Source organism: Tachypleus tridentatus, chromosome 13, assembly GCF_004210375.1.
Source record: "Tachypleus tridentatus isolate NWPU-2018 chromosome 13, ASM421037v1, whole genome shotgun sequence".
NCBI classification, from domain to species: Eukaryota; Metazoa; Arthropoda; class Merostomata; order Xiphosura; family Limulidae; genus Tachypleus; species Tachypleus tridentatus.
This window is the reverse complement of record NC_134837.1, coordinates 77,517,918-77,646,436: the sequence shown is the minus strand read 5'-3', so window position 1 is coordinate 77,646,436 and position 128,519 is coordinate 77,517,918. Positions and strand designations below refer to the sequence as shown.

At 34.4% G+C, this 128,519-nt stretch overlaps 1 protein-coding gene across 3 annotated transcripts; it reads right to left on the bottom strand.

The window, feature by feature from the left end:
• Positions 1 to 43,892: 43,892 nt before the first annotated feature.
• Positions 43,893 to 112,768, bottom strand: LOC143237475 (cyclic AMP response element-binding protein A-like). 3 transcript variants are annotated; one of them, XM_076476763.1, is made up of 13 exons: positions 112,559 to 112,768; positions 76,080 to 76,290; positions 65,286 to 65,621; positions 63,084 to 63,325; positions 60,976 to 61,119; positions 60,083 to 60,141; positions 59,842 to 59,910; positions 58,774 to 58,873; positions 55,061 to 55,124; positions 52,119 to 52,185; positions 50,992 to 51,246; positions 48,673 to 48,893; positions 43,893 to 47,855 (listed from the first exon to the last, which is right to left on the bottom strand). In XM_076476763.1, the coding sequence occupies exons 1-10, from the start codon at positions 112,643 to 112,645 to the stop codon at positions 52,172 to 52,174; spliced, it is 1,326 nt and encodes a 441-aa protein (XP_076332878.1). In that variant the 5' UTR covers positions 112,646 to 112,768; the 3' UTR covers positions 43,893 to 47,855; positions 48,673 to 48,893; positions 50,992 to 51,246; positions 52,119 to 52,171. The 3 variants fall into 3 exon arrangements, with proteins under 3 accessions (XP_076332878.1, XP_076332877.1, XP_076332879.1); XM_076476762.1 differs by having other exon boundaries at positions 43,893 to 48,893; XM_076476764.1 differs by lacking the exon at positions 55,061 to 55,124 and having other exon boundaries at positions 43,893 to 48,893.
• Positions 112,769 to 128,519: the final 15,751 nt, after the last annotated feature.

Sequence of the window (128,519 nt, the reverse complement as noted above, 5' to 3'; positions counted from 1 at the left end):
ATGGCAACGCAGTGAATAATCCACACTAGTTTTTAATGAAGGCTTTTAGCTTACTTTGATTAAAAACTTCTAACAGTAGATCAGATTACTTATAAAACTCTTTAATGCGCACTGACAATTTATGTAAGTTTGATAAATTCGGAGAATATAAGAGAAATGACGTTCTGTATATCTCTTAGGATCGTTAAATGGGCATTTTTTGAATTCCTTGTGAGTTAGGAAGAGACCTTGATAGACGCTTAGAGACGTGCATTTTGTCTGATGTTAAATGAATCTGTACGGTTCTTCAACGTCGTGTCTCCCATGTAAAGGATCAGATATCTCTATCTGTCAGAAAAGTACTAATAGTTCACAGGAAACTGGTGATGTAACAACAGTATTTAAAATTCAACTTGTAACAGTTATAAGAAATTAAGCTATTGATGATATTACACGAGGAATAAGCCGTAATATAACTATGGTAAATAGAAATTTGAAACAACCAGCCAGTAATATTCCCATGTTTACCATATATTTTAGTGCTAGATCAAAAGAACTATAGAAATGGTTAAGGCAATGTACTATCTCAACTGCTGTAAATTAGCAATTATAGAACAATAGGCAGCTAGAGTTAAAGAAAGTCTAACTAGCTATTAACCGCAGAGAAACAATGTTATAAGGCAATTATAGCAATTTCCATACACACCCGCCTACACATTACAAACGGTTGTAACTGTGTTGTACTCATTAACCTAAGAATTAAAACTACAGGTCTAAAGAGCAGATGAATTGTTTCAAAAAACAATCCAAGTCGATATTTTGTCCAATGTAGGCTTAGTATTATATTACATGGAATTTTCAATCTCAACTGTAAATTATGGGCCAAAAGACCGGGTCATTGATTTCTAATGGTCATGCATAGCTATCTTTAACTTAGAAATATTGACGAGAAAGAGGGCAACCAGTCAACAGCATATCTCGTCAATTCCACAGTTCTTAACCGAATACTGGGATTAAATGTTGCATTTATAACAATTAACAACTAAACGTGAATACCGTGTTCAGTGACAGATCACGGGCTCGAATCTAGGACATTTCGGTCTTCATTCTAGCACGCTGGTCGCTATTGAAATGTTTAACTTTTACTTTTAAGGATTTGCAAATAAAAGCAAAATGGGTGGTAAACTGAAATAAAACTCCTTTAACTTCAGTAAGTTTCTCTTTTTGTGTAGAGCGAGATAATTTACTGATATAGAACTTGGAGCTGTTCACCTTTGTTACTTATTGTTGAACTTCCCGAACTGCTGTTTAAACTACTCCTACGTCCCTTGCTGCTGTAGAAACTATTCTCACATCCCGTACTTCTATTGAAACTACTTCTGTTGGTTGCTACTACTGCTATTGAAACTACTTCTACGTGTCGTACTCCTGTTGAAACTATCCTACTTCCCATATTGCAATTTAAACTATTTCTACGTCCCGTATTCCTGTCGAAACTAGTCCCACGTCGTTAATGATGCCCTCTGTGATGATCACCATTATTCAAACTGCAGTTTCTATTGTAACAAGCTTCTGGGAAAGACTGCAACATTAATTTTCTACAGACACAACATAATACATTCTACGGATATAAAGAAGCATTTCGATCTTTTTACTAAGCTATTCTTTCACACTCAACCTCGAGAAAGTAAAAAGTTTAAACCCACAGTTTTACTTTTCAGCAAATCATTGATTTCCCTTCTAAACTCCTGTTAGCCTCCATTATCATCGACAGCAACCATTGCGATAAATTAGTCACCCTGTTTTATGAAAACAAAACTGTATTAACTGGAACTTATCACTCTTTTACCAAAGCTCAAACCTGTGCCTTCTTGTTCTCTAATTTTCAGAATATAACAAAAATAAACCAGATCCTTTATCTTGACAGTCTTTGTAAGTTTCGAAACGATCATCAATTACGTTTCTTATCTCAAGAGAAGATAAACTGAAAGATAATAATAAAGACTGTTAAGATAACATTACCATATCTAAAATTATAACAGTAGCTTTTCTCTGAGATCTTTTCACTTACTTGTCACATTTCCTTTGATAAGAACACCAAAACTGTAATAGTATTCAAAGTGAGGCTTAACTGGTGATGACTAGAAATATGGTTACCTCATTTGATTGGAAATTGGCATATTTTTAAAACACATTAAATATCTATTGGCTTTGCTATTAGCAACAGGACACTGCTTTGATGGTTTCAGTGACTTATAACCCTCTGTGCCGAGATACTGTTCTTCAGTCACGCTTATGAACTTCTTCCAATCTATACTAAAAGTGTGATTCAAATTACGATAATTCAAATGCGTTACATTTCATTCACTACAATAAAATACCGTTTACCAAATATTCTTCCAACTTATTATTGATTCAAATTATTTGGTAAAACCCGAACATCTTTAATATTGCTAGAAATGTCCGACAGTTTAATATCATAAGCAAACTTTACTTTATTAATTAATTATGCCTCTATAAGTATCACTAACTAAATAAAAATTCCAAAGACCTTGTACTGACCCTTCAGATATTCCATTAGTAGAAGGTGTCCAGTCTTATTACACTCCATTAATAACTATCTTTAGCTTCGTCCTATTCCACCATCCAACTCGGACAAGGATGTAACTCCAAATTGATTTGGAATTTTAAAGCTCTTTACTGTTATATAAAAATTTCAACTTTTTAAAATTCCAAATGTACAGTTTGAGATCGTTGGGTGAGCGAACACTTAAAACGACAATTCTGTTAGAATAATGTCATGTATACATTAAGCATTGGGTCCTGACATGTGAGTGTGCTCGAAACGTAATCTGAGGGTGGCGGGTTCGAGTCCTCGTTATATCAAACATGTTCGCTCTTTCAGGCATGGGGGCGTTATAATGTGACGGTCAATCCACTATTCGTTGGTAAAAGAGTAGCCCAAGAGTTGGCGGCAGGTGGTGATGACTAGCTGCCTTTCCTCTAGTCTTACATTGCTAAATTAAGGACTGCTAGCATAGATAGTTCTCGTGTAACTTTGCGCGAAATTCAAAAACAAGCAAGCAAACAAACAAACAAACAAAATTAACAATTAACGAAGCTTGTTCTTAACAAGTTTCCTGTTCTCCAAGTTACCGGCTAATTGGTTTAATGTTTTTCCCACGCTGTACAACTTCTTGTATTCGAAAATGAGCAGTCATAATTTTCGTATGCGAGGGATGGAAATTATTCTGTATGGACAGGAACGCCATTCTAATGCACTGAGAAATAGCAATATTTTTTTTAGGGTTAGTTGTTACTCAATGAGTGAGGAATGTTGTGGGCGATGTGGACATTAGGAATCCGCCAGTACGGTCTATACGGTTGATACTGAGTCGTTTTCGCTTTTCTTTCCTGTCTGTGCCCCGCTGATACAACGGTAAGTCTACGGATTTACAACACTACAATCAGGGAGTCGATTCCCCTCGGTGGACTCAGCACATCGCCTAATGTGGCTTTGCTATAAGAAAACACACACTTTCATTTTTTTTTTAATTCTACTGAGTTATCTGAGCTAACCGTCCCCAATTTATAAAAGAAACCATAAATTTGTGCATAAGGTTCCTAGAAAATTCTTTATGTTAAGTTATCACGTTTCTAAATATTTTTACGGCACAGTTCCTGTTCGTTATAAAGAATACGACATCTTTATGGGAAGTTCGTACCGATAGAGTAGAAACTAGGTTTAACTATTTTTGTAAAGTTTAATGGTTTTCACGTATAATACAGCATACTTGCGTGGTTTGAGTCGCAGCGTAAAATTAATAATGATACAGTTTGAAGAATTCTACACGGTTTTACAGCTGCCAATGTATATGAGTCAGAACAAAATGAAATGTTTCAATCTTTCCTCTTCACACCAAGATTTTTATCTCACAAACTGGTGTGTTTGGTGGAGTAATAATGAATTAGACTTATTTTAGTTTCCACGAAAAGTTTGCGGAAGTCATTCATTTACATAATCGATTGTTTTTCAACAAACTAGTATTTTTGTAGTTTACTTCACTGGATTAGGTTTTGGAACTTTAATGTACTGCAATTGGTTGTTGAATAAAAAACGGGCTTCGGCATGGCCAGATGGTTAAGGCGTTCGGCTCATAATCAGAGGGTAGAGGGTTCGAATTCCTGTCACACAAAACATGCTCGCCCTTTCAGCCGTGGGGGCGTTATAATGTTACGGTCAATCCCACTATTCGTTGGTAAAATAGTAGTCCAAGAGTTGGCAGTGGGTGGTGATGACTAGTTGTCTTTCCTTTAATCTTACACTACTAAGTTAGGAACGGCTAGCGCAGATAGCCCCCTACCGCTGGCATAGGATCTAAGGATCCCCGCGCCTTGATGGACCCTAAGTCCCATATTGGTCGTTCATCTTGTGATACTCACACTTATCACTTGATGCCTGTCGTTGGCTCTCCTTCGCTGATAGATGCTTGCTATTAATTATTTTTCTCGATTAGCATGAACATAAGAACAAATCTCATGTGTGGGTTACCTATGTTTCTAAACAATGGGAACAGAAATACTTAAACCCAAATACCTGCCAGTGTTTTGCTTGTTTAGATAGTCCCCTAGTAACTATGCGCGAAATTCAAAAACAAAAACAAATAAATAATAAAAGGTACGGACGAAGTTTTGGCTTCTTTACTGAACTTGTTCTTCTAAATATCTCCGTATAGAAGACAAAGCGTTGACCATTTTCATTTATCAGGGAGTTGTAGTCCATTAACGTTCTTACACTTACTGTGTTTAACTCGTTAGCTTGTGAGGTTGTTATTAATGCACATTAACTTATAAAGGAAATATTCTGTATTTTATTTCTCAAAGAACAAAAAAGTCTCTCACTTTACGCATTATGTTCTTTGTGTAAAAGTTACACAAGTGCTGTGATACCATAAAGAACATTAAACTTGAACTAACATTCCAAAAAGTAGGAACTTTTCTTGTTTAATTATACGCAGATTTGCTTTATGGTTACTCATGTATGAACTAAAAAATAACGTTTCAGTCACGTAAGTAAACCTTTAAACTGTTCGTAAGATGTATTCTTCCATTTCTGTTGATTCTTGATTCTGGCGCCATTTTGAAATTAAACTAATAATTGTCATATCACAGTAGCTTGTGTATATTTAAACGTTTCAAAATTTTATTTATTGAAACGTTGGTCTCAAGATTTAAAAAAAAATTGTTGGGTTGTTTGTGTTATGATAATATTGAAAATAAGACTTTTCATAAAGTAGCGGGACAAAAGGTATATATAATTCGTGAGTTTGCTCTTAATAAGAGTAGAGAAATTTTAAGTTTAGGTGGCTGAAAACGGCAGATGATATAGTGAATCAGTTGACTTACGATACATATAACATGTGGTTTTAATTTATGTATTTCTGTCATGTGATCGTATATCGAAAGTTGCACGGTTTAGCTCGACGTGTTGAAATGTCAGCTCAAGGCACATAGACCAAGAAGACGTGTTACAGTCCAGAACCAAAATCCATTCCACAAAATACAGTTCTTTGTGTACACGTGTTCAAGTACCAGCTCAGCTTACACCAAGAAGACGTGTTGCAATCTAGAAAAAAATCCATTCCACAAAATACAGTTTTTTGTGTGATTTTTGTCTTCCCATCTATGTTTGTGTATAAAGAAAGCACCATCTCCTCTTATTAGGCTGAAAAGAGCTGATTTAGCTCAAAGATGTTGTTCTGAATTAATTTTTGTTTTACCCTAATACGGACTGGCACCTGCGTTACGAGTTGTACGGTACCGTAATGTTCAAAACCAAGTTTATTTAAAATAATCCGAGAAATTGCTCACAAAATTTACACATTTCCTGAAAAATCACTGATTGTGTTTTAAAAAATGAAACAAAGTAACAATATCAGTGTTGAATTTATTAAAACTATCGAACTAGGTCAAATAGATGTAGAAGCTTTTCTCTGGCTATTGAAAATTAACTAGAAATTATAGGTTAAATATACACGACTGTTTAAGTTAAGACGAGTGTTATGATTGAAGTCTAGTGTGAGTGTTAAATTTAATTATTTTTAGAAACTATAATTTATTGTGGGTTTGTTTATGTAACTGAGTATCGATCACACATTGTAAAGTTTAATTGTTGTGAATTGGAGCTTGTTTTGTTATTACATCATGTAACTAGAGACTTCGAAGTTTTTCAATTTAGTATTATTGCGTTATATATTGCACATAGTATGTGGAACATTCCAGGCCTCTTTCAGCCTGTAAATACTCGTATAAATTGTAGTTCGAGTGAGTAAAGCTAGTTAAATAGATAGTTAGATGTAGACCACGTGGATGTGAGTTTAGCATATAGAGGCAATTTTTAAAAAGAAATTGTCGCATACTGCATACTCGTGTCAACTGTGTTTTAAAGTAATTGATCAAACCTGTGTGGACGTTTTACTAAAAGAGACAGTTATTTAAAGCTCTGGAACAACTGTGGTAATTAATTATGTAATAAACATATGGATATACGTTTGACTTGTTTTAATATATTATTTTAAAACAAATGGATTGTGTGCTATTTGTTTATTGTTAAATTATATCATAACAAGTCACAGACATCTACTGTAAATAATACGGCCCTCATATATGTAAATACCTGACATCTTATATATATATATATATATATTAATCTATAACACCAAACACTAAATAGTTAAAATATATAACTTAAGCATAGTAGTTTTGATCACTCCAGAAACTGTCATTCCAAAAGTATCTGCAGAAATTTTAAGAGGTGAAATCGGAGTTCATAAATACTCAATTACTTTAACCATGTCATGATAAAAAAAAAAAAGCAGTACAAATTAAATCAGGTCTTAACACGTCACCTACCAGACATTTATACATTTTGATTACACATATATGGATACTAGCAAACTCAAAAGCCACAACTCCACATTTACAGGGCCACTATAATACTAATTTAATGACTGAACCACTACTGTGCACTTTTTCAGTGTAATGATCATTGCCGCTATAATACAAATTTAATGTATTTAACCAGATTAAGGATGGTAAGTACCAGGTAGTCTAATGTAAATCAATGCTAAATTTGGGATCTAATTTCGGGGAATACTTGAATTTTTTTTCGTGAAATTCCCTGGTTTTCTAAAGGATTCGATGAAAAGTTTTTATTTTAAACAAACATCAGGGTCGTAACTATTCATTTGGCACTATTTAGAAGTTGATGAGTCCAGAAGTTTTGGATAAGAGGTTTTCGGGAAATCCCTAGGTTCCCCAAGGGGTGGGGTGAAACTTTTACCTTTATGCAAATTTTAGGACCTATACAGTACGTTTGTTATAATTTAGAAGACGATGTGATCAGAGGTTTAGACACGTGAACACGAAAGTTTCCATACCAATAAATAAACGGTCCCGTGGTCTTTTTCTGTTTATATAGAACAGAAGTTCTATAACTTCTCTTTATAGAATCGAGCTCAGGATTTTAGCATTCCATAAACTTAACTCTGGCCCACTAGGCGGCGTAAGTACCTATACTCTTGTTATTCAAATACTAAATTTTTCTAAAGGAGACATGCTCAATGCTGCTGTGTCATCATAATTTCATATTAGTGATAATAAAATTTTGCCCATTGTTTCTTATAAGTAAATTGCATTTCTGATTCTATTTTTCTGGAAAACTGGTTGAAAAATTCAAAGCGATGTTATAAGATTGATCATTCTTTAAATTATGTAAACAAATATTTTTCAGCAGATTTCGATTTCTACTTGCCAGGTTAATTATTACAGTTAATAACACAAAACGTTTAACGAAACAGAATTCATTTTTACTTCATACTAACACAAAACGTCTTGGACTTTGACGAAACAAAGATATCTTCATTTCATACCACAGCAAACCTTGAAGAAAATAAAACTTTTTATAGGTTTCAATATAACTGTTTATCGCTACCTGAAATGCCAGTGGACTATCTTCAAGACCTTCCCTTTTAGAATAAGTCATTGAAAGTAAAACGTTTTATACGTTCCGATATAATCATTTATTGCTACCTGAACTGCAAATGGACCCTTCTCAAGACCTTCCGTTTTAGAACAAGTAATTTAATTACACTTTATTTATATTTGACAAATATTTATAATTTAGTACGGTTCATAAGCTCTGCTGACAAGAACATAATGCCATCTGTTTATAAGAAACTAAGTCAGTATTGACCTTCTTTACTACATCGATTCGTTGTGTCATTTATTGATGCACTCAACCAGTAAGCTCTATCGTGCGTTGTACAGAGTGTTGTAAGTTTCTACACTTCTTTTTCCCGACTGGTACAGTAAATATAAAACAGCGTGATATAATGAACAAACATATGCTATTGTTGGTCGTGCAGACTTATACTGGTTAGTTTAGATGATGGGTTATGTGTTTTGACAGGAAACCTGTTATTAGTGAAGAGGAAGCCACAAATTAAGTGTGATCCGCTGTTCTCTCTGTGACTGCCTATTGTATTATGTGCTTTAACAATGTTTAACAATGAATGACGTTGTTAGAAGCGAACTGTATGTTATATTTTAATGTATACGTACGAAAAGGAAGAGTTGATTAGAGGCCTTTCAATGTTTACCAAAATCTTTATTTATTCTTCAATATTACGGCAGAAACTTAAAGGCCCGGCATGGCCAGGTAGTTAAGGCGCTCGACTCGTAATACGAGGGTTGCAGGTTCGAATCCCTGTATCACCAAACAAAATACGCTCGCTCTTTCAGCCGTGGGGCATTATAATATGACGATCAATTCTACTATTCGTTAATAAAAGAGTATCCCAAGAGGTGGTGATGACTATCTGTCTTCCTCTTGTCTTACAGGACTGCTACAGCAGATAGTTCTCGTGTAGTTTTGCGCGAAATTCAATAACAAATAAAAAAAATTCGGAAATTCATAGTGATAAAAAATGTTGCACATATAAAGAATAAAACGACTTTACGTAGCCTCATGTAGGTTTTCAGCAATTGCTTACAAAATATAATTTTAAAGAATTGCTTTCAAATGGTCAGATACGAACAGAATATATTAGTCTCGAACATGTCGTTAATGGCGTCACAGCTGACATCTAAAGTGACCTGCCAATGGATTAGAATTTAGAAACTGTATCATATGTTAATCCTATATATTTTGTGCGTATTTTGTAGTTTAACAGTATTTACTTTGCTAAAGAATGTATTGTCTATGAATACTTTACATTTGGGTCTTGAACATAGGATTTATTAGAGAGTGGGTAATCACCATCATGTTACGAACCAAATAAGAGGTTTTCTGGAAGTCTTATGCTTAAGTTTCACTGTTGTTATGGTAAACTGAGAAAAACTTCATTTCGAGGAGAAATGTGCCAATGAAGAAACTTTCTCTTTAGTTAAACCCAACAAATGTGTGTGGAGAATATCAACTGTTTGTAATGAAAACTAATATCAAAGTGTATTATCATTTCAAAGTTTAAAATGGGGTTTTCTATAATAAGTCATAAATTCGCATACTAGTTGATATTTATTTTACGTATTATTTGTTTATTTTGAATTTCACGCAAAGCTACACGCGGAATATTTGCTCTAGCCGTCCTTAACTTAGAGGGAAGGAAGCTAGTCATTATTATCTACCACCAACTCCTGAGCTACTCTTTTACCAACGAATAGTGGGATTAACTTTCACAGTATAACGCGCCCACGGCTGAAAGATTGAGTGTGTTTGGTGTGAAGAGGATTCAAACCTACGGCCCTAAGTTTATGAGTCGACCGCCCTAGCCACCATAACTTCTTCGAAAGGTACAGATAAGATGTTTCTATTGAACCAATGAACTTTTGCCCAACCAAATTGTATAAAAGCAGTTTCAAAATTAGTTTCAACACCTTCTGGAGGTCCTCTAGTGGCTCACATTTGACATTGTGCCTCCCCATAGAGAACTGGGTCCTTTGTGGCTAGTGCTTCCTGTTGTAGTGCGCTGCGGTGTCCCTGCTGTCCCAAAGGCAAAGATAATAGGGAAACTTGGTAATCCTCCTTGAAGACCCATCAGGAATGTCACCGTTTTGAAGTCTCCGATAACCTCCCAGCCTAAAGTATTGGAAATTTAAAAAAAATTAAAAGATATTTAAATTTTAAAAGGTCTACAATTTGTATAATATAAAATCTTACGTTTTAAGCAAGCAAAAATTGTCCGTCTTACCTTCTAGAGTTTTTTGCAGTGCTCGCAAGTAAAATGAGTTGCCCAGAGTTTGTCTTGATCCTTGACTGACATGGCAAAATATGCCTTGTAGGCTTCACACGTTTTAGCAGATGCTGTCACAGAGTACCTTTCGCTCTTGTTTTGATAAATTGGCCACATATATAGCAGAATGCGTCTGGAAAATGCTTGCAGCTACTTGATGCTATTTTTGATCAAATCAGATAGGTCTATGTGCTCACTTAGACAGCTAGAACTAAACCGGAAAGCTCTAGAAAATTCTAAAATATTCTTGAAAATTCTCGCAAGTTCTACAACATTATAGAAAATTCTTGTAAGTCATATAACATTCTGGAAAGTGTGTGAAATTTCTTGAAAGTTCGAGAAAATTCTCTATCAGCTACTCAACACTGAATCTACCTGAAATGTTCTGAAAAGTAGGTAAATGTGAAAATTTCATTACCAAGGTCACAAAAGCAAAGTTTGAAGAGAAAAATAGGTCATTTCCATTTATTTTGGACATAAGCAAATGGGAAAAACACTTTCTGCCCAGGAACAAGAAAAAGTAAACATTTTCTTATATAGTGTAATACTTGTCACTACAATAATGTTATAATAACGTCAGATATTGTAGAAAAGCAAATGAATAACAGGATAAATATTAGGATAATCCTTGCCACCACAGTAATGTTATAATGGTGTCAGATGTTGTAGAAAAGCAAAGAACTAATGGAAAAATATTACGATCATCCTTGTCACCACATTTATAGAATTATAAAAATGAAATGTGTTTTAACCAACTGGTGACAGCGATTACAAAACAATAAAAACACTTTAATTCTGTCTATAAATAGCTGATATGGGAGCTTATCAAACATTTTACTAATTGTTTTTATTCTTATCAGGTCATCCTATAAGTAATGTCCGAAAATTTAATGCAGAAAGTGCATCATCATTTTTCTCTTTGTAGAAGGCTTTATTGACTAAATTATGTAGTAGGACATGTATAAAAATGTTCAGACAAATAAAAGAAACTAACCCAACTCCACCTTTTCAGATCATTAATCAAATAAACCCCTATGTAGATGGATGTGTCTGAAAAGCACATTAGGCATATAGTGCTTTACGAGTTTAAAAAAGGCATTAGTGCAGCAGAAACTACATGAAACATTCAAGGTGTTTATGGTGTGGAGTCTCTCAATGAAAGAAAATGTTGAAGGTGGTTTCAGAAGTTCAGATGAGGTGACTACAGCTTAAGTGATGCACCATGTTCAGGTTGTCCTGTTGAGTTTAATGATGACTTGGTGCTGGCTGCACTTGATGAAGATTGTGCTGTAACAGTTGAAGAATTAGTACAGAAGCTTAATTCAACCCCTTCAACAGTTCACCGTCATCTGCAACAACTTGTAAAGGCGTCAAAACTTGGAAAATGGGTCCCTCGTGATCTGACAGAAGCCAATCTTAGAGCAAGAGTGGACATTTGCACTTCTCTGCACTCTCGTGAACGTAACTCACCTTTCTGGACAGGTTAATGACTAGATAGGAAAAATGGATATTTTATAAAAATGTTAAGCGCTGCAGACAATGGCCCAGTGCAGGTAAACTGGCTAAAGCACAGCCCAAAATGGACCTCCACCCAAGGAAAGTCTTGTTAAGCGTTTGGTGGGATATTGTTGGTGTGATTCACTTTTAGTTGCTGTCACTCAATGTAACGATTACATCAGACTTCTACAGTCAACAGTTAGAGCGCTCGAATATTGAACTGAAAGAAAAGAGACCTACTTTGATCAATCGTAAATGTGTTGTGTTACACCAGGATAATGCACGGCCCCATACAACATGGATCACATCTGCAAAGACTGAAGAGCTAGAGTGGGAAAAACTTCCACATCATCCTTATTATCCAGACCTTGTTCCATCTTAATATTACCTATTTCGACGTTTGCAGAACTGTCTTGATGGAAAATAGCTTGGAACACATGAAGATGTCAAAACTACCCTATCTAAATTCTTTTCCTCCAAACCACAAGAATTTTATAGAAGTGGTATTCAGAAAATTGTGAGTCATTGGCAGAAAGTAATTAATAATAACTGAACATACATTATTGATTAAATAATATGCTGATTGCATGAGCATGCCCTGACAGTGTCCGGTCAATTTTAAAGGCTTGTCTTAGTATCTGAAAACCATGCCATTATTTACTGTCCTACAAACCATTGGGAGATAACGAATATTAAAATAAGTTTAGTTCAGTGTATGCAATTACACAGGTTTGCAATGGTTTTACTGTCTTAAGATTTTTACATGTTCTACAGTAATTCCTGTAAGTTAAATTATATCCGTTTTTTTGTGTGTTTTTTTTTCCATCGGGGCCTGGCATGGCCTAGCGCGTAAGGCGTGCGACTCGTAATCCGAGGGTCGCGGGTTCGCGCCCGCGTCGCGCCAAACATGCTCGCCCTCCCAGCCGTGGGGGCGTTATAATGTGACGGTCAATCCCACTATTCGTTGATAAAAAAGTAGCCCAAGAGTTGGCGGTGGGTGGTGATGACTAGCTGCCTTCCCTCTAGTCCTACACTGCTAAATTAGGGACGGCTGGCACAGATAGCCCTCGAGTAGCATTGTGCGAAATTCCAAAACAAACAAAAAATTTTTTCCATCACGTACAAAATTTTCACCAATCGTCACGTGTAATTCTTCATAAGTGAATCACTTTTATTAAAACAGGTCATACATCGTTATGCTTAAAGTATTGACAACCTATAGGTTTCTCTAGACCAATCGTGACGTGAGAGTCTTATCTGATTGTTCTGGAACCCAAACATAACGAACATAATAATAAAAATGTTTACTGAGATAAACCAGATAATAGTTTGATCTAAGTAGAAGCTTTTTCTCCGGATTTGTAAAAAAAACAAAAAAACCTACGTGATAGAAAAAAATGAATATTATTTTCGAAATCTGTGTAGCTGAATTATGGAGAAATTCGCTGTTAAAACCAAAACAACTTTTATGAAGATTACGTTCGCAGGCCTGAGTTAGTATAATTATAGGATCGAGATTGATCATCCCGAAACAAAATTAAATATAAAGATATTTATATTAAATAAACTAATATTCTAGTATAAGTTATTATGGTGTGAATATAATAAACATGTTAAGCTCTTTACAGCACCAAACAGCACTTTTCAAGACTAATTAAAAAATACCACTTTTTCTGTCACATTATAAAGCTTTTCTGCACTTGTCATGAATGCTCATCTACTAGAATTCATGTTTCATTTGTCTTCGGAAGTTAACAAGAATTGACTTCCTATATTTTGTTAGAGATTACTTTTATGTGAAAATACTTGTTCTTACGTATTAGGCGGAACATAAATTACTTTTAAAGTAGATAATGAGACAAATAGGATTTCACATGTTTCTAATCACCTCACTATTAGATGGTCTAATACAAGTTTTTTTAAAATAATTGTTTTCATGAGTAACAAGTAAACCATATAAAAATTTCATTTAAAGCGCTCTATAACACCACATTGTCAACTATGTCAACCTGATAAAAGTTCCCTATAGTTCATTTTCTGCTCTAGTAATTTCCCTGAAAGAGAACCGAAGGTCCCTTGTTTTAACATCTCCCACCACTTCATAGTAGGTTGTGGGTCAGTCAGCAAGTGAGTAGACACTAAAATGACGTCACATAAAAGACACTTAACATTAAGGTTTGTTCTGTTGTGACATCAGTAAAATGTGCACTTGCCACAAATGAGTACAAAAACTATACACTCGGTAGGATACAACATACACTGGGTAAGATACAACATACACTCGGTAAGATACAAAATACACTCGGTAAGATGCAACATACGTGATATATGAACTTCAAAACCAAGAAATACAAATATTTGTGCTCTTAATTGTATTTTATTTACTTTTGGAACAGAACACTTTTGAGGACCCTGCTGAAGTACATTTAGTATCACTCTTCTAAACCCCCATCATGCATTGGTAGAAAGGCTACACCACACAAATAATTATATCACCAAATCTGAGGTTTGCTAGCTTAATAAATATGGGATGAGTTCACGGACAAACAAACACACAACGTGAATTAATATCGGATCTCACTTGTTTAGAAAGATGATTAAATAAAGGTTCGTTTGTTTTTAAACTTCGGATTTACAAAGATGAAGCCTGCTTAAGAAGTGGAAGTTTTGTTTTAATCTCAAATCTACTCATAAAGTCATAAACGTTTACCCCTCTAGGGAATGATCCCGAACTAATTGTTCTAGGTCCTCAAGCTTACTGCTGACAATGGGTGAACTCAAGAAAATATAGACGAGTGTATTAGCAATTAAAGACACACGCATGCACTACTACATATTACATAAGCTTTGGTGGAACGTTATTTTAGATCAATATATTAATCATAATCAAACATACAGGGTATATATATACACAGGTACATTACAACATGAATGCTCTTCGTATTTTGAATATAATGAAGTTTAATTAATAATATCACAAGTTTGCAGAATAAAGAGTTCTGTTAATCAATTTCGGTTCATCAAATTATGTCCAATACGAGAGAGCGAGTAATCAATTACGTTATACTCAGTTGTTATAAGGGATACAGATGATTAGGTAGGAAAAGCGAGCAGTGAACATGTGGCTACAATTAAACATGGAATATTCAGGTCTCTTCTCTTTCCCCCACAAAGTTTATGAATTAATGTTTTTAGTTTTACTGACGTTTTTAAAAGCAACGTGAAATATTAACCTCATCAGCTTTTTAAAATACATTGTTCTAAACTATATATACACCAAAATGTTTGTCGATATACGTGACGCTGTTGTTTACAGGGTTCTTAATCGTGGGCGGGGCCCAAAGGTTAAAGTGCCGTACTGCGAATTTGAGGATTAATGGTTCGCGTTTACAAGATATAATACCTCACCTTGTATTGAGAAACTATTTTAAGTACCTATTATAATTAGAAGTTAAGAAATCAATAACTACCAGCTGTACGTTTTACTTAGCGGGAGAGGCAGTCATCAATTGTTTTCTATCAGATTAGTTATCGAAATATAGAACAAAGAAAATAGTATCGACGTTCAAAATAAATACTCAAACCTGAAAAGAGATGTACAGACTTGTTTTTATAATCTTGTAGAAATATATACTGTCGATCTTAATTTGAAAGGGATTGCATGCTAACCTCTTTTACGAGCTGATGAGGAAACATACACTGTCTGTCCTGATTTTAAAGAGGTTATATACCCATCTGTATTTCCACTCTTATGTGGTAAAATTCTTTGTCGACCATAATTAAATAGGGGACGGACACCAATGTGTTTATATGTTCTCACGTGGAAAGGTAATTTGTTAATATAATTGAAAAACGGTTATATACAAGTATGTTTTTATTCCCCTTTGTAGAAACTTATAATGTCGAGGAGAAACTTTTTGAAATAGTATAACTAAAGTCACTAAACTGGTACTTTTAAAATTTTACCGTAAAGAGTATGTTTGCTGACAATACAAAACGTAAACTTCTCTGTTTTTAACAATATGTTTCGGGTACATATTTTAAGTTTCAATTGTGGATAATTACAGGCCTTTCTTGGACTTCAAGTTAAATTTAATTAGAGATACTGACTTTATAAATTATGCATGAAAAAATTAAAAATATAACGTTGTTCCTTATGAAAGAAATCTCTTGTGACTTTCAGTTTTATGTATATGATAATCAGAAGAGTTGGTAAGAAGCGAAAAACTGATGTATAGAGCCATCTGTTGTAAATCTTGTTAATTAGCAAGTAGTAAGATCAGTTAAAAGATCGTTGCAATTGTAACAATTACTGTCATAACTTTTTACAATCCCTAACTGTCATAGTGATTCTCGGCTTCTGAAAGTGAAAATGAAGAAATTGCAAAAAACACTTTCACTGAAAATAACGTCTTAGAAAGAAATATCTAAGAGACATGGTCGCATTAAAATGTATTTCATAGTTGGAGCAAAGATACACGCCTTCCATAATTTAGCAGTGTAAGACTAGAGAGAAGGCAACCAGTCATCACCACCATCACCAACACTTGGACTACACTTTTACCAAGATATATCAGTATTATGGGTTTATTTATACCATTCCCCACACTGGAAAGGGGAATACTCGCACCCGCGCTTAGCGTGTCAAGTATCCTGCCCATCTGGCCATGCCTATACTCTACCTCCTCCCCTAATATATAAATTTAACAAAGTTTGAAATCCTCTTTCCATATAATTGTTTTCTAATGATTCATGAAGACATAGTTAAACATAATAGTACATTTTTTTTCGCACTCGAACCAAAGAACTTGTGGTAATGTATCAAATCGATACATTTTGTAGAAACCGAACCGAATGCTGATTGTAGGATGTCAAACATGAAACGATACAACATACACTTCGTAGGATACAACATACATGATATATGAACTTCAAAACCAAGAAATACAAATACTTTTGTTTTTAATTTTGTTTTATTTACTTTTGGAATAGAACACTTTCGAGGACCCTGCGGAAGTACATTTAGTAACACGTATTAAATTAGGGCATATGAATATCTCAATGTTAGTGTCCCAACTTGCTTTACACGTTGCTTGGTAGAAGTTATTTGTGTGAATCCTGATATAAAGTTATTTCTATAGTAAAATACATATTCAATGTCACTGCTACAGCGTTATTTCCTTACAACAGTATATGAAATAAATGAGGTATTATGTAGCTTATTGAATATATGTTTTTCTTACATTTTTCTTAACAACCAATTAGTCTTAGCTGAAGTTCAGGAGACAACTGATTTTTTTGTTTCTTAAAGCGTACCTTGAGCCACTGACAGTTCAGAAAAGACAGCTAGTCAATACCACCCACAACCAACTCTTGGGATACTGTTTAGCAACGAGTTACTGGATTGCTGGCACGTTATAACACTTCTGACGGTTATACATTTAAAAAAACCATCATTCTACGGAAAAATATATGTAAAAATATATATATGGTCCAAATGCTTTTAATTTCACTAAACATTTTATAAAACATACTTACGTAGAGTAGTGTTCAAGGGGGCGCACCCGAAACCCTTAGTTTTGTGGTGTAAAAATTTTATTTTTAATATAGTTATAGCGAAGTTGTTTATGGTATTTAACGTTTACTACATAATCTATATTATTACATTGTTATCAACATTGAAAATATGTGTAAGTTATTTATGGTAAAACACCCGAGAAGAATGGAGCAAGCTAACATGTTATTTCAATAACACATACTTGTACAGTTTGTTTAAATTAGTAATATAATTTGACAGTTAATATCTACCTGAATGTATATAGAACACTACTTTACTATAATCAAACAAACGTATTTATACATAGCTCTCCATACAGTGTTATAACAGAATGATCATTTGTTGACTTTTCACTGGATGTTTCTGGGTTTTATGAGAACAACCATGAAGCTGTTTAACTTGCAGTTCATGCACAATTATTTACATATTTAATCTCATAACCTCCTATCTTTTACAAATTTTCTGGAGAACATGTCTTAGGCCCCTGTAGCATTAGCACGCTTTGTTTTTGCTTGAAGATTGTGCTCAGCACAATATGTGTTGGCTTTTGAGCTCACAAGTTAGAAACCTTCTTTCAAACATTCTACATACGAGTCTGCATAGTGAAAATCTGGTTTCATTCCAGTACTGGGAGAACAAATTACTGTTTGATTATCACTGTCACAATTTGTCTTTCGTGAACATTTTGTTGTAAAGGAAGCTGAAATGTAGTGGACTCTTTGTTTGAAATCCAAATTTTTGCTTTAGACTGGTTATAAGCAATCACTTTTAAATCCAGCATTGGATGGCCAGCTTACAGTAAACAATTCATTTAAAAATGCAGGATGTCATATACACATTATGCGATAACTGTTTAAAATCCAGAATGGGACATTTACGATATAGTGAAAACACTGTTTAAAATCCAGAATGAGATATATACGTTATAGTGAAAAATCTGTTTACATTTCGGGATGGGATGTTACAGTAAAAATTGTATTCAAAATCCAGCTTTAGAAGAGTAACCTGCACGTTTTATTTTTACATCAGGATCGGTTAAAATAAACATTATATGAACCTGCCTCGGTTATAACACTGTAAACAATAAAACAAAAGATATATTGTAGTTTATGTTTTCTTTGAGCTAATTGGACGTAAGCGATACTTTGTTATTGAAGTGAATCCTCCATCCTTTCTTTAGTCAAACGTTTGTTTGATATGGTTATTTTCTAATATTTATTATAGAACGACACCTTCTGGCTAATCAGGTCAAAAACAAAACCGCCTCATCACTCTAGAAACGTACTTAACGAAGGAAGTTATATCGGTGGGTGGTCTGAACTCTAATATTCAACCGATGTTACCACAATGAACAAACCGTGTATTGAGAAAACTAAACATTGACACAACCATTAAGTCGGTATAATGGAAGCAAAAATACTGTGACAGCTATTTAAGAAAATGTAATTCGAAACCTTATATCGTATTATTTGAAAAATGAATACCAACTAACTACCATAGTTAATAACCTATGCTGGAAGCTTTAGTGTAGTTATTAATTAACTAATGATACTATTTTTTTTAAAATATAAAATCTGATTGATAACTGTTTTAAGTCCTATATTTCATTTGGTGATCTGATGCTATGTTTAGCATCATTTCATTTGGTGATCTGATGCTATGTTTAGCATCATTTCATTTGGTGATCTGATGCTATGTTTAGGGAAAACCAAGGAAGGTTTCTTCTTTTTGTATTTAAGCACAAAACTGTGCAATGGGCTGTCTGTGATCTGCTCACCATGGGTATTTAAACTCGGTTTGTAGCCTTGTAAGTCCGCAGGCATGTTGCTCTGCCACTGAAGGCCCTAAGGAAGAAGAGTGTTCCCTAAGTTTTAATTCATAGACTAGAGGGAAGAAAGCTATCAACATCACAACACCTACTACCAACTCTTGGGCTACTATTTACAAAAGAAAAATGTGATTGACCGAAACTTTATAAAAGTCCCAGGGATGAAAGAGAAAACGTGTTCAGTAAAGGTATGCGAACCCACAAATTAGGAGCCAAGCATCATAACCACCAGAAGATAATAACCATAACCACCAGCAGTTAAACACCATGACCACCAGCCCATCTCAAAACCTCTTTATTAACACTTGAACAAACTTTTCGAATGTTTCTAAGAGAGTATCTAAGCTTTCTCTGACTTCTATCCCTCTCTGGTACAGCGGTAAGTCTACGGACTTACAATGCTAAAATCAGGGGTTCGATTCCTCTCGGTGAACTCAGCAGATAACCCGATGTGGCTTTGCTATAAGAAAAACACACACACACTAACTTCTATGCCAGGTGGACCAAGTGTGTTATCAGTCAGACAGATGTACCATCGTGTAGACCGAGTGTGTTATCAGTCAAATTGATGTACCATCGTTTAGACCGAGTGCAGTCAGATTGATGTACCATCGTGTAGACCGAGTGTGTTATCAGTCAGGTAGATGTACCATCGTGTAGACCGAGTGTGTTATCAGTCAGGTGGATGTACCATCGTGTAGACCGAGTGTGTTATCAGTCAGATTAATGTACCATCGTGTAGAACGAGTGCAGTCAGATTGATGTACCATCGTGTAGACCGAGTGTGTTATCAGTCTGGTAGATGTACCATCGTGTAGACCGAGTGTGTTATCAGTCAAATAGATGTACCATCGTGTAGACCGAGTGTGTTATCAGTCAGGTAGATGTACCATCGTGTAGACCGAGTGTGTTATCAGTCCGGTAGATGTACCATCGTGTAGACCGAGTGTGTTATCAGTCAGATAGATGTACCATCGTGTAGACCGAGTGTGTTATCAGTCAGGTAGATGTACCATTGTGTAGACCGAGTGTGTTATCAGTCAGGTAGATGTACCATCTTGAAAGGTTCATATTCTATTATTTCTTTTTATTTATCAGACTTCTTCTCTGGAATGATGGAATATTGCAAATAAATCGGTATCACAGTCTTGTAATTTTAACATGCTATTAAATGCTACTTTTCGTTGGTATTTATTTTTATCTTTTCCATTATATATAGGAGTCCACATTCACTAGAGATGATGTAAATTGTGTGTTTGTTTTCGGTTGGAGCTTCACGTGGTCTAGGCGCACAGATTACGATTGTATTGTGCTGTTACTTCTCAGTATTGTACAGCTTATGCGATGTTTACGTATTCTATCTAAGTTTTCAAAGAAATCTCCGAGATGAGGGGAAATGTCCTTTTCTTTCCCTTGGTGTCTCTCTTCATTATTTTCTTCTTTATCAAGTGTTCATAATCTTTGTTTCTACCTTCTTCTTGCCCCCTCCCCAGTGGCACAGCGGTATGTCTGCACAATTATTCCTCTACAAAGCTGGTTACGATACATGGTGTGGGTATAACACAAGTAGCTCTTTGCAGAGCTTTGTGTTTAATAACAAATAACAACAAAAACCTTTCTTATTCTGTATATTACTACGCTAAAATCAGGGGTTCGATTCCCCTCAGTGGGCTGAGCAGATAACCCTTTGTGGCTTTGCTATACGAAAAACACACACTTATTCTGTATTATAAATTTTCGTTCTGTAAACTAGACATTTTCTGGATTGCTTTTCATATCGGTCTGGGACCCGGCATGGCCAGGTGGGTTAAGGCGTTCAACTCGTAATCCGAGGGTCGCGGGTTCGAATCCCGGTCTCACCAAACATGCTCGCCCTTTCAGCCATGGGGGCGTTATAATGTTACGATCAATCCCACTATTCGTTGGTAAAAGAGTAGCCCGAAAGTTGGTGGTGGAAGATGATGACCAGCTGCCTTCCCTCTAATCTTACACTGCAAAATTAGAGACGGCTGGCGCAGATAGCCCTCGAGTAGCTTCGCGTGAAATTCAGAACAAACAAAGAAATATCGGTCTGTTAGTTTGGTTTACATTTACTAGAATGTGTTCTACCCACTTATAGAGCTAAAATGGGGTTTCGATCCCCGCGGTGAAAAGAGCACAGGTAACCCTTTGTATACTTTCGTTCTTTACAATAACCAAATACTAGTATGTGTTGGTTTTTTTCTGAACTTCTGTTTCGTATGAGTTTTTTATCTTACTAATCATCATGTCTAGAACTGGGAATTTGTTATGCTCTATTTCCATTGTAAGTTGTATCGCGAGACATTGTCTGCTGAGGTGGTCATGATTTATTCAGTAGTGGCTGTATTGCTTGTCCGTATTACAAATGTAGTGTAAATATATTTTAGTAAAATCCTAGGTCTTAGAGCGGTTTTCTGAAGACGTTATCTCCTAAGTATTTCGAGCAGAAGTTAATGGTGACAAGAGTGAACATGTTGTTGGTAATATTAATTTTCATGCTGAAAATAAGTTATGTGGATACAGAATATTTGCAGTTATATTATATTACAGTAGAGATTGAACGTTAAATATAATACACTGTTTCCTTGACTTTCAGGCTATAGTCGGAGCGTCAGTTGTGCTACTTGTTAGTAATGATAATATCATACTATAATGAAACTCTTACTTATATGATACTAGAAAAACCTTTTTATTGCGCAATGTACAAATCTCAGCTTTGCAAAATTTTTTATCCTGTTTGCATGTAGATCTGCAATAAAAGTCACGAGTTTCCCGTTTTGTTTTCGTTTCCCGTCATGGAGAACTTTATTTTTCTTCATTCTCAAGGTGTAAAAATAATGTCACGAATATGTCATATGCGAATCTAATGCACTGGCACCATCTATATATGAATATAATAGTATTGTCTATCGTATGTCCATGTAAATACTTTGCAGGGTATGGATGAAGCTTCACCAAAACTTCACACATATTTTTAATTTTGCATTTTGCTGTTTTTATGAGTGTTTTTGCAGTTGTTTTTTTTTACCACTTCGTTCCTGTTGATGGATCTTCACCAAATTTCACAGGAAGATTTGATGGGTCCACGAGGAGATACATGTAAATTTTCGGTTTCACATTTTGTGTTTTACTGATTTTACAAGCGTTTTGTTTTTTTAAAAATATATATAAAGAAAACATTTTTTATGTTCTAAGATAACATTTCATAAAGCATTAATTTATACAACTTCCGCCTAGGGTACGGGTATCCCAAGCTGGTATCTATAAAATATGTAGTTAAGGGAAGCCATAGTTAATTTCTGAGCTGACTAGAGATGTGAAGGGTAGCCATGTTTGTAGGAATAGTATTCTGGAGTAAGACAAAATTTAATTTTTTTTTAATTTATGAAAGAATACAAGTTTAATATAATCAACTGAAAACAAACTGAATTTTATTAGTGACTAATGTATTACACTCTCGCCATCTACAAAGCAAATAGATAACTACAGTTTCTCGGATAAATGTTTTCACACTATGAGAAACTATCAAACAGTAATATATCACACCTGGAACAAACAAGTCTGTACTAAAGTTAATTAAATACATTTATGGTTTGATAAAATAATCACAAGAATAAAGTGTGGTTTATCAGGACGGTAGTTTTAATAAATAACTTAACTATCTAAAGAAAAATAGATCACTTGTTATCAAGACACGATACTGTGTTGTACGGTGAAAACAACCTGTATGCTTCACTCTTATGTGTTATAGAATGATAGTTTAGCGATTTTCCACTTCCTGTAACGTGAACTGTGATAATCCAAACCAACACACATCTTTAGTGTATTCTTACTTCACATCAAATTTCAAGGAAATCCCTGGAGAAATAGATGAGATGGGTAGGGTGCTTGGCACGCAAGCTAAAGAGCGCAGGTTCGAGTCCTCCTCCAAACGAACGTGCTTGTCCTTTCAATCGTGGGGAATGTTATAAAAAGACGCACAATCCTGATATACCTTGGTAAAAGTGTAGTCCAAGTGTTGGTGATGGTGGTGATGACTGGTTGCCTTCTCTCTAGTCTTACACTACTAAATTATGGAAGGCGTGTATCTTTGCTCCAACTATGAAATACATTTTAATGCGACCATGTCTCTTAGATATTTCTTTCTAAGACGTTATTTTTTGTGAAAGTGTTTTTTGCAATTTCTTCATTTTCACTTTCAGAAGCCGAGAATCACTATGACAGTTAGGGATTGTAAAAAGTTATGACAGTAATTGTTACAATTGCAACGATCTTTTAACTGATCTTACTACTTGCTAATTAACAAGATTTACAACAGATGGCTCTATACATCAGTTTTTCGCTTCTTACCAACTCTTCTGATTATCATACACATAAAACTGAAAGTCACAAGAGATTTCTTTCATAAGGAACAACGTTATATTTTTAATTTTTTCATGCATAATTTATAAAGTCAGTATCTCTAATTAAATTTAACTTGAAGTCCAAGAAAGGCCTGTAATTATCCACAATTGAAACTTAAAATATGTACCCGAAACATATTGTTAAAAACAGAGAAGTTTACGTTTTGTATTGTCAGCAAACATACTCTTTACGGTAAAATTTTAAAAGTACCAGTTTAGTGACTTTATTTATACTATATCAAAAAGTTTCTCCTCGACATTATAAGTTTCTACAAAGGAGAATAAAAACATACTTGTATATAACCGTTTTTCAATTATATTAACAAATTACCTTTCCACGTGAGAACATATAAACACATTGGTATCCGTCCCCTATTTAATTATGGTCGACAAAGAATTTTACCACATAAGAGTGGAAATACAGATGGGTATATAACCTCTTTAAAATCAGGACAGACAGTGTATGTTTCCTCATCAGCTCGTAAAAGAGGTTAGCATGCAATCCCTTTCAAATTAAGATCGACAGTATATATTTCTACAAGATTATAAAAACAAGTCTCTACATCTCTTTTCAGGTTTGAGTATTTATTTTGAACGTCGATACCAAGTCTCTACATCTCTTTTCAGGTTTGAGTATTTATTTTGAACGTCGATACTATTTTCTTTGTTCTATATTTCGATAAGGTTAATATTTCATGTTGCTTTTAAAACGTCTGATAGAAAACAATTGATGACTGCCTCGCTCTCTCGTATTGGACATAATTTGATGAACCGAAATTGATTAACAGAACTCTTTATTCTGCAAACTTGTGATATTATTAATTAAACTTCATTATATTCAAAATACGAAGAGCATTCATGTTGTAATGTACCTGTGTATATATATACCCTCTATGTTTGATTATGATTAATATATTGATCTAAAATAACGTTCCACCAAAGCTTATGTAATATGTAGTAGTGCATGCGTGTGTCTTTAATTGCTAATACACTCGTCTATATTTTCTTGAGTTCACCCATTGTCAGCAGTAAGCTTGAGGACCTAGAACAATTAGTTCGGGATCATTCTCTAGTGAGAGTAAACGTTTATGACTTTATGAGTAGATTTGAGATTAAAACAAAACTACCACTTTCATAAGTAGGCTTGATCTTTGTAAATCCCGAAGTTTAAAAACAAACGAACCTTTCTTTAATCATCTTTTGAAACAAGTGAGATCCGATGTTAATTCATTTTGTGTGTTTGTTTTTCTGTGAACTCATTCTATAGTTTAGAGCAGGGGTTTCCAACCAGTGGGTCGCGACCACCCAGGGGGTCGCGAAGCCTTGTTAGAAGTAGCTTGGGATAACATTAATTTTATTTCATCAATTACATTTTCAAGTCGCGAGTGCCAAAAGGTTGGGAACCCCTGGTTTAGAGCTAGCAAAACTCAGATTTGTTGATATAATTATTTGTATTATGTGGCCTTCTTACCAAGTCATAATGGAGGTTTAAAAGAATGTTTTAAAGGTCATTTAATACGAATTTGGAAGGGACTTTGTTTTCCAGGACACTCTAAGGATCACGGGAGTATCTTGGTTTTATACTCTTACTCACAAACTGGCGAGATCAAACTTGGCAGAAGAGCTCAAACACCACCGAAAGTTGTTTTAACTGTTTTGTTTTTCACGTTTTAAACCCCCCTTAACCCCTGGAGTACATGACTGGGAAGAATAAACGAGCCATATTGCTATACTATGGCCTGTTTGAATTAACTAAGTCTTTGCCCACTTAGTATGCCCACTTTTGTTTGTTTTTTGAATTTCGTGCAAAGTTACTCGACGGCTATCTGAGCAAGCTGTCCCTAATTTAGCAGTGTAAGACTAGATGGAAGGCAACCAGTCATCACCACCCACCGCCAACTCTTGGGCTACTCTTTTACCAACGAATAGTGTATTGCCCGTCACATTATAATGTCCCCACGGCTGGGAGGGCGAGCATGTTTGGTGCGACCCTCGGATTACGAGTCGCCCGCCTTAACCCACTTGGCCATACCTAAATATGTAGATTTATTTAAACTAATATTATATAGAAAGAAACAATTTTTTCGAACTCCTGTATTTCTGCTTTGGTACAATATGTGCCAAACATTCAACCATGCAAACATTTCAGCCACTTCTGCTAAATTAAAGATTTTACCTTATAATATGCACAACCTTACTTATCTAAATATTGTGTGTGTGTGTGCTTTCTTACAGCAATGTCACATCGAGCTATCTGCTTAGTCCACTGAAGGGATTTAAATTCCCTGTCTCTATCGTTGTAAATCCGTAAACTTGCCGCTGTGCTAGCGAGGACAGTCTTAACAGCAACAAGTTTTGTATTAGTAAACTTTACTGGGAAATAGTCGTTTTTTTTATTTCTTGTGTTTGATCTAATGGATTTCTTTTTGCAAATAAATTTATTGAATTATCACACATGACGATCTGCTTATACAAAATTATTCATGTAATACGCCTGACAGTTTCATAAAAGAAACTCTTCATGTATCGCAAAATACATGCTGAAAACTGTTCAAATTTCGCACCTAGTTAGTCAGCTTATACAAATCTACTCAAATTTAACACCTAATAGTTTGCGAACGCAAACTTGTTGAAATATCATTCATGACAGTCCAGGTAAAGAAAATTGTTGAAGTGTTACACGTGATAATCTGCGTGTAGCTATTAGTTGATTTAGAGCAAAATCACATTAGGTTTTTACTGTGTCCATCGCGGGAAATCGAACCTCGTATTTTAGCGCCGTAATCCTCTAGACTTACCATTCTACCAGTGGGTAATAACAAAAATAAATTTAGCAAAAATAAACATTTTTAAAGGTGTTTATTATATTTTCGTTTATTTAATGTTTTAAAATGGATTAGAAATGTTACCGTGGAACTGACTTTAGGAACAAAAGGTATCCTTTACATTAAGTTTACATTATATAGAAACATCTTTTGTCTTAAATGTTATAATGCCAATAAAATGATGTTATGTACACAAAGTTAATTTTTAGGTATAAATCCAAATAAACGTATTAAGATAACATGCAATGTGGTTACAATGGGAGCTGTAATTTGTTACAGAACAATGCCACATTAAGGTATCTGCTGTGTTCAAACGGGGAATCGAATCTCCAACTTTAGCATTCTATGTTTTTAGACTTTATCGCTGTCTCATGGTGGGACATGAAACTTTGGAGTTACAGATATGTTATAAAAGTTAGGTACGTGAAACGTCAATAATAATATTTGAATATTTTAACGAATCTCAGCAGTTTAATGTTGGAAAATATTTATCTTACTAATAAATTAGCAGCTGGGTTCATAATAAAATTTACTGTGCGTCAAGTAAGTATAATTTACTGAAAAGAAACTTTGGAACTCTAATAGTTTTTACCATCCAATCGTACTTGTCAAAGAAAATATACAGTGGGTTCAGTACATTATATACAACAAAGAAGAAGAATAGTATACGCAAATAAATAGTCGCATAACATTCACAGCCAATATAAAGTCGCAGTGGAATGAAGTGTATCTGAACTACAGTTTGACATTGCTTGGCGTTACGTAAGTAACTTTTAACGTGATGATGGGTAAAACAAATTACATGGACAAGTTAAATAAACAATGAATATATGCTGTAAAATTCCTGTTACTTCTATAAGTGTAGCTACTAGTCTGGCCATCAATTTCATTCCTGTCAGTTCTATAGGTGCAGCTACCAGTCTGGCTACCAATTTCATTCCTGTCAGTTCTATAGGTGTAGCTAATAGTCTGGCCACGAATTTCATTCCTGTCAGTTCTATAGGTGTAGCTAATAGTCTGGCCACGAATTTCATTCCTGTCAGTTCTATAGGTGTAGCTACCAGTCTGGCTACCAATTTCATTCCTGTCAGTTCTATAGAGGTAGCTACCAGTTTGGCTACCAATTTCATTCCTGTCAGTTCTATAGGTGTAGCTACCAGTCTGGCCACGAATTTCTTTCCTGTCAGTTCTATAGGTGTAGCTACCAGTCTGGCTACCAATTTCTTTCCTGTCAGTTCTATAGAGGTAGCTACCAGTCTGGCTACCAATTTTATTCCGGTCAGTTCTATAGAGGTAGCTACCAGTCTGGCTACCAATTTCATTCCCTTAAGTCGCACACTCAATACTTTATGGGCCGTTCTTTTTTTTTTTTACACCAAAGATGTTTTTGACAAGATATAACACAAACCAACAAACTACATGAAGTAATGAAATGATATTCTATGGAAACCAAAGTTAGCTTTAGGATCGCAACTCTATTATTTGTAACAGATCTATTCAGTCGTGTGATTATCGATTGTGTTAAGCCAAAAAGATAACATGTACTTAGGAACTTTCACGTGCTAGGTAATTCTATTATCATAAAGTCATTTGTGTTATGTGTGTTATATATTGCCACGATTTTTGAATTTGTTTAATTCTTTGATGATGTATTGTTACCTATGTTTGTGAATGTGTATATATCTAATATTTTATTTTATTTAGAAATTGTTTGACGTCAATTTTATTTCTCTAACGAGGAAGGTGCAACGGATTTATCGTTATACGTTTATTTTAATATCTACGTTTATTTCAGTTTTATGTACGTGACGTGTATTTTGGATGTATATTGTACAAGTCTTGCTGTTTTCTAAATTTGTATAAGATTTTCGAAACGCTAACATGTTTTGGAACATTCAGTGATGTCGAGAAAACCCACTTGTAAAGAAAAATATATATGTAAAAACGGCTTATTTGGGCTGAGATTTTTTTATTTTATTTTATTTTTTTTTTTTGCGTAGAGGAGCGAACAACGTTTCGACCTTCTTCGGTCATCGTCAGGTTTACAAAGAAAGAAAGAGGTAACTGACCGGAAGATGACCACATGTTTGAAAGGGGTTGTGTAATAGAGTGTCGGGATGTAGAGGGCGTGCTTAGGTGTTTGAATATATAATTTTATATTATTTATTTTATTATTATTTATTATATTATTTTCAATATAGATATAAAGATGTTCCTTTGTATTGGTTTATCTTGCGCTTGAGTTGTTGTATAAGTAAGGCTTCATTAATTTTGCGTTTGTTTATGTTTGTTTCTTTATTTAGTATTTGAGTGTTTTCTATGGTTATGTTGTGTTCATTTGACTTGCAGTGTTCGAAAACGTGTGAAGGTAACTTTTTGTGTTCTTTGAATCTGGTTTCCATTTTTCTACTTGTTTCTCCAATATAGAAATCGTGGCAGTTATCACGTTGTATTTTATAAATAATGTTGGTGTGGTGTTTGTCAGTGTAGTTTTTACATACTATAGACCTCAGTTTTGTGCCTGGTTTTTGAATAAATTTGGTATTAACTGGAATGTCATATTTTGTTACTAGTTTTTGCCAAATGTTTGTTATTTGTCTGCTGATGTCAGGAATATATGGTATGCAGCAGTATATGGTTTTGTGATTTTTTTAATTCGTGAGATATATTTACTTTTGTTGGTTGATTTTGCTTTTTCTCCAGGTGTCTGCGTATAATGTTTTCTACGGTTTGTGGAGGAAACTTATTAATGTTGATGAAGTATTGTTTTATTTTGTCTAATTCATCGTTAATTTTATCTGGTAAGCATAGTTTTATGGCTATGTTTATTTGGTTTCTTAGTATGTTGAGTTTTTGTTTTGTTTCATGTGCTGAGTCCCAAGGAATGTATAGTCCAGTATGGGTGATTTTTTAGTGGATTTCTGTTTAAAATTGTGTATCGGTTCTTGTAATATTGAGGTTAAGAAATGATATTTGATTGCTTTCTTCCTGTTCACATGTGAAGTTGATGTTGGGATGTATAGCGTTAATGTGATTGAAAAAATTAAGTGTGTGTTCCATAAATGTGAATCCCGCAACCGTGTCATCTACATATCCGTACCAGTATAGTGGTGGATGTAATGCTGTGTTAATTGCTTGTGTTTCAATTTACGTCATAAAAATATTGGCTGGAACTGGTGATACTGGCTTGCCCATTCTTAGGCCATTTGTTTGTATATAGTTGTGGTTGTTGAACATAAAGTTTGTTTTCGTTGTGGTGAATTTTATAAGGGTTGTTATTCGGTTGCTGGGAATGTCTATAGATGGGTTAGGGTCTCGGATATATAGTTCTAAGGCTATCTTGCAGGCTTCAGCGGTTGGAACTTCTGTAAAGAGGGATATAACATCAAAACTGGCCATTAAGGCTTTATGATTAAATTGATTGAGATTAGACTTAAAATTAAAAGAGTCTTTGATGAATGAGCTGGCTGATGTTACATATTTGGAGAATGCCCATGCTATGTATTTACCAAGATTGTAATTAAACGATTCATATGTGGACATTATTGGTCGTAATGGACAATCTGGTTTATGAGGTTTGGGGATGTCGTATATTTGTGGTGTGGTGAGTCGGTTTTGCGTAGGTAGGAATAAAGTGTTTGTGAAATTGTGTTGGCTTTTTTCATTTTTAGTAGTATTTTGTTTAGTCGCGTTTCGTGTGTCTTTGTTAGGTTTGTGTGTATTGGTTTAAATCTGTTAGTGTCTGATAGGTTGTTTTCATGTTTTGGATGCATTCATTCGTGTTCATTATAACTATAGCGTTTCCTTTATCTGCTTTTAGAATTTTTATTTTTTTGCCTTGTTTTAGGTTTTTTAATGGAATTAATGTCTCTTTTTGTAAGATTGTTTTTTAGCTTTCTGTTTTGTGAAATTATATTGATGGTTTTGTGAGAAAATCTTTGAAAAAATCGTTTAAGATGTTGTTTTTAGGTGTTTCTGGAAAATATTATTTTTAATTTTTTCTCGGATGTTTGGCTGTTGGATGTCAAAAAATTGTCTAAGTTGTCTTCTTTTTGTTGGTTGTTTTTGGTTGTTTCCTTGTTTTTGTTTTCTGTAGAAAGTATCACAGGTCTCCTGGCTAGGTCTTCTAAACATGTTTTGATTTCTAAGGTTGAAATGTACCCAGGTGCAATTGTGAAGTTGAGTCCTTTGTTAAGTAGATGTATCTCGTCTGTGTTTAATTGTCGGTCGGATCTGTTAATTATGAGGTTAGTCAGCGGTTTGTCGTGTTGGTGTCTTTTCTGTTGTTTGCATCTTAGTTTTTTGTTGTGGCAGATCTTTTTGTCTCTGTCATTCCTAGTGTTGATTTTGTTTATGTTTCGCTGTAAAAATCCGTAAATCTCTGGTTTGATGCAGCATGCCAGTTGATGGTCTAGGTTCATTTTTTGTTTTTGTAAGTCATGTAGTTCTTTGTATTTCGTGTTCAACATGGCTTTAAGTAGTTTTTCTGTAAATTTTGGATAATGTTTGTGTATGTATTAAAATTTTTTGATTGTTTTACCTTTACAAAATTAGGGATCAGTTGTTCCTTTCTACATTATTGAAATAGATGTCATTTCTTCTATTGATAATTGTTTGGTTCACCATCTAAGCACGCCCTCTACATTCCGACACTCAGTTACCTATTTCTTTCTTTGTGAACCTGACGATGACCGAAGAAGGTCGAAACGTTGTTCGCTCCTCTTCGTAAAAAATTTTCTCAACCAAATGAGCCGTTTTTACATATATATTTTTTGAACATTGTTGAAAGTTCAAGAATCTTTCGCGATTGGTATATAAAGAGATGCGTAGAGAAACAGTTATTATTATTGGTCAGATAAGTCAGTACGCTTTAAATCTTGGAAGCTATAATTATGATTGACGCTTATTTATCGGAAAACTACATTATCTCACAAGGAACGTTTATAGATTTCGAACATTAAGAATCGCATATCTTGAGCAAATTAACTTCGAACGTTAGTATTTCTAGGACGACATTGAATATCTTCGTCGGTAAAAAGTCAGTTTATAAGTGGTGTGAGGCCAACTAAGCTAGCTAGCTTAAGTGAGGTGTAGCATTATGAACAATATAAACTCAAAATTAATTTGCTTGTCGTGAACCTGGATCGTTGATAAAATATTCAGTTCTAGACCAGATAGAGTTTTCAGTGTAGTTTGTAAGTTTTTAAAACCCTTGTACATAAACCAATATTTCTAATAACTATTTGTACTAACCGTTATTGTAAATTATATTATTATTTGTATATCAAATTTTATTTATGTTAAAAAAGAAAATTATGTTTATCAATCACAGCATAACATTATTGTAGGTAAGTTCTATGGAAAATATTTATAAAACTTTCTAAATGTTGGATAATGTTCTGAGAACTGAATATAGTGGATTATAAAGTTATTGAAAACTGAATTTTTACTCTAACCAGTTTCTCTGTTAAGAAGGTATTTGTTAGATTCCTAAGTAAATATCCTTTAACTTTGGGTTTACTTAAATTGTTAAGTATTTACGAAAATTCATTTATCTACTTTATTAAATATTTAATTATTTGTATTTACTTGTAAGTTTAGGATCTCGAAAAATATTAAAGGGCACATTTATTTAAAAAAATGCACTGTTGTAACTTTCGGCTTACCGATGGACCGAGTCCCATTGGCTTTGTAAGCACATTTTTTAAAACTGTTTATGCACCGAACTACCTGTGGAACGACACTTCGAGGTTTCAAGGTTTAATAACACACGAGTAGGAGACAAAGATTTAAAAATAAATAACTTCAATGTTCGTATTAATCCCATTAATTAATGACAGGCTTCAATTCGCATCTCACACAGAAAACGAACAATAGGACCTACGTATTATTTTCCTTTCGTTCTTTTGGTCCCTTTTTTGAAAGAAAAGTCATAGTTGGCTAGCAGCTATTTCCACCGCAGGGAATCGAATCTCGGATTTTAGTGTTGAAAGTCTGTCCTGTCGGAATACGTCCCTTAATTCTCTGCCTTGGATTTTATAACAGGCCAAAATATAAAAGACTTAATATGATGTAATATGTGGACCTTACCAGCAGTGAACAGTAACTCGAATATGAAAAAATTATCGTTGTCACAGGTGTTTTTTATTATTTCTTTCCTATGAATTGATCTGCTTTTTGACTAAAACTTCAAGAAATGTACCTTTTGTTTTGTTTAAAATAAACGATGTTTGTTATAATTCATTTATTGCTACTTAAAAGTAATTTTCCCCCAGAGGCACAGCAGTATGTCTGCGGATTCACACCGTTAAAAACTAGGTTTCGATACCCGTGGAGGACAGAGCGCAGATAGCTGATTGTGTAGCTTTGTGCTTAATTCTAAAACAAATTTAAAAGTAATCTACATAAACTCGTTGTTCGTTCAAGTCAGTTGCATGATTGTTTTGATCTGTAATTTTCACTCTTATTCTATAAATAAATTATTATTTGTTAACATATGTTAAGCTTGTTTCTTCAACTTAATTATACTTCCGGATGTAAAGGAGTGTAAAATATCGTAAAACTCATTATTGTCGAATATTCTATTAATAACTTCATAATGAATGTGAATGTCGTCTACATTATCACAGATGTTGATCAGAGATTATTCTTTCTGTTCTTGATCACATGAGTTATCTGAAAATTTGGATGTAATTTGATTATAAACTAAATTCAAAATTTTGTAAGAGGAATATCAACATTAAATAATTTAACTGAGAAATTATTCAACTTGTTTAAAGTATAATTACTATTTTCACTTGTTACTTTTCCTATATATTTCCACTGTAATATTTAAAAATTCCGTAATTAAATGTTTTATCAGTGCTGTTCCATGATACCCATATTAACACAGATTTTAAAAATATAAAAAAGAATTTTCATTGTTAACATTAATAAGAGTTTTAAAATGAGTTGTAGAATCTTCTGAATGCGTGATATCTTTGTAATCTAAATTTATTAATATTGTCATCTATTGTTATTAAATTTTTCATCAATACATAATTCTCTTTAAAACTACTTGGTGTTTAAAACTACTTCCAATTTTCTTTATTTTCTACATACACTACATGGCCAAAACTATGTGGACACCCAACCTTCACACCCATATGTGCTTGATGTACATCTCTTTCCAAAACCATGGGCATTAGTAAGGAGTTGGTCTCCCCTTTGCTGCTATTGGTAAATACATATCATGGGCATACTCCAAATATGTAACATCAGCCAGCTCATTCATCAAAGACTTTTTAATTTCAAGTCTAATCTTAATAAACTTAATCATAAAGCTTTAATGACCAGTTTCGATGTTATATCTCTCTTTACAGAAGTCCCAACCGCTGAAGCCTGCAAGATAGCCTTAGAACTTTACATCTGAGACCCTAACCCATCTATAGACATTCCCAGCAACCAATTAGCAACCCTCATAGAATTCACCACGATGAAGACAAACTTCATGTTCAACTACCACAACTATATACAAACAAATGGCCTAAGCATTGGCAAGCCAGTATCATCAGTTCTAGCTAATAATTTTATGACACAAGTTGAAACACAAGCAATTAACACAGCATTACATCCACCACTATACTGGTACGGATATGTAGATGACACGGTTGCGGGATTCACATTTATGGAACACACACTTAATTTTTTCAATCACATTAACGCTATACATCCCAACATCAACTTCACATGTGAACAGGAAGAAAGCAATCAAATATCATTTCTTAACCTCAATATTACAAGAACCGATACACAATTTAAAACAGAAATCCACTGAAAAATCACCCATACTGGACTATACATTCCTTGGGGCTCAGCACATGAAACAAAACAAAAACTCAACAGACTAAGAAACCAAATAAACATAGCCATAAAACTATGCTTACCAGATACAATTAATGACAAATTAGACAAAATAAAACAATACTTCATCAACATTAATAAGTTTCCTCCACAAACCGTAGAAAACATTATACGCAGACACCTGGAGAAAAAGCAAAATCAATCAACAAAAGTAAACATATCTCATGAATTAAAAAAATCACGAAACCATATACTGCTGCATACCATATATTTCTGACATCAGCAGAAAAATAACCAACATTTGGCAAAAACTAGTAATAAAATATGACATTCCAGTTAATACCAAATTTATTCAAAAACCAGGCACAAAACTGAGGTCTATACTATGTAAAAACTACACTGACAAACACCACACCAACATTATTTATAAAATACAACTTGATAACTGCCACGACTTCTATATTGGAGAAACCAGTAGAAAAATGGAAACCAGATTTAAAGAACATAAAAAGTCACTTTCATACGTTTTCGAACACTGCAAGTCAAATAAACACAACATAATCATAGAAAACACCCAAATACTAAATAAAGAAACAAACATAAACCAACGCAAAATTAATGAAACTTTACTTATACAACAACTCAAGCCCAAAATAAACCAATACAAAGGAACACTTTTATACCTCTATTAATAAATATAATCCAACATATAGACACACCCTCTACATTCCTACACTCAGTTACACAACCCCCTTCAAACATGTGGTCACTGGTCGGTCAGTTACCTCTTTCTTTCTTTGTGAACCTGACGATGACCTGACGTTGTTCGCTCCTCTTCGTAAAAAATTTTCTCAACCCAGACGATCCGTTTTTACATATATACTTTTCTCTACAAGTGGGTTTTCTTGTCATCACTGATTGCTCCCAGATGTTTCAACTTCACAATAAAAGCACTTACTGTTGACCGGGGCAGCTCTAGCAGAGCAGAAATTTGACGAACAGATTTGTTCGAAACGTGGCAGCCTATGACAGTGCCATGATGAAAGTCACTGAGCTCTTCAGTACGACCCATTCTACTGCCAATGTTTGTCTGTTGAGATTGTCTGGCTGTATGCTTAATTTTATGCCCCTGTTAGTAATGGTTGTGGCGGCTGAAATAGCAGAACCCACTAATTAGAAGGAATGTCTACATACTTTTAGCCATGCAGTGCATGGGAACTACCCACTGCGGTAATCCCCAATTTTGAATTATTCTTTTTTTCCAATTTTTAAGTAATTCAGATCCACTAATTTTATCCATTATTTGTTTTGCACTCCAAGTACCCAGTCTACCAGCTGCAATGGTTTACCAATTGTTATTATTATAGGAACCAAAAGTGGTAAAAAACTTTCATTTTGTTTCAAATGCCGTTTTTATATTGTGATTCTTTTTCCATTAGTTATCCGTTCAAGCTGTGTTTTCTGAAAAAATATATGGTGATTAATCTTTTTAAGATTAGTGTATTTGAAGTGGAGTAGGTTCTTGTTTTAGTTCATCTTTTTATCGCTCAAATACACTCTCGCCGTAATATAACTCATTTATTATACATAAAAATATTTTGTAATATTCTTCAAACTCATTATTTCTTATCACTCCTTCATATAATATGTCTAAGAAATCTACTATCTGATTATCTAACTTTTACTGTTTTCTACTATCAACTCATTAGTATGGTTCTCTGTTAATTAATCCCTCATCGTTTTTTAAGTAATTTTAGACTACGTCTGAAGACTTAATTTTTCATTATATGGTTTTATGATTTATTATCTTGTCATATGAGTTTTTAAATTCTTTCTGGATATTTTCTCTATTTTGAATTATTCTTCTCTTCTTAGATATCTGTTTTGTTTTTCTTTTAAATTTTCAGTGTTAGTATTTATTTTATTATTTATTTATTTTACTTTTTATCGTCATATGATTTATTTACTTTTCCTCTTTGATCAATCACTTCTTCATATAATTGATGTTTATAAATTAATTCGGATGGTAAAGTTAATTATTGTTGTTCTAAAAAAATGAAGCATCTTATACTTCATCTAAATCAATTCTGCATGTTTCTGGTTCTTCAGTAGCTGTTAATTCGAATTGTGATATTGTCATCTTAAGAATCACATTATCTAATGCTTTCAGTTCTTCTTCTAGAGGAATAGGTTATGACAGTAATTTCTGAATTACTGATTTATGAAATACTGTTATTGGTTCTTTGTATCATCCTTCAACAACATCTTGTGCTTCATTTTTATTTCTTAATTTAGTCTAATAGTAATCAATAAATTAATATATTCTGTCTTCCTTACTTATAGTTAAGAGTAACTTATAGTTAACGTTATATAACATACTTAAATAAACAATAAAGATTAAAGATTACATAGAACCAAAAAAGTTTGAAGGTTCTTTACTACCCAGAAATCTATTCGTACTTTCTATTGTTGGTCTATCTGGTTGTGAAAAAAACACATTCGCTGCTACACCTAATCCATGATGAATTAAATATATATGTAATATATACTTATATGTTGTAAATATAGAATAATGTAAATTTGCAAAATTACAGAACAACTTTATAATGTTTGATGAAACAGATGAAGATGATATAGAGTTGTTAAACTTAAACTATAATCCATTAACAAATCTATACCTATGCATAAAAAAAATAAAAAATAACAGGCCTGAAAATATATCTGAAATAAAAATAAGAAAAATAAATTTATAAAATTTTATAAAGAATCTAAAAAGAAATGTTATTCTCTAATATCTTAGAAGATACGATAGACGTTGATAGTTTATATTCAATAAGCAAAAAAATCTTGTAATTCTTGATGATTGCATAACTAAAGTGAAACAAGAAAAACAGTCGACTTTTTATCAGAGGAAGAAAGAAAAATGTGTCATAACTTAGCTGTCACAATAAACTCCCATTTGGTATTGAGAAGAATTCTACTTATGTTAACTTTTTAAAACTTCAAGATACTTAAATAGAATAGAACATTAAATAAATTAGTGGCTCTAAGAGAGTTAATGAATTTAAAGAAATATACGAACAAATTATTTAAAAGAAATATATCGTTTATTATAAGATCCCAAACTTTCTGAAATGAGATACAGAATAATATTTGGAAAAAATATATTTGTATATAGGAAAAGTTATAAATTCTATTATGATATTAGTATAGTTATGATAAATTAAAATGATTTTTTTCGGTGCTTTTGGCTTAGCAGTGTCTGCCACTGTTCTTTTAGCAACATTAAATTGAGAAGTCAATATTAAAGAAGTAATTGATAAGTATCTAAATATGTCTTCTAGAAAATAAGAATATGAAAGGTTTTTTACGTTTTACAAGAAGATTCCAAGTTGATTTAAATGTCAAAATGTAACTGGAGAAGAAATTAACTTAAAGTAGGAATATTTCAAACAAACATTAAAATACTTTCTGAGATGGAAGTACATTAAGCATGCAAAGTTAAATTAGTGTAAATGAAAAAGTAAATAATCTAGTTGGTTGGATATAAGATACGTTTAATCTCCCAGAAATGTATTTCTCTGTATTTTAGTGATTTGGCCCTTCACCAAGTTTTAAAAGCAACTAGCTAGAAGTGATTTTGTTGTTAATATAACGGTTAGAGTATGTAAGAAATGCGATAAGGTTATAGTAAATCAAAAGTTAATTTGATTGACATTTTACAGATCAAGAATTGGTAGAAGATATGAATGATATTCAAAATTCAACTTTACGTAAAATAATTGCTAGAGAAATTATAAAACCAATTTTTAAAGCAAAGGAAACTTTCGACTTTAGGCACTTGTTGTATATTGTTTAAAGTGTAAAACAAAAACTGAAACAAACAATTTATTGAAGGAGCTCACTCAAAGAATGAAAGGCCTATGATTAAATAATATGAAAAGTTTGTGGAACAAAAAGTCTCAGTTTAAAAGTAATGAAAAAATTATATTATGAACCAAAAAGAGCTTTTCATGGTTTACAAAAATTAAAAAGAAAAAATCAGTTACATCAAAAAGAAATGACATGGTTTTTATAGCAACAACGTGAATATACAGAACAAGTCAATAAGATGTAAATTTAAAAGAAGAGTCTCCTCAGCATATATTGGCAATAAAGTGCAAACATATTTAAATGATATGAGTCAATTTAAATATTATAATAACATAAATTATATTTTAACAGTTTTATATATTTTAGTAAATATGCTTGGGCTATTCCAGTCAAAGTAAAAATTGGAGAAAAAATGACAAAAAGGCATTCAAAGACAACGTTAAAGACAGGAAATCACAAAAAAATTCAAACCAACAAAGAAATAGAACTCATTAATAAATAAGTTTAAAGTATATTTAGTGACTAGAATGCTTATAATACAAGGATATGGATTGATGTTTTAGATAAACCAATAAAAAATTACAGTTCTTCTCAAAGATTAATTAAGATAGTTCCAGTTGAAACAAATAAAAATGAAAAAGAAAGTTAGTTATTTAATAATTTATATCATGTAAAAATCATTCCATCTGCTATATATAAAGTGGACCCGGCATGGCCAGGTGGGTTAAGACGTTTAACTCGTAATCTGAGGGTCGCAGATTCGAATCCCTGTCGCATCAAACATGCTCGCTCATTCAGCCGTGGGGGCGTTATAATGTGCGGTCAATACCATTATTCGTTAGTAAAAGAGTAGTCCAAGAGTGGCGGTGGGTGGTGATGACTATCTCCTTTCCCTCTAGTCTTACACTGCTAAATTAGGGACGGCTAGCGCAGATAGACCTCGTGTAGCTTTCCGCAAAATCCAAAACATATAAAGTGGTGACAAGTCTAGAATTTTAAAATATGAAGAACCATTAAACACAAATACTTTCCGAACTCTCCTGATAAAATATTCATTATAACTGAAATTTTGCAAAGCGATTTTATAATTTATGGAATCAAAGATCAAAATGAAGAAACAATTAAAAGACACCTCTGTGAACCATAATTGGTAAATTATGACAAGAAAGATGGCGTTTCTTTTCTATGAGGTTACAAGATAAATATTTACTAGCAATAATAAGCTTCATAAAAATCAAGTAATTAAACCTAACATATATGGTGTATGTGAGGAATATTACATGAAATCTGATAAGAATACTCACGTTGAAAGTAAAGATCATGAAACAACATTACATAAAGTGAGACTGTTAAAGGAATAGAAACAGCTCATGAAGGACGTTTTAAAACTTATTGAATAGTTCAGGTTACTAATTTTATTAATGCTCAATATTTTTTAAAAAATATATATTTAAATACTATATTTCCTAAAATTGATGAACACAAATGTAAAAATAATTTAAAAGTTAACGTTCATTTGTGTTGTATTTATTGAAGACGAAACGAAACAGAATAATTTTAATTCAAAATAATTATAAAGTCGACTATATTGGAAGAATATAATAGAGATAATATTAATAAAATTTCAAAAGAGATACTGGATTGAAACAATAAGATCCAGGTGAACGTTAAAACTTCGAATCAATAAATATGATCCGTGAAATATCGAATTGTCTAAAAGATATAAAATAAAGAAGCTGTATTATATAATAAAAATTAAAATTAAATTTTTCATGTATTGTATATCAGCATATTTGCATCACAGTCACAGTCAAGACCGAGTTAGTAATTATAATAAGCCAGAGCAACTTAAGATATAAAAGAAACCCTGTTTCTATAACTGATATTCCAACATCAAAGAAGAGAGAATATACCACCATATGTCTAAAGAATCTATTATTTATCGTTTAATCATAACTTAAAATAAACAGATCAGTATATATGAAAAATAAAACTAATGAACATTATTATCTTATCAAATAATAAAGCATAAATCAAAAATTTATCCCGGTGATAAATGTGGACAGTATTTTTATTTAGAAATCAAGTTAAAGAGACATGAAGAATATCATAAGACAAAGGAAACTTCCAGAAGACTGAAATGCTCTTAAAGGGTTCAGATTTAATATGTAATATGAATAATTCACTAAGAGTTTCTTTATATATTGATTTTGAATAGTTAACAAGAAATAGTAATGCCTATAATCCAGATCCTACGAGAGTTATACAAATGCAAGGAAATACAATTACCACTTAAATTAACATTTCACAATATACTGAATGAATGTGATATCAGATGATGATTATAAACATGCTCAAAACGTTTGAAAAGATTACCCTACAAACAATGAGATGATATAATGATCTTTATTTAAAGACTGGTGTTTTGATATTATTTGATATTTTCGAGAACTTTAGAGACTTTTGTTTGAACACTTAGTCCCTGCTTGGTATTACACGGCAGCTATTCTATCATGTGATGCAGTGTTAAAAATGACTGATTTTGAATTATAGTTGTTAACGAAATATAATATGATCAAATGTTTGAGAAAGACAGTTGTGGAGGTGTATTTTAATGTTCTGTTAGAAACAGCAAATTAAATAATAAACATATTAAAGATTATTATCATAATAAAGAATCTATCAGCTTTTCTAGATACTAATAACCTACACGGTCAATATTTATCTTATGGAAATGGAGGACATAAATGGCGTTGTGCAAATATCAATGTAATGAAAGTACCTAATGATACTGAAATAGGTTATATTCTAATAAAAGTAGATTAGAACTACCCAAAATAACTTATTACCATTCACATATACCTCTTGAGACACCAAAAATATAATAAAATAAATGACAATTTTGTATGATAAAAAATACGTACTTTATTATAAAAATCTTAAACAATATTTATAGTCAGGAATTACAATGAAGAAAATTAATAAAATGTTAAAGTTCAAGGAACCTGGTTAGCTTAAGGAATATATTGATCAAACTACATCAAAATTGAATTGAAGCCACTAATGATTTCTTTAATAAAATTTTATAAATTCTTAAATAATTCTGTATTTGAAAAAAACAACAACAAAACAATTAGGGATATTATTAGAAAATGAGTTGATATATCATTGTGAAATAAACTGAAAAATTAAAAGCCAAATCACAATCACTTCACGAGAGACCAATATTTACAGAAACGTTGTCCGCTATTCACATGAATAAAACATATTATTTAGTAAACCAATTTGCACTGGTATGTGCATTATAGATCTTTCGAAAAAATTGATGTATGATTTCCATTACGGATTCACAAAATCAAAATATGGTGATGACCTAATATTATTATACCAAGACAGTGATTCTTATATTTATGCCTCGTGACACCAAACATGTTTGCTCTTTCAGCCGTGGGGGCGTTATTATGTTACGGTCAATTCCACTATTCGTCACTGAAAGAGTAGCCCCGAGAGTTGTCTAAAATGTGTGCTTTAATAAGATAATAAAATTTGTAAAAATCTAAGGATGTAAAAAAATGTGTTATTAAATATAGAATTATATTCGATTAATATAAAGAATGTCTATTTAGTTGAAATGAAATACATATAAAACTAATAACAAGTAAAAACGGGAAACAAATTCTGTTGACGTTAACAAGGAAGTACTAAGCTCAAATGATGAAAATATATGCATATTACCAGATGGTATTCAAACTTTATCGTGGCTAATTAAAATTAATGCCATTAGATTAGTTCAAAACGTTGAAGTTCGTGAGTTAAATGTATTAAAATTAAATGTGTGTGTTTTCTTACAACGAAGCCACATCGAGCTATCTGCTGAGTCTGCCGAGAGGAATCGAACCTCTGATTTTATTAAAATTAAAAACTGAATACTCTATATCTGAAGTAAAAATAATTAAATTCCAATTTGGTGATAAAAATTACAGATATACCAACAGGTGAAAGCTGGAATGAATTCCAAACATTTTTTTTTCCTGATGGACTTACTAAAAGTTGACTGAAAAAGATATTAAAGTAATAAGAAAAATTATAGTTTATTTGTTTTCAGAGAAAACCCGCATTGGGTTTTCGTCTGTGTCCTCCATGGGAATCGAACGCCGAATTTTACCATTGTAAGTCTGGGGGACAAATGAAATAAAATATCTTATCCTGGTTTACTCAGGAAATGAAAGCCTATGGCAACGGGCAGAAAGCTCATATCATTGAATATGATATGTGATATTAATCTGGACTAGCATTTTGCAGTACTTATTGCGTTGTTTTGTAAAGGAACCCTTTAATAATTTTAAACATTTCTCATTTTGCATCCAGATGAGGCGGAAAAGCCAGGTTCTTGATGGGGAAGCAAAAATGAAGAAGCTGGAAGGTTTCACATTAAAAATATCTTATTTTCAATAATACTTAGCGATTTTTGATGATTTGGGGTTATTTTTGCTGTTGGGGCTATTTTTCTTATTTTGTAATTATTTGGGATTATTTTTGGTATTTTTAACATTTTGATTTTTTAAAAAACTTCTTTTACTTTTACGTGGAGCATAAAATACATATATATATGACTACCATGCAACACCATTAGACTATCAAGGGCATACGTTCAATATTAAAGCACATTTTGTTAAAAAAACTATTGAAAATATTTTGAAGACAAAATTTACCAGAGAAATTGGTAAATTCTATATTACCAGAATTTATGTCTGGTAAAACATAAATGTTTTATTTATATTGGATAATAATAGACATTATTTATTATTCACATTGAATAATTTTGCAATTATTCTTGATGAGTAATTTTTCTCATTATTGGTGATAAAATGATTTTATCATTGTAAGTCTAAGTACAATGATACTTACAATATCATTGTACTTATTACAATAGGCACTATCTAGTTTGAAATATAAACTTGAAATACAGTTTGTATTTAGTGCCAATACCTACTTAGGCACTAAATTTCATATATGCCAGTTTTATATCTTACACCATCTTAGGCCTGATGCTTTCCAATGACGTAAGCATTCAAGTAATTCATTACATTTTATGTAGAAATTTTAAAATACACTGCAATAATATAAAGCATAATTTATATTATGTTTAAATCTAACATAAAGTATGATGGGAAACGAGGCTTACAAATTACGTATAAGTTTTTTCGAATCCCCGTCGCACCAAACATGCTCGCCCATTCAGCCGTGGGGGCGTTATAACGTGACCGTCAATCCCACTATTCGTTAGTAAAAGAGTAGCCCAAGAGTTGGCGATGGGTAAGGATGACTAGTTGCCTTCCCTCTGGTCTTACACTGCTAAATTAGGGACGGCTAGCACAGATAGCCCTCGAGTAGCTTTGTGCGAAATTCCAAAACAAACCAATTAAATACGATGTAAAAACTAGCTGTTACAATACAATATCGTTTTCGGTGCTTGATATATCAGGTAAACCGGATTCAAATCTTTTTTGACATAATTTTGTATTTTCAAAAGAATTATGTTTTGATACTTTAACCTGGTTGAAGAAGTTTTATCGTATTATAAATATTTAAGTTCTAAATTTCAGGATAATGCCAGTCACCTATCAGTTATAGATCAAAGGTTTGTCATAAACGCTTTAAAATGAGGCTAGGAAGGTACTTGAGTTTTGTGGAATTTGTTTGTTTTTCTAAGTGTCTATGTGTTCTATAGCACTTAGATAACAATAAAAACATAAAAAAAAGAAAACGCAAACATTTATTCCATTATACCATTTTATTCAGTGTTATACCAAGAGTGCATCAGAATACACGCACATGGATATATACACCCTCCTGCAATATATTATAAGATAATTAATTACTTCAGATAAAATAGTGTGTTATATCACAGAAAAATAATTTACACAACAAGTTAAGTTATTAGATGAATGACCACGCCTACTTAGGCACTAAATTTCATATATGCCAGTTTTATATCTTACACCATCTTAGGCCTGATGCTTTCCAATGACGTAAGCATTCAAGTAATTCATTACATTTTATGTAGAAATTCTAAAAAAGTGGCAAAGAATTTATATAAATCACATATTACAGGTACATAAAATACACTGCAATACCATCTCTTACTAACTTACGCTACATAACAAATTGTGTATATATATATATTTATATATCATCCATTTTAACTTACTGTAGTCAACACGCTGAAAATGTTTAACTGAGAATCATACGTATATGAATTTAGAAGGTGGATTACTATGGTTACCAGTTACCAACAGGTTCAGTGTATGAAAGGTGAGAGCAGATGACATGACTGATGTACAGCCACTGAGAATATTACTACGCGATGTTAGAAAAGAAGGTTAAACCGAGTGATCTAGTGTACAGCCACTCATACGATAACTATATGAACTTAGAAAGGAAGGCGAGACTCAATGGCCTCCTGTACCGCCACTCAGATGATTACAAAAGTAGATAGGCGAGAAGCGACTTGGTTTACGTTAAGCCATATCGCCATTAAGAAAAAGTTATAGGGTAAACGAAAGAAAGTGACGTGGCATACAATAATTCGAAAGACGACTTCAGAGAAAGGAGGAGTCATCTAGCATTCAACTGTCCAGCAGGTCACTATAAGAACTTAGGAATAAGGGATGACGAACGATTATTCTGTACAGTAACTACGAACTTCGTGGGAGTGAGTGACTTCATGGTGTCACACAGAAAGGTCACTGTTGACATTTTAGAAACAGCTTGTGCTTCTTTTTGCATTTTATTTCGTTTTTATGATCGTGGATATCAAAAGTACAAGTCAGATAGTTATCCAATGCATTAAATGTAATATATTCCAATGAATAAAGCACGATGAGTGTATAGCAACCAAAGTCAATTGAATTTCACTCTTTTTGTGTAAATATTACGGTGTGAACCAAAACATATTAAAATTCATACGATAATGAACTCACAATGTAATGTACAAAGGCACTATTAGTACATTTCAAATACATTCATTCTGTAGTTAATTAAATATATAAAACAATCAACATAATTCTGACAGTTGAAACGGGCACAACCTTAGGAAACAATTCCTTTTCCCCACAATATTCGAGTAATTTAAATTTAACTTTTCTTTAACTCTCATTCTACAATTCATCAAAAATAGTTGTACACAGATTAAAATCTGATTAATAACCGTGGGTAAAGCTATGCCTAAAAACTTGCATTTTCTCTTGTGACAAAAGTAAGTTAAGGGGAAAAAAGGTACACATAGACTGTAAGTCCCCCAAACAAACAAACAAAAAAAACATGGCCGATGACAACAGTTATCACAATATCATTTGTGTTATTCAATCCATTAAACTTTCATATTAAAAAGACAAAACGGAAACAGCGTTCACTTAAACGCTGAACAATATTTCAATCGAGTTTAATCCATCTGCACCAAGTTTTTTCTTAAAACATAAGCAAACCATTCAGTATATGGTATACAAAACTAGAACAAATACACTACATCAGAGACTGGACATCGCAGAGTAAAATGTATACTGTGCTTTTACTAATGTCTCAATATTTCAAAGGATGTGTATTGAAATATTCTCTTCATTTGTTTAATTAAAAACAATAAGCTAATAATAAATCTTGAAACGCTTTAAAAAATAAAAATAATGTTCTGTTATGAAACATTAAAGCTTGAATTACTCATAAATCATGCGAAATACAAGTTACTCTTAAGATACACAAGGATTAAAGTTAAAATGGTTAAAGCAGAAACAAATGTTACTCAAGGTGGTTAAACCAATGACAAAAGTTAATCAAGATGGTTAAACCAAAGACATAAGTTACTCAAGGTGATTAAACAAGAGACATAAGTTACTCAATGTGGTTAGACAAGTTACTCATAAACTACATGCGATTTTGGCAGCCAACATTCTATATGTATGCATATACACATATATTTTTGTTTTAGTAATGGTATTTTCTTGTATAAAGCAAAATTATTCATGGTGGTTAACCGTTTACACCTGATGTAGAAAGTGTCTAGTTTATATACACAATCAAACAAAAAGCAGTTTTTTTAAAGATTTATTTATAAATACTTATTGAATTAACGTTGTAAGTTATAAGTGAAATCGATATCAAAACAAGCATATTTATTCACAGTTGATCTGACTTGCCCGTTTGTTGTACTTTATTCCACACATGGTTCTCTGTAACACTATAAATTGAGCATCAGTTGACGTAACTAAGTGTACTTTGATACATGGAATGTTTTTTTGCAATGTTCCTAATAAAAATATAACCATACGGTTGAGCTAGAGTAAAACAACACGTTGGGTTCCTTAACAGTTGTAACACTTGGTTGAATTCTGAACTTAAGATATTTCTTTAAGTTACATATGATTAACGATAAGTTACTTACAATTTGCAAAATCAATAAGGCCATAACACTAATTACATATATGTAAAACAGTTATAAGTTAGCTAGTTCTGTTTGTTATATTTGCCATTCGCTGCCTGTGATAAGGCCATAACACTAATTACATATATGTAAAACAGTCATAAGTTAACTAGTTCTGTTTGTTATATTCACCGTTCACTGTCCATGAAGCAAAGTGAATTGCACCACGAGATAGTTATGTGAGCGCAAGAAATATTTTCAGTAAATATTAAAATACTAGTTAGTGTAGAAGGTCTAGTAAAACTGTATTTTTTCTAACTACTCAATGTGCTGTATCGATGTGTAAAATATAATAAGATTAATAATATAAAGTAAATAGAAATATGTACAGAAGTTTCGAGAGTACAGTTGACTCACTTCAATATTTAAGGCACGCTGTCAATTAAGACTGCGGGACATTAACCTAAAACTGCATATTAAATATGCAATACTACTCTCAAACCCAGAGCAAAGCTAGACTTGGTTATCTTACATGTTTTGAAAGTAAACCTAGAACACGTCTTACATTACATTAATTTAAAACAATGCGTTTGGATCGCAATAAAAAAAGTAAGATTTATTAGATAAATAAATCTAAAATATTTATTTTTTTGCTATTAATAAATACTTTTCATGTTACCCTAAAGACATCAGTTAGTAGTGACGTGTTTCTAGAGAAACGTCACTCAGTCAGCAGGACTGTAGAGGAAATAATAGGTTCCTCCTAATAGTCATTGTGGAAATCTTTACAAGTTCTAGTTCACTCAATATAAACAAGAGAAATAACTATAAATATCCATACCCACATAGCTAATAATGAAAACTATAGTTAAAACATGTTGTGCTCTAAACAACTTAAACAACTAATATCTTCATATCATGATGGTTATACAATCACGCTTCCATGTAAGCCAAACTTCAAAACAACAACAGAGCTCTAAACATACGTTTAACGGGCTTCTACTACATTACACTCTTTATTAGATTTCAGTTACCAAATAGGTTGTCAGGTTTCAATATTTTCTGCTACCAGACAGGTTATTATGTTTCAGTCGTTTCAACTATACACATGCTAAATTTTAATGGTTTCAACTACCAAACAGGCTTTTAGATATTAATGATTTCAGCTACCAAATAGGTTGTCAGGTTTCGATGATTTGAGCTGCCAGATAGGTTGCCAAGTTTTAGTCGATCATTACATATTTAAAACAACTTACTTGCACGAAATGTCCTCGATAAGACTGGTTAGGGCTCATCCAGGAAGTGCAGAAAGCGTACGTTAACTATTTGTAATGATGGTGAATAGAATACTAATTATTAAAGTTACATTTTTTTATTAAAATGCATTATCACCACATAAGTTAAAACACCTTTCTATGTTTAAAAAACTAATAACTAAAAAAATAAATAATTCCAACGTTCAATCCAAAGTTGATCTGATCATCTGGGACAAAATCGTCACATTAACTACTTTGGACAAGATCATGTGGTTAACTTTAAATTATAAAAAAACTGGTAGTGATATTTAGTGTTAACAGACCACGCTTTATACATTCTAGTCCATCAAATGTTGGTATATTCCTTGTGTTATTTAATATTTGATAAAATTAACCAATCAACTTCACGTGGCTACTGTAATATACGGAATTCTCAAAACACTTATTTCACACACTTATAATAAACTTTGAACAATTCAACAAAACTGAATAACTACACAATGAAATTTCTTTAAGAAAAGGCACAGTATTAAATACTTGAAGTTTATCTGCAAATAATTGATCTCACAATCTTTAATGTTTGCCTTCTGAAAATATAGATTATGCATGCATTTAATTTATGAGTGGTAATTATGATGTAACTAGTACCTAACGCTATGAAGTATATAATCTTGATTGACAGATGGTAAGTAATAAATGCAACAATGGGCGAAACAATGAAACAACTTGAACAACCTAAGAACTAACAATAAACTTTTCTGTCAAAACGTACTTAACAATTCATTCATGGTTTCCTCTGACAGGCTTTTTTAATGCAAATATAGGAACAATTTTAACAACTCATTTTAATTCTTCATCTATAATTATTACATTGATTCTATACCTTTCTTCAGGTACTCGATTTTCCATATTCTTATACATTTTAGTCAAGGCTGTGTGGAAGACTACTGTTTTCCAGACATAAAATGGGTACTTGGTGTGTTTTTTTTATTATTATTTATCTTCTCGAGTCTTTTTATTACTTATTTCTGGTAATTTTCAGTTTGTCTGTGAGATGGCAGCACTGTATTACCCAGAAGGTAAAGAAATGATCGAATCTGGAGTCTGCAAGAAAATCAGGCAAGTAATTAATTTTTATTGTAATAAACAACGAATTAAACCATAAAATATCCTTTCTACAAGCAATGTAAATCAAACTGAACTTTAAACTCCAATATATATGAAAGTGTTACATGAATTTTATTCAGTTGTTGCGGAACATTCACATTCGTTATTGCTGTTGCTCAATAGAAGGCCCGGCGTGGCCAGGTGGGTTAAGTCGTTCGACTCATAATCTGAGGGTCGCGGATTCGAATCCCGGTCGCAACAAACATGCTCGCCCTTTCAGCCGTGGGGGCATATAATGTGACGCTCAATCTCACTATTTATTGGTGAAAGAGTAGCCCAAGAGTTGGCAGTGGGTGGTGATGACTAGCTGCCTTCCCTCAAGTCTTACACTGCTAAATTAGGGGCGGCTAGCGCAGATAACCCTTGAGTAGCTTTGCGCGAAATAAAAAAAAAACAGACTAGCTTCAAGGATTGTGGTACTTTTAAGATGAAATTAACGCCCTACCACTTGCTAGCTTTAAGGATTGTCACAATATAAGGTAGAGTCGTTTCCGTTGTAAAATGATACAGGTTCATTTGTATTTTTTCTTTTAGCTTTTGTTTGCTTGTAGTTAAGCACAATGCTCTGTCCATCACGGGTATCAAAATTCTGTTTCTAACGTTGTAAGTCTGCAGACATGCCGTTGTGCTATTGGGGGGCATTCTTTTAGCTAGTAGCCATGTAAATGTCTGTGGAATATTGTAGATGTGATCCATATTGTATTTTACCTTAAGTTTCATTGTAGTTTATTTTAATGTCTACTGCATTTTACCCATGATAGATACGGCTGTTTATTTTGGGTTACATTTACTTAATTTTTACGGTATTTTTTGTTCAAAACCATTTATTTTGCTAATATATATTGTCATATCTGTTAATAACGTATTTTCGGTTACTTTCACCGACAATTCTTGTTTCTTTCATTCAAGATAAGACAAATTTTAACCTTCCACAGGCTAAAGCTCACATCTCTTGTTTATTTGTTTGTTTTTAAATTTCACACAAAGCTACACGAGGGCTATCTGAGCTATCCGTCCCTAAATTAGCAGTGTAAGACTAGACGAAAGGCAGCTAGTCATTACCACCCACCGCCAACTCTTGGGCTACTCTTTTACAGAAATTAATAGTGGGATTGACCATCACATTATAACGCCCCCACGGCTGAAAGGGCGAGCATGTTTGGTGTGAGGGTTCGAACTCGCGACCCTCAGATTACGAGTCGAGTGCCTTAACTATTTAGCCACGCCAAGCCAGGCGTCTCTTGTTATTTTGGTAAAACGAAAATGACACTAAACGAAAATGACGAGTTTTAATAATTATGGATTTTTTCAATTTTACTTAGACATTTATTTGATAAATTAACCAATCATTAAATATCAATAGTTTAACAACAGTATAAGTCACTGAAGTTATCAGACAATAAAGCTGGGCGTAGCCTAATAGTGTACTGAACTGATATTCCGAAAGACCAGAGTTTACGTCCCTTTGCAACAACATATAATCGTCCTCAATATTTAGAAGTTATAAGAAATGATAAAGTTTAGGGAGTTATAAGAGTGACAGTCAAATCTCATTGTTCGAGCTGAGTAGTCCAGAAGTTAGCTGCCGTTTCCTCCCTCTAAGATATTAGTTCAAAATCAGGGAAGGTTAGCTCTAGTAATCCTTGTGAAACTTTACAAAACATACCATGTCTAAAACTAAAAATAAACTCAAGAAATCATAAGGCATTCCATTAAAATACGATTTGAGAATTTTCTTGATGAGAAACCATTCCATATATACTTATATATATATTTATGTAATAAATGTGAGGTTAAAATGAAGTCTTCAACTTGCTTGGATTTAATTAAGTAAAAGCTATTACCATCTGTCGGTTAAAATTATTATAACAATATATTTTTTAAATATTCTGAATAGCACGAGGTTTATGATGCAAGGCTTTAAAACAGTAGTAAAAAAAATAATTTAAATTAACATCCGTATTACGTTCACTTGTGGAGACCAATAAAATCGATTGGTATGAAAATATTGTAATATAAGAAATAAAAACAGTACCTGGATGAGTTCATTTTATCAGCGCCGACGATGGAGGAAAGCAGAATGAATAATTCAAGTACAAGTGTAAGCCAAACGAGATTCAGTATTACTTAGGGATCTCGTGCTCCTTTGGTGACGAAAAGGCTTTCACGGTGGGTTTTCAGTTGATCCAGCAGATGGCGTGTTGAAATAATACAGTGAAGGAAGACTTGTGTCGGTGAGTATGATGTGATGAGATGATATTTCCCCATTACTGAAGCCGCAGAAAAATAGCTAAGAATAAATAATTTATATAGAATATCATGATTAATGTTCCTACTGACAATTAATTAATTACACTTTTCAAATGCTACACCTAGCCGTATTCTATGATAAATTATTATAAAATTAAGTTTTTTTTTTAATTTTGGTTAATAAGGAGAAAAATTAATAAACTCTTTACTCAGATAATTTTATTATAATATTCACATATTTGATAAGAAAACAATAAAGCCTAATTCAACTAATAACTAAAACCAATATGGACCAAGTGGATTCTGAGAAAAAAATACTATGGTAAAGTTAATAGGATTATAAAATGCAATATACACTCACTGAACTGAGAAAAAAGTTCAGTTTAATTAAATTTGACAAATACAGAAAATAAATACATGTATATATACACACACACGTGAACTAGTTGTACTCCTGTTTTATTACGTGAGTGTATTTAACTTTAGGATACTTTATAAATATGAATCTTATTATTTACACATATGTATTTTCTCAGTCGTGAAACAGCAGTCTTAAAACAGAGGGCGCTGTAACAAATATTAATTGTCTCAGTTATATGATTTTTCGTTTCGAACGAAAAGTAGCCCTTTTCGTGGGGAAAAAAATCAAAGTATTTTTTTCTGGAAGTCACGTTATTTAACCTAAAATCAGAAATTTTCGTGTGCGAAAGAATTGCAAAAAATTATATTTGACTTCATAACGAACTCAGGCATACGTGGGACTTCGTTTCCTTACTCACAGGTCCTCATAAATCATATCTACCTGTAACAAAGTAAGGTTAATCTTCAAATTGAATGATGCAGTTTTGGGACTTCAGGGGGAGCCCGTACAACGTTAAAAATATTGACAGTTACGAACTAAAGAATACTAACCGTGAAAGCCAGAGATCCCTGTCGCTTTGAAGATAGAAATGTCAGCTTAAAAACTATCTTGATAATCCTGTGGAGAAAAAAAAAAATTAGTTTAGGGTATTTTGTTTCTTTTTCTACAAGATCTGAACCGTACCAAAACAAAACGTAGCTAATAATTCTATAAATCTACAAGTAGAGGCCGAAAGAACTACTTCCCGAGACGACCGTGTTTTGACGTCACGCTAATAGGTCAAGATTGAAAAAAAACTTACTTGCGACAGGAATAGAAAGAGCACATTCATCCCGGAAAAGTGAAGAACAATGAATATGAGACATGGTTATTTTCCAAGAAGGGCTATCTGCAAACCGATATTAACCAGAATTCACCACTGTTATCGGATTACTTGGGCAAGACAGAATGCTAACTGACAATTAGGACACTGAGAACAAATTATTTTTTCAGATGAGTCCTGTTTCCGGTTTGTTAAGGCTGATGGTAGGATTCATATTCATCATTTGCTTAGAGAATAGATGAAAGAAGGCTGTCTTTCTCACAGGGAACACACAGGAGATGGTGCAGTGCATGTTTGGCAGCTATTTATCATGGTGGCGAAACTTCTCTTTATAGCCTCCAAGGAAACGTCAATGGTGCCTTATATATCATCATGTAGATACGATATTTATGTCACATGACAGGGCAAGTTTGGCAATAACTTTGTGTTCCAGGATGACAATGCCACTGCTCACTGTGTGCATGTTGTATGGGATGATCTCGACCATGAGGATGTCACAAGACTACCATGACCAGCAGTCTTTTGACTGTAATCCAGTTGAAAACTATCAGACAGTACTGAGCTAGAAAATTGCGAATCATCCTAAACCAGTTACTGTAGCTACGTTGCAGCGTTTCCTAGTGACAAGATGGGATGATATCATGGTGAATTATGTAAATAGCTTCATCCACAGCACACCACGTGGTTTTGCAGAGGTTATTAGTGTGTGTAAATGATCAACAAACGACTAAAAGTTTAATGTAAAATTACATAAGGTTACAAACTCTATTTAAAATAATTTGATGTAATATTTTGTCATTACATAAGATTTGGTAAGGTTTGTTTGTGATAGTATAAAATTTGCAGAGTTTACTGTTCTAATAAATCCTTCATAAACCTGTATCATTATACGAATTACACATGTAGATACTTAACATGACATCCATTTCTCAGGTTATTCTTTGTTTTTCGAATTTCGCGCAAAGCTACTCGAGGGCTATCTACGCTAGCCATCCCTAATTTAGTAGTGTAAGACTAGAGGGGAGGCAGTTAGTCATCACTACCCAATGCCAACCCTTGGGCTTCTATTTCACCAACGAATAGTGGGATTGACCGTAACATTATAATGCCCCCACGGCTGAAAGGGCGAGCATGTTTGGTGTCATGAGGATTCGAACCCGCGGATTACGAGTCGAATGCCTTAATTGCCTGGACATGCCAGGTCTTCTCAGGTTAACAGAGCTGCCTTAACCACCTGGCCATGTCGGGTCTTCTTAGGTTAACAGAGCTAAGTGTATTTATATACCATCTTAACAATAATCTCATTTGTTAGAAAGCTTGCAAACATTTTGGTCAGGTTGGACATCACTATGTTCTTGCTACAATTTTATTTCAGATCGTCGAATAACAACTTGTACTACAAATCGCCGACAATGAATAAAACATGCTAATGAAAAATGTTCGCATTTTGTAACTAATGCCGTATGTGCTTCATCAGAAAAAATAAATTATTTATAGCAAGATAATTACTTTATGAATGTTTGAATATTGTAGACGTATCTGTATAAGTTTATAACATTTATCATCTAGGTAGACTTGAGTTTGTTTGTAGATAACAGCCTGTACCTCGTTGAGACTTGTGCTTGGTAACTTAAGGTGAATCAATATGGCTTTTATATTGCATGAATTACAAAGGAAAAATATATAGGTCACGTATCTATGCCCACACTTATACGGTTACTGGCGTACACTCAGTCTTCATATGCTGATATTGAATTTAGGTTGCTAAGTGAAATGCTTTTCTTTGAAGGTAAATTTCAAAGCAACATTCACAACCAGTGTTTACAATTATGACGAAACGAGGCCGAAAACAAAAAAATGTGTAGGCCTTTATTACTATTATTATTATACTTGTTTATGTGACCTCATTATAATTAATTCATCACATCTTCTGTCATGTGATCAACTTGTACGACATGCCCCAGTAAATGCCACCCAAGATTCTCATCTTATGTAAAGCTTTTTGTTTTGTTGCTCATGGTCAAAGAGGCCTTAAAAGTATACGTCATACGTACTTAACTCACTAGAATTTCTAACCACGTTTTATGGAATTTCATTTATTACAAACTAACAAAGTAAAGTTTTATTGTGAATATATTTTCATCAACACTAGCAGCAATTATCAGACCATACTTAGTGTTTGTATCATCAACACTGACAGAAATGATCAGACCATACTTAATGTTTGTATTATCAACACTAGGAGCAATTATCAGACCATATTTAGTGTTTGTATCATCAACACTGACAACAATTATCAGACTATACCTAATGTTTGTATCATCAACACTAGCAGCAGTTTTAAAAATGAAATTAATATATAAAAAAATATATTTTCTTTTTACTAACATATCTTGAGTTTGTAGGAAGAATTTGTAGCTATTGTAATATTTCATTTTCAGTTTGTGTCATGACGGAGACTAAAAGCACTAAAGAGTGAGTTAGAGACTAAACGTTTGTCACATGAAAATCTAATAGTTGTCTTTATTATTACCACAACTGATCCTTCTTCATTTTCTCAGTCACTGAAAGCTTATAATGCTAAAATTGAGAGGTTCGATTCACGTGGTGGGCACAGAACTTATAGCTCATTGTGCAGCTTTGTTCTTAAAACCAAACAAACAAACTCACCGTCAATTACTTGAATGAAGTCTATTTCATCCGCTGATGTCTCCATTAGACAGCGATCTGCTGACTGAAATAAAACCGTAATCATAATTTGTACACTTCATTTCCCGTGACTGTAAAAGAAACCATCTTCGCACTCCAACTAATAGATTTCAGGTTTGAATGTTTTTTTCTCTGTTTTGAATCTACATTTTCAAAAAAGGATAATAAAAATAAATTCTGTATGCACCCATAGACAAAGAATTTTTATCTCTGTGTAAGTTGTGTTTTTTTTTTTCTCTCCCAACACTACGGCCCGACATGGCCGGGTGGTTAAGGCACTCGACTCGTAATCTGAAGGGCGCGGGTTCGAATCCTCGTCATACCAAACATACTCGCCCTTTCAGCCGTGGGGGGAGTTATAATGTGACGGTCAATCCCATTATTTGTTGGTAAAAGAGTAGCCCAAGTGTTGGTGGTGGGTGATGACGACTAACTGCCTTCTATCTTGTCTTACACTGCAAAATTAGGGATGGCTAGCGCAGATAGCCATCGTGTAGCTTTGCGCGAAATTCAAACCAAACCTAACACTACAGTTGCAAGGTTTAGCATGATAGAAATTCAAGACCCACACTCTTTATGGGTTCACCGTTTGTCTGTAAGTTAGTCTAACTCACGGAAGGTTTTATTCTTCATTAGTAACCTTAGGGGACAGCTAATATAAAAACAAGCCTAAGCCTTTCGCAGTATTTGACTTTTCTTTTATCCACCATAAATAGACTATATTTATATAGTTATATGAAAACTGTGAAGTAATAATGTTCCTAGTTTATTTTTCTTTGCAGAAGGCTCGACATGGGCAGGTGATTTGGGCGCTCGACTCGTAATCTGAGGGTCGTGGGTTCAAATCTCCTTCACACCATACATGCTAGCCCTATCAACCGTGAGGGTGTTATAATGTCACAGTCAATCCCACTCTTCGTGCAACTCTTCAAGAATAGCCCAGAAGTTGGCGGTGGGTATGATGACTAGCTGCCTTCCCTTTAGTCTTACACTGTAAAATTAGGGACGACTGGCACAGATAGCCCCTGTACAGCTTTGCACAGAATTCAAAACAAACGAAGAAATTCTACAGAAGATTAGGCCTTAGATGTTTTTAGCACTGAAATTCGTCACAAAATGACAATTGAACAAATAACGTTTTATCTTTCACAGCTTGTCCCCTGAAGATTCTGTTCAGTAAGGTTAATGTTACAGGCTCTTGAAAGAAACTGTATATGTTACTTGTGGCAAATAAAGAGCAGTTGAAGTGTTATATACATGAATCTTGTTTTTGGAAGACCAAATGACGTTGCAGTTTTATTTGACAGAACGCGAGTGTTTAGAGCGAATCATGCATTATCGAATGTATGCATTACGGTATTGCCTTCAGTAAGGAAAAACGAGATTTTCATTTATTAGCCAGATATTTAACGACTCAACCATAAGATGTTTTCCATAAGTTAATACAAACGTTTTTCCAAAATTTTGAAATAATTTGCTGCTTTAAAATCGACATAAGTTTTATATAATAGATACTTAATACTTTTTAGTTTGTTGCTCGGCTACAAAATGGGCTGTTTTGACTGTGCCCACGATAGGGAAGGAATCTACGAATTTGGCCACTATAAGCACTTGAAGTTACAACTGAGCCACGAGGTGGCTTTCTGCGTAATACATTCGATCACTTTTTTTCTTCACTCGTACAGATTTAGAACTCTTGTACGTTTTACACAGTTTAATGGTTACAAACGAGAAAGTCTTTCAACATCTTTACTTGCGCTAACAGTTGTGGACAAAAACAAAACCAGAAACACAACAAATATAAATATTTGAATAGGATTACTGTGGACTAACCAATGCAGTAGTAATGCTGCCCGTAGGGTATCTTCAGGAATTGAGAAAGAAAGAAACAAAAATAAAACACTGCATTTGTTGTTCACAGAGGATTTCGCAACTTTTAATTCCTAGACGACGATTTTATTCTTTTTTGGAAAGCAGGCTAGACAGGTGGAACAGTTCGTCTAAACCAGCATATACACTGCTAGCCAAAATCTTAAGGCCAATGAACATAAAGAAAAATATGCATTTTTCGTTGTTAGACTCAATTACTTACTTGAAATATGAAAATAAGAAAAATAAAAATAAAAAAACGTTTTTAGCAATTAATAGGGAAAATGTGAACACTGTGAAATTAGCCTAAATACTAGCTGGTCAAAAGCATAAGACCATGCTGAAACGAAGCGTTAATCAGTAAACACGTAACGAAATTTAATCATTTGTGTTCAAGCATAAGTGTTGTCAACATCTCCCACTGACATCTCCTGTGTTACATTGGGTAAAAACATGGCAAAGGCTAAAAAGTTGACAGAGTTTGAACGTGGCAGAATTGTCGAGCTGCAAAAGCAAGGTCTCTCTCAATGTGCCATCGCTGGTGAGATTGGGCGTAGTAAAACTGCTGTTGCAAATTTCTTAAAATACTCTGAGGGATACGGAACGAGAATTTCAAGTGGTCGGCCCAAGAAAATTTCGCCGGCGTTGAGCAGGAGGATTCGACGGGTTGTCCGACAAGACACCAGCAGATCGTCGAACAAGATTAAGGACCTTACGGACGCAGAATGAAGCTCAAGAACAATAAGACGGCATCTACGATAGAAAAGCTTTAAAAACCGTAAACGTCTTCATACGCCACGCCTCCTTCCACACCACGAAACAGCTCGATTAAACTTTGCTGAAAAGCATCAAACATGGGACATAGAAAAGTGGAAGAAGGTTTTGTTCTCTGATGAGAAAAAAATTTAACCTCGATGGTCCAGATGGCTTCCAACGTTACTGGCAAGATAAGGATATCCCACCGGAGACATTTTCTACACGATACAGTGAAGGAGGTTCCATCATGATCTGGGGTGCTTTCTCCTTCCATGGAACAATGGAGCTTCAGATTATACAGGGGCGTCAAACAGCAGCTGGCTACATTGACATGTTGGAGAGAGCATCCTTATTGACTGAAGGCCCTCGCTTGTGTGGAAATGACTGGATCTTTCAGCAGAACAACGCTGCAATCCACAATGCCCGCAGAACAAAGGACTTTTTCATGGCGAATAACGTGATTCTTTTGAACCATCCAGCGTGTTCGCCCGAACTGAACCCCATTGAAAATGTTTGGGGTGGATGGCAATGGAAGTCTATAGAAATGGACGTCAATTCCAAACAGTGCATGATCTTCGTGAAGCCATCTTCACCACTTGGAATAACATTCCAGCCAGCCTTCTGCAAACGCTTATATTGACCATGCCAAAGCGAATGTTTGCAGTCATTCGCAATGACGGCCATGCAACTCACTACTGAGACCTATTGTTTGTTATATTTCCTACCATGTTTAGGACTTTTTTTTGGTATGGTCTTGAACTTTTGACCAGCTAGTATTTAGGCTAATTTCATAGTGTTTACATTTTCCCTATTAAATACTAAAAAAGTTTTTTATTTTTATTTTCCCTTTCCCTATTTTCATCTTTCGAAGCTCTACTCAAATAAGTTGAGTCTAACAATGCAAAATGCATATTTTTTTCTTTATGTTCATTGGCCTTTAGATTTTGGCTAGCAATGTAACCCTACCGTTTGCTTTCCCCCATCAGTTAATCTTTAATTATTCGGATGTGTTGAAGCTCAAGAGACGCAAGTTAAAAGAACTAACTCACCATTTCAGACAAACAAGCCTGAACTGCTACTGTTCTACTGTCTCTGGAATGATGTTCATCAGCCAAGGCTCTCAGTTTCTGAACCTGAGAAAGTAGCAACCTAGAAATAATAAATACATCAGCTTGGTATGCAGTTTTCATTATTACCATTATGCAAGTTATCGAAAACAAATTGTAATATCTACGATGAAATTAGTCTTAAAAAATGTTTGTTTGTTTCTATGGAGCATTGGAACTAAAAAAAGTCAGGATTCTTATTTCCTTTTTTCAAAAAGTTGGTAAAATAAATCAGTATAACTCGTGGAACAATAAAGCAAGTTCTGTGGTTTGTTTTACATTGATTTTTGGAAACACTAATGTCATTGAAGACTCTCTGTTGGGTAATTATGGCTAGTACAAAAACACTTATTGGTATTCACTTGTCTATCAACTGATTATGAAAACCAAAAACGCCCAAACTTTTGTTCAAAATTGTCACCTTTTGCAAATATGAAAACATTTTTTGCGCAAGTATATTAATGGCATTTCATTAATCTCACTCATTAAAACTTCATATAAAATACTGCAATTACTGAATTATTGTGTAGTACTTAAACCAACGATGGAAGTTTAATAATAAATAAAAGGTAAATCAGGTTTGGTATACTGCAGTGATTCTAGAATGTATAATGAAAATTTGGAAAGTTTAATATAAGGAGGTGTTAAAGGAAGATATCGATAAGGTTCTAAATACTTTCATGTATTTTTATTTTAGAAAATAAAAACTTCAATGAAATCATGTAATTCTAGAAACGAGTGATCACCAAAGTTGGTGAACTTGTGACATCAATTTCACATTTATCACGCCTTAATGCAATTCCGGTTTCCTTCTAAAGGACTAGGATATACTGCTTCTAAAATGTATACCAATTAAGCTTCAATATATTTCAACTTCTATGTGTTTCGTACAGTTTTAACTTTCTTTTATAAACGTATTTTCATTAAATTGTAACATTGTGATGATTTGGGAAAAAGAAGTTAACATAAAAGTAAAGAATTTCAAAATCTGAGTGACTACAGAAAACTCACTTGTTGTTGTTTTCCAACGAGTCTATTATTGTCTTGTATTCACTGTTTTCACTCGTCAGTTTCTCGACTCTAACATATATATATAATACAATTTTAAACAAGAATAAGAAATATTATTAAACAGCGACAAATTACAAGGTGTTTAAATTCTATAAACATAACGAAGAATTTGTAAGAGGGACATATATTTAGAAGTAAATATAAAAAGACTTATTAGTATTTGAATAACACAATTCTTTACCTTTTTTCTAATGCGTCAACGTATTCCTTCTTTTTCCTTCTGCTCTCCTGCGCCGATATCTGTTGGTCAATTCACAAACACCATGAACATTCCATGTACAAACCAATTTGCATGTTTATTAGGTGAGATAAATAATAAATTTTCACTTAGATTTTTCTATTCAACAGATCCAAACTTTTGCTCGCATTTCCCATCATATTTCTTTCAACACTTTTAAAGTTAATTAAACCAAAAAACAGTACAAGTAGAAGGATAATTTGTGATGATTTGAGCCAACTTTAATGATTTTCTAATTAAGCACGATAAAATTTGCTAGGCCTGATATATATACATATATATATACTTCAATAATATTTTTTATAGTTATTTTAAGAAGAAATAAAACCGTATAAACACTTTTTTCTTTGTTGTTATTATAATTTGTAACAGCAATATCGAATCAAGCATTCTTTTTAATGTGTGCTTTATAACAAATAAATGGAAGAGGTAAGACGTCCGCTCTTCACAAGTAAATGTGATCTTGCGAGCCGTGATTGCGCGATAAAAGTGACAGTTAAATTCCATTATTCTATCACAAGAGAGTAGCCTAAGAGTTGGCGGCGGTGAGTATTGTTGAGTAGCCGCATATTTATGATTACAAGGGACGGCTATGTACAGATATCCCTGATGTAGCATCTGGAGAAAATTCCCAAAACTGTTTGAAAAATTCAAGCTGACTTGAAAGAGTATTCTGATATGAATTTAATCTTTTACTCGGGAATACATAAAAACACAAGTAAGTCGGCTAAAAAACATAACTGATATTCAAAAGAACTATATATTGTTTATATGAACGATGAGAAACCTGCCATTACTTTAGTGCCATTAGCTTCTACATCATGGCTTTCCGTTACCTTATTCTTTATTTTACGACGAATTTTTTTCAACGATCTTTCTTCTACTTTCGTTAAGGGTAATCGCTGTGGAACGGGATAACCTTCTGCTAAAAGGGTTCGTTTTTCCTCGTCTGTAAGGTTTATTACTCCTGTTGCTCCTTTCTGCAAGTATTAAAAAAAAGGAAGAGCGAAATTATACGTACTAACTACCAACACTGTAACAGTTGAAATACTGTCATGAAAAACAAAGTAGCTCAAAAATGATCCGTATGGAATTTACACGTATTTTATTACTTATTCATTAGTACATATACAGATGTGTGTAGGTTTGTTTGTTTGTTGTTAAGGTTTGTTTTGTTTTGAATTTCGCATAAAGCTACTCGAGGGCTATCTGTGCTAGCCGTCCCTAATTTAGCAGTGTAAGACTAGAGGGAAGACAGCTAGTCATCACCACCCACCGCCAACTCTTGGGCTACTCTTTTACTAACGAATAGTGGGATTGACCGTCACATCATAACACCCTCACGGTTGGGAGGGCGAGCATGTTTGGCGCGACGGGAATGCAAACCCGAGCCCTAAAGATTACGAGTCGCACGCCTTAACACGCTTGGCCATGCCAGGCCTTGTTGTTAAGTACAAAGTACACAGTAGGATATTTGTGTTGTGCCTTCCGAGGGTAGCTAAACCAGGTTTTCAGCGTTATAAATTTTCAGACTTACCGCTGAGCCATTTACGGGGGAAGAGTTGTGGAAGTCGAATTACAAATTAGGTTTACATGACAATAAGGTACGAAACTGTTTCAAAGCTAACTATTTAATTAGTTACTCTTTCTTATTATTAGATACGCCTTGGTTTGTAGCAAGAAGTCACTGAAAACAACTGAAGTAAATGGGTTCCAGTGTTGTGGCACTTATTATTCTCACTTATTGTCAAGCTTCTGTTTTGAGACGAAAAAGCTGCGATATCTTAATAAATTCGAGGGCTTATTACGTTAAAATCGGGTTTTGTGTCGTAGGCACAGCACACATAGTTTATTGTGTATAGCTTTGTGTTTAACAGTGAGTGGACAAGAGGTATTCAGTAACAAGAATTAATAAATCAATAATTAGACTCAAGCAGGCCCTGCATGGCCAGGTGGTTAAGGTACTCGACTCATAATCCGAGGGCCACGGGTTCGAATCCCCGTCGCACCAAACATGCTCGTTTTTTCAGCTGTGGGGGAGTTATAATGTAACAGTCAATCCTACTATTCTTTGGTTAAAGAGTAACTCAAGAGTTGGCGGTGGGTGGTGATGACTAGTTGCCTTTCCTCTAGTCTTACACTGCTAAATTAGGAACGGCTAGCGCAGATAACCCTCGAGTACCCTTGCGCGAAATTCAAAACAAACAATTAGACTCAAGTAATCGTACAGGCTATAAATCGCTTCTGACATAATATCACACACAAAAGATGCAACGAATTCGAATAGAAAGAAACAACAAAAAACCTAGAACTTAAACCTTTTCGAATAGTTGACCATTATTTATTTCCCTGTAGAATAACACTCAAATAATCGAAAGTGCTAGTTTTGATTCTTTTACTTTTTTAATTTTTTAGCTATGACAGCGTTGATTCCTGATCGCTATAACTACGCTGTATGTACCGAAGTGCTAACTGTATATGTTATTTAAAGGTTGTTTCAATTATACAGTAATTTTGTATTTGTGCCTTTATATTCTGTTTCAGTACTGTGGTTACGATTTGCTTTGGCTTTTTGTTGTTCAATACTAAGGTACTTTACAACCGTAAATAATAAATTTTTAATTGGATAACTTTGGTAAGTACAAATAATATATAGAGAATAAAAGTACATAATAAAACAATTTGAGCAATTCCTTCCTGAATCGCTCATTAAAAATTTCAAAAAAAAAAATTCACAGCTTCGGTTTGAGTCTCTAATGGATAGATTTAATGTTTTCGAAACATAAAAGACGTTAATAACAATCATGTTTGCAATCTTTACGTCATACGAGGCTTTTGTTTTTAGATGCATTATAATAATTTCTTCTTTAGAAACAACATCTAGAACCGGGAAAGTTGTATTCAAAATAAATAAGCTTAAATTATTAAACAAGACTAAACTCACTGGTTGATAGCTTATTAAAGGAGATGTACTTAAACTCCTGCTGATTCCATTTGTGCTACTAGATAGCAGCACCTTAGAGTGGGATGGATTTTTTCTTGAAGGTGAAGAAGAGCTAGTGGCGCTCCCTAGAGTGAATGTTTTAGGAGATGTAGGAAGGGTAAAACTATGAACCGGTGAAACGCTGCCATCAGAATCGCTACCGTTACTAGACGGTGGCGTTGGGGGTAAGGAAAACCCCATGGCTACAATAAAAGAAAAAAAATATTATATTCAAGTACATGCTAAAAAATATAATATTAAATAAATTAATAGTATTGTTTGGGATTAAATATTTATTAAAAAAAACAAAAACTTAGAAAAACTAAGAACACAACAGTAAAAAAAAATTCTGATTTTAACATATTTGGATAAATCTAGATTATCATAAAGAAAACTGTTTCAGATTGTTGTTTTTCAGAATTCAGAAACCTAATAAATTCCTTAAGATTTAAAACAGGAAATCCATTAATAATAGTTAAGCAATAAAAATGCTTAATTTTCAAGAATTTCCTGTTAATGTAAGTGAAAATTTTAAAGTGTTTCTTTCACGGGAAAAACGAACACACTCGTTTTGACAATTGATGATATGTATGTATCTATCTAACTACATGTATATATATATTTTTTACTGCCGCATTTTACGAAAACCTTACCATTTTCGCCTTCTACAAACGTCGCGGAAGTGCTGTCAATGTTATAGGTCTCCATTATACCAAAAAGAATAATTAAATTAGTTTTATCCATGCATATTGAATTACCTTGTTCATTTTTGTCATAATAAGACTGGAATTCAATCCAAGAACAGTTTTGCATCGTTGAACCAATATACTATAGGAGATATATTGATAACCATTGATAACCAGGATATTTTCAGAAAGCTTCTTTTATTAGGGTTAGCTGTTTCACTCACACATACACACATTGAGATGAGAATTTAAAGGCATAGAGAGTGATCGTTTCTTTTAACTCTAACTATACACTTCACTGGCACGTAGCAAGTCAGCAAATTAGAAAGAATATAATATTTGTTTTGAGCGCGAAGCTGCATAATGGGCTAATTACGGGAATCGACTTCCGAATTTTTAGGTTATTTGCCATAAAGATTGCGGCTGAACCACCGGGGGCATGAAAAAACTGAGTAATATAAAAATTAATATCACATCAACCGACATTATCTATCTTATACGAATAAATGTCAGTAAAAGCAGGCCCGGCATGGCTAAATAGTTAAGACACTGGACTCGTAACCTGAAGGTCGCGGGTTCGATTCCCCGTCACACCAAACATGCTCGCCTTTTCAACCGTGGGGGTGTTATAAGGTTACAGTCAGTCCCACTATTACTTGGTAAAAGAGTATCCCAAGAGTTGGCGGTGGGTGGTGATGATTAGCTGTCTTCCTTCTATCAGTGATGTAGAGAAAACCCACTTGTAGAGAAATATATATGCAAAAACGGCTCGTTTGGGTTGAGAAAATATTTTACCTGAACCTGACGATGACCGAAGAAAGTCGAAACGTTGTTCGCTCTTCTATGTAAAATATTTTCTCAACCCAAACGAGCCGTTTTTGCATATATATGTTTTCCCTTTACTTTTACACTGCTATATTAGGGACGGCTAGCGCAGATAACACTCTTGTAGCTTTCCGTGAAATTCATAACAAACCAAAACCAAACTATTTTTATATACTTATTCTGTGGGTGTTTTATCTTATAAACGATAACTAAAATATAAATAACGAGTAAATGCAGGTTAAATAATGATTTTTAGAACTAACACAGTGCTGTTTTTTATTATATTCATTATCAAAATTATGAATCTCGGCAAGAAAGAAATATTATTTTAATATATCTTCAATAACACATGTATGGTAATTTTCTCCTTCATTCAATATTATGAAATCCTAAAATAAAAACAAAGGGAGAAAAATTAAAACCCATTTTATCACTCATTTCGTCAGACCGGTACTGAGAAATTCTCCATAATCTCATCACCAACCCTAAAACCAGTTTTAACTCAGTGACAGGTTAGATCGGGTTTCGGGTTTCTTTCCTGTCGAATTTTAAAATTTTGTATGAGAGGGAAGATGATAATACCAGTATTATCCAAGACGTATTGAAATAACATTGATATTTCACAAAACAAAGAAACAACAAAAACACTTACAAGAGGCTGTAGATTCCAGTTTTATGTTGAGCTTTGGGATTACCATACGGCAATCTTCCAAAGCTTTGGCTGCTATATTCGACCGAGTTGTTAGCACGATGGATGGTTGTTTAAGCAGACTTTGCTGGCTTGAGCTTGAGGTAGAGCTTAATGCTATAGATGATAACGTAGCTGTGGTCAAAAAGTCAGTAACTGAGGAAGGAAGGGTAGGTAATGGGCTGGGTGTCCTCGGGGGCGGAGAAGAAGGTTCTTGTTTGATTGTGATTATACCAGAAAAATCCGTCTGTCCTGTTGCCGTCGTCATGGGGATAGCTGGGAAACACTCTGATTCTAGATCTGTAATAACAGAAACGTAAACAGTCTATTTTAGTCAAAATATTATCGAACGTTTCGGGTAGCGCCAACAATCACGCAACAAATATTTTTACACGTAGTTTTAGATGGGTGATAATTTTACTTTAAAGCTAAAATACCTGACTGTACAAAACTACACAAGTATTAAATGCACATAACCATCTCTGATTCTAACATGAGAGATTATAGTGAAAGCATGTAGCCAACTCCTGGGAAATTCTCTAGTGATCGAATAAAAAGAATTGACTACACTCACGACTACAGAACATAAAGGACATGTTCAGAAAAAGTGTCGTGAACCATGAACCTTCATATTTATAGTCTTGGTACACCAACCCTTAAACCACATTTGGTATTCCGGATTCATCAAGAAGAAATTACTATGACGGTAGCAAATATATTTTTCAGTGAAGGAAGTAAAAATGAAAAATCCTGATTGGTGGTCAGAACTCAATATGTATTTACACGAGCCCGGCATGGCCAGGTGGTTAAGGCGCTCGACTCGTAAACTGAGAGCCACGGGTTCGAATCCCGGTCATACCAAACATGCTTGCCCTTTAAGCTGTGAGGGCGTTATAATGCGACGGTCAATCCCACTATTCGTTGGTAAAAGAGTAGCCCAAGAATTGACGGTGGATGGTGATGACTAGCTGCCTTCCCTCTACTCTTACTCTGCTAAATCAGGGACAGCTAGCGCAGATAAACAACCGCCTTCAAACATGTGGTCAGCTATCGGTCAGTTACCTCTTTCTTTCTTTGTGAACCTAAAGATGACCGAAAAAGGTTGAAACGTTGTTCGCTCTTCTACATAGTGCTTTCTCTGCCCATATCAGCCGTTTTTACATATATATTTTTCTCTAGATGTGGGTTTTCTCGTCATCACGGATTATCTGCCTCCCTTCTAAACTTAAAGATGGCTAACATAGATTGCCCTTTTGTAGCTTTGTAAAAATATTCGAAAGAAACAGCTAGGGTTAGCGAAAACGGGGGTTTCCTGACTTCATATGTTAATTCTTGATTGTTATTAGTAAATTACGTCTGGACTTCTTTCTTTAGTTCGTCGGTAGTTGACGAGGTCAGCATGTATTAAATATACTGTATACCTTCTTAGCGGCTTCGTTAGAAACATTTTTTTTTTCACTACAGCCGACTGTAAATCTTCGCTAAACCTTAATATTTCTGTCTTTAATATTTTCATTTCATCTGTGCAGTTTATCAACGTGTCATAAGACAATAATCTAAGTCTGTAAGTTAGGTATTATTCTAGTTTAATAATGATTCTATTGTTTTCTGTTTACTGACGGAAGTGGCCTGTGACCTAGTTTTCGCCATTACCTACAGACGGGTTGCACGTTTCAAATACTTTAACGGTAGAGTTTAAGAAAAAAAACAACAAAATTCTTCGCTATTTTTACCTGCTGTAACAACTGGTCAAACAGGTGCAACGAGCGAGTAGACCTAAATGGAATGAATGTTCTCTGAACTGGCTACTACTAGTACTACTACATGTCTTTGTTACCGTTCAGTATATTTTCAAAATGTTTCATCTTTTAAACATTACGATAACTTTCGACGTTGATGAAAATATGCCAGGTGGCTGAACCTACCAGAACTTTTCATATTTCTCTTGAAAGATATTCACCGCAATTTATGGAACTGCTTGTAATTTTTCTTTATTCCTGCCCATCAACTAATTCTCTGATCCAGTATAACACAAACGGGAGGCCTGGCATGGCCAAGCGCGTACGGCGTGCGACTCGTAATCTGAGGGTCGCGGGTTCGCGCCCGCGTCGCGCTAAACATGCTCGCCCTCCCAGCCGTGGGGGTGTATAATGTGACGGTCAATCCCACTATTCGTTGGTAAAAGAGTAGCCCAAGAGTTGGCGGTGGGTGGTGATGACTAGCTGCCTTCCCTCTAGTCTTACACTGCTAAATTAGGGACGGCTAGCACAGATAGCCCTCGAGTAGCTTTGTGCGAAATTCCCAAACAAACAAACAAAAAAACACAAACGGGAACTAAAAAAAGTCGTACCCGAAGCTGATGATGCTCTATGCGTGAACACGCGCTCTTTCAATCTACGTGAGAGTACTAGTAAATTCAAACCGGAAGTAACTTCGAGCTTGTTATAAGTGGCATCTAATTCTAGAGGTGACTTCCTTTTCCTTCCAGATATTCAAGGTAGAGCTTTAATTATTGAAGTTCTTATTGAAATTTATGTCGGTCGCACCATAAACGACGTCATTTCACGTGCAATCTTCATAACGCGCATATTTGAACGGGTTTTCATACCTACTGGAGCTTAGCATTGCTGTGTTGTTGTTGTTTTTTATTATCACAATGCCTTTTGTATTAACGATTCTTATGTTCGTTTGCACTCTTTAACTTCATCGCAAGCGATACTTTAAAAATATGCGGATTCTTCTTTGTTTCGTACAATATCGGCCATTTCGAGTAACAGCACAAGTTACACAAATTGGTAAAAAACAAAAGAACGTTAGTTGTACGTTTACGTAAAAGGTAAGACTGGAACCTGAATTTTTAACCTGAATGACGTATTAGTTAAGTAGTCAAGTCAGAATCGTCATGTATAACGATCTTTAATTATGATGCGGTGACCAGAAAATATATACTTAGTGAACAACTAAATTAGAAACGGCTAGTGCAGATAGCCCTCGTGTAGCTTTGCGCGAAATTAAAAAAGAAACAAATATAGAAGCCATATTTTTATGAAGTACAACTAGTATTCTTATAGCGCGTTAGCTAAACACACACATATATATGTGTGTATATGTATAGTATATATATATATATATATATATATGAGTTGATCGTGGAAAGACTTCTAAATCGTACAATATTTTAATGTAATTTTCTATAAGAAGGAATAAGATTAAGAAGTAAAATGATTAATTATCTTTAAACCACACAAAAACTCCTTTACTTACAGCTACTCAATGTACATTAGGAAATGACTTCGGCCTTAAACCAACGCTGTAGGACAATAATGTTAAAGTAATACTAGAGTTTGTTACTTCTAAGGTTACAAATTAACTGACCCGGGTTGCTTTTGTAATAACGTTATCCCATCCTGTAAAAAAGAAGCTATTTCAGAAGCCACTTATTATCTTTATTATCTTAGTATCTGCCCTATTTCATAAGGATCTTTATTTGAAGTTTGACATAATACCCAGTATCTTTTGTTGCATATACTTACAATTAGTACAATAGAATACGGTTCGTTTGTATGGGGCGGCGAGTGTCCTATACACGTATATGTATTGTATGTATAAAAGATCACCATCAAAAGCACTTCTGTAAGACTTCAAGTATCATACAAATATCGATAAGGTAAGGAAGGATCAGGAGTAACAGTATCGCGAAATCTGCAGCTTTATTAAAGTAGTTATTATCTATTATGGTGTAAAATTCTCAGCGAAACAAGGAATATATTTAGGCTTTATACATGTTGAAGGGTATAGTTTTTAATTTTTTTTGCGCTTACCTCGCAAATGACTACGTGAATGTGATGATTGATATCCAGTTATGCGCAATGTTTTATCACATGTATTAAATCGAATGACCTTTTGCAACGAATGAGCAAGGTAAATCTGAAGTTGGAGGAAGAGTTATCTTATCGTTTCATCATAACTAATCCATCACATCACCATCTTGATTCTGGAATATATGTACATCTTTCTTGTTGTATTAGAGGTTAAGATTTTAACCCTGAATAGGGGTAGTATCTGTATGTACACCATCATTGGCATAAATTTGCAATTACGTGACTCGTATTCCAATCTGCAGGTTGCGAGATCGAAACTCGTCCCCGAGAATGGCCGCCCTTCCAAAATAGAAAAATATTGGCAGGTGTTTCGGTTTGAATTTCTCTATCACCCTTTGGTTGGAAATAGACCAGTGACCGGGAGTGCTCAGAAAGACACTTTTTCTTCGCCCCACTCCTGTATTAGAACTTAGATCGGGCAATTCAAGAGAAAAACAAGAATAATATAAAATGAAAAATACATTAAAAAATAAAATGGGAAAAAAAAAGAATTCACGATGGAAATAATGATGTTGTAATCGTGACAATAAGCAAGCCGAAATGAGAAAAAAGCCAACAGCGTACACCCGATATGCGCGAATATCACAAAATCGGAAAAGTGATGGTGACTGTGGGCGTAGTTCGTCATGTTGACTAACTATCTTCCTTCTAGTCTATCACTTGAAGATGGTGACTGTGGGCGTAGTTCGTCATGTTGACTAACTGTCTTCCTTCTAGTCTATCACTTGAAGGTAGGGAATGGCTGGAGTAGATAACTTTCCAATAGCTTTGCCCAAAATTCAACAAACAAATAAAGATATCAGGTGTATGTTTCGGAGAACAGACCATTACTACATATACATTACTTCCGCTGTTTAAGTAAGATATTGCATATATTTGTTGGAATTTTACATTTTTTTATCTTCGTAGCGTTTATCACACGTTTTATGTTTCCTAAGCACAAAATTGCATTGAAAAATCGATTTTAAAAGTGAAATATGAATGACCTCTTATCTCTCTTTTCATATACCGAAACACAAACGTGTATTTTGACTGCATAACCTGTTCTAGTATTAAGCCTGAAAAAAGTGATGAAATACACGAATCAACGCTCATTTGTACTTCACAACAGTGTAACTTGCCCTTGAATTTACTATTATATTACTGATAAATGACCGGAGGGCACATAATTATGGAGACCACAGCGTTATAAACATTGTTCTGTAAACAATTATGTTCACGAATATATGTATAATTAGCATGACTAATGCCCACCTCTGGAATAAACACAAAAATATCACAGTGGATGGTACCAAATTACCAACAGGTAAAGTAACAACTTCCTTATGGAACTTGCTCATAAATAATAATTTAATTTTGAATAGAAATATTAAAATTAGTTTCAATGAGAGCTGTAACTTAAATCAGATTTAATTCCCAGAATTTAACTCAGTACAGAGCAGATCAAGCTGATGTTGACCTTCATAACTTCTCTTGAAACATCTAATACACAACTTGAAAGAAAGAAATCAAATATTTATCTTCAAAAATTACATATAAAGACTTTATTTTTACTTTCGCCAATACGAGTATTGATTCCGGTCCACACAAATCTTAAAAGTATGAACTCTAAATAATCTTCCATCTCAAGTAGTTTAAGCAAAGAACTGAGATAAGTGGTAATTTCTTTTTATCACCAGATAGTTTCGAACTAATAATGTTATATGATTATTCCTTCCATGCTTGTTTCTTGTTTATTTCAATGATTCAAGTGGATTTATTGAGATTATATCTTTTGCAAGGTTGTTTTCCCTAGGTATAGAAATTGTATACGTGTGAAAGAGTAGGTTTTAACTCTGTAGATGTTGCATTCGATAAAGTCAAATGTGCTTTAGCGATTTAACTACTCTATCACGTGTGCGGATGACGTATCTTAGGCCATACGACAATTCATACATAATTGCTAAGTAGATGCAAAACTGCTATTTCAGGCAAGCATGAACTGCATTTATATTGAAGTACGGACTTTGAAGTGTAGCGCTGACCAGAAACAAAATAATTATCCTAGCTTTACGAATTTCTCAGTAAAAAAGAAAGTGCAAAAACAGAGTTGGTCAATCCAGATTTTGAATTAGAAGTAGTCGTGTAGGCGGCAAGTGCTGTCGACTAGTTGCTTTTTTTCCCCTTTTTATTCAGAGGTTCTGAATTAGGAACGTGTTTGTCTGTACTTTGAGACCTCTATAGTGATTGAAAACATCAAATACCAAAGGAACAAACTCACATGTAAAGGCAACACGAACAGCATACAAATGCTGAGGTAGTGAGATATAGTTCACGAGTTTGAACATATTTTTTAACATTGGATCAAGAAAAACAAATTTTATATATATAGGAGGTGTATGTCTGAGACCTAATTTCCGTTGAAATGTTCATTACGTGATTCTATTTCCCCTTTCTGTTCTATTGGCGCAAAGCTATCTGCTCTCTGTTTAACGAACGTAATCGAGCTTTGGATTTTAGAACTGTAAGTACGTAAACTTACCGCAGACCCACTGGGGGAAGAGTTGCTATTTTAAACGTTTTGTTTTGTAAACGTATTCAATCATGAGGTTGATTGAATGAGTGTAATTATGCACAAAGCTACGCAATAAGCTATCTGTACCCTGCCCACCACAGGTATCGAAACCCGGTTTGTAGCGGTGTGAGTACGCAGACATACTGCTGTGCCACTAAGGGGCGATTATTATAGAGTTTTCACTATATTTCTCTTTGTTGCACATTCATACAAAAATTAAAATCAAAATACTGCTTCCACGAAGATGAATATACATATGTTTGTAAGTGGATGGTTACAAACAGAGAGATTGTTTCTAAACATATTAGCCCGACAAACCCGCACCATACCTGCTTATGTACCGTAAATAATACGTTATAATGTGACGGTCAATCCCACTATAAGTTAGTAAAAGAGTAGCCAAAGAGTTGGCGGTGGGTGATGATGACTAGCTGCCCGCCGTCTAGTCTTACACTGTTAAATTAAGGACGGCAGATAGCACTAGTGTAGCTTTGCGCAAAATTCAAACCAAACCAAACTAAAGGTAAGCTAAAAATGTCGCTACCGTTTCCATTATAACAATTAAAACGTCACCTTTTTCATCTACTACCTACCTATCTGATGACGTCAGCGGGGCTAACCTCTATACGGCTTGGACTATAGGATTATCGCTACAAGATTTCTCCAGATCACTTGAGTAGTCTCTGGCTATCCACTTTTGATATTCCAATATAAGTCACACACACATTTATACACAATTGAACTACCACGCACGCACCTGAATATCCATCTTTTCAACAGAAGTCAACTCAACGGTTTGGTTTGTTTTTTTGAATTTCACGCAAAGCTAAGCGAGGGCTATTTGTGCTAGCTGGCCCTAATGTAGCAGTGTAAGAGTAAGAGTACCAGTGGAAGGTAGCTAGTCATCAACACCCATCGCCAACTCTTGGTTACTCTTTTACCAACGAATAATTGGATTGATCGCACATTATAACGCCCTCACGGCTGAAAGGGCGAGCATGTTTGGCGCGACAGGGATTCGAACCCGCGACCCTCAGATTACGAGTCAAGATCCTTAACTACCTGGCCATGCCGTCTTAACTTAACAGATAGCTTTGCATATTGATGGATTGTTGTTGTTTCTAATTAAGAATAAAGCTACACAAAAAGCAATCTGTGCTCTGCTCACCACGGATATCAAAACCCTGTTTTTAACGTTTAAGTCCGCAGACATACCTCTGTGCTACTGAGAGGCTCGATGGATAGACGCGCAACACTTTCTAAATGTAAAGTATACAGGTATAATATGGAAATTAGATAAGCGAAATCATTAGGAATTAGGAATTTTATAATGAAGTACAGACTGAGCAACAAGAAGTAACGAATCAGGAATTTAAACCACAATCACAAATCTATATAATTTAATCCCTATTTTGGCAACTTTTCTATAGACCAAAGTAAGGATTAATTTGTATAGATTTGTAGTTTAAATCATTGTAAAAGTTATAGCTGTCAGGGATATGGCTATACTGAAAGTTTATAGTTGTTGTGTCCATTCATAGACACGTAATTCGAGACAAATAAATTGCACAAATAAAGTTTAACGGAGATTAGAGTTATTGATATGAATTCTACAATCAGTATCCAAAACAAAATAAATGCTGCCACAGAGAGTACAGAAACAAATGTGCTGGTATCACTGTATGTATTCGTGTACTTTTTAATTACAGTATCTACTTTTACATAATTTCAACTTCCGTTGATGACTAGCTACCTACAACAATGCCGTAACTGGATGGATTTTAATATGTTGTAACCTACGTAATTATGTTTTTTACCCAGTTTCGTGTTCGTCCAGGTTGGGGGTCTGATCTGGTGAAAAACGTGAAATGAAGAAAGCCCCCACTCTCTTCACTTGAAGGGTGAACGGGCTAAATCGCCTCTGATAACACAGCCTACTGGACTGCCTGATTGAAACAGGTTTATTGGACAAATTGCGTTATAAAATAAGGCATATGTATATATGACAAAATATTACAAAAATGGTTTAATGTTATTTCTTAAGGAAACTTCAGCTGCCTAGATGTCATTTATAGAATGAGAAAATCAGTTTGTTTAGGTTTGATTCAGTACTTTTAGTCTTAAACATAACTTCATACTATGGAATCATTTCATCGAAAAGTAGACGTATATATGAATATTTAATTTCGTTGGTACAATATTAAATTATAAAGAAAGTTGTTCAAGCTACGTATTTAAGCCAATTTCACTTGAATGAACTATTATGGACTTTGAATTATGACTATGAATTATGGACTTTTTCAGCCTATCCAGTTTCCAGCACTTAACGCCTATCTTTATAACGGTTAGTGACTCCAGAAGAATGCATGAAATTACAAAGTAACGTTTCAAAACATATCCCATGATTCTCCATAAGAGTATTATTATTATTGCTTTGTTTTCGTCCTTTAAAAAAAAACTAATATTATTAAACTTCAATCTTGAAACTCATCGGGAATCTGATAACTTTGATTCACAAACTTTCCCATTACGTCCACTCTGATGCTGTATATCCACTTACACCCGATTCATCAACCTTTCCCATTATATCCACTCTGATTGGGCTTTACACCCTAACATTTTGTACGCACAAAGAAGCATTTTCTAGGAATTCATTTCTATGCGACAAAACAAAAACACACACACGGAAAAAAACCCTCCACAATGACGACGCACGAAGTACTTGGTCGTCAACCTTCAGGAACTAACACTTGTGAAAGTGCTCAAGGTTTAACTAAAAAAGACGTTGACCCGCATCTATTTTAACGTTTTCCTTGTGTTCTCACGAAAAATCCGCTTTTACGACCATGACCAAAAATCATTATTGTTAGAAGAATGAAAAAGTATTCATGAAATAGTTCTTTATATATATGTTTTTCCTGTATTTAAATTAAACATTGAAGTATCCTTCAGTCCCCCCTCTATCAGTTGAATTAAGAGAAACTAGCTTCGGATGGTGTACTAATTTAACGTCTTGTCACCACTATCTCTGATTAGCTATATTCTAGGGCTTGCTTTGTGATATTCATGGGCTAGTTGTCTTTCTCACACTAAAAACGACAAGGGAACGTTAAATACCAGAGAATAGCTTATAATTGTGCTTCTGAAACAAACTTTGTTGTATGGACATAAGTATTATGATACGTAGCTACTTTTTAATTATACTTTACTTCACCAGTTTTCGTCTGCGCTACACACACACACACACATACACACACATTTACTTATTTATAACTTCAACCGACCTTTGGAACGGCTGACACATGCTGTTACTTTTACCTTAAATCAAAACTTCCTAATAAAGCTATAATTACTCCATAGTTTAACATGCGATTTTTGTTAAACGATATATCGTGGCTCTAACTTTGGATCTTACGATATATAGCCTTTCAAGTTAAACAGCCACTAAGACACTCTCGGTTCTACTTTTATATCAAATAATTACGTAATCCACCAGCCCTACTTGCTTTTTGAAGCCCACAAATTTTTTTTTGTCAAGTAAATAACACTTGGTAAAGAAAGAAAAAAGGCAAAGCTTAACCATTTTTGAGAGGATGTTTCTACCGTTGTTGAATGTTTGGTAAAATTATGAAAGCATGTTTACAGAAACTCAAGAGATGTTGTTACAATATCCTCGGTTCCTAGCAAAAGTCATTCTTCTTATTTTGATGAAACATACTGGTAGGAATATTAAAACAAAACCTCATGCCATTTATATGTCTCTTGAAAGCTTAATATTTGAATCTATACCAAGAAACTCGTAAAAGACACGTAGAATGCCTGAACTCGTTGTAAAAAATAAAACTATTTCTCTTCAGTTATGTACTAACAAAGCTGCCAGAGAATAATATTATTAGAATATGTGGTTAACAAGTGGGTCTCGTTTCTCCATGACATTTCGTGTATCAGAGTATGTTCCCACACTCTAATAGACTTGCCTGCGTCTGAGCACATGGAACGGCTGATGGCAAGTCATGATTCACTACGAACAGAGCTGGAAACCTCTAATTAATATTAACTTCTCTTCAGAGCATGCTAGCTACATAAATCACAATTAAAAATGGTATACCTAGTAATAAACAAAGGTAATTAAATATAAAGTTAAAACTATATTACTTCTTATTATAATGCACTGTTTCATTAGTTGGGTACCGTCTACGAAGTTAAGTATAGACTGTCACATGCTTTAAAGTCTGTTGTTACTTTCCAAATCCTCTTCTAGCTTTCTCTAACCGTTAATACGAAAATAAAACATTCACTGATTAGTTAATTTGTAGATTCTACCTTTATCGTATTCCTCCAGTTTCATACTAGGGCTGATGCTGAGGGCAGAGCCCGTAAGATCGTCAGAAACCGACAAGGAATAGCTGTGCTCTGACTGGATCCTGGGCGACTGGACAGCGTCGGTCATCATTCGGTCGTGAAGTATAATGGACTGGTTGTCCAGTATAGTCTGCCAATCTGGTTCCGTATTCATGGTGATCCCATCCATGCCCTAAGTCAGACAAAAGTGGGAAATTTTAGCGACAATGTAGAATATGAATATCTGCCTTAATAAGAAAAATATTATTAAATAACATTTAGAGTTTTTTTGTCAATTACTTATGGCTTGTTTTGTTTGTTTTTTTTTGAATTTCGCGCATAGCTACACGACGTCTACTGCCAACTGTTGGGATACTCTTTTACTAACGAATAGTGGGATTGGTCATCACATTATAACGCTCCCACGGCTGAAAGGGCGAGCATGTTTGGTGCGACAGGGATTCAAACCCGTGAATTACTTTTGGTAGATACGAGAGAGTTTATGAAAAAGAATCCACATAAACTGTGAAATACAAAACATTCATGCAATAAGAAAATAACGTATATTAAAATATCCAAAAATTCGCCGTATTCACTAAATATATATATTTGTACTTGGTCAAAAATAGTTTCAAGATATTGCAATTTTAGAACATATAATGTAGGTACAAAAATAGTTCATTTCTTAAGCCTTAAATTTTAATTTGTTGGTAAGGATAAAAATAATACCTATATAATGTCTCGATTTCTTTTTGTTTACCTCACGTAATTCAACCACAGTTTACCTCCTAAACAGGATAAGTTCAAATAATATTGTTCTCTAAAAATAGAAACTTAATAAAAGAAGCACATCGCTTACAACACGGTGATACAAATTATAACAAACATTTACTTTATCGTTTAGTTATATTATAAACAATATGTATGGGGTTTAATGTTCTGTTCTTTTTTTCTTGTTATGACACACTTTGTTACTGCAGATACGCTACTTCCACAAACACTTATATTGCTGCAAAATAGTAGCGTTTAACTCCTGTAGAACATATTTAAGAGAATAACAAGTAGTTGGAGATTCAAACCAGTCTCAAGAATAGTTCTTATGACCCACTTCTGCTATGGCCACATTCCAGTAATTGTCAATTTGACCTCATTTCAGTATTACTCCATATATATATATATATATATACATCGCTATTGAATATCTTTCTTTTCTACAATTCACAAACTTACGAAGTGAATAGAAAACGTTTTCTTGTACTCAGAATGAAGAGACGAAACATGACAACAAATACTGAAATTTTTTACTTTTTGTCACAACGAATTTTTTTCTGTTGGATGAACGTGTCTGATCAAATAAACCGCTTCGTTCTGTTGGGTGAGCCTGAATGAGCAAACAAACCGTTTCGTTCTTTTGGGTGATCCTGTAGGATCAAACAAATCATTTCGTTCTGTTGGGTGAATCTGTCTGATCAAACAAACCGTTTCGAAATTTTATTTTCATAATCTGTAAAGACGTTTCCTGTCTCGGTATAGTACGTTTTTTTTTCGCCTTTTTCTTATCGAGCAGAACTATTTAGACTTAACTTTCTACTTGTGGTTATAGAGACGTGATAAACTACTTATTATTTCTGTTAAGAATTTAGTTGAAAACAAATTTAAAAAGAAGTTTCATTTTTAAGCAGAAGTTTTATTTTTTTTAAGTCAACTCATGATATTTTAAAAACATTCATGTGACAAAGACACGTTTTTGTTGGTTGTTTTTTCTGCTGACTTCGATGTTTAACAAAAAAACATCAGTAATGCTTGCTACTGGACACATTAAGAAGTACATAACCCTTGAACCAATATAACCCAAGGTTTTGATTACAAACAGAGAAACATCTCCAATAATTTAGACACTTTAATGATATCTGCACCCTCTTAAATGCTTCGGTGAATTACAAAACTTAAACATTCTTTATTACTTACTTTGCGTACTCATTCATGCAAAGACTATCAGACTTGTTTCTTACTGCATAGAATGAGCAATGCTTCGATATGGTGACATAATTCAGAAAAATGGAATACTCTACAAACCTTTTACTGGCACATACTAATTCAAAGCCGTAAGTCCGTATACACATGTATGTGTCGGTAGCTTAATATTTATTGTATTCTATAAATGAAGAGTATCAGTTTTGAAAGTCTAAACTTTGCCAGAATATAAACTAGAGTTTGAATTTTTCAAAGGGAAGTTTTAAATTATTTATTTTATTTTGCTTTTGTGTTCTTGTGAAATTTAGTTTTGTCAAACCGTAAGTTATAGAGAATGGTGTTGGATCCCTTTCAGAACAATTTCTAAAAACTAAAAGTGTGCAATAAACTGTATCCACACAACAACTCTCGAGGCGTTTTCAACTGTGATTTTAAACAGAGTAAAATACGTGTCACGTAACTTTGTTCCATACACTTTAAAATCGTATTCCATTCTTCAATCCTAAAATCCTGAAAATAATATTTTGATATAAGAAAAAAAGATACCTGAGAACATTATCAAAGTTCTCATCTTGAGCTTGTAAAAATCACATTCATGGGTATAACTCAGAGCCTTATCAAAACTCTGATTGGAAGTTTGTAACATTAACGTCAGAGAATAACGCAGAGCTTCATCAACACTTTATACTTGTAACGTTGGTTTTAAGTAGTTTTTTTTTTGCTATTCTTTTAGTTTGGTTTGTTTTGAATTTCGCGCAAAGCTACATGAGGGCCATCTGCGCTAGCCGTCCCTGATCTAGCAGTATAAGACTAGAGGGAAGGCAGCTAGTCATCACCACCCACTGCCAACTCTTGGGGTACTGTTTTAGCAACGAATAGTAGGATTGACCTCACATTATAACGCCCCCACAGCTTAAATGGCAAGCATGTTTGGTGTGACGGGGATTCGAACCCGCGACTCTCAGATTACGAGTCGAGAGCCATAATCACCTGTTCATGCTGGGCCCTACTGTTCGTATTGAGCACGTTAAAGTGAATAAAGTTATTTTCTTTATTTAGCATAACAACCATTGGTAGATATTTCGCATTCAAAGAACTTATTGCGTATGTTTTTTTATTTTAACAATCTTAAAGAGCGTTTCATGAATTCACTAATTAATATAACTGAAGTACTTGGGGCAACATCTAACAAATCTGGTGTTTTTGTAAAATTCTATAAATACTCCCATCTTTTTTCTTTCTGTTTCTTTCTAAAGCAGCGAAACGGATGCTTTCTCACCGGATGTAGATAAGCAGACGAAGTGAAACGACCTTGTTAAGTTGGACTTATGTTAATAACTTAATAGAGGGTACGAACCTCGTTTAAATACATTTTTTTTTCTGAATAAAGATATATGTAGTATGCGTAACGTGTGGTATCATGGTGGGCGGAAGCCTTTCCTTTACGTAAGAAACAACAGGTGGTAAAACACACGTCGTGAGGATTTACTTGTACACTCACCACCGATGTGTTGTACAAACGAATTAAACATTGCAACAAGCACACGGTTTTAAGACTGAAAATCATTCAATTCCGTATTTTGTACTTCTTTAGGAAACGAATTGAAACTTCCAGTGTAGGGTTGTCTTACCAAATTCGATAAAATAATTTTTATTTAATTGCTTTGTACATTTTTTATGTGCTGGATTAAGTTACCAGTAAAAATAATACACGTTGAAGTTGATCCTTCGTTGAGAAATTTTCTTGAAAAATCTCAAACACAAGCACTCTTATGCTGGAGTTATAAATGCGAGACAATATCTGATCCAAAAACCCTAAGCCACCCCATTTATTCTTTTAATTTTTATTTTACAAAACGGCAAGGATTCCTGTTAGGCCAGTCCTTTTTCTATCATATTTGTAACTCTGCATGGTTAGGGTGTAAAGAGTAGTTAAGCCTAATGTTTCAGTAAAAAAAAACATGCAACAAAAGAAAACGTTTCTAGAAAATTTATGTATCTTATTTTTTTAGTTGCACTAAAAAGTAATTTGGTTTACATCGGTAAACAAACCTTTGCAAATATTAAAAGTATCAGATTAGTAGTAAAGAACCTAGACACGAGTACATTTATATCCAAAGTCGAGATATAAAATTTTTTGCAATACCAAAACCGTCAACGTAAACGGATTTTTGTACGCATATTCCGAACTAATTATAGTTTTACTATCTTTATTATCGTTAAAAAGACTTATAAAAATAAATATACAAATATCATACACGTATGCAGGATGTGCGTGGGTTGTCCCAGCCCCTATTTTTTGATGTAAACAAATTATGCTTATATGCTGCTTATTGTATGTAACGTTTTTTACACATTCTACATTCTTCTGATGATTTATTAGCATTTTTGGCTTGGAATAGTCGCATGCGATGGCTTCTGTTAACATTTTGTAACTGGACTTTTATTGGATGTTTGCGGATTTTATTTGAACAGTAATGCAATTGTTTAAGTCGTGTTACATGCGACATTTCTTCCAGATTTAATCTCACAGCGCTTATATTTTACAATTTTTTTGGGGAGGGTGCATGCCACCAGATCTCTATAGTGTTAGGATACCTTGCACAATATGTGTTGGTCTTTTTATCTCTAAACGTAGAACCTTAGTTTCAAACATTCTGCACGAGGGTCTGATTGTCTATTACGCACGTTTTTACAGTATTTCAGCTGTATCTTATTAGTGTTATGCGACAAGAATATGGTAAGGCTTAACAGTGTCAGAAAGTAATGAATACATTTCGCGTTTATTTATAGACAGGTTCAAGTTGACAAATGTGTATGTTCATTGTATACTTACTCACAATGTGAAGTCCTGCATGCTAACTATATATTTCACCAACATTATATCATCTCTGAAGCATAATACATTTTAGTAAACTTACTGAATTATAGATATACATAATTATCAGAAAGTATGCAGTTGAAATTGCGATTTACATAGACAACCTCACTGGTGAATTACTAAAACTCCTCCCATTTTTTTAAGACACACGATCACCCAATGTGTGAATTTTTAAGAAACTGAACTGGATTGAGTTGGTTTGTTCAGAAGAAGTCATGAGAGCGACCACAACACGATGTTCATGATCTATTCATTCCTTCCGTGAGTAAAATACACTTCATAAAGCACTTTATCTTCTGGATTGTTTGTTGGTTTATTTTTGAATTTCAAGCAAAGCTACACGTGGGCTATCTGCACTAGCCTTCTCTAATTTAGCAGTGTCAGACTAGAGAGAAGGCAACTAGTCATAACCACCCATCGCCAACACTTGAGCTACTTTTTACAAAAGTATAGTGGGATTGACCGTCATATTATAACGCCCCGATGGCTGAAAGGGCAAGCGTGTTTGGTGCAACGGGGATTCGAACCCTCGACCCTCGGATTACGTGTCGCACGCTCTAACCATTTGGCCATACGGGTTCATCTCGTGGAAACAACAAGCTTTGGAAACGGACCAACGATTGAAACCATAGGCAAGAGCCAATTTTTAGATTGAAATTGATTTATCTCACTGCTAACATAACCAATCTCTTAAATCTGGGTTTAAGAACAAATTGAAATGGAATAAATGACCTTACAAGGATATTTTACAACATTGTAAGCTTTCGACTCCTTTACAGGAACGTTCGACAGACTGTAACATACTGAATTATCTAGATTGTTAAATTTCTTTATCATTTGATACAACAAAAAAACTTTCTTCTGTTCAACGTAACCAAAATGTAAATAAAGAGAGGTTTGTAAGAACCAAGCCACTTATCAGAGTTTTAATTGTCTTAAACAGGTAATTGACGTTCAGTTAGTAATTTTCAAGATATACTATCAATCAAAATGTTGACAACTATTTCCTTAATAAAGGTGGTCAAGTATGTTCACCATATTTACTCTTCTTATCACGGACATGAAAAACATTTCAAAAACCGGACGTAATCAGTTCATCCAATTACAAGAAATCATTTGGAACTGTTTGACACATTGTTTTTTACTTGACATACAAGTTAATATACGGTTTACAAATTCATAGAGGTCACTTTCATAACCTTGTACTAATAACTTGGAACACATCTCAGTATAATGCTCTGACCACTGGGAGATTACTTGGATAACAGTTTTAAATCAGACACACGTCAGAATGTGATTACACACTACATGTAAATAACATACAATTAAAACATAGATAATTTATGTGTGTGTGTGTGTGTGTATAAAAACACTCACACAGATGTATATTAAAGTTTAAGATTTCATTATCAACAAATATATTTGTTAATTGTAAGTTTTCGCTGGTATTTATCATTAAACCTTACTTTAAAAAAAACTATTATATTAACCTAATAATCCTCTATTACATAATTTCAAAACTAGATACAAGTACAGCAAGTACCTTTGGACTCAAAGTAGAGATGGATAAAATGTTGAATTTTTGCTATATCAAAACACTCAAAATGAACAGATTCTCTACCCACATTCCAAACCAATTATGTTTTTTTTTCATTATCTCTATTATCATTTAATAGACTTTCAAATATAAACACAAATGCTATAAAACAAGTGTTTTGCAATATTTCAACTGTTTCTTGTCACACTTATGCAACAAGAATGTGGTCAGGCTTAACAGGGTTAAAAAAATAACGAATGTATTTCGCGTTTATCTATAGACAGGTTCAAAACGAGTAAATATATATCAAATTTTACTCATACAAATTTGTACACATGTATATATACATCGAATACTTAGCGAAAAATAATTTTTTTGTAATTAATACTGTGTAGAAGAAAACGTTTTGTTTGTGACAAAAGTTACTTTCACCTCTTAATCAGTTTATATATAATCTGATTTGTTGACAGAGAATTGAACTAGTGTCTGGAATGAAACTCGGTTTGTGAACGTGTTTTCCTGACAGCAAGGAAGTACAAGTTGTGTTAAGTTTATATAATAATTCTTCAGAAATTCTTTATATAAAAATTCTTTGTGATATTTCATCACAACTTAGTATAACTTAGTTTACGTTTAAATTATAAATAAATCAATAATATCTTCAGAGCATAGTGTGTAAATACTTAAATTGATTTTTTTTTATTGTTGTTCTCATGAAGCAAATCATAGATGTCGTGGTAACAAGTAACACGTTGAACTAAAGTTAACAACCAGGATTCTTGTTCTGGTAGTGTATCACTAGTTTACTTACGTTGTTACGTATTATAACTCATTTTGAACTAGTCTTCGAATTATTATGTTATGTTACGTATTACTATTTCAAACAGCCGCAAATTTATTTTTAATTTAGAAGTTATTTGAATGTCAATATGTGTTAAATTTATGATGTATGCCAACAAGATTGATACATACAATTTTCTTTCTTAACACAAATATATTTTATTTTAATACACAAAAATAAAAACAATACAATTTTTAATAACGGTTTTTACTAATACCTATTAAAGGTATTGGTTTATAGACAAGAGTTTTACAAACTTACAAACTATACTGAGTCTTCTATCTGGTCTAGAACTGAATATTTTATCTATGGTCCAAATTCACAATGAGCGAATTAATTCTAAGTTGATATCTTTACAGCTCGTTTAAGTTAGAGCAGTCTTTTCTTGGCTGGATTCAAACCCTTCAAGCTGACATTTTAACGAGGAAGATATCTAATGTCCTCGTAGAAATACTAACGTACGAAATTAATTCACTGAAGATGCATGGTTCACAATTTTCGAAATCTATAAATGTTCCTGGTCAAGTTCTGTAGTTGTCCGATTAATAAGCGTTAATCTCAATTACTGCTTCCGAGGTTTATAGTATACTGACTGTAGCTGCCCAGTAATATAAAACTGTCTCCCAACTAGCTATTTTTATTCGAATCACGAGAGATTCTCGAAAGCTCAACAATGTTCGAAAGCATGTAAACCACATATTGTTGATTATTGTTCTCGAGAATCTTCTACAAATTTAGAAAACAGGTTGGATTTGCAGAATACACACCAACAATATACGTCACATGCATCAAACTGAAATACGTAGGTATTAAAATATACGTATAGCGGTAAATCCGTCACAACGTACAGTCATTAAAGTGGATGACTTTGGTCTCCTAACATCTGTTTACGTGTGTTGAGTAACAGAGTTGTATTATAATGGAGCTCTAAGTATGCTCGACGTATGTACACAGTCATTGAGAAAGATTACTATGGTTTCCTAACACCTATTTACGTATGTACAGTCATTTAATTATGTATTCATATATACTTTAATAAAACGTAACTAGTATATATTCTTGTTTTTACGGTAAAGATTATATGTAAAGGCTATCTCCTACCGTCCCTAAACTTGAGCTATTGACTCGAGGGAAAACAATCCGTTAGCAAAATCCTATCACGTTACAAGTTGTACTTCCACTCTTAAAACACAATCACATCTTAGAATGTATGGTATACATAGATTTCTACCCTGTTCACCTGATCCAATATTTGCAGTAGTTTTCGATTAAACAAAATTAATGACCAAAGCCCTGTGCTTTTTCCCCTTTATTGAGCCTAACTAGAGTATGGGAACATAAGCAGTTTTTTAAGAGACTTAAAACTCCTAATATAGCTGAATAAAGCATCCTTTTGATTTACAATTTGGCCACCAGAAACTCTAGTCAAGGTTTTGCCTTTCCTGTGGTGCACTAGTATATTTGTTTATAGGGTCTAACACCAAAAAGCGACGTGTCTATAAAATGTTTATCACTAAAAAACGACATGTCTGATGCAAATAAAAAGAAACGTGTTCGACTTCTTTTGTTAAACCTCTCTAATATTGTGTAAGACTTAGAAACAGTATTCTTATTATTTTAACAATTGCTTGTGATACTTCCTATTGTAAATCGTATCAAAGCCTTTTTTTATATATGGTTAAGCTCATATTTTCTCTCTCATGGTAATGTGGGAAGTTTAGCACGTGTTTAAGAACAAATGTTAGAATATAAACTTTGATAACGGACTCGCCTACAATAATGAGGTTATCGCAAAAGAAACGCAGACGGAGATCCTATTTTCTGTGAAATGACGTCAAATAACCTTATCTGGAACACTTTTGGGATATGTAATTAATTATTGTCACTATCAAGATATTACAAGACATGTCTCATCTGGCTGTGACTTTATTTCTGGTTGGTGTATGACACTTAAAGACATTTACGAACCGAAATACAATTTTTAGTAGGTGAGAGTCCAATGGAATTATTTATCCACGAATATATTTCTAAACGACATACACAGTTTGATATTCATGCATATATATTATATATAAACAAATTAAGTAAAGTCTATGGGAAACACAAAAAAAACTTAACTGGTTGCCTTTGTGACACTTATTTACACGCACGCACGCACACACACACACACGCATATATATATATACTTTATTACCCCTAAATAACGTAACCTGAGGCGTTGCAAACTGCAAAGGGAGGCAGTATTTGTGCTGTTCCGGATTCCCTTTTTCACATGTGATTTGTTGATTTGAATGCCAACACGTGTGCGTTTCCTTCATTTCTTTTCAATTAAAAAAATAAAAGTGGATTAAACATTAGGTTATCATTGTTGTCACACAAAATAATGTTAAATATATACCGGGGTGGAAGGCGATAATTAAAAGGAAGTGTTAATTACAAGTAATACAGTAGATATAAACGACACACCTATGTTATGTTATATTCTGCACAAGACCCGTGTGTTTATAGTCCCTTTCATTGTTCCAAATACTTCGATAAACAAAAAGCTCCTCCCGTGGTGGGTAGGGCACAAATAGTCCATTGTGTAGAGTTATGGTTATCTTCAAACAAACAACATGAGAACAGTTTGCTGATCCCTGATGCTGAGCCCATGTCAACAGTTATACTGTTGCTGTTTACTGATTGGTTTGCCTGTCTGTGAGTATGTAGCTTTTTTGAAACAATACATAAAAAAAAACAAGTAGGTAGTAGTCACTGACGTATACAGACTTCCACGTCGGGAAGAGAAAGGAAGAAGACCCAGGATGACTGTCTAACCTAACACGTCTCTATTCTCCAACTGACAGTATACAATCCTGATGTACACGGAACTGTTGGTAAAGTAAGATATACAATCGTGATGTACACAGAAATATAGGTAAAGTAAGGTACACAATACTGATGTACACAGAACTGTCGGTTTAGTAAGGTACACAACCTGATGTACACCCAACTGTCGGTAAAGTACACAGAACTGTCGGTGAAGTAAGTTTGTTAATATGCCACTGGTACATAGATTATTCGCCTTTGGAATAAACATTTAGCTCACAATTTGTCATAGAACCAGGAAAATGTGCAGAAACACAAAATGTTTCAGGTAAAACAGAACAGTGGTCTTGTCACCTTTAAACAGTGACACACAGTCAGAAAGACGTGAAATGAAGTCATGAACCGAGCTGCTGTATTAGGATGACAGTAATTAAAGGTGCTCCTGATATAATCAAACAAAATCCAAACTTGAAAGAAGTTAATCCAAGTATTATTATGTATTTTGTAAACGGTGACTTAAATCTATACTCGTATTACTTATATGTTTGAACCCTAAAAGGTATTGAAACTACATCTAAAGTTAAGTACTAAGTTAGGAAATTTCTTCTCCATAATTTCTTGGCTCGGTATGGCCAGGTGGTTAGGACACTTGGCTCATAATCCGAGAGTCACGGGTTCGAATCCCCCTCGCACCAAATTTAGTAGCTCCTTTTAGCCGTGGGGACGTTATAATGTTACGGTCAATCCCACTATTCGTTGGTAAAGGAGTAGCCCAAGACTTGGCAGTAGGACTAGCTGCCATCCCTCTAGTCTTACACAACTAAATTAGGAACGGCTGGAACAGATAGTACTGAAATCAAGAGTACAAACAAAATAAATAAACATAATTCTCCCTTTTAACCTAAAATTAGTTCCAGTTTCTTTAACCACATTTAATTCTTTCTATACATCAGGAAAATTCCAGTATTGATATCTGCTTGACTGTTCAACAGCATTGTTTCTTCTAAATGTTCGTATGATATGTAATGTGTTCTGGCAATATTAACAAATACGTAAAACGTCAATTACCATAAGTGGTTACTGTGTCAGGCTGCGTATCGCTAAGTCCAAGATTCAGGTCGCGATATGCCACCGAATACACTTGGAATTTTGAGCTGCGGCAGTGTTGTAATTGCAATAGTTAATTGGTTAAAATTAGCCGCTTAGGCGGCAGGTGCAAATGGTTGGTTGCTCCTTCTCTCTGCCAACTGGTCTAAATTAGGAATAGCTATGGCTGAAGCTTTGGATAACTAACCAGGCATTTTAGTTCAAATGTTGCGTAAGGTGGCGTTCCGTTGGGAAACACCGAATGCTTATCAGTATACTTATCAGAACAGTATACGTACTGTAGGTGTGTTTTTATTATATTTCCAGTTCTTTCTTCCTTGTATATTACTTTGTGGTTTTACATATACCACCGTTGTTGTTGTTGTTGTTGTTGTTTTTTAAACTCACAACATCCCTTTTATGTAAATAGATTTTCACATTCTAGGAAAAATTACATTTATTACAATCCACAGGGTTTTAATTTCCTGTTGTCAACAAACGAGTTTAGACTCAGCTTGTATATAACATAGTAGCCAAGGTTCTGTTATCACCCGAATTTTCCAACAATACGATATTTTATTGTTTTTATTTATCGAAAATATTGTTTGTTTTGAATTTCGCGCAAAGCTACTCAAAGCTGCACCAGCCGTCCCTAATTTAGCAGTGTAAGACTAGAGGGAAGGCAGCTAGTCACCACCAGCCATCGCCAACTTTTGGGCTACTCTTTTACCAACGAATAATGGGGTTTATTTTTGGATTATTTCAATATAGTTCTGGGCAACTGAAGTGATTATGAGATTAACTATACCTTTATAGTTGTGACGGGGTTCGTTAATCAACAATACAACGAGGGATAAATGTTGATATCATAAAAATTAGGAAGGTATATTAGAGAATAGTTCTGAAGGAGGTATAGAATTACTAAGACTAATAATTTGAGGGTCGCGGGTTCGAATCCCAGTTACACCAACATGCTCGCCCTTTCAGCTGTGGAGGCGTTATAATGTGAGTGTCAATTCCACTATTCATTAGTAAAATAGTACCTCAAGAATTGTCGATGGGTGGTGATGACTAGCTGCCTTCGCTCTAGTCTTACACTGCTAAATTAGGGACGGCTAGTGCAAATAGCTCTTGTGTGGCTTTGCGCGAAATTCAAAACAAATCAAACCAATGTTTTCCATTTACAAACTAACGAATGCTAGATGTACCCGACCTCACACTATCAAATAGCGAGTTTTGCTAGTTTCCATATACGTTCTTATTTCATGAAATACTTTGTTATCGGGTAGTTATCTTACTGTCCTTTGGTTGGGCGTGGCCCAGAGATTAGCGTGTCAGGCTACGTTTCGAAGATTCTAGAGCTCGTTATGTGATGTCGCTAAACATGTTCTGTAGTTTTTGTTCCAGAAGTGTGTGTTTGTCATAATGCTATACATTCTACTTTATTTTTACCCTTACCCGAATCACAGGTATTTCTGACTTCGTTGTTTACTTCACGTACACATTTCGAATTCCAAACCTTTAAGTCTCCCGCTAGTACAGCGGTAAGTCTACGGATTTACAAGGCTAAAATCAGGGGTTCGATTCCCCTCGGTGGACTCAGCAGATAGCCCAATGTGGCTTTGCTATAAGAAAACACACCCAGACCTTTAAAATTTTATTTACTTTCTAGACAGTGTTATGAAGGTTACTAGTGTAAGATCAATAACATCAAATGTTAAATAAAAACATTTTCTGTGTCAGGTAATATAATTTTTTTGGAAAAAACAAAGGAAAAAACACACCCAATAACCTTATTTGTTGGATTGTGTGTATAATATTCAACGGAGAGTCAATAACAATGGCCTTATAAGCACTTATAGGATGTTAATAGGGTTAAACAGTGTATTGAGTATAACATATAATAGTGGTCGGTTTAAATTTCACGCAAAACCACACGAGGGGTATCTTGGGTAGCCGTCCCTAATTTAGCACCCATCGCCAACTCTTGGGTTATTCCTTTACGACCGGACAATGGAATTGACCGTTACTTTATAACGCTTCCAGGCTGAAAGGACAACTATATTTGATAGGACGGGGATTCGAACCTGTGACCCTCAAAATGCTAGTCAAGTACCCAAACCACCTTGCTGATGTGATGGGTACGTAAATCGAAAACATTTCACGACATAACTCCTGTCACATATACGGAAGGTCCTTGTACAACAAAAATATATAAAAAATAGCTGATTTTTTTTCAAACTTGAAAAAGCATTATATTTTGCACTTTAAGTGTAATATACCCTCTTAGTTGTTGTTTTCTCTGTGCACTTGCAAAAAGTAGACAAATTTAAATTTGAATAGATGATAATTGAAATGTTACAATGAACAAAAAGTAATCAGTGAAATGTTTGGTATTGCTGCAGGAAAAGTCGTAGCAGCTTGATACTCTGAGTCGCCATGTATAATGTGCTAAATTGTAATTGGTTGTGGCAGCTTATATCTTGTACACATTAAATGGTTAAGTAGTGTAGCTTGTTTCTAGTTAGACTTTTACCTGTGATTTAACGGTATATCACCAAACGTGTATACTGTTGTGGGATCTTTTGTTTTTAGTTATAATAACGAATTGGAGTTTCACTATTATGAATTTTTTATATATATCAGTTCGGCTAAGTCATAAAGCAACTTAAAAATGGTGTCCATAAATGTGTTCAAAGACAGCAATGCGTACATCATATTGATATGTGTATATATTTTCTACATTTATAACACACAAAAAAGTTGTTCGTCTCGTGATGTTGAAAGAAACCGACTGAACCAATTTTACTGACATGTGATGGGAGTAAACTTTCCTACAGTTGAGATTAAATGGAAAAGCAGTGGACAAATAAATGGTTCAAATTTAGCAGCCAGTTACTTTTACTCCCTTAATACAGCCCACAACACGGGTACCTCTACATCGGACAAAAGGTTCGTATGTTTCGTTTAATAGTGGGAGTGGCCCGCGCTCCCATTTAAAGCATTATCTTTGAAACTCGACATTGAAGGGTACCTTTTTACTAGTGTGTATACATTAATGTAAACATTGAACAAAGGAAACAAGTTCAAAGACACAATTGGCACTTAATACGACGTAAGACGAAATCTGTTGATTAGATATAAAGCACACATTTCTACGCATGCGCGACAAACAAACGCTAATGAAGACTTCAGATTTTTGGTTTGGCTGAGAACTCTTTGACTTCCATTGTTTTATCGTTTGTAGAAAAGAGCCTAAAAAAGACGTCTGGTGAAGTTAATGATGATTGGATACGTTCTTAGTACAACTTGTATGTTACACATACACACGCACGTTATTGAGATGTTTGTTACTTGATAACGTTAATATAGAGAACGTTGGAAATAAATAAAAATGCTTTGTGTTGATTAGTCGTACTTTATAACAATTTCCAATGTCAGTTATTCTCCAATCAAGACGATGAAAACTGCTATTACACTTAGTTCCATATATTACTTATTGCCGTTCTTTCAACATTACAGAGGTATGACTACGGATTTACAACGCTAAAATCAGGGGTTCGATTCCCCTCGTTGGGCTCAGCAGATAGCCCGATGTGGCTTTGCTATAAGAAAACACACACTCTCAACATTACTCATGGTCTAACACGTTGTTGAGTAACGGATGGCATTATTTCTAGATGGAACAACACCAACCAAAAAAACAAGAATTTTTGTTACTGAATTTACACACACAAAACTGAAGCTTTGAAATAATATTACAATCGTTATTAGCAGTGAATGAACCGTAGAACAGTGAAGTTAAAAAATATATGATTCATAAATCACGCCCAATAGATTTTTTATTTATGAAATATACACATTAGTATATTTTATATTATTACTGCCACATCCTGAAAGCCAAATGAAAAAAAAAATTATGAATAAATTTCATGTTATTTTTAGTAAACAGAACATTTTGGATTTATTCTACCACATTTAATGTGTCTAACACAAAGTGCTTTCTGTAAACTGTTGTCAATTTCAGTAGCGGATTTGCAGTTGAGGGTGGCTAACTACCCTCTTTATTTATAATATGTAAAAAATTGCCACATTTTTAAACAGTATAAAAATGTGACAATTTTTAAAGGGATATAAAAAGGTGGGTGGCTATCCCCTACTAAATCTGCCACTTCTTTTATTTGGGGCCCAAGTCTGTTAACTGCATTTGCCTAAAAGAACTGTAGGATATTTGAAGGATAAGACTTTTGAACGTTTATTCATTTTTCTACGATTAGAACAATCAACGGAATAGCAATTATCAGGCATGGTGACTGTAAACACAACATCAACCTTGCGAGGTCTGTGTAAACGAGAGGAAATGACGTCAGTTCTAAAGTCTTTTATAAATGAAAGTGTTCAAGGTCCATATTTCATCTGACCGTTACAGTGTCAGTGTCCTACGTAATGCTAATAACAGCTATAACGTAGGATTGACGCCCAACTGTAGACCCCCACGAGGGTAACGACTTCGTGCCGAGCGCGCGCCCAAATCTCCCACTACACCGGCCCTGACCTTGCTGTACTATTGACAATCAGCTAGGCGGAATGCGGTGATTGTTCCCTGTAGTATTGCCTTGAGATTCCCTCTGGTGGCGGAAGAGTTCATTCAACCTGTGGGCATTGGGCTAGGAACACACTGGTAACGAGACTTTTTAATATCATTGGCTTTAATGATGCATGTACGGCGAACACATCCGTAAATTATGAGCAGATTATTGATGCGAATCGTATGCTTTGCTCTGTCTTATAAAAACAGCATCAGGAGAAGAAAGACAACCCAAATACAGCTTTTTTTGGTCATATGCATCACCTAGCAACCAGTGTAATTATCTTATTCTTCTACCATCGGCTCGTGCTGCAAATGTGTGTTACCTGTTTGTTTGTTTCTCTGCATACCTTCCCCATTGTCCAATTTTTTAGACAAAGCTCGACTGAAACTAAAACCTAAGGAAATGTTTCATAACTAAATATAGTTATAAATATATATATTTAACTACAACTCTACTGCTAGAGTCGAGTTAGATGTTTTAAAGAGCTTTACACGATAACAAGAGGCAGTATCAAACATTTTAATTTCAACGAGGGATGCTACGTTGGTTGGTTCAGCAATACAAAGAAAAATTTAATTTTTTTCGACTGTTTCTCAAAATAAACAATAATCCTCCGTATTTTTATTAGAAATTTGAATTTGAATTTCGCGCAAAGCTACTCGAGAGCTATCTGCGCTAGCAGTCCCTAATTTAGCAGTGTAAGACTAGAGGGAAGGTAGCTAGTCATCACCACCCACCGCCAACTCTTGGGATACTCATTTTACCAACGAATAGTGGGATTGGCGGTCACATTATAACACCCCCACAGCTGAAAGGGCGAGCATGTTTGGTGCGACCGGGATTCGAACCCACGACCCTCGGATTACGAGTCGAATGCCTTAACACGCTTGACCATGCCGAGCCTTGTATTAGAAATAAACAGAACTTTCAATCAACTGATTGGAATGAAGCAAAAAGCTACACTACGAGAGATATATCAGGGATATTTATCAGGTTATCCTGAAGATAACCCAAGTAGGTCGAAACGTTGTTCTCTGCTTTATTAGTAAAACTGTTAATACCAACCGTCTTGAGATATATTCTCACTTCAAGTGGGTTTCTCGTCATCATGAATTGCATCACGGGTATAGAAACCCACTGAAGGGGAAGGGGGGCTTTTCTGAACCAATTTTCTGAACAGCCCGATAGTCTTAGTTTAGTGTAGGATCGGGTTGTTACATCTTAACAGAAACAGTGGGCATAAGGAACTCCGCGTTTAGATTAGCATACGTGTAGCTATTTCTACCAACGAAACATACTTAAGATTTAAGTAGAAATAGGCAACATTATACAATTATGCCACGTGTAAAACAGGTGATCATTCCGTATGGGGTGGATGAAAATTTCGAGCTAGTCTGTAAGTTTATCAACAGGGTATATACACCATCTATAAGATGTTATTTATCTTTACCCTAACAGTGAACTGTAAACTTCTCGTATGAAACTGACAGAAATTTCACTTCAGTAATTTAATTCACAATGTAACAGTTGTTGTGTATACTATTCCATAATATATAAATAGCATCTCATCCAGCATTGTGTCTGCCGGCCTAATGAGTGAAAGGCTTTGTCCGCTATGAAAATAACAGATATGATATGTCTTAACATATTACTATACAGCTCTCCTTCACTTGAATTCATGTCTTCAGGATTCTTATTTCTACGAATCATTAAATAGTACGACAATCCAGCCAGTTCTTGAAGTTAGTTTATTTGTACTTAGCCAATTTAGCTGCTCTTTATTATACATATTATAGCATAGTTATTCATTTTGTTAGAATTATAAATTCTTCTCAATGACTTAAAAAAATATTTATCACTAGTTGCATAGTAACGTGAAGCGTGCAGAAAGTGGTGATTCTTGTAGCTCAACTTGACCACGTGCCGTTTAAAACAACATCATTTTAAAAGGTGCTCCCCAAACCATAAGAATGTTTTGACTCACACAATTACAAATCGGGTTTCGATGTCTGTCTGTGGTGGGCAAAGCACGGATAGCCCATTGTGCAGTTTTATGCTAGATTTCAAAAGCAAATAAACATCCCTACAATGAACAGGTGTGTTTGTGTTTTTTTGATAGCAAAGCCACATCGGGCTATCTGCTCAGCTCACCGAGGGGAATCGAACCCCTGATTTTAGCGTTGTAAATTCGGAGACATACCGCTGTACTAGCGGGGGCTGCAATGAACAGGAATATTTATGTTGAAATACTAAAGTTAACTACGTTCAGTCGCAATGGGTAACATTTGTTTAACTTGGTTAGATTCAATTTGATTTGTTTTGAATTATGCGCAAAACCACAGAGAGCTATACTGTTTGTTTGTTTGTTATTAGGCACAAACAAAGTTAGAGAAAGAGCTATCTTTGCTTTGCCCACCACCGGTATCGGAACCCGGTTTCTAAAGATATGTAGATATATTAGTACAAAGATAGATTTTTAATGAGTTTACTACATCATAGACGACCAGCTTAACTATATAGCACTAAACCATACATAAGAAGTCAATAATCTATAGCATAACTATATAACACTAAACTACACATAAGGAGTCAATAATCTGTAGCATAACTATATAACACTAAACTACACATAAGGAGTCAATAATCTGTAGCATAACTATATAACACTAAACCATACATAAGGAGTCAATAATCTATAGCATAACTATATAACACTAAACCATACATAAGGAGTCAATAATCTGTAGCATAACTATATAACACTGAACCACATATAAGAAGTCAATAATCATCTTTCTGATAAAGTTAGGACTGATTAAACGGACATGGTAAGGCTCATCCCTGACCTATGATTATTAGAAGTTTACTTGACTGGGATTATATCTGTTGTTCAGAAGACAGAAAGAATGTCAAAATGTAAGTGTTATCAAATTCTATTTCTCCATCACAGGGTTTAATCCTTGGATGCTTCGATATAGGATGTTAGATAACACTTTTTAATACCTCTTCCGTATTTCGGTGTGGTTATAATGTTTGAAGACAATATTCAAAATTAAGGCTTAAGCATAGCCTAGTTCTTAGTGTATCGGATTGAGGATCCGAGTACTTCGAGTTCGAGCCGTGGCGTTACCAAATCCATTTAGCATTTTCAGCCATGATGCGTTTTAAAAATGACAGTCAATTTCCATATTCGGATCAAAATAGCTACCGGTTGCTTTCCTCTGGTCCTTAGTTTAAAATTATGGACGGCTATGCCTGAACCTTAAAGACTCTTAGGCCGTTTACCCTATTGTGTGCATAAATTGTATTCCAAGTAAATAAATAAATAATATATTTGTAGGTTAACAAACAATACGCAAAATGGTAAATTACTGTATCGCCCCTTTTTTACATTTAATATTGTAAACTTAAAATATTGGAATCATTTTCGTCTTTACTCTTACAAACAGAGTCAGTGACTGGAGGCATCCATGTCACACACAGATTTGTTGCTTCTTTTTACACTCTAAATCGGTTATTGCACTGGAATATGAACACGGAAAACATTGCACTCTACAATTTGGGCCGTAGGTTTGTTATAAGAGTAACAGTCAAACTGCATTATTTGATCTGACAAGTATAGCTCACACGTTGGTGGCTAGCACAAATAGCTCTGAAGTACCTTAGCACGAAATCCATCAGGAACAAACAAAACATCTCTATATCTCTTTTTTTTTCTTGAGCCATTTTTCTTCTTCTAAAAATTCAAGTAACAGTTAGCGCTATCTATCAATCGTGACCAATTATCACTGGTCTCCATAACATCTTGGAGAAGGTTCAATGATCAGAAGAAAGCATTAGGACTCTGACCTCTCTGTTTTTCCAAACACGTTATCATCCATTCTGAGCAAAATATTTTTTTACCACTTCGCTTTTGGACTGAAACAAATTAAAATATTTCTTTCTCTGAGGTGGTATACAAGATTAAAAACAACAGCCATTGGTGTGTGCTGCCAATCACACTCGACCAGGCACAGCCAGGTGGATAAGGTACTCGACTCGTAATCCGAGGGTCGCGGGTGCGAATCCCCATCACACCAAAGATGCTCGCATTTTCAGCCGTCGGGACGTTGTAAAGTGGGGATCAATCCCACTATTCGTTGGTAAGAGAGTAGCAAAACAGTTGGCGTTGGGTGGTGATGACTGGCTGCCTTCCCTCTAGGGACCGTTAGCCCAGATAGCCCTCGTGTAGCTTTGTGCGAAATTCAAAACAAAACAAACTAATCACACTTATTATAGACACAGGAGTAGGAAGACATCGTGAATATTATAACAACCAAAGTCGTGTGACAATTTGTGGATCTGCTATGTTGACATAAAAACTGGTTGTCAGTTCTAGCTGATTTATTCGATAAGAACTTGTAACATATTATACTCTTGTATTAAACTATAAATCTAAGAGTATAGATTTTTTTCACATCATTTACAATATTTTTTAGAAAATTGTAATTACTTGTCAAAGTTGTCGCGAGAATGAAACACTTTAGTTTCGGGTTTCAAACTGTTCCAATAAAAAGGCTGAAAAACGATAGCGTGAAATTTAGTCGAAATTAAAACAACAGACAGGAAATAACTTCACACAGTTCACTCTAATTATTGAAAAAGACATTATTTTTAATGGTGGTTTTATTTAAGACTATGTTATATGGCTTATACTTCAAAATATGGTGCCAAAAACTAAACTAAAATCCTCATATGGCTTATATTTCAAAATCTGGTGCCAGAAACTAAACTAAAATCCAAATACAAACACAATTTTCTAACTATAAACTTAATACTAGTTTATGTTCAACTATTCTCTTTCACTCCATGTGTCCGAGGTAAAAGATCCATGACCGTTAATGGGAGCCCCATTTTTCGACTAGACTACAAAAGAACAAAACTAGTTGAACGATATGTTATTGTCATTGATTCTATTATCTAGTTTAAATGGTATTTGACAACACCGGGTTTGGTCGCGCGTTAAAAAAAACAAACCTGTTTGTATTCCGTATACAAATTACACGTACTAAACTCGCATTTTGAATACGTTGCTACCATTTATACATAAGCAACTTTCTAGATATTTCACTAGGAAATCGGATCAGGGAAGTAATCTTTTTGAAATTACAATGTTGGTGATTTCGGCTGTTTGAATTTATATTAAATCTCCTGGAGGGCTGGCTCTCCATGCTAGCCGTCCTTAGTTTTGAAGTGGTAGATCAGAAAGAAGGTAATCGGTGAAGACCATCAACTCTAATGGGTCCAAATAGTGGTGTCTGTCCGTCACTCTTATTATGGACGAACAACCACAAAGTGTAGAACGCAGTGTTTTATGTTTTTGGTGACAGGACGCAAACCAAACCTGATACTCAACCTGGCACGTAAATCACTGAGACACGCTCGGCTCATATAATATTGATAGTTTAACTATTTATCCAACACTATGTAAGATTTGGCTCGTTCATCTCGCTAAAAACCGGGTTTCGATAGTTGTAGTAGGCAGAGTACAGATAGCCCATTGTGTGGCTTTATGCTTAATTCAAAATAACCAATCAACAATTAATGAGCGAAAACAAAAAATCGCCACATTACGATAAATTTAGAATCACAAATAACAAACCATTCCAGCTAGATCTGTAACGAAACATGCTCACTGTAGAGTATGGGACAGAACCTGATGTAAATTCTAACTATACATCTTCAGAAATTCAGCGTTTTTTTTTTTTCTTTCTTTATTAGACATAACCAGGTTAACCTGTATCTCCTATTTCTATTATAAAACAAGGTTGTTTAAATAATTATAATAAATAAGAAAAAGTCATTCAGTAAAGCTAATAAGAAGAAACGTGACATTTGAACTTTTCCAAAGGCTCTATTAATTATATAGTTTAGTTGTGTATTACTTACAATTTTGTACGAATTTTAACTAGAAGATTTCTTTCCGACTTTCCACCTCTTAAAACCTACTATATCAATTTTAAGTTCTCGAACTGTTTAACCAAAAGGGGGATTACACTGACCACTTAAACTATAAATTCCTTATTTGGCCTTCTCGTTACGGGTAGGTCAAAGTTGAAATGTTGAAAGGAATTACATACCGTATAAAGTACATAAACTGTTAGGAGAAGCCTAACGTTATAAAATGTTTTGTTTTCTACAGTGGTAATACATGGTTTAAGCGTCAAAACAAACTCTGGAGTTGATTGTTGATAGTACGATAACCTTATCATTTAAAACAGTGAGGCTATTTTCCAGACCGTAGCAGTTAACCTTTGAACCAGCGATGCTTACTTTAAAACGAACTCATATTCATATACATCACATAATGACTGTTTAACTATAAGTACAACTATTTCTTTGATTTTTAGCATAAATTACACAACTGATTATGTGCTTATGCCCATTTCGGGAATCAACCCTCACATTTTTAGCCTTTGAAGTTTGTAAACTTACTGCCGGCCCACTTGGATGGGTGGGTGAGAGCTTCATTTTGGAATAGATATCGAGCATCGGTGATTCCTTATTAGTTTGTTTGTTTGTTTTTTAATTTCGCGCAAACTTACACGAGGACTATCTGCGCTAGCCGTCCCTAATTTAGCAGTGTGAAACTAGAGGAAAGGCAGCTATCATCACCACCCACCGCCAACTCTTGGGCTACTCTTTTACCAACGAATAGTGGGATTGACTGTAACATTATAACTACCCACGGCTAAAAGGGCGAGCATAACTGGTGTGACGGGGATTCGAATCTGCGAACCTCGGATTACCAGTCGATCACCTTAACCACCTGGCCATGCCGAGCCTGCTTATTAGTGATCCATAAGTTTCGCTATTTCAAAAATATGTTACAAATTTTCCACGTTGAGATTTGCAAACCGTTGTGCAAATGTGCCGCGGAGCTTGGATATTACATATGTACAGGATAAGCTAAACGACAATAAATACCATGGTAATTGAGGAAGCTTCAGTTGACAATAAGGGACTTAAAAATATTTCGACATGATTCAAGGATACTTTTATGTTCTTCAAAGCTAATTAATCAAAGTTAAAAAAGATCTCAACAGATCTTTCAAATCCATCAAAATGAGCAAATCGTTTTTGCAACGTGTAGAACAACTACGCAAACATACGTGTCGATGAATACACAGACAGACATATTAAGTAGGTGGATCGCAGCATTGGCTCCGGACTTTAATGATGGTAGAAGTTAAAAAAAACTTATGTATCGTTACTTACTTTTTAAAACTCAAATCGACATTCCTGTCGTGTTCTAAAACAATTTACTACATTGTACACAAAAGACGCTTGTGAACCGATCCATTTTGATAAAGTATGCCAAAATTTCTGTCAAAATTTTCTTCGTTTTGTTACTTTAAAACTGCATATGCTTGATCAGCGAAATGGAAAGAATTTATCATAAGCCTAAAATTCGACTGGTGTCTCGCTTCAGTTCTCAGATTTGCCTTTTTCCTCATTCTAAATGCAACTAGTTTTCTAACTCAGTACCAGTATAATCCAGGAAGGTATCGTACAAAAACAAGAGGACTTTAACAAACCAAGTGTGGCAAACGAATTCAGATAATCAACAAATATTTGGCACATAATAAATTGTTTTATGAACAATAAAACCTAGATTTAAAGATAATACCACAAACGTAACTTAAAGAAAAGTCACAGAGTCCGTTTCTTGTGGCCCGGCATGGCCAAGCGCGTAAGGCGTGCGACTCGTAATCTGAGGGTCGCGGGTTCGCGCCCGCGTCGCGCTAAACATGCTCGCCCTCCCAACGTGGGGGCGTTATAATGTGACGGTCAACCCCACTATTCGTTGGTAAGAGAGTAGCCCAAGAGTTGGCGGTGGGTGGTGATAACTAGCTGCCTTCCCTCTAGTCTTACACTGCTAAATTAGGGACGGCTAGCACAGATAACCCTCGAGTAGCTTTGTGCGAAATTCAAAAACAAACCGTTTCTTGTTTTAATATTTGGTTGTGCCCTAATCTGACCTTGATAATTGTTAGACATCGCAATGGCACAGAGTGCACGAGGAAATGAGTGTAAGCAGAGGTGAGTTAACGCTTCTACACGTAGATTAACGCCTCCTGCAATTAAGTCCAAAGTGATTATCAGGTTATTCTCTTGCATTTTGTTACCCATTACCCAACAGAGTTAAGATATGGGTTGTTGTCTGGCCAACGTTGTGGCTTGATTCTCTTCTCTCAAAGATAGGAAGCAGTGAAAGCCCGATTATACAAGTTAATTGTAATTATTATCAATTTGTTTGAAAGTCAGTTAATAATAAGTTTGTGTTAGATAAGAATTAATAACACTTCATTATTTATTTGGAATTTTAACACCAATTATTTTATTAATATTTTTATACAGTTGGGAAAAGAACAATAACTAACTGTCTGCAAGGTCTCACCAGTTCCATGGAAACACTTAAATAAGCAACAGAATATTTAAAAACTCAGATCCAAAATATTTATGTTCACAGTTTAAGATAAAGGTGACATGGGAAAGGGACGCGCATGTTTTAATATTAGCGCTTCACTGACCCAGTTTATACAACCACTCCCTCTGTTGCTCCCAAAAGACTAAAGAGTGAGCTGGAAGTAGTTAAGCCACGGGTGGCCTTGACTTCAATTTATTAGCCATTAAACTTCTTATTTTTATCTCCTTAGACAATTGAAAGGATTTTTGAAGTAATTACAGTAACTACAATCACAATGGAAATGTATAGGTCTTGTTTAAGTTCTAAAACTGGTAATTACATTATTTTACATATATTGCATGGAATGATACTGTTTATTGCAACTTTATATTGTGGTGAGCTATATTGTTTCATGTATATATATCTATACTGCAGGGTATTACATTGTTTTATATATATTTACGTTGCATAAAGAGATAATTTAAAGTTTTTTACCATGATTGCTTGAGCAATACTTGTCAAGCTGCGTCATGTAATCAAACTTTGTGACAATCAATATAATGAGACCTCTTAAGCTCAAAATATATATTATTAAATAACAACTTAATAGACGTTTTGAGCAATTTCTTAATACCATGATTTTGAAATTACTGTAAAAGTTATCCAGAAACGTTAACAAAAAAATTCTGTGAGCATACTATTCGTTGTAAAATGACGTCACAATGTCAGAATTCCTTTAATAGCAGGTTGCAACCGGCTGAGTTAATGGTACGTTGATAAATGGTTGAAAGTATAGGACAGAGTAGAACAGTACGTGTGTGCTGGTTCAGTACAAGTAACGATGAATCCACCTTCTGGCTCTACATTAATGAATAAAGTGAGTTTACCTGTACACAAACACTTCATCAAAGCTGTGTTCAAAAACCAGATGTTTTATAAAGCGAAACAGCTGTTGTTAGGATGTCGGTAAGCCGTATTGATCTGCTCAATTATCCATACAGCACGTCTATATACGTTTGCATTGATTCCTCATTTGACCAACTAAAGCAATGTTTCAGGTACATTAACAATTTACCCAAACCACAAATAAAGGCAAATGTTGTCTCTGAGTTCCAGTTTCTAGGTTGATATGGGTTCGAGAATATATGTCGAGTGAATAGCTTTATGGCTTGATAAAGTGATTTTATATTTTGTAAAACTACATTTTTTTTCCCAAAACGAATATAGTGTGTTTACCAGTAGTAAACAGGTGTTGCTGGAACACAAGCCAATATATAACAATTGGCATTTGACTGAAATAAAGCCCTCTAAAATGACATCAGTCCTAGTAAAATCTAAAGAGGGACCTAACCACTTAAACTCCATTCTCCACAAAACTTCAGTCTAAAATTAGACATTAAAAGTAGCAAATATAATGTAAGTTTTGAATTTTAAAGGTAAACACGAGTTTGTTTTTATCTGAAACGGTTAGTGGAATTCAAGGACGGGATAAAAATAAAGACTGTCCTGAGAAACAGGAAGGTACCTACAGTAAGATAAAATCGATACATGTTTCTATGTTCATTTTATTTGTAACGGAATCAACTATTTCCCTCTTGTTTTATGGACTTAGTTCTCTTTTATTTAGCTGGGAGCCGTGTTCATAGACAACCAGTGTAAATACAACACAAGTTCCTGTACTAGTTTCAAAAAAATAGACTTTAAAAAAATACTTCACACATTTGAACCTTAAAAAGAATTGTTTGTTTGTTTGTTTTTGGAATTTCGCGCAAAGCTAGACGTGGGCTATCTGCGATAGCCGCCCCTAATTTAGCAGTGTAAGACTAGAGGGAAGGCAGTTAATCATCACCACCCATGGCCAATGCTTGGGCTACTCTTTTACGAACGAATAATGGGATGGACCGTCACCTTATGACTACTCCACGACTGAAAGGGCGACATATTTTGTGTGACAGGGATTCGAACCCGCGACCCTCGGATTACGAGTCGAGTGCCTTAACCACCTGGACATGCCGGGCTGTGTGTTGAATTCAAAACAAAAATTGAAATGAGAACTGACTGGAATTAATGATTTATATATATACTTGTTTATCATTTAACGAGATTTAAGTTATATCTATGTGCAGATTTTATTTCCCAAAAATGTGTCTCGGGTAACAGAGAGAATAAAGACAAATAAAGCACGAAACTGGATATATACCCTTGGCTCTAAATCAAGGGACAAAGTAATTAAGATAACCGTTTATAATCTTCTCTGAGAATCCTAGTGCAGAGAATATTTTTTTCCGTCAGGGGCTGTAAACACCAATAATTATAAAACGGGTCATTACAGTAATCACCACACCAAAACATATTTCACATTCTACGAGAAGTTTGACTGTGTGGGTATTTGGGTATTGATGTTGTTAAATACCCAGAAGGGTCAGGTACATTTGACCTCTTCCTCCCTCCCGAACGATTATAGCGTCTGTCTTTAGGGTTTTTTTTTGTTTTTTTTTTAAAGCTTTGGGCCAGAGTAAAAGTATAACATCATACTCAGGTCCATTTCAGGGCTCAGTCCATGCATGGACGAACAAGAAGTTTTTTTGTTTTTTTTTTCATTTAATTTTTTCCATATATATTTTTTTTTGCATTTTCATATATATATATTTTTTTGTATTTTTCTCCTTTTTCTCGATTGAGAGAATGCTACTACTACTTGTAGTAACACAAACACTCACACAGAAAAGAAAGTAATTTTAATTATTATTATTCAATATAATAATTCAAAAAGAAGAAAAAAGATAATAAAAAATAATAATGATTAAAAAAGAAAATAATAATTATAAAAATAAAAAGAAACAAGGACTAAGTGTCTAGTGCATAGTGGCCAGCTTGTGTTAAATTTCTTAAATATATGTTAAACGGGGAGAGGTATTTAGGACCATTTACATCATGTACGTGATATCTGTCGAGATCACACATTAAGTCATTTTTATGCCAATTCTTATTGAAATATTTTAGAGAATTATGCAAGAGTCTTTCAGCTATTGTATCTATGTTTGCATACTTGTGCATGAATGTGGTTGAGGTGCTACGTGGTACTTTGTATGCTGAAGTTAGTACAGAATTTTGTATACGTTGAAGTTTCTGTACATGTGTGGGTGCTATGTTAATCCAGGCAGGTGATGCATATTCTATTGTTGGTCTAATGTACGTTTTGTAGATTTTAAGTATGTTGTCTGGTGATGTTACTTGGATTTTACCTGAAAGACTTCTTGCATAGTTTGCTCTTTTCCAGATTCGTATCAGTACATTTTTAATATGTGGTAGCCACGTTAATTTTGAGTCATAGGTTAGACCTAGAAATTTAGCAGAAGTAGCAGTCAGTAAAAGTGATCCATTCATATAGAGTTTTGGTGGATCTTTTTTCAGCTTATTCAGTCTGCTAAATACTATGACTTGGGTTTTGGAATATTAATTTTGATTCTGTATTTCTGGCAGTATTCTTCGATGTTATTTAGGACTGGTTGTAGGTTCGTTGCTGCTATTGACGGAGTGGGGGCACTTTTTTCAGACTGCTACATCGTCAGCGAACTGTGATGCATAACCTAAATTTAGGTCCGACAGAGGCATATTACTCACGTACATGATAAATAATATAGGTATAACAACCCCTCCCTGCGGGACTCCTGCTTCGGGTGAAAAGGACCCTGAGTGGGCCCCATTTACATTTACTTTACACATTCTGTTATCCAGGAAGTTGGACAGCCAGCGAATAGTTTCCTGGGGTAATGCCATTTCAAGCAATCTATGTCGTAAGCCGTTATGCCACACTGTGTCAAATGCTTTCTCAATGTCGAGAAAGCAAGCTACAGTGCATTCTTTTTTGTTGAAGCTGTCGGTAATTGATTCTGTAAGTCGAATCAGGTGGTCTGTAGTTTGGCGGTTTTTTCGAAATCCGTTTTGAATTTCTGGTAATTTTGAATTTTCTTCTAAGTAAACTGACAGACGATTACTAATTATCCTCTCTAATACTTTGCCAATACAACTGGTTAAGCTAATCGAGCGGTAGTTGTTTGGTTTATTCGCATTCTACGAGAACGATGATTTTGTTTGGTTTTTTGAATTTCGCGCAAAGCTGCTCGCGGGCTATCTGCGCTAGCCGTCCCTAATTTAGTAGTGTAAGACTAGAGGGAAGGCAGCTAGTCATCACCACCCACCGCCAACTCTGGGGCTACTCTTTTACCAACGAATAGTGGGATTGATCGTCACATTATACGCCCCTACTGCTGAAAGGGCAAGCATGTTTGGTGTGACGGGGATTCGAACTCGTGACCCTCGGATTACGAGTCGAACGCCTTAATCCACTTGGCCATGCCGGGCCAATTTACGAAAACGAATCAAATCTAAATGACGTTTTTCACTGAATGTAATTTACTCTTAAAGTATGACAAAAAGAACAAACAACAAACAGGAGAAATAATAAAAGCTTTGCGGGTTTCTTCCTGTTAACATACATGTTAATGGATATCTTCTCTTAAATCAGTATTGGTTGTTAAACTGGTCAGATTTTATCAGTTATAATTTCATGAGTCGGTATTACTGACCTTCGTAATACGTGTGTATACATGTGGAGTGAGTCACTAACCATGTTCTGAATACCATGTATGGGTATTGACGAAAAAAAATAAATAACAACATACAGTCAAAAGTTGTTGTATGTATGATACGATTGTACTGCTGCTAAACATGGATTAAGTGAAACAAAAGTTGTATATACTTTATACAACACATAAAAGTCTATAATGTTTTATTTTCACAAACAGTTCATTGTTCTTGGGGAAGGGAGGAGATAAGAAACAAGTCCATAGTAAACGCTTGGAATCACAAGGATATCTGTTTTGTTGTGTTTTTTTCATCCTAGAATTGAAGTATGGGAAACGAACGATAGTGGTAATGCTTGGTGACTATGCCAGAATACAAACCGTTTAAATCTTTAGGTGGGTGGAGACAAAGACCTTGGAACGTGTCGACTGTGGGGGTGGTTGCTTTTCCACTGTGTCAAAGTATCTTTACTGTCTGGACATGTCGTCTCGGCGTCGTTTTAGAGTTCAGAACATGGTTAGTGACTCACTCACATGTATACACACGTATTACGAAGGTCAGTGATACCGACTCATGAAATTATAACTGATAAAAACTGACCAGTTTGACAACCAATACTGATTTAAGAGAAGATATCCATTAACATGTATGCTAACAGGAAGAAACCCGCAAAGCTTTTATTCTTTCTCCTGTTTTTTGTTTGTTCTTTTTTGGCATACTTTAAGAGTAAATGACATTCAGTGAAAAACGTCATTTAGATTTGATTCGTTCTCGTAAATTGGCCCGGCATGGCCAAGTGGATTAAGGCGTTCGACTCATAATCCGAGGGTCGTGGGTTCGAATCCCGGTCGCACCAAACATGCTTGCCCTTTCAGCAGTAGGGGCGTATAATGTAACGGTCAATCCCCCTATTCGTTGGTAAAAGAGTAGCCCCAGAGTTGGCGGTGGGTGGTGATGACTAACTGCCTTCCCTCTAGTCTTACAATGCTAAATTAGGGACGGCTAGCGCAGATAGCCCGTGAGCAGCTTTGCGCGAAATTCAAAAAACCAAACAAAAACATCGTTCTCGTAGAATGTGAAATATGTTTTGGTGTGGTGATTACTGTAATGACCCATTTTATAATTATTGGTGTTTACAGCCTCTGACGGAAAAAAATATTCTCTGCACTAGGATTCTCAGAGAAGATTATAAACGGTTATCTTAATTACTTTGTCCCTTGATTTAGAGCCAGAGGTAAATATCCAGTTTCGTGCTTTATTTGTCTTTATTCTCTCTGTTACCCGAGACACATTTTTGGGAAATACAATCTGCACATAGATATAACTTAAATCTCGTTAAATGATAAACAAGTAAATATATGAATCATTAATTCCAGTCAGTTCTCATTTCAATTTTTGTTTTGAATTCAACACACAGCCCGGCATGTCCAGGTGGTTAAGGCACTCGACTCGTAATCCGTGGGTCGCGGGTTCGAATCCCCGTCACACCAAACATGCTTGCCCTTTCAGTCGTGGAGTAGTCATAAGGTGACGGTCCATCCCATTATTCTTTCGTAAAAGAGTAGCCCAAGCATTGGCCATGGGTGGTGATGACTAGCTGCCTTCCCTCTAGTCTTACAATGCTAAATTAGGGACGCCTAGCGCAGATAGCCCTCGAGCAGCTTTGTGCGAAATTAAAAAAAACAACAAAAAAAACATCGTTCTCGTAGAATGTGAAATATGTTTTGGTGTGGTGATTACTGTAATGACCCATTTTATAATTATTGGTGTTTACAGCCCCTGACGGAAAAAAAAATATTCTCTGCACTAGGATTCTCAGAGAAGAATATAAACGGTTATCTTAATTACTTTGTCCCTTGATTGTTTAAACATTAGCGAACATTTAAACGGTCAAATTCCAGTATTCTTAAACTAATAGTTTAATTTCGCCATTTTTATAACAAAACATATAACAACAGCATGTATGCTTTTAGGGTGCGACTTATTTTTGAAAAGACAATCGACATCAGTTATCTTATATTCATTGGAACTACTCCCCACAGTTCGGTATTATTAAGCTTAGATCTTTATATTATATTCGTTGATCTATCCCTAAATCACATTCCCACCTTCTATTGGTCAGCCAGTCATGACTAACATTAGTATATGATATTAATGCTTGACTTACAGAACAAACTGTGTGTGCTTACGAGTATTAGAACATATGGTTTTCCCTTGCTTGGCAATATTCGATTCAGTCTTAGTTGATAAATATTTACTAACGAAATATCATTAGTCACGTTCGTTCATTGCAGTCCGAAAAAAAATGTTCATGTGTTATCTTTTCAACAGCGTAATCTGTGTATTTCTGATAAAACATTTTGCTTCAAGGTAGGATTCCGTTTCTTAGGCAAAACAATTGTATCTACGAGCAAACTGACTATACTGAATTTGAACGAAGATTATTAGTGAAAGTCACGTCAACTTTCTTTAAAAGAAGATTACACCACCCTTGTACGACGAAATGAAATACTAGGTCAGTATCGTGGCCTTCATCTTTAAATGTTAATTTCATCCAGGACTAGCCTCTGCTCCCTAGTGGTAATTTGTATAACTAATAATATTATTGTGAACATAACGAATATTTAAATTTTATCTCCTTTCTTAGCGAAGCATAACCCGTGATTTCTATACATGCAGAGAGACACATAAATATAATATCAGGTAAATTACCAGTTTTAATAATGTTTTGTATCGTAAAATAATTGGGTTCCGACTACAAGCTAAGTACCTATTTATAAAAACGTGGACTTGTAATTTTATTATTCTTTTGTTTTTTACTAATTCGAATACAAAGGTTACTACAATTTTTTGTCACAAATGTTCCAAACCAGAAGTTTTCTTAGGGTTGACTCTTTACAGATAAAATCTACACGTTGTGGTGACAGAAACCACTATCTAGGATGTTCTCTAGTGGTGGGTCCCCCAATAACATAGCGATATGTACACAGATTTGCAATGCAAGAAACCAGATTTCGATATCCGTGGTGGGCATGGCACAGAAAGCCCATTGTGTAGCTTTGTGCTTTATTACAAACAAACCCTCATGCTGGTCAGAGCAGAGCTTCTTGTGGTTAAACATTTAAACTGTCTAGGTAAACATACAGTGGTAGAACGGTTTATTTGGACTATATGTTACTGCCAAAAGAAAATTTTTCCTATTTCTGTGTCACAAGAAGGATGTAAGCACAGAGCTCGCGGTGTTCTTTCCATGATTCATCATATGTATTATTAAACAAATATTTACACACTAATGCACCCTCAGTTATTTGGTATTTTTCACTCAAAACATACATTTTAATTTTGTTGTTGTTGCATTGTTTTGTTTCTTAGCAACATATCTGTTTTATGGTACAAAACAAAAATGCAGTTATTCCCACGAGAGAAACATAAAAATCGAATCTTTGCCACTAGTTGTAAACAAAGGGAATTATGTAATAATTCGAGACAAAAGCATTTCCTGGTTTTGTCAACCTGGTGGTTGATTTATTGACTGTACAAGTTGTGCAATACCCGTTCACTGATGTAAGTAGACATTGAAAATTATATTACAATGAAACTTATTTACACAAGTTTATATAATAATTGCATAAAAATTGTTTGAATATTTATTAAGAAAACCCTTAAAACAACGTTCCTTTTGACAATTAACAAATAATATAGAGAAATGTAAATGCACAAACTCAACGCAAGTCTTTCTGATAGAAACAATACCCGCTTTTAGGAGTTTTGATGTAATACAGCAACCAGTAACTTCACAATTTTTGGTAGATTTATGACCGTTAAAAATTCTAAATTTTCAGAGCGTATCGCGTTTAACTCTATATTTTGTGAGTTAAAATCTGCATTATTTCTTCCGAGCCAAATAAGATTAACTAAATGTAAACATAATGCCCTTAAGTGCATCGTAATATTAATGATAAAAACACACATATATGTATCGGAACTCTGAAAATAAACATGAAAATCGAGTAAGTTTTCATACGATACAAAGTGCAAGTTATATACATAACTGCCAACGATTCAGTCAGAAATGAATTTGATTTTATCCAGCTGAATCAAGGTAACGAAAACTTTATCTGTGTAATATGTCGTGTACATGAAAAAAAATATTTTAGTTAATTAAAAGAAAAAGAATTGAGAAAAAAAATGCACCAATCGAAAGACTTTCACATATACCGTTCATGATTTTCATACACGGTCCACAGTGGAAAATACTTTGTGCTCCCACCCCCTCCTACCCTAAGGATCATGGGTGAGAACAAACCGTGCTAAAAAAAACTAATTCAGAGGAGCAGCGAGTTCTGTAAATATTAGTTATAATTGGTTGCATGCTTATAATCACACAAAACTACTAGCCACTTGAAACACAGTATACTGGACGGACAGAGGCTAATTCGTTACTTTATTATCACCAGCTTTATTACAGTGTACTAGACAGACAGTGGCTAATTCTTCATTTTATTATTACCAGTTATGTTACAGTGCGCTAGAGGGCCAGTGGCTAATTCTTTATTTTATTATTACCAGCTACATTACAGTGCTCTAGAGGACCAGTAGCTAATTCTAAAATTTTTATTATTACCAGTTATGTAACAGTGCGCTAGAGGGCCAGTGGCTAATTCTAAATTTTATTATTATGAGTTATGGTTGGTTTGTTTTGAATTTCGCGCAAAGCTACACAAAGGCTATCTGCGCTAGCCGTCCCTAATTTAGCAGTGTAAGACTACAGGAAAGGCAGCTAGTCAACACCACCTACCGTCAACTCTTGGGCTACTCTTTTACCAACGAATAGTGGGATTGACCGTCACATTATAATGTCCCCAAGACTGAAAGGGCGTGCATGGTTGGTGTGATGGGAATTCGAACCCGCTCCCCTAGGATTACGGGTCGAGCGTCCTAACCACCTGGCCATGTCGGGCCTAGAAAATTCCCTAGTTTCTCGCCCGTATGGCAAAACAGTGAAGAGTTTAAAATGTAAATATACCTTATGTGATAATATGATTTGTATTTTTTTACGTTTGCAAATTAATTTAGTAATGCCCAGGCTAAATTAACAAAATAACGCGTTGTCGGCAGGTCAGACAAGGAAAGTTCAATTTTGTCTAGTTCTTCTTGGATTGAGTCATCTGTATTCATTTATTAAACACGTTTGATCGAAACTTGTTCATCGACATTTGGTCAGTTGACCACTCCTTGTGTTAGTAATTCACCTTCTGACTAGGCCCAGCATGGAAAAGCGTGTTGAGGCGTTCGACTCGTCATCCGAGGATTGCGAGTTCGAATTTCCGTCACACCAAACATGCTTGCCCTTTCAGTCGTGGCGGCGTTATATGTGACGATCAATCCCAGTATTCGTTGATAAAAGAGTAGCTCTAGTCTTACACTGCTACATTAGGGACGGCTAGCGCAGATAGCCCTCGAGTAGCTTTGCGCGAAATTCAAAACAAACAAACACCTTCTGAAGTTCTTTCTTCGGTCGTGGTACAAAACATACAATGTAACGAGAACATTAGAACAGCTTTAAACCGTCGTACAGCAAATCGCGATGTAGGCTTCTTTTGTTGATATATATACCTTGATTGATTCTACACACTAACAAAGCTGTCTAATCTTTCTGAAAACTAATTATACGGAAAATATACGCTCTTACTATTTCTAAAAAGTTTCTACAGCGCTTGCGTCAATTCGATCGCGGCCGCAGGGTTGGTGTCTTCTTGGACTAAACGATTAGAAAATGGTTAAGAAACAGTTCGAGAAGTTGGTGAAGGCTTAGATGTTAAAGATTGCAGTTCTAGCGCTGTGTCTAGAAAGCTTCAGACCCTTTCAAGGTCAGCCGAGACAACTGGCTTTACCAGCCAGCGGACAAGTGCAACTCACCTAGAAACCTATCGAGCAGGTTCTGGTGACGTAGTCTGGAAATTCCGACCCCATTCTTTGGGGGAAATATTAATATTTATTTGTGTCAGTGTCTCTTATTCCGATAATCGTAGTGTAAAGTATATTGATTTCGTATTTTCAAGGGATGCATTAATTGAAAACTGAATAAATTTTGGTGTGTTTTGTTTTCTGTGATAACTGCAAAAAACATAAAGAACATGTAGAACATTCTATTTAATATCACAACTGAGTGGTTTTTTACGAATTCGTGAGTATTCAAGGAATAGCGGACGAAATACGATACTTGATAGAAAAACCTATACGTTAACATTTACATGTAGAAGTACGGTGTTAATACAACGGAAGAGTGTAACAGGTACACACCGGATTTCAACTGTAAAAGAAAAACTTCTAAAATTAGAACCAGAACAATAACATATGTTCTATGTATATACGTAGGCGGGACGATAAAAATACTGTTAAGTACTGAATCAAAACGAACTACAACTCTGCATCTTTCAGGACGTACTATATGTTAATTAGTTGTTACAAATTCGAATAAAGTTCAAAAATTTGACATATTTTAATATAACGATATCACTCCTTATGGAAGAGACATGTAGTTCACATGTAGGGAAATAAAATATGTCTAACTCATGGATTTCTAAAGACGGTGACATTATATTATTGACAAAGTTTATGAGGTACAAGTTCTCGACGGGTCAGCGGTAACCTTTAAGACTTGCGATGTTAAAATACAGGGTTCGATTCTATCCTATGAACACAGCGCAGGTAGCACATTTTGAAACTTTATGCTGAATAAACGTATGGTTATAAAATGAAAATGTATTTCATACCAGTAAAATACTACGTTCTTTGAACTACTACCAGTTGAATACAAAGTCCATTAAGGTCAGAAGGGTAATACAAAATACTTCGAACTCGCCAGTATAACACAAAGTCCTTTTAGGTTACCAACATAACACAATGTCCATTGATATTACCAGTGTAGTAGAAAGTGCTTTGCATTTGCCAGTATAACACAAAGTCCATTAAAGTTACCAACATAATATAAAGTTCGTTGAAGTTGCCAGTGTAACAAAGTCCTTCAAACTTGGCACTATAATACAAAGTCCATTAAAGTTACTGACATAACACAATGTCCAGTGAGGTTACCAACATAATACAAAGTCCATTGAAGTTACCAGTGTAACATAAAGTCCTTCTAGCTTGGCACTATAATATAAAATTCATTGAGGTTACCAGTATAATACAAAATACACTGAGTTTATAAATTAATGTACAAATTAAACTCCTCTCACAAGTCTGAGTTTTTAGGTTTAGAGTATCAAGCTTATGTATCTACAAGTAAGACACAAACAGGACTACTATTTAATATAGAATTGTCTAAATAGAAAGGTTAACTTGCGGCTTTACTTTCCTAAGACTATATAATTGCATAAAATGTTGTGGAGAAAAATAATTGTCTAAAATGTTGTGGAGGAAAAACTCATGCATTTATCAGTTTGATTCACCTATCAGAGACTGAAACCTAATAGGTTTACAAGATACATATTTTCCATCTTTCATAACCAGGTCTGGTTTTATTATATAAAGAAAATTTGTATTAAACAACAAGACCTTTCCAGAAATATATTTAAGACGCTTTTTTTTTATAAAGATACTTAAAGGAGAAAAAATTGTACCTTTAAATTCTACTTTCTACTACAAGCAACTTTCCAAAGCCATCAAGAAATTTGAACATATGTTATATATTTTTAACTTACAGAGCCTAAGGATTCGGATCCCCATAGGTCTTTCAGGTCACTTTCGCCGAGGTCATAAAGAGATCTGTCTAGGTCCACACCTTCCATAGTTTGTCTCCAGAGTCCGTAGCCGGGTCAAGTCCGAGGATTCGAAAATTACTCGAGAACACTCCACACACGTTATCGCTGTTGCTCGTCGCTACGAGTTTGACTTAAACTCAGCAGGAACGAGAGCAGACCGATTGCGTAGAAACGATGAACGCAGAGAGGAGAATGATATTTCCGCTAATAAAAATAGTGCGGAAAAGTAAAGATTAGCTTTGTTATTTTAACTAATCAGTTAATTTCGCTAATGTCCAGAGGACACAGAAAAGTATTCTTAACAGTTATCAGTTGAGCATAACTTTACACAGCGTATATTGTTTCATGCTATGAAATAAACGTGATACGTCACTGTTGTCGCAACGACTAACGTAAAAGCTCTGAGAACCAATAGAATGGAAAGGAGCAATTTAAACAGATCTTTGACCCGCGGAGTGGTCTTAAATTGATCGGCTTAGTGCGAGTAACAGGTGCATGGCACGAGTAACCAGCGCTGTGAGAATAGGTTGAAGTAATATTACGATGCAAAACAGGTGCATGTTCTGCAACACTATAGGTTACGTTTTTACTATTGAAATGATATAAACAACAGGTACAGAACACTTGAGTAAACACTATTTTCTAATAATTAATTAATGTGAAATATAGAACGGTTATCAAGCGGTAACTGTTGTAAACATTAACTTTCGTTCATGTGTGACATACCTCTCCCCGTTTCATATATTCCAAAAATTTCTCGATACATGATAGTGTCTTACTCGTTTTTACTAGGTATACAACTTGATAGCCATGATAATCAACATTTTTCTTTCTCCAGATTTGGCTGGCCTCCTAACAGATTTTGTACTTTGTTCAAATGAGTGGAATTTGTAAAATAATATCTCGTTGCGTATAGTGTCATGTTACAAGTACAGCCAGTAACAACTGTATGCAATCTTATTTCTTCTGTTAAGCATCATTGTGTGAAACTTCTATTCTTTACGGGTTTAAAAAAAAATCCTCTTACTGCATTTCACACATGATTATCCACTCATCTTCTATACTTTCACTTTTAAATTCTTATAATATGTTACTCACATTTTAAGATCCGTTAACGCTATTACACACTCTTGAACTATATATACTATGTGCACTTTCGCAGGATTCTTGAAGGTGCCCTGTCTCAAGACTAAATAAAACCAAAACCAAAATTAAGAGTAACAAATATATCTTATTTCTCGTTTTTGAAGCTCGTATATTATTCTGCGTTGCAGCCTACATAGTGCTTGATTCTTCTCGTGATTCGTGGCATGCGCACGTTTCACTGCCGTCACGACGGTAAAATTTCAACGTTAAGCGTCCCTTATGTGACGTCATTTTAGTGTTTACTGAGAGACAAACAACACACTACTGTAAAGTGGTGCGAGTGGTTAAATTCAGGCGGCTTTCAACCCTCTTTTGGAAAATTAATACTATTACATACACTATTTAGTTTCTAAAGTAAATCACTTCTTTCACATATTCTATTCTTTTTCTAAAATACATTAATGCTATTATTATTTTACTCATTACCTAAGACATATTAACAGTTACATATTCTACAAAACCACTTAAGAAATATTAACACTATTACATATTCTACAAAATTCTTAAAATATATTAATCCTATCGCATATTCCACTAACCACCTAATATATATTAACGATTCTGTAGCTTACTTATCAGTAGTAGTTTAATTAGAGCAGTTATCAGTATTAGCTTCTGTAGTTTATTTATCAGCAGTAACGTAAGTAGAGCAGTTATCAGAGTAGTTACGTTGTAAGTCTAAGTAATGAGTCCTGCCACCAGCGTAACATCCTAATCTCTGCACACTAGTCCGTGTTCTTTGAACACATAGACATCTGAAGGTTTAACGACTTTCCACATAACCTACAGTTTTAAACCGATCTCCTATGAATATAAATATATCGCACAAAGGTGTAAAGTACATGAAACGTCATCATTCGAGATTGTGTTAGATGGAATGTTAGATCTGAAGGTTGTTTTATCAACGTCTGAGCTATGAAGGAAACCCGTTTCTTTCTTAGTTATACACTGTGTAGATTTATTATTTACGTCTCGGTTGGAGAGGCCTGATTTAGAATTTCTTAGTTATACACTGTGTAGATTTATTATTTACGTCTCGGTTGGAGAGGCCTGATTTAGAAGTTGTTGAATGCCCATCTACGAGTTGTTCCTCATTATCTCACGATGTTGACTTCCTTCAATTCTTTACTTACCATTCCATGTTCTTCGAACCTCTGTGCTCGGTATTTTTACATTAAGTGATCTATTCCTGTACATCTTTCCACTCAGTGATCTTGTCCTGTACATCTTTCTACTCAGTGACCTTGTCCTGTTCATCATTCCATTTAGTAATCTAGTCCCCTTCATCTTTCCACTTAGAAATCTAGTCCTGTACATCTTTTCACTCAGTGATCTATTTCTGTACAATGTACAGTGTACATTTTTACATTGAGTGATCTATTCCTGTACATCTTCACACTCAAGGATTTTGTCCTGTACATCTTCACACTCAAGGATTTTGTCCTGTACATCTTTACACTCAGTGGTCTGGTACTATACATCTTTACACTCAATGGTCTAGTCCTATACGTCTTTTCACTCAGTGATCTATTCCTGTACGTCTTTACACTCAGTGGTCTAGTCCTATACATCTTTACACTCAGTAGTATAGTACTGTAATTTTACACTCAGTGGTCTAGTCCTATACATCTTTACACTCAGTGGTCTAGTCCTATACATCTTTACACTCAGTAGTATAGTACTGTAATTTTACACTCAGTGGTCTAGTCCTATACATCTTTACACTCAGTGGTCTAGTCCTATACATCTTTACACTCAGTAGTATAGTACTGTAATTTTACACTCAGTGGTCTAGTCCTATACATCTTTACACTCAGTAGTATAGTACTGTAATTTTACACTCAGTGGTCTAGTCCTTTACATCTTTACACTCAGTAGTATAGTACTGTAATTTTACACTCAGTGGTCTAGTCCTATACATCTTTACACTCAGTAGTATAGTACTGTAATTTTACACTCAGTGGTCTAGTCCTTTACATCTTTACACTCAGTGATGTAGTATTGTATGCTTACTAAGTATATACTGACCGCAATATGATTATTATGTATTTAGTACTCACTGCAGTAAGATTCTATTTGTTAACTTGCTAGTTATTAAAATGTGAGTTTGGTCGATATAATCACACAGTAATAAACAGTATGACTGTGATATATTGTTGTATTTAGTAGGCACAGAATTGTGACTTTTTACTTAGGTGATATAATCATCATAGTATAACTAAAACAAAACAATGCAAATGGTTCTCCTAATTCTAAGACCAGTCCCCTGACAAGTGCCAAATAAATCCAACTAATTTCCCAGTAGTCCCAGATTTATGACCGGTTCTGTAACATGTACCTACTGTTCAGTTTTCTATAGTTAGATTGTAACACGTACCCAGTAGGTCTAGTGTTATAATAAGGTCTGTAAAATATACCCAGTAGTCCCAGTTTTATTGCCAGAGTCATAAAATTTACGCAGTAGTCCCAGCTTTATGACAACGTCCACAACGTGTAATCACTAGTCACATCATTGACCACTACTTTTATAAAGCACTAACGGGCCCAAAGTGCAGAGTGCAATTTTGTTTTTTGGGGGGATAGAATCGCTTTTGAAGTTTGAAAATGTTCTGTTAACAATAATATTCGATGTTAATACTGTATTTGAATATTTCTTTGCTTGTAGTTAAGCACAAACCTACACAATGGGCTATGTCTGCTCTGCCCACCACGGGTATCGAAACCCTGTTTCTAGCGTTCTACGTCTGCACACATACCTCTATGCCACTGGGGACATATTTAGATATATAGATTGTTTCATCGAAGTTATCTTGATCAATAAAGTTTCCGATCTAAATATCTTTCTGCCGTTTGATTTACAAACTAAAACAATATAACATATATTCTCACAACTTAATGTTCATTTAAGCGTCAAGATGACACACAGAACCAACAATGATACTTTTATTTAATTATAATATTCACACAAGAGTGAAGACAGCAAACAGAACCAACAATAACTTTTATATTTAATTGTAATATTCACACAAGAGTGAACAGAACACATAGAACCAATAATAACCCTGATGTTTAATTTTAATGTTTACAAAAGAGTAAAGATGACACACAGAACCAACAATAATACCATTTTTACATCAAAAATATTATGATCTACCATTTCTTAAGAACTGTCTGTTAAAAAGAAGAGCTTTGATAATAAGATGATGAAAAAACTCTGTTCTATGTGTAATCAAATACAGTTCTATTGAAATGGAAAGAGCTTTTATAATAAGATGGTGACAAACACACTGTTCTATGAGTAGTAAAAATAATTCTGTGTATTTCATTGCACAATATTTGTGTTATAATAAAGATTTTCCTATTAACGTGAGTCACGTATTCTCAATACTTTACTTAATTTCTTACCGAACAAAGCATGAGAAATATTATTGTTAAAAATAACTAGTGTAACCGAAACTTTTATCTGCACTGGAAATGACTCAGCCTAAAACTAAAAAAATGAACAAATAAAATAAAGCAAACTTTCAAGTGTCGCGACAGCTGAGAAGATCAAGTGAGTGTTAGGTTTGTTCATGATTTTAAGCATACAATATTGCTTAAAAGTTTTGTCACGGATGTTAGTCTCATTATCTATCAGCAGAGGGCGATAAAGTATTATACTTTATTGTTTACAGCAGTTGTATAGCAGAGTTAATACAGCAAATTATGTTGTTTTAACGTCTTCAACAGAAAGTGTATTAATACAAAATCATTATTGTAATGAGTTGTGCATTAGGAAGCTGTAACATAAATAGTACGAGTGTTTGTTTGGAATTTTCGCGCAAAGCTACGCGAGGGCTATCTGCGCTAGCCGTCCCTAATTTAGCAGTGTAAGGCTAGAGAGAAGGCAGTTAGTCATCACCACTTGGGATACTCTTTTACCAAAGAATAGAAGGGTTGACCATCACATACAACGCCCCCACGGCTGAAAGAGCGACCATGTTTGGTGTGACGGAAATTCGAACTCGCGACCCTCAGATTAGGAGGGCCTGGCATGGTCAGGTGGTTAAGGCACTCAACTCGTTATTCAAGGGTCGCGGGTTCGAATCCTCGTCACACCAAACATGCTCGTCCTTTCAGCCGTGGGAGCGTTATAATGTGACGGTCAATCCCACTATTCGTTGGTAAAAGAGTAGTCCAGAAGTTAGCGGTGGGTGGTGATGACTAGCTGCATTCCCTCTAGTCTTACGCTGCTAGATTAGGGACGCCGAGCGCAGACAGCCCTCGTGCTGCTTTGCGCGAAATTCAAAAACAAACAAAAAGAAAAAAATATAACGTTTCGAGCTCCCTAACTACCAGGCTATGCTAGACCTTTAAATGATGGATTAGAAGGAAAACAACTAGTCAACATCACCTACCGCCATCTCTTGGTGTACACTAGTTGTATGATAGGATATGATCGACGCTTTTATATATCCCCCCACACGTCCCGAAAGTGGGGAGCACGTTTTAGCGAAAACAGGTTACAAACCATAAATCCTGTAGGCCACGTTCGACTCATTTCATAATCTTGAGACATCCACTTCATGAAATGGCTGTTTTAATAAATCTATTTTTTTGAACAGTAACTCATTGTGCTAAACATACACATACACACACAGATATATATATATGTATAGGTCATCGCTAAAGTTTGGAAGGCCACAGCACAGATTGCTCATTGTGCACTTTTTATTTATTGTTTTGCTTAAGCCAAACAATATATATTTCTATATTTAAGCTCTGAATCAAGTTGATTGTAATGTTTGTTTGTTGCATTCTTTAATGGTAAATCAACCTTGAAAAGCAAGAAACGAAGTGGTTTTCTGTTTACAGACTTTTAATTATTATAAATTTGTTGGTATTTTCTTGTACGTATTTTTAAAAATATTTATATTGCAGTTCTTATGTAGTTATGTTACGTATTGTTGCTAAAACTTCACGCAGATCATAGAAATTTTAGAACGAATTTATCCTAATTTGTTTATCTTTAATAGTACTTTTATGGCACAGTTCTAATATTGTGTTTCTGGTAGTTTCAACCTAAACGACATCTTATGCTTCACAGAGACTAAATAGCAAAGTCAGAACTCCTTAGAATTAAGTTATAAGCAGGTATGTCTCTAATTTTAAAGTACTTATCAGAGCAAAAGTCAACTAATCAACAGTATCCGCCTTCAGAAGGACTTTGTCTGGAATTATATAATGCACTCACATATGATTAGTGCCAAAGACATTTCTTCATTTTCTAATTTTAATTTCAATACTTAAAATAACTAGACCCTTAACTTACTCGAACTATAAAAACCTAAAATATAAGAGAAATTTACTGAGTAAAATTCCTATCAATACTAGAAAAAAGATTAAGAAATTGTTTTCAGTTTTACTGAATTCCGATTTTGAAATACGTTCGTTCGAGACTATAAATCTTCTGAGGTAATTCAATAGACATTCACGCACTTATTGTTTAACAAAGAGAAATATTCTCTGAGACAAATTTTTAAACGATTCAGATCCAAAGGGCTAAACAGAAAGGAAGACTTCAGCAATCCTTCAAGGTTTCAAATCGTGGAGCACATTTTAGTGGCAACGAGTTGCGAAGTGTCAATTGTTAAATTAACATTTCTGAAAAGTTGCACCACTAGGCCACGCCTGACCATTAGTTTGCTTAAAAAGAAGCCGGTAGTTTGGATTAGACAACTGGAACTGTTAGACGCCGATATTTTTCCCAAATTGCAACACCTGAATAATGATTGAGTTTATCTTTGATTTCTTCTATTATTCATTGATTGCTTTCCAACAAAAACTGTACGTAACAATCCAATCGCACTGCTTTTACAGTAACACTAATTTAAAGCAACATAAAGGTTTAAGGTTGCCATAAAAGCAATTGTCCATCCTTCATCGTAATCTCATTTATGTGACGAATTATTCTTGCGAACTGAGAATAAAACACGTAGAACGTTCTGGAGTAATGGTCTGAACTATACACCAGTATCTAAAAGACGTGGTAAGATAAACGTGTTTAGCACTGTTGTTCAATCATACCAAGTATGGATAGGTTGCAGTTTCAGTTTGGATTTTAAAATAAACGTTTCAGCATCTTCAGAATCCAGAGACGTACAACACCTTTAAATTATTTTAAATTTCCATCATTTTCTTATTTCTCGAACTGATGACAGTAATTTAATCATGTTTTTGTCCTTCAGGCGTAGGTCGTGTATAAATAGAAACACTTGAAGAAAATCCTATAGAGGGATGTATCATATGTGAACAAGACCCCGGAGAGATGTACATCATCTGTGGATAGCACCCTGGAGAGGCATACATCATCTGTATATTACGAAACAAAATGGTAGCTGATTAAAAAAATTCATTACACGTTTGGAATATTCATACTTCTTTTATAAAGTGTGGCTTTAATTACGAGAAAAAGTTGTTTTGTAATTTCTAAACATTTTAGTACAGGTTTAATTGGATTTGGAAATACTTAACTTCCTCTATAACCTGCTAAAACGTTCCCAGGTGCCAAATTCGTTACATACATTTCACCTTAACTGCCTTAATTAAAGGCTCGTTTCCCAGTTTCTTGGTCCTTTTTAGCTTTACTTTGAAGCTTAGTTTGGCTTGGTTTGTTTTGATTTTTGCGCAAAGCTACACCAGGGCTATCTGCGTTAGCCGTCCCTAATTTAGCAGTGTAAGACTAGAGGGTAGGCAGTTAGTCATCACCACCCACCGCCAACCCTTAAGCTACTCTTTTACCAACGAATAGTGGGATTGATCGTAACTTTATAACGTTCCCACGGCTGAAAGGGCGAGCATCTTTGGTGTGACAAGGATTAGAACCCGCGACCCTTGGATTACGAGTCGAGTGCCTTAATCACCTGGCCTTGCTGAGCCTCTTTAAATAATGTATTGATACTAGACACACGTTTTCCAGCGTTCCGTTTTAAGTCGTAGCCATTTAATGTTTTTATTTGTTTCACAACTGAGACATTCATCTAAAAGCCCAGTGACACAGAGGTATGTCTGCAGACACACCGCTAAAAACCGGGTTTCGATACCCTTAGCGGGCAGAGTACGTAGCTTTGTGTACGTTTGTGCTCCATTACAAACAAACGAAACGATCATCTAAAAAATGTGTCGTTCATAGTTTACGTGGAGTCTTTTAAGATATGTTTGAAAGCAGGCGTTTCCATTAAGTTTTTGGAATATTTACAATTTAACAAAACTACAAGAACCACAGAGTAAGTGTTTGTCGCTATTCAGATCTGATAAGTGTTTCTTAGAGTAAATAATTTGATTGTACTTACTTTTAGATGTTCATACCTTTTTCCCAGTTCATTGAAACCAATGAACCTGTACCATTTAACAGAATATTAATTTAGTGTTCCTCGCCTCTAAACGTATAGGTAATGTTATTTCTTCTCTCACCTAGTAAAGTGTAATGCCCGCTAAGAACCTTTCTTCAAGGTCAGGTAAACTCAACTATCAGTTCAACGTCCGTTCGTACATGCACGCTATCTAGCCCGAAGAAACAGCTTCCGTTGGTATTCAGTTGTCGCGTACCTACCGCAAAAAAAGAAGAAATGACCCGAAACAACAGAAAATAGCGCTGAAGAAAGCAAGTCAGGGGCGCGATCTACTTATTTTAAGCCTTGTTTCTCAAGTTTCCGTTCTGACTGTTAAAAGGAGTAATTCTCTGTATAACCCTACACCAGCTCTATACGATTAAAGATGAACTATACACGTGTTTGTAAGAGCAACAACAAAACCACTACTCGATTTCATATTTTCGTCTTTCAAGCTATAATGACAACGAGGTATTGTTTCATAGAGTATTTGGAGCAATAATATAACCTCCTAACTGCTGAGATTTCAAAGAATTTCTAATTAAGACAGAGTTATGTTCCGCCTTTAAACTCTTGTTTTTTCCCTTCTATCTTCAACATATAAAACAACTGTGACATCTCATACGACTGTATTCATAACATAGGAAAGCTTATAAGTATCAGTTTATTTATGGATTCGTGATCAATTACACTAGGTAACAAATTTTTCCTGGATAGTATGTGTTATTTCTTAATTGCTTATGTTGTAAAAGTACAGAAAATGGCCACTATTCCCTTCAAACTTTGCTTTTGTGATCTGGATAATGAAATTAACAAATTAACCTATTTTCTATGTCAAAACAGGCAAATTTGTACATTTTCATTTACATAAGGTCTGAATAAAACAACATAGGAGTCAAGATTTACATGTATTTATACTAAAGTTATACAAAAATGAACAAAAATGTTTAGAAGTGAGTAGTTTTTCGAGATTTGCGACTGTAATGTAAATCACTTTCACGCATAAGCCCTCAAATATAGTCTCCCATCATGTTTTTGTTGTACGCTCCCAGGTCACAAAAGCAAAGTTTGAAGAGAATAATAGGTCTTTTCCATTTACTTTAGGCATAAGCAATTGGGAAATAACACTTTCTGCCCAGGAACAAGAAAAAGTAAAAATTTTGTTACATGGTGTTATGAGTTCTATACATTTTACTTCCAGTTGTTCGTTATTAGTTCCCATTAGTCAATAACCACGAGGGCTATATTTATTATACGTGCTTGTGAAAGAAATTCTTTAGTCAACTTCTTTACTAGCCTTGCCATCGTGTTAGAAAAGTGCAGATGAAAATACTTATAACAGTGAGGGTTCCCATCAAAAGAAAGGATATGAATTTAATCATTATTTTTAATATTTATTAAACCCTCATATCCCAGTCGCTCAGTGATATGTGTGAAAGCTTATAACATTAAAAACCGGGTTTCGATACTTTTGGTGAGAAAAGCACGTATAGCCCATAGTGTAGCACTGTGCTTGACAATCAAGTAATCTTCTTCCCCCGAGGCACAGCGGTATGTATGCGCACTTACAATGCTAGAAACCGGGCTTCGATACCCGTGGTGGGTATAGCACAGATAGCCGTTTGTGTAGTTTTGTACTTAATTGAAAAAAACAACAAGAAAAGACAATATTCTTCTGGTTGGTTTGTTTCAACTGTTTACGCTTTATTTTGTTCATTGTTTTACATACATAGATTGTATGTATATGTGTAAATACATAATAAATGTTTAATATATGAATATATATGTACCTTTGGGGAGGGGTTTATAAATATTGTATTTGTGTTTTCTTATAGCAAAGCCACATCGGTCTATCTGCTGAGTCCACCGAAGTGAATCGAACCCCTGACTTTAGTAGCGTTGTATTATAAATAATACCGAATGATAGAGTTCTTCCGTTTGTTTCTGGTTCTTGTAAGAGTCAGTTTATTTTTAAGAGCTAATTGTAGTTCATTAGTTCATTCCTTATTTCATGTTCGTATTTACTAAAACTCAATATATAGTTAAAGAATCTAATCGTAGCTGATGAAAAAATTGTTAGAGAAACTAACAATGAAACAGTCCATAGTTGATGAAAAATTGTTAGAGAAGCTAACAATGAAACAGTCCATAGTTGGTGAAAAATTGTTAGAGAAACTAACAATGAAACAGTCCATAGTTGATGAAAAATTGTTAGAGAAGCTAACAATGAAACAGTCCATAGTTGGTGAAAAATTGTTAGAGAAACTAGCAATGAAACAGTCCATAGTTGGTGAAAAATTGTTAGGGAAGCTAATAATTAAACAGTCCATAGTTGATGAAAGATTGTTAGGGAAGCTAATAATCAAACAGTCCATAGTGGATGAGAAAATGTGGGGAATGTTCACTGTGTAATAGATTGTGTTTAATTGAAAATCTTTCAGAGATGTTTGCCATGAAAGAAATCTCAGTTTATAAATAAAAATATCAGGAATATTTACTGTGAAATACAGTTGATGATAAAATGTTGGAATGTTTAACATTAAACAGATCGTTGCTGATGGAAAACTATTAAGGATGCTAACCATGAAACATATCGTAGTTTATTTAAACCTGTTTTTATCAACTACAACGTATTTGTCATGAAACACGTTACAGTTGATAAGTGTCAGGGAAAGAGTTCTAAAAACAGAGTTTGGGGATTTATTTCAATGTAGTCATAGTCCACGATAAACATCTCTTTCTTTACGAAATACAACGTGACAAAGATATTTTACTTTGAACCCAGATTCGTACTAGCTTGCACATGTTACAGTAAGTGCAACTTGACTTGCTATGCATTTACTATTACGGGAACATGCGAATCCCAATCTTTATTAGATGCATAAAGTGATTAGTATGTTACAACATAGTGAATTAACCCGATGTTTACAACTGGATTCGAGTGAAGTACTTCCTTATGGGCTATTAACTGACGTAAGTGTTCAATGCACGAGAAAGACATAGGTGACCCCGTGGGTGACATGAGAATGTGAATGAGATATACTCCCAAAGGATAGGCCGCACACATACTTTCGTCATATACTCGTTTAGGTTCATTCTAAACTTTACAATGTAACAAGGTAACTGTATGTAAAGTAATACAGTATTAGACTTTCAAACATTATTTCGTAACACAAAAACAAGAAAGTTAATGATTTTATTAATTAGTGGCACAGTCTGCGGACTTACAACGCTGGAAACCGGAAAATGATACCAATGGTGGGCAGAGCACAGATAACACATTGTGTAACTTTGTGCTTAATTTCAGACAAAAAATACGTTTTAAGATGTTTCCATCAGTTATAATTTTGTATTTATTTATTTAAAACATAAAATATGTGCCAATAACAAAAAGTGTATTGACGCACTTCCTAGCTATCAAAGGATATAAATTTACTTTTTAAAACATTGGAAACATTTTCAAAGTTCTTTCTAAACTACAATTCAAGAAACAGGGGCGTAACAAAGCTCTAAAGAACAAAAATGTTATTCTGTGAACTCCGAATCTTGTTTTTAACTCACACTATAAGTCATTCAAAGTGAAATCAAATAAAACGCTTTTGATAAATTTCGTGGAAAAATACAGTTGTTCATTGTTTAGCACAGTATTCCAGTGATCTACTACCACAGGAATCGAAATCTGAAATTTAATGTTATAAGTTCGCACGCTTACCGGACCTGGCATTGACAGGTGGTTAAGGCATTCGACTCGTAATCTGAGGGTCGCGGGCTCGAATCCCCGTCACATCAAACATGCTCGCCCTTTCAGCCGTTGTGACGTTATAATGTTACGGTCAATCACACTATTTATTGGTAAAAGAGTATTCCAAGAGTTTGCGGTGGGTGGTGATGACTAACTGCCTTCCCTCTGGTCTTACACTGCTAATTTAAGTACGGCTAGCGCAGATAGCCCTCGAGTGGTTTTGCGCGAGATTCAAATCAAACCAAACCAAGCTTACCGATGAACCCTCACGAGAGTAGTGGGATAATGGGTCTGAACTCTCCGTGTTTTCTTTATCATTCCTAAGTTTTAATTTCTTTAAGTTCCCGAAAGCTCCCGGCTTATAGGGGACTTTCCCTCCATTTCGGGTTTTCCTTGCAGTAACAACTGTAGCACAGTGATTGTTGCTTTTGACATTTGTATCAAATAATTAGGAGAACTACATACTTTACCTTAACAACCGTTTTTAGTTCATTCTAGAGCGCATAAATGCTACTTTTTGTAAAAAATAAAAGGCAAAGGGGAAAATGACAAACAGCACAGTAGTCTTACGTACACAATTTTTGAGAAATATTCACTGCTGCTTCCTAGTGGTGGAAATAGCAACTATGTATCAGGAATATTGAAATTACAGAAAATAAATACACAGGCTCATTACCGCTTAATACTCCTGTCTATCTAGAGGAAGGAGAATAATTTACAAGACACAATAACTTTGAGAACCTACTGACACATGTTGTATAACTCAATCGTAAACCAGTGAATGTTGAATAATTAATTGTCGAATTTCTTGCATTTACTCATTGGGAAAAAAGAAGAAAATAATGAAACATGGTGAACAAACTTAGTACATTTGTTATGTAATACATGTAACAGCAATTTTTATGTGTAGCCAAACAAGTTTGCGGCGATTAAAACTTTGTTACATAAAAGAAAAAACAGCAACAACAAAACACACTTGCTCTTTTTTTCTTTTTTGAACAGTAAATATTTTCAGTAAAATAATTTTGAAATAAATCACCAAATAATATACTAATGAAAGCTTACTTTCTGTAGGCCTTATATGCATACATATCTACCATTGTTTTTTGTTTTTATTTATTATAAACAAATTATTCAAAGTATTTTATTGTTACCAGTTGATGTCTTGAACATTTTGAATGTTCTGTATATTTTCAATAAAGGAAGTAAAATCATGTTGGAGAATATTGCAATTTCAAATCAAGTGATTGGTTATAAAAAACAAAAAAATGGATTTTAACATTATCTTAATATTGTGAATTTATCATTTTTTAAAAAATGAACGCAATACGTAAATAATTATTCAGTTACTGTTAAACAGTTAAAGTTTTGATGATTTCAAATCTACATAATTTACTAACCTCAGCATATTTCTTTCCACGATTGCTGGATGATTAAACAAGTACAATGAGGTTCATGCCTGGATAAACATTTCTATTATATTGTTTACTGTGTTACAATAATCCATTCGTTTCGTCCTAGAAGTTCTGGGAATTTGGCTCGCTTAATTTACGAACAACACAGAAGCTGATTAGTAAGGTTCTTGTTAGCTCATCCATGTCAGAGCTTACTTCAACGTAAGTAGTAACAACTTTGTTTCTATTCTTGTAGCAAATAAAACAAAACGGCTTATTCTATATTTCCGAGACTATTAAGTACAGTACGCTTAAAGGCTTTGTGTAAAATGATACTCTGCTAATCTTATTACCGACGACATACAGATCATTTAAACACAATAGACTCTTAACTTAACCTAGATTTATCTTCCATGACAGTCCATGTATTACGGTAGAGAAATGAATATTTTTCGAACCTTTCTTAATATTTTTCTCAAGACTCATTTTCACGAATTGAATAAAAAGAAAGAAATAATTAATCTGTGTTTCTATTTGTTTTGTAGCTGGAATGGAAAATATTTGGGTCGCAAAAACAATAAGACAAGGAAGAGCAGAATAATCCAGATTCTCTTCCTGAAGAGAAACTTAAGATAGCAAGTACATTGAGTATATGTGTTATTTATATTTACAGTTCGTTAGACACGCATATATTCACACTCTGATCTAGTGATTATCAACACTAAGTTAACCAAACAGAGGAAGAATATAATGAAGATAATTACACATTGTTTTTACTATATATGTGTATACACGTCATCCCATGCTATATTATTTATGCATTGCGTTTTACACTCAGATTCACACAGCATTTATAATATTAACCAAATAATAATGATACCACTTTTTGTTATTAACTTTTGGAGTGAGATTACTGCTCAGATGTTTTACTCTCCAAGAAGGTCAAAGGAGGGACTTGACTGGCAAGATGACTGACTAAAAGTCGGTATAACAGTTGGCAGTCAGGTAGTATCTCATTGTAATACATAGAAAAAAACAATAATTTTGTCTGAGACCAATTTCACGTCAATGTTATTAACAAAATCAAAGTGGCGGACGTTTACATTTTGTTTGGAGAGAGTGCTGTTGTGTGTAAAAAAAAATTATAAAAAAGTCATTATTGTTTGACCAGTCTAATTGTAAGGAAATTTTATTTACATGAGAATTATTTTAAATGTTTCGTCTTTCTTCTGTATTATATTAGAAGAAGAGAAAAAAACCTAAAGTTGAAGAAGGTGAGAAAAACAAAAACAATACGCACAATAACATATAATTTATCATGCCAAACCTGTAGTTTTCAGTTCTCGAACCAGCTTTTAACAGGAGTAAAGATTCAAACTGTACTTCATAATATATCAACATAATTTTCAATACATTAAGAGAGGGCCAGTATACGGGAGTCAAAGGTCAAGCTACCCCTGTTACCATATTGAGACGACTCTATAAGGTGAATATGATAAACTAGGTGGATTTGGTCAACTTAAGAAGAGCTTGCCCGTGTATAGCTTTATTTCGTTCTTACCATAATTGATGTAATTAAGTTATTTTCATCCAGAAATAAAACCTTCGGGATCATAGAACAGAACTAAGTTTATGAAATTAAAATGCTAAAATTCAGGGTTTGATTCTCCAAGGTAGATATAGCCGATAACCCAATGGTAATCCTAATAGTCTCATTGAGGTCAGCCGGTTTAGCTTAGTCCTAAGTACATATATTAAGCTATCAATGCAAGACAGTCTTTATAATGAAAGTATAATATGAAAATAAAACTAAAAATAATACGAAGTGCTACTCTAGTACTTATCACAAATTACATCCCTCAAGCTTTTTTAAATTCCTAGCCCGGCATGGGCTAGTGGTTAGGGCGTCTGACTCGCGGGCAGGAATCCCTGTCACTGTTCATACTCTTTCTTTAAAGCATGGAAACGTTATCATGTGACAGTAAATCCCACTATCAGTTATTAAAAAAGTAGCCCAAGAGTTGAGTTTGGGTGGAGTTTATCACTGCTAAATTAGGGATGGCTAACGTCAAAAGCTTTCAATTAACTTTGTGCGTAGTTCAAACCAAATCAAATCAAAACAAACGTGGATTGCTAAATGCTTAGCTGAAAATTCCAATGACAATTACATAGTTTAACACAAATAACTTCACTGTTTTATCAGTAACGAGCTACGACAGAACGTTATGTGGCAGAAATGAAAGTAGTTA

Excerpts from the sequence above, each read along its gene's own strand:
- LOC143237475 (XM_076476762.1), bottom strand. The coding sequence starts at position 112,645 with ATGGAAGGTGTGGACCTAGACAGATCTCTTTATGACCTCGGCGAAAGT. Across the intron at positions 59,911-60,082 it reads GTTGACGCATTAGAAAAAAG|AGTCGAGAAACTGACGAGTG; the intron begins GTAAAGAATTGT and ends TATATATGTTAG. Across the intron at positions 58,874-59,841 it reads TCGTTGGAAAACAACAACAA|GTTGCTACTTTCTCAGGTTC; the intron begins GTGAGTTTTCTG and ends TATTATTTCTAG.